The 121,896-nt window shown below is 25.5% G+C and overlaps 6 protein-coding genes across 6 annotated transcripts in view; all 6 read right to left on the minus strand.

The window, feature by feature from the left end:
* Positions 1 to 11,648, minus strand: part of LOC112599758 (mucin-2) — a 14,842-nt gene extending 3,194 nt beyond the window's left edge. The window contains exons 1-3 of the mRNA XM_025346817.1: positions 11,541 to 11,648; positions 1,407 to 1,517; positions 1 to 1,346 (exon numbers count right to left, since the gene is read on the minus strand). The exon at positions 1 to 1,346 is cut by the window's left edge and continues 2,412 nt beyond it. Coding sequence (XP_025202602.1) covers positions 1 to 1,346; positions 1,407 to 1,467 — 1,407 coding nt within the window. The 5' untranslated portion in view covers positions 1,468 to 1,517; positions 11,541 to 11,648. The remainder of the gene's footprint in view (positions 1,347 to 1,406; positions 1,518 to 11,540) is intronic.
* Positions 11,649 to 52,012: 40,364 nt separating this feature from the next.
* On the minus strand, positions 52,013 to 56,239 carry LOC112599759 (tektin-4). The gene is made up of 6 exons (XM_025346818.1): positions 56,016 to 56,239; positions 55,632 to 55,938; positions 55,354 to 55,568; positions 55,038 to 55,263; positions 52,450 to 52,604; positions 52,013 to 52,343 (listed from the first exon to the last, which is right to left on the minus strand). The coding sequence occupies exons 1-6, from the start codon at positions 56,237 to 56,239 to the stop codon at positions 52,130 to 52,132; spliced, it is 1,341 nt and encodes a 446-aa protein (XP_025202603.1). The 3' UTR covers positions 52,013 to 52,129.
* A 2,972-nt stretch (positions 56,240 to 59,211) lies between these two features.
* On the minus strand, positions 59,212 to 76,681 carry LOC112599757 (fatty acid synthase-like). Its single transcript, XM_025346816.1, has 34 exons — positions 76,639 to 76,681; positions 71,614 to 71,773; positions 71,210 to 71,533; positions 70,939 to 71,139; positions 70,430 to 70,668; positions 69,708 to 69,941; positions 69,366 to 69,569; positions 69,123 to 69,257; positions 68,783 to 69,013; positions 68,522 to 68,711; positions 68,227 to 68,456; positions 67,858 to 68,162; positions 67,519 to 67,666; positions 67,280 to 67,390; positions 67,079 to 67,187; positions 66,565 to 67,002; positions 66,313 to 66,473; positions 65,013 to 65,177; positions 64,153 to 64,386; positions 63,892 to 64,085; positions 63,620 to 63,820; positions 63,480 to 63,549; positions 63,244 to 63,417; positions 63,005 to 63,184; positions 62,744 to 62,942; positions 62,469 to 62,661; positions 62,265 to 62,407; positions 62,096 to 62,204; positions 61,879 to 62,017; positions 61,498 to 61,780; positions 60,345 to 60,628; positions 60,051 to 60,278; positions 59,522 to 59,746; positions 59,212 to 59,403 (listed from the first exon to the last, which is right to left on the minus strand). The coding sequence occupies exons 2-34, from the start codon at positions 71,750 to 71,752 to the stop codon at positions 59,212 to 59,214; spliced, it is 6,612 nt and encodes a 2,203-aa protein (XP_025202601.1). The 5' UTR covers positions 71,753 to 71,773; positions 76,639 to 76,681.
* Positions 76,682 to 79,963: 3,282 nt separating this feature from the next.
* Positions 79,964 to 96,632, minus strand: LOC112599644 (fatty acid synthase-like). The gene is made up of 34 exons (XM_025346631.1): positions 96,553 to 96,632; positions 92,455 to 92,612; positions 92,057 to 92,380; positions 91,776 to 91,976; positions 89,293 to 89,531; positions 89,005 to 89,238; positions 88,623 to 88,850; positions 88,403 to 88,537; positions 88,063 to 88,293; positions 87,801 to 87,990; positions 87,506 to 87,735; positions 87,137 to 87,441; positions 86,890 to 87,031; positions 86,482 to 86,592; positions 86,307 to 86,415; positions 85,804 to 86,238; positions 85,576 to 85,736; positions 84,816 to 84,989; positions 84,503 to 84,736; positions 84,256 to 84,449; positions 83,984 to 84,184; positions 83,844 to 83,913; positions 83,608 to 83,781; positions 83,370 to 83,549; positions 83,109 to 83,307; positions 82,834 to 83,026; positions 82,630 to 82,772; positions 82,386 to 82,494; positions 82,170 to 82,308; positions 81,798 to 82,077; positions 81,027 to 81,316; positions 80,728 to 80,955; positions 80,289 to 80,513; positions 79,964 to 80,222 (listed from the first exon to the last, which is right to left on the minus strand). The coding sequence occupies exons 2-34, from the start codon at positions 92,591 to 92,593 to the stop codon at positions 80,031 to 80,033; spliced, it is 6,639 nt and encodes a 2,212-aa protein (XP_025202416.1). The 5' UTR covers positions 92,594 to 92,612; positions 96,553 to 96,632; the 3' UTR covers positions 79,964 to 80,030.
* Positions 96,633 to 100,507: 3,875 nt separating this feature from the next.
* LOC112599772 (fatty acid synthase-like) lies at positions 100,508 to 120,589 on the minus strand. Its single transcript, XM_025346830.1, has 32 exons — positions 120,242 to 120,589; positions 117,246 to 117,398; positions 116,573 to 116,743; positions 116,191 to 116,391; positions 115,846 to 116,084; positions 115,520 to 115,753; positions 115,091 to 115,300; positions 114,879 to 115,013; positions 114,574 to 114,804; positions 113,967 to 114,386; positions 113,576 to 113,877; positions 112,764 to 112,908; positions 112,557 to 112,667; positions 112,301 to 112,409; positions 111,839 to 112,114; positions 111,320 to 111,490; positions 110,114 to 110,274; positions 109,477 to 109,623; positions 109,153 to 109,395; positions 108,840 to 109,030; positions 108,571 to 108,771; positions 107,714 to 107,972; positions 107,420 to 107,599; positions 107,138 to 107,330; positions 106,861 to 107,053; positions 106,656 to 106,774; positions 106,335 to 106,591; positions 105,387 to 105,669; positions 104,722 to 105,011; positions 101,245 to 101,478; positions 100,916 to 101,143; positions 100,508 to 100,821 (listed from the first exon to the last, which is right to left on the minus strand). The coding sequence occupies exons 1-32, from the start codon at positions 120,381 to 120,383 to the stop codon at positions 100,633 to 100,635; spliced, it is 6,618 nt and encodes a 2,205-aa protein (XP_025202615.1). The 5' UTR covers positions 120,384 to 120,589; the 3' UTR covers positions 100,508 to 100,632.
* LOC112599773 lies at positions 101,675 to 102,984 on the minus strand. Its single transcript, XM_025346831.1, has 2 exons — positions 102,190 to 102,984; positions 101,675 to 102,117 (listed from the first exon to the last, which is right to left on the minus strand). Exons 1-2 carry the CDS (start codon positions 102,959 to 102,961, stop codon positions 101,783 to 101,785), a joined length of 1,107 nt encoding a protein of 368 aa, XP_025202616.1. The 5' UTR covers positions 102,962 to 102,984; the 3' UTR covers positions 101,675 to 101,782.
* Positions 120,590 to 121,896: the final 1,307 nt, after the last annotated feature.

A 121,896-nucleotide genomic window follows, 5' to 3' on the forward strand; every position in this document is an offset into this window, starting at 1 on the left:
ACTTGAAGAACTACTAGAACTTGAACTTGAACTTGACATCATAGATGAACTAGATGTCATTGAACTAGACCATTCGTTGGATGTAGTTATTTGTTGTGCTACGGTAGAATCTGATTGTATTGTGGAAGGTGTAGCTGCTGTCGTGGTTCCACAATTTACTAGATTGGCATGGTTGCACGTTTGTTGACTATTATCCCATAAGGTACCTTCACCACAATCAAATTCATATTTGATAAAAGTCCCATCACCTTTGTCCACACATCTAATGAATTTTTTGCTACAACCTTCATCATATGGATGGAATCCTTCTGATACACAATTTGGTCCAGTAGAACTAGTATCTTCTGGTTGATCAGGCAATTCATTATTTACTTCATTTTCAGGACTTTCTGATGATGATTGCTGATTGTAGCCATCTTCTGGTTGTACAGGAGGTGCATACGTAGATTGTGGTTGATTGTAATTTGGATTTGATGGTTGATAATAGTTTGGTTGCGACGTTGATGCTGTAGGTTGCACATAATTATATTGTGGTGGTTGATTATAACTTGGTTGCTGACTAGGTGGTTTGTAACCAGATTGTGGTGGCTGATTATAGCTAGGTTGTTGACTAGGTGGATTGTAACTAGATTGTGGTGGTTGATTATAGTTAAACTGTTGTGCCGACGGCGTTGACGGTTGTACATAACCAGATTGCGGAGGTTGGTTATAATTTGGATTTTGTGACGGTTGTGACGAAGTTGGAATGTAACCAGATTGAGGTGGTTGATTGTAACTTGGTTGAGGTTTAGATTCTAAATATTCGGGCTGTTGAGGTTTATAATTACTTGATGGAGAGTTTGGTTGTGGTGGTATGTATGTAGGAGGTTGGTATATTGGTGGTGATTGAGGTTGTACGTATTCAGTTTGTGTTGGCTTATAACCGGTCTGTGGGCGCCCATAATCATAGTTTGAAGATGGCTGACTAAAATATTCGGGAGCGGTTGAACCATAACCTGAGTTATTTGGTTTATTAGGGTTTGGTTGATTTGGAGTACCATTAGGTTGTGAGTTCCAAGAATTAGATTCTTCTGGACTAGGTTCAGGCTCGGGATTACTAAATTGTACATTTTTGCATTCTTCTCTATTAGAAAAAGAAGGATGTACGCATACAGAGTTTTCTGGATCAAAAACAGTTCCAGGAGAACATTGAAATTTAAACTTAGTATAGTATGTCCCAGCTCCAAAGTTTACACATCTGTAAAATGACGTACAGTCAGAAGGATCTGAATGAAACCCTTCTGATTTACAATTAAATGTTCCTTCTGTGGGACTTGAACTAGATCTTGATCCTCTGCCAGTAACATCTATAATACAAAATAAGAATTTTTTTATGTTTTTATGGAATGTTTTAGATTAAAACATACCACTGATAGAATGATAAATCATGCACACTAAGACGATGATTCGGCTCATCGAACCCACCATGATTGTATATAACTACTTGTCACTTAGTTATAATATAATCAAATATGTTCCTGTAAACAAAACATTTATAAATAAATACTAAAATACATTTAATTTTTTTTAAAGACTCATTGGCCGGAAAAGTACCTCAGCCGTAAAATATTGTCTAATATTACACATCGGTAAAAACTGCCTACGTGGTTAAAAAATGTTATACTATATGCAAATATTCTATCTTTTAAAATAACGGAACCATAAACCGGTTATACTCATAAGAATAGCGAATCTCTAAAGTATAAAAGTAAATATAAAATCGCATCAATTGAAAATACACTGCACATATAAAATACATGACACATTAAATTAGCTGATTGACCTAAATTACTCGTAATAGTAGGATAAATATAGTTACTAGGTTAAACGACAGTACGTACTTAAATATTTACTTAATCGTGGTCGTTTGAATATAAACATTTGGTTTGATAGATATCTAATATTAATTTCATACTAATCTTCCACTAAGATCTGTTTCATGGGATTTTGTAATGGGTGTGATTAAATTTGTTTTTGTGAAACGGGAAATTAAGTTTAAGTTTTTAATTCTTTACGTTCAACATTGTTTTGGTTAAATAATGATACATTAAATATATTTTAATTTAAATTACAAAAGTTTTACATTAAATTTAAATTAAGTATGAATAAAAAAAATGGTTATATCATAAGGTACACTTTATTTTTATTTTTAATTAAAATATCACCTTTGATTGAATTTATGAATTCTTAGTTGTTTTACGAGAATGACATTTGATACAGACCGTGATACATTCATCGTGGTCGCACGTATACTAATTTGTAAGAAACGACAAATATCGACTATACCATATCTTAATCAGCTTATCGGTGTTCCGAAAAATATTTATAGAGATTACGTAATTAAATTATCTGCTAAAAAATAAAAATTAACTGCGTTAATTATGTTTGAATAAATTCCTGGTAATTATTTTAAAATTATTTATATTTAAGCATGTTTTATTTATGGATTTATTAAATTTGAAATTTAAAATCTAATCTGAAATATCTTCTGGTTTATCTGATTTACAACTTCAGGCGAACAAATAATACAATACCAATACAATATTAACTTAATTCATAGCTTTATGTTTATCCATACACTATGCGTCTATGTATTATGTAGCACACTATTCATTAAATATTTATATATATTTAGAAAAGTCTTGTTATTATCAAATACCTTAGAGAAGACATACTATATGAATATAAATTTATTTATCCAAGAAATGTCCGTACGAGTCTAAGAAATTAACACGGAAGTAGGCGAGAAAGTAAAGCTGGGGGAGTCAGGTTTGATATTTTGTACGACCAGATCGTGTTTTATGAGGTCGAAGAGAGGAGGTCATGGTTGGCCGTTGACCGAAATGACTATGCAAATCTGATGTAGCGCCATCGGGTTCTATATGAGTCACAAAATAACGTTGTTTACAGTAGTAAACAATATTGGTGATACATTTCTTCTAAGTGTAGGAATAAGTGTAAGGAGTGTTTCAAAATACCATAGTGGTTAATTGTATACAATTGTATCTATATGTTAAAATTTAAATTTAAATCGACCTCAAAACAAAGAAAAAAAAATCGTAGTATTTTATATAAAAATTATTTTTAATATTTTATTATTTAAAACCATATTTGGGATATATTTTATAATACCTAACGGCTAACAACAATACAAATATTTGGTTTATCATTTATATGTTTGAATAAATAACTAAGTAAAAAACGTAGACGGACGTTAACGTAGTTGTATAGAGTATACAAACCAATTAAGTAAGTACTTAACTATATTTTTTTCGATTGATACTTTAATTTTAGTTAATTAATAAGTGAATTAATAAAACATATTTTATCCGTAAAATTAAATTGTATAACGAATACGAAGTATTATTTTCATTATTACTTACACTTTTGATAGTTTTTATTTAATTTTGTCATGTCTCTTTTATATTCTATCGAATACAATTTTAATTTACAAAATGACAACTATGAATAATTAAGTTTGGGCATTTAAATAGTAAGTCAATCCTAAATAGTTAGTTTGACTTTATATTTTTTAATTAAAGTCACGTCTACGGTACTTAAATGTCTTAAACACGTACAGAATGTAAGCTTGTACTACGTGTTATTTTTATGTGTCAATTTATCTGGTGAATGGCATATAGCCATGTAGCCATGTAGGTACCTAATGATGATGTCATGAGGTTCAATCGGATTCATATGAAAACTTGAATGTTGTGATGATGACGTGATGACATTGTAGCGAATTGTAAAAATGATGATCAAGGTTCAAGGATTGGATACTGTGTAATCAAGGTCTAGTGCGTATTCACGTCAAATTTAACGTAAATACAAATTACTTTTTTCTGTACATATTGTACACGAATAGGAAGTAATAGATTATAAATTTGTATTGAAGATAATGTTATCAGTTAAGCCTTTCCGGGAATAGAATGTTGATAAAGATATCTTTTGATTTTAACAGCAGTTAATTGTATATGAATGAATTCTCGATTTTCTTTAACTCTTAATAGGACTCCCCTTCCCCAAAAATAACAAATAAATTTGATAAATCTAGAAAGTAATTCGCAATTAACTGTATAAATATTGACATTAATTTGATGTGTATTAAATAAAGGGTAAAAAGTTTTAATTTCATAGTTGCAAAATTCTATACAAATCACGAAAACTAAAATATCGCTTATATTTTTTTATTGAATTATGGTTGGAATCAGACAATGTTAATTTAATAACAAGCATATTTTACACTTGTTGTATTACATTGTATCAAAAGTAAAAATATATAGCATATAGGTACATTAACTTATTTTGTTCTTTAGCTTAATATTACAATTCGTGATGATTAATATATAACACTACTACATATATATATTATAAACTCTGTTTAATTATTGTTATAAATTGATTAAGTAATAATTTCTATTCAAAAATGTTTAAAAGTAATATAAACTCTGTTATAAGTCCTTAATATAAAATAAAAATTACTTTAAATGATAGTTTGGTTTAATTATAATAAGAAAAGTAGATCAACTAAGAATAAATAATATATTTTATTATCGTGTACCTATCAGGAGGCGCAAGTGCTCCGTCGTGCTCCTTCATAATTACGCTACTGCGATGTATAATGCACATGTGTATAACGTTTAAAATATAAATTACCTACTGTTCTTAATCATTAAAACAATTAAAACAAAACGATTTAAAATCGCGTGTTGTTATAATTTGATTACATTAACAAATAGACATCACGTGTGTTGCACATATTTTATATACCGGCTCGTGGAATAAACCTCGCACCCCCACTGTAAATACCGATGGCCCTATAATGCTATTTAAAGTGTAGCTGATGAATTGTGATTGTACACCGTTGATAGATGGCCCGAAGCCCGAATAATATATTTATATCAATATTGGATCGTTCACGTCGATCATCGTTGAACAAACGAACCGTGAATCGGGCATATAATTACGTACATTATCATGATCGCACAAAGTTATCACAATGTTGTTGTCCAGCTAATTCGGCATAAAGACAAGCCGGAGACGTATAATACTCTCTCTCCAGTCTCGAACATCGTGATATTGACATTGAGATGGACTTGACAGCGGTCGAACACTTCACCGCCGACGATCCTAGGCGATTCGCGCATAACAATTACTTACGCGGAACGTGTGATACTGGTACGTAAATCGTTATTTCCGCGCGGCTGATGACACTTTTTGGAAAAATTGCCACGTTCCGCAGTGGACGGCGTTAGATAATATGATATTTATTCACTCAAAACGGATTAACGAGCGCCTAATTGATTAGAATATTTTGAGTTTTAAATTAAGTTACCATTATTATTATATACCTATTGAATTCAGTGATATTTTTTTCACTGACAGTTGATGATTTGTGTAAACTGCAAACCGGTTTCTAAGTTCTATAAAATCTACAGATTTAAATATCTTTATTATTGAACTGTGTTTCGTTTATCTTTTCTTTAAATTTTTTTTGGAAGTCATGTTACACCTATTGATCTATCTATATTATTTTTACGGGAGTATTATTATTTAATTTTCTTTTTTTTTTATAAGATTTTTGTAGTATTAAATTTGTGTTAAAACAACAACAAAAATGTATGATATCCCTCCCGTCTGTGTGTTTTTTGAATCCACGACTGCCTATATCCGATGTATCAGATATCGTGTTTAAAAACTTCTGTACGTAGCCCGTTTTGCAAGTTATTTCTACACATGCACGCATTTATAAAACGTAAAAACTAACTCAGAGCGACGGTTTTATTTATTTATTTTTATTCCTAAGCTACTCTGTTATTTGTTTACGTTAGTAAAACGCCACCGGTTATTAAACGATGATTTTTATTTTAATAGACATATGATTTGTGTAACTGTTTTAAAACTAAAACTTTTTACTATTTAAAAAAAAAAAAACAACAACCACAGTGAACTGAATATTACGAAATAAATAATTTATTCCTTTAAAAATATTAGTTAAAACTCGTTTTTTTTTATCTACAAACTACAAAATATATCAATAAAATAATAAATAGGTCTTAAACTGATATTATAGAACTTTAGAAAATATATTGAAATTCTCAATCAATAGTTATATGACTTTTTTTTCTTTTAAAACGTTTGTTATTAAATAATAATGTTTTGGTCTTATTTAAAATGTTGTTTGTACAGAAATAATTAAGTATGTACAATATTTATGGGTATTATAAAAGTAAATATTATTAATTTGTGTACTATTGGTTGTATTTGTGATTTTTTCAATATTTTTCTTTTATAGGTAGTATAACGATGATTTATTGATTTTATAAATCAAATAAAACTATATGATTTTTATCGTTTTGTTATTCATCAAGGCTAACACGTAATACGTGATAATGAGTATATCTTTGTATTTACATTCGTACTTACAATCAGTGAATTATCATACTTAACATTATTCTGTGATGCCTTACAAAGTACCAAATTTACAATATTATACACAGATTTACACAATAAGGTATTAAGGTCTACAAGTAACAATTTAGCACTTTTCTTGTAGGCTGCAGCTATAAAATATGAAAAGATCATCGGAGCAAAACGGTTTGTTCATTAAAAACAAGTAATGTTATAAGCAATATTTAAGTTGTGTTTAAGTCTTAACACAAAATGTTTTGTCTTTTGTGTGTTTAACTCTATAGTCCTTCAGAATCGCTAATTTAATAATATTATAAGTAGGTATACTGCGAGTATCTATCACCTCTGTCTTTGTGTTTACATAATAACTCGTTATATAAGTAACTAATAAAAATAATAAATAATAATAATATACTACTATCGTCTATCATGCTTACATTATAAAACGATTACAATCTTTTAAAATAAAACAACAAAAGTACCATTTGATTTAATTATGTATAAACAATTCCATACAACAAAGTATTTTTTTTTGAATAAATAAAAATTCTAGAATACACTTGGTTCGTGTGTAATAAAATGTGCTTACTCAATAAATTTGATTACAAAAAAAAAATATTCAAGACTATAAAAATGTATTATTTTTACGTATGTTTCCTTATTGATAACACGTCATATTGACATATCCTCCTGCATACCTAAATATATTATACATATTTTTATTAACCAAAGTTAAGCGCTTAATGAATAATGATGTATCTCATTATGTGTTATAGAATACGATTTTATGTATCAAAGGGTGTACTGAAATAATTTAGCAAAAATAATAAATCAAATAATTAAATTAAATTTTTAAATAATACGTTTTCTTTCAAATAAATTTAATCGGATGTTTTTGAAACAGAAATAATTTTAATATTACGCATAACCGGTGCGAATGTCATACTCTTCGAGATGATCAACATTAATAACTGCAATAATGGTCGATGAACTCGTTTTTCTTCATCATCACTCATAATAATAGCAAGGTATCGTGACAAATCACACACGAGTGTTTTTGTTTTGTGCGATGATTATAAATTATAATAATATACATAATTTAATGCAAGGTAAGGCGTCGCAAAATCGCCGAACAACATCATAATGAAAACAATCTAGTCGAACGCACGCCAACCCGAGCACATCTCGTAGGCATCAACAGCGTCTACAATCTACATACGCGTGTTAGATGCATTGGTTAACAGATAACTGCGCGTGCTAGGAATTCGTTTTAATAATATATGGGTCACAATATGTTATTACAAACGAGTTTTATGTACCCCGCAATGAAATTGGCGAACGATCAACGAACAAGTGCAAAACGTCGGATCCGTTAAAACATCAAGGTAAAAACTAAAAACTCGTATTTACTGTTTACGCGTGTATCACGAATACGACGTATAAAACGTATTATGTTTGGACGGTGATCGCAATAATTAATGATATTATTACGATTATTATAGTGTTATGTCTCGTTTGAACAACTGTATATTATTATGGGTCTTATCCGACGAGCCCCTACCCCGGACCAGACGGCGGTTATTGGTCAGGCCCTCGGGTTCCGGTTAACGGTTTCCTGGGACTAGATGTGAGTACTATTGGATTATTTCACACGCGCTATGCAAATTCGTTCGGTGCCTCGAGTTTTCCCAAAAATCGCAATGACCGCAGGGCTTAGGTTAGAGGAGTACGCGATAGGTGTAAGTACCTCCGTGTATAGGTACTGTATAATAGTATAATATGCGCCGTCTTAGGGCGCCCCATGGACGTCCATTGTCTCTAGACGAGAGGAGACCTAGTTATCGAATATTATATATTATTATCACGGTTATTACTATAAATGTATATTATACATGCGCGGCGCGTTGAGAGCAATAAAAAAAAAAAAAAATTTCAAATTCATTTAAAATCACAAAGTATGCGATTGACATAAGTTTCGAACCCTCGTGAATGCAAATTCTTATAAAAATACTATTAAACAATAAAATATAGACTAAAGAGTTGAAGCGAGTCAAACAAATAAACAAAAAAAAAAAAAAAAAAAATGACCTAAAAACCGAATATGTTAAAGAATAAGTTTCAAAACTGAATACGATTCTAACGTTGTTCTTACTGAAAAAAAAAAAATACAATAATATAACTTGCAACAATAAATAAAAAAAATGCGTTCGCTACAAAATTATATACGTATCTATACGCGAGATTCTGCGTCTCGGCGAATAATCAATAGTTTATCGTTCTGATCGCCCGGGATGGGTGGTAAACGAAATATTGAAAAATATCAATCCATAATAAACAAAATATTACGTGTCGTGGACTACGGTGAATATACCTATACATTACGGTGAAATAACTAACAATAATATTGTAAGAGCTACTGGTTATGTATAACAACCAACTGGTCCGGCCTTGCAGACCGCACGATAGACGTCGGCGGCTCGACGATCACGTTTCGCAAACCGGCGGACACGATGCGCGTGTATAGCGCTTGCCTACATATAACGCGTTATAATTATATATACGTATACATACACCTAGCTGTATTAAACCGGCTATGCCTACTGCAATATTATCTTAAAATTATACAGTATTATTCATCACCCATGCGGTTATGCGTGCGTATACCTGATACATTATCGGTATTTACCGGGTATATCGCCGTGCACGCACGTATATTGTAAACGCTCCGGCTACTATAGCTGGGACGTTACCGAATTGAACGTTTAAATCGAATGGATTGTAATCAAGTCACATAAAAAGTTATTGATTTTTGTTGTTCACTTTCGGCTTCGTTCGTTTTTCCTTCAAGTAACAAACCCAAAGATGTCTATATAAATTAATTAAATTAACAATAACATACGTTTCTATTATATTATAAATCGACACAGTACCATCTTCTGGGTAGGTAATAGTTTAAGAAATTGAAAATAATTTGATTACATTTTTATGGTTTTTATTATAATTTATTTTAACTATAGGTTTTTGAGTTTGGTTTATTATTATTATTTTTTAATTTAATAATCTTAAACCTAACGCAGCTAAAAAAGTACTAGACAACGTTAAGCACAAAGTAATGAGCAACAAATAAATATATTGACATGTTCTTCTTTTAATAATTACTACAAACGCATTATACGTCACGTCCTATTGGTGTTGACTTACGTATTCACCGACAATATTACATCGATACGTAAAAATATGGTTGTAAGTGTGTATGAGTTGGATTTCGAAATTAAATTTTTATACTAGTTGGACCCTGGATTATTTTAAGAGTACTACGCTAGTTAGGTATTGTATTTATTTTAATATTATGCTTTAGTTTGGTCCCAGATTTTTACGTAATTTTATAAACATCTAACGGAACGAACATAAACGTAGTTAAAATAGATAAAATAGATACGATTTTATTTTCATAACCATTACCACATTATTGAATCGATATAGGTACGCTAAAAATTAAATACGACTAAATTCCTAAGTTACGTGATGTAGATTATCATCGATTTCAATTTATTCTCTTAATAGTTAGGTATAATATTTCGAAGCATATATTTTTTTACTTTGACTACGTAAATTTTTACTTAATTTAATTTACGGTTTATTGGTAAAAAATAATAATAAATTTATATACGTAGTGTTTAACAATACCATACAGGTAATAAATATATTTTTTGGTTTGTAATCAATACGTATGTACAGTATAAACAACAGGTAATTATAATTATTTGATTAACAGGGAAATAATAGTGTAAAAACATAATGAGGTATCTACCTAACCATTATTAACGAAACTTAACGGTCAACGCGACAACGCTGTGTAAACTGTATGTTGGCATTGGGGTATAATAAAAAAACAGTTAGACCTGTGCAAATAAAAGTCATAATGTTTAAATACAATTAATGAACACACATAAGATATGACTTATTTGCAAAAAGGTATATAAAAAATCGTTTTTAAATACAATTAAAATAATCGAAAGTATTATACAATAATAGCTACGTTATCGATTTTTTGAAATATCATGTCGTAGAACCTATGAAATTATTTCTCTCAAATATTTTTAGTGTAAGTTCATACTATTTCTATAAAAAAAACTAAATGAAAAAAAGAAAAAACATGCAATGGACATGAACTGAAGGATTTTAATTTCATTAGATTTATTCATATGTAGATAACCATTAATTTTCTAAAAGATGTAAATCTCGGCCAACTTCAGCAGATTACAGATAGGTTTTTTTGAAATATTTTATTACATTCTTAACTTTGTATATAATTATGATTGGTTAAATAAAGTTAGGTTAGATATTTAAAATAGCTCGGGTAATAATCAAAATTAATGTAAGGTATACTTACTGTAAGTATAACTTCAATTTAAGATCGTATTAATTAATAAGAATGGGGCTTGTCAAAATAAATTATTTGTTCTATTTGTTTATTTTTATATTTATTGCCTAAACTTACATTTAATTAAATTTAATATAACATTATTATTCTACAAATATTAATAAAGCAATGAAATTGCAGATTTTTAATTAAAGGTAGACTGTAAAAATACAATTCAAAAGTTATGGTTCATTTTTGAAACGGATTTGACATTAAGTTTTAAATTTGAATATATCAAACCATAAATATTCATTCAAAATATGTTTTTAGTGTGTTATATAATATAATTCATAAATTAGCTAAAAAGCTTTATAAAAATTTTAATTTGTTTTAAAATGTTTGTATATTTTGTTTCATCTAACCCCTAACGGACTTATTATATTTATTTTATTGACTAATTTATTATTTATTTATGTATTTTAATAGTATTTACATTATGTCAGATAATTTTTTTTCAATACTCAAAAACCAAATTTTATTTTAATTTCCATAAACTTATCGAGAAAAAATTTTGTACATTGAATTTTAACTTGATTGAATGTTTATTTAAACGTATTGATATTATTTCTCGTAATATATTATATTGATATAACAATAATAAAATATAATATTCTTAATATTAAGTATGTAATATCTAAGTTAAAAGTATAAAAGTTTTTTCACTTACCCGCGAAATTATGAACGTATTAATACACGACCGTTGAGGTCACTGTCGGCTAGAATAATATCGCTTGTTCGTCAGCGCCGCGACGACTGAATTCGCAACACAATCCATTCGGCGCCCTACAAATAGCCGCGAGATCCTTCCTCCTCAAAACCCATCGCCTGAGATCGTTTGCGGCACCCAATCTCCGTTCTCATGACGACTATCGAACGCCAAAATAATACATTTGCCCCTCCAAAAAAGGATGTTCTGGACATCGTTTTGATAACGTGCGGGTTCTGAGTATTTGAGAGGTTTATTGTAGTGGTGGGATTTCCAGATTGGCATGCATATATTTGTATGAACATATTATTATTATAATTTTAAAGTCAACTATTATCGTTATTTTTTTTTTAATATAAATTAAGTACCTATAATTTACAAGTTATGTACAAACCGTAAAAGTTACAACAGTTTTAATTTTGCCCACTCATAATCAATAATTTGAATAATTTTTAAATAAAAGGAAACGTTTTATCTTAAGTATATAAATTGGGTCTTAAAATATCAAATTAAAAGTTTATATTTTGATATTTTGTGACCTAATATGTAAATCAATTATTTTAAAGAATAACTTAGAGTAACTTAAATTATTTAATATCAATTAAAATTTTCAAAATAGGAAATATTAAAAAAAAAAATATTTTCATTACTTACTTATGTATGCGCTTTATTATATGAAGCACCTGTATAATTATTAATTTTTGTGTTTAAGGTAATTTTATATTTTATTTATTTTATAAATAGTACTATAATGATATAACATTATATAATGTATATATATATATATACATATATATGTTATACTATATGTGTATATTGATTGATTCTATCAAGTAGTTAAAAATAAAATAAAAAAAGGTGCAGAAAAATTTACAAATACATTATATTAATTAATGATGAACGAGTATTTTACAAGGAATAATATTATTTAGGTTGAGGTTGGGATTGGTCGAATGTAACGATATGGAAAACAGTGTTAAGGTTCGGTGTTTTCTATATTTTAAATTAACAAAGAAATGTTTATTTATGTAAAATCATATAAATTATAATTAATATGTTATATAAAACTATATAATACCAACATCTATGTGTATAATCTTTATTTAAAAATATACAAAATAGCCTTCATTGTGTGTTTCTAAATAGTAAACAGTATATTATTATTATGTTTATGTTTAATCTGTGTAATAAAGCTACAGAGTAATTACATAAATTAATATTATATTTTCATCATCGATATACCTATCATATAATGTGTATATTGTATAGTATATAATGTATAGCTCTATACATGAAAATAATAGGAGAAATCAATGAAAAAAATAACTATTCAATTTATATGTTTGATATTAAATTTCATCATAAAAAATATTATAAATTTTTGAAATTTTTCTTAGTTCTAAATAAATTTTTTGTATTTTGAATTATAACTCACTTATTTAAATTAATTTGCATTATGTTTTTAACATTAAGAATAGATCAAAATGCGTAACATAATAATTATTTCAGTAATAAGGAGATTCTATTTTCAGATAGTAATTGTAAATTGTAATGAAAAATATTATTGTATTTACGTATATTTACTATGACATTGTAAAACCTATCAAAAAATTTTCTTTACTTAAAATTATAGGTAAATTTTGTACACATTTAAGTACTAAGTACATAACGTTATAATAAGAGTTTAGCGTTCTAATTTAATGTTAAATGATTTATCGTAAATAAGATAGTTAGGACTTTATTTTAATTTATATTATAATATGAAATTCGTAATATATTTAATTGTTGACTAAAACTATGAATAAAAAAATATAAATTAATATTAATGAAATCGTTAGTCATTTGTATTAGATAACTATAAATTGCATTACATAAAATACAATGATGAATATATAATGAAAATTGTTGTCTTATATCCCAATATTGTTGTTAATTTATTTTTTGTAACTTTTAAATATAATATTATTTCACACTAGTAATTAGTAATTGCTTATTTTTGTTAAATTATATACCTGTCAGCTGTTCATCTATTGGGATAATTTCGGTGTTTTTTCTGTTTTTTTTTTTTTTTTTTAATTAAAAATATCAACGACAGGTGTTAAATGAAACTTAAAATTTTTTCGTATTTCAATAGTGTAATTTATTTATTAATAAACTAAAACACATCTATGGAATATTGTTACTTAAATTAGAATTTTAATTTTAAATTGAAAATGTATATAATATTTTGTTATCTTTTATGGTAGGAACGTCTGACTTTACTGTTGAACTGGTTATATTATTCATACGATATTTTACCGAGGAAAACAGTATTTTATTTTATCTGTTGAGTTAATCATAATGATGACCTAATCAATCCTGTTTCTATTCTAACTATTTTTCTAAGACGTACTACTACTATGGTGGATCTGATTGTGAAAAATGATTCATTGCCAATAAAATCTTTCAACATTTAATTTTATTTAAATATCCTGTAAATTAAAATAATATTCTTTGAGATAGGTATCATAAAAATTATAACTTATGGTTTGTAGTGTCCACCTAAAGTAACTTCAATCAATATTGCAGTTTTCTAATGATTTAGTTTTGAGTGAAACTTCGAATTGATTTTATATTGTTGTATTTTTTTGTTATAAAAATATTTATTATACATAGGTAAGTGCAAAAGAGCTATGTAAAATTATTGAAAAAAAAATTCAATCAAGCACAATTTTTAAAAAGTCATTGCTTAAAATCATTTGCAATTAAAATGATTTCAGATTTAAACAAAAATCAACATAGGTGATTTATTGAACTATTTTTTAGTTAATTTACTTAATCAACTATCAGTCAATAATTTTGTTATTAAGATTAGGATGTTTTTATTACCATTTATCTTCAATTTAGCTATAAAATAAAGTTTACTGAAGAAAAAAATACAATTTTCTTTTAGATTTATTGATTGAGATGGAACATTGAGTACGAAATGCAAGAAAATAACTGTCCAAAAATAAGTATATAATATGTATATGAAAACAAATGATGATATAACTATAATACATTGAGGTTAGGTTAACAGTATTTTCATTGCTATTGATAGCTGGTTAAGAGCTTATTTGTGGTATTCATATAGTTCACACGGATAATATTTGAGGTCTTTGCAGTTCACACTGAAGTACAAATGTGAATAAACTTTAATGAACATTTAAAACAAGTGTATTTTGTGGTTATAATGGATATAAATATAATATAGTAGTGCATAAAAAATCGAGGAAACGTAAAAATAAATATAAATTTTTAAAATATTGGAATATAATTTTTATGTATATACGAGTACAATCAAAAATAATAATATATTACCATACTCATATTTTTATAATATGCTTATTAAAGTCTCAACAGGCAATTTTATACCGTTATAATATTGTATATTATTTAAAATACCTATCTGGATTAATAAATAAATCAATGGTATTTTTTTTAAGCAAATAGCATTTTAATAAATCGAATTTTATTAATGTTATTTAATAATATTTTTAGAGAATAAGTATTAGGACAGTATTTATTTATAGATTTCTAATTTTAAAACTTGATGTACTTATCATAATTTTAAATTATTATTCTAACGTACAAAATTACTTAATTTTATATTATTTTAAAATTTGTAATAATTAAAATTTTGAAAAGTATCACGAATATTGTATACGTACTAAAATCATATAATTGAGTCTCCTACTGTATACTACAAATCATATTTTTTCTAACGTTTAGTGTTATTAAAAGATTGTTTCAATTTACAATTAAGTCAGTAACCAATAAAGTTTTTAATTTACTAATATTTTAGGTATTTAGACTAAATTAACATATTATTGTAATGTACAATGAATACTCATAGTTAAAAAATCGTTTAAATAATATCTAGAAGATCAAATTAAATTTAAATTTACTTCTGTAATTTAAAGAGTAAAATTGTATTATAATTTTAAATTTGTTGATATATTTTATCAGTAACTATCAACTAGTAATGTATTTATCTTAATATGAGGTACTATTAAGTTAATTGTTAAGTGTTCATGTAAATAATATATTTTTAATTCAAGAGTAGCCAAATATCATACCCAATATTTTAAATGCAATTTAAATTTAAATTAGGCATTAATAATAACAAATAAACGATTATTTGAAAAACTAATATTGTTTTCATTTCGATGATATTTTTGTGTTACGTAAATAATCAATAGGAAGTGTTTAAACACAGAAACTCATCTTCAAAGATATTGATGTACATAATCTATTAATACTATAGGGACGATTCATTGTGGTAAAAATGTTATTACTATCGTAAGGTCGTAAATTATTTACATGGGTCACTACCGGTCCAGCGCCAACTCGTAAATTATCGAGTACTCTATAGAAGTGACGTCATATTATTTGCATCAACTAGTACTTATGTATGCTATAATTTAATAAACTTCCAATATAGTGATTAAAAAAAAAAAAAAAAAAAAAACAACAAGAATACAAACAAATTACAGCCAAAAACGTGAATATAAATAAATAACAATTTCAACTGACGCGATTCAGGTAGGATGACGAATCGATTCCACCACAACCAGGATCTGATGTGTTATCAAACAATAATTCAATAATCATTGAGGATATTTTTTTATTGGTATTCCTATTAATTAGCTACTATCAAAGCAGTAGTCGTTAGTTCATTGTAAGTATCTTTATGTACTGAAGGTGTCGTTACATTATAATATTATGCAATAATTACATTTGTATTGATATTAATTATTAATTTATAATTGATTAACAAAATAGTATGTTGTTTAGTGTATTAGGTGATCGTAAAACTTTCATAGTGCTTGTTGGATAGGTATTTAAATGTGTACCTCTGAAGTGTTTTCGTAAATAAATTATTCGTTTAATTTATTTATAAATACATTAAAATGGCCTTATATTGTTTTTATCGATATGTTAGTTGTAAATAATTTATTATGACTGTCTGAAAACATAATAATAATACTATAATATGACATTACGATATGTTTTTAACACATACTGCATTTCATATTTATATTTTTCTACGTACTTATATTTCGTTTTTATAAAATGTAACTTGTTAAATTATTCTAATAGTAAATATCATAGGTATGTAATATAACTATGCAATAATCGGTAAATGTTTAGTAAATGTTAGAAATTTAATACCCACTATTTATTTAGATAATAAATTACCCTGCGAATAAATTGCATTTGTATACAATTATAAATATTATGATAAATTATTTTTTTATTAGTGGAATCTATTGTATAAAATAATAATATGTTATTAATGTGGTATAAACAATGTTTACAACAACGATGACGGATTTTTATAAATCCAGGATTAAGTGCGTAGTATGGCAGTTTTAATCTGAATAAATTTAAATATTTTTACCAGAAAACGAATATAAAGTAATTAGTATATAAATCATTATATAGTTATTATTTGTTAAATAATAGTTATTATAATATGTAATACTAGATATTATTAAGAAACTATATACGCGAATACGGTATTAAATATAAATATATATATATATATATTATTCGCAATATTTTTTAAATTAAGCCAACCGGCCATTTGATATCGAATTATAGTTGTAGAAATATATTGTTATTTTAAATTATAACAAAATTAAAGTTTAAGAAAGAACATAATTTGCAAAAAAAAAAAAAAAATAGTTCCTAACTAATTGTTATATTTAGGCGAACCAATTAAAATTAAAAACATTATGTTGAACCGATTCCATACGACTGCTGTACTTGGCCAATGTTGGTCCTTGGTAATTTCTGAAAAGTATTGGGTTTATTATACATACGTTTTTATATAATATTTATGGATATCTTTATAATAAATGCATTATATTTTAGACTCTAAGCGCAGCGATGAATGTAAGAAAAACTTTTTATGATAGGAAAATTTCAAATTTTTTTTTCAATTTTTAATATTGAGGTTTTTCTGCTCGAAAATTAAATCTATTTTGTATTTTGAAATATTATAAGTATTGTTTTTTTGAGATATTTTTACACATTTTATATATTTTAGTTTATTTAGTTTTCTATGCAATAATCATGATAACAAGAATTTCCAAGTCAAAGAAGTAAGAAAAATATTGTTAAACATTTGTTTAATAAATCAAACAACTGATTGAACAATAAATTATTAATATTAGTAATATTATGAACAAATTATAAAATATATGTTAAGCTAATAAGGATGAATAAATAAATAATTTAAAATCGTATTTTTAGACAAAGTTTAAGGAGGTAGGTAATAATATTAAGTTCACCGTTATAATATGTTATACATTCCAATGTATTATGCAAGTGTTAAAATTAATCGAATAACCGAAATGGTCGTTACAAAAATATTTTACTTGCAATATTTAATTAAAGGATCCGGTCATCTTTATTTGAGTAATATTATGAATAGAAGGACAGCGTAGAAACAACTGCGGGTTATGAGCAGTGCATCGTGATATCATTACATTCCACATTCATTGATCGCAGAAATCGGTTAGTTGTCTGATGATCGCTCTTATACCTGAAAACTAATTAAAAACCTATTGAAGTTACGCTATTTGTATCTTATAATTCATTTCGAAATCGACTTACATATTTGAAATATGTCTTAAGGCATACCTAGTGTTCAATTACTTGTCAATACTAATCAGATTTGCTTAATTTTTAAATCATCAACCTTTGAAATGATAATTTTCACCGTGTGGAATTAGTTTGTGTTTAAATGTTATTATTATATATGTTGTTAATTTATCAGCAAAGTAATAAAATTAGATTCATAAATTTATATATGTATGTATATATTTAGATTATACCTATCGATAAGTTTAACAGGTTTTATAGTTTACCTGTAGTTTTTCAAAATAAAAAAATAAAAATTTATGTTACGTTTCTATTATTTTTAATAAAGTAATAAATTGAAAAAAAATTATTTGATTCAACAATAAACGTAAATAAAAGAATTAGAAGCTCGCTCTTTTGACTTTGGATTATTGCTTGGCACTCATTTTTTTGTTTTCTGTGGTGACTTTTTTTAAAAGTCGATAGCTAAATATTTAGGTGAGACAAATATTTTATCTTATCTGTATTTTAAGTACAATGAATACATTACACATAATTAATTTTCATCCATATCCGCAATCTAAATTAATTGAGTTTATTAATATTTTCCACAAGATATCACATATTTTTGTGATTTTAGATTTTGAGCAAAACGAGAAACTTTTTTATTTTTTATGTTTTGTTATAATTGAGAGTGATTTTTAAATTTAATCTAAGTGATGTTTGGAAGGGTCAAAAGTAAGAAATTTACATTACTTTTTTTAACTATTTAACACAAAGGCGGGAAAACGAAAATATTTACGCAATGCCAATCTTATTAAATGTATGAAAGTTTGAAAATTATTTCAAATTTAAAAATTCATAGAATTTTCAATTTTAGCATTTAAGAGTTGAATATTTAATACAATTTATAATATATAGTTGTTCTAAGCACTATCTCTGTTCTGAATCATTATTGTATACAATGTTGTTTACAAATGTAATTAAATGTGTTAGAGCGATTTATACTCAATGATGAGGTTTTTTTTATAATATTGGAATACTTATCACTGTAATTATCTTATAAATAACATTATAATATTCAAATTATCAAAATATATTTCATAGGTGTAGAAGTATATTGTAAACTAGTGTAGTGATTATTCCGACTTTTATAATTGTATTTTAATATATTAGTTTAAATAAAATATGCACGTGTAAAATGATTTTAATTTTGAATAATCATATAATACTGCACACCTATTAATATTTTATTTTATTTTTATTTTGTAAATTTAAATAAAATTGTTTAATATAATTCATGTTTTTAAGTAATTTGAAACCTTAAGTTGAGTTGTGTTGGTAAAGTTCAAAATATTTTTCTATATGTTTATCATCTGAACTTTAAAAAATCATTTTCTCGCAACGTGTTCATAAATTTGTTTATAAAGTTTACGTCATATAATTGTAAAGAAATTATAACGTATTATACGTGCACATAATATATCAACAATAATACCTGATACATTATGGCCTTGCAATTGATGTCCAAGTATATGCCGGATATTGCAAAATCGTACAAACAAGACGTGCTGCTGACAAATTCAAGTGTTTTATTGTTTCATATATTATTTTGTGTTTGAAAAATTAATTTTAGGCTATAAATCGTTTTTAAATTACCAACGTAGGTACCTACGTACGTTGGACTTCATTGGTCATTATTTTCGTTTCCATCCGTCAATGATGTTCATGCTATGCGAACATCTTACGTGAATCATTATATCGACGTCACCGTAGGAATTTCTACTACGTATAATATTTCCACTTTTGAAATTTGCGAGAAAAATCTTCTCAAAATAATTGATTTAATTTTATAGTTTTCACGATTATCGTGATCGTGACCTTTCGTACAAAGAGTCCTCATAGTAATTTTAATTTAATTAAAATATGGGAATGCGACCACTACTCAAGGATCAGATGCGTCTCGCTTCTATCTTATTTATATTAAAATTTGGGGGTTTCAAGGTGATCTAAATTATTAATTTTTGTTAGAAAAAATGATTGATCAACAAAAAAATTTACTTCCGAGAATATTATTGATACATCTTTAATAGAACGTAAAATAATCGGTATAGGTCACAATAATTATTACATTATTAAATATACATTGTATGGTTTAACAGAAAATAATAACAGAAATAATATTTTAAATTTAATTAATTAAATCAATTGATAATATAAAACTTAAAATATTTAATCGTATATGTGCGATTGTATAGTTAATTAATTACTGTATTATAATACAAAATATTTTTAAGTTACATATTTTAATACCTATACTTAGTACTTACTAATTTTTAGATGAATATCTTAAGCTAATGATTTTAATTTAAATGGCAACAAAATTAAGTAAAATAAAATAAATATCTTTTCTTCAATGTTTTATTTATAATATTACGTGTTTAAACTTACTTGAACCTGCTTATTTAAAACATTTATATTGCGATTTTTTATTAAACATTTATGACAGAACTCATATTAAAATAGTTGTTTGTTGAGATTATTAATTATTTGTTTACATTGTAGGTTTATTATTAATATAAATTATGAACTATGCTATTAAAGAGAATGCGTGTATTTTAATGTGTTAATCAACGACCATATATTTTAAACATTTCATTAATTTATAACCACAGATACAAGTTTTTTTTATATATTATTTTTATCAGTGAGATATTTATAACAACTTACATACTATTATAATGTCATACATTAGTGTAATTAATATTTGTATTATATCGTTGGATTTATGTAATATTTTAAACAAATAGTTTGCAAAGATCGTTAGTTGTTTATAAGCTATATGGTGACGTGGTAATTTATTGAATCACTACAGACGATTTATTTTTAGGCTCTAGTAATCGATTTTTTTCATCTTCCCTTGATTATATAAGTATATTACTGTATAATAGCATCTAGTTGGAATTCAATGCGTATAGTATGGTGCTATGACTGTAAACTACTACAATTTTCCACCTTGTTCCTTGTAAACTCCCTAAATCAAAGTTTCCGGTGTTCGTCGAACGTGTGACAAATTTATTTGGTGTGAGCCAAATATCATTAACTCATGACTGCCCAGAGCACTTAATTCCAACCATGACGGTTCGAGTTGATTATTAGTGTAAGGTCAGAGAGGTCACGGGCATCAGAGTTACATGACACCTTCGCTCGCTATTATTGATAGATAATCGGTGTAGTTTTCGATGATATTTGTATGATATACATTTGTCGGAAACGAATTTGTAATGATCGAATATTTTGAAGTGAAATAATTGGAACACAAGACGATATCACAATACGCTTCAATAATATATACGTATACATGGTATAATTATAGTTAATGTTTATAATAATATTATGATAAGTGCACTAGAATATAATATGTAATATAATATATTATAACTTTTTTTAGTTTTTGATGATTTATATTGTATGTTAATTGTATATAATATATTATGATAATATTGACAACGATACAAAAATGTAAATTAAACTTTGAATTCAAAATTAATACAATATAACTTATAAATATTAGTTTGATTAATACATTTTGCAGAGTTCTACACCACCAAGAATATTTCATCATTTAAAATTTTTAAAGAATTAATTATTCACTTATCATTATTAAAATAATAACAATTAAAAAAAAAAAATAAAAATAATATAAAGAGTTTTCAGCTAAATATTAGTATATTAACATATATTTACATAGTATATTGCTGAGATAAGAGATTATATTGTTGGATAATGTCTTTTGAAAAATCGTTTAAAAAATGTTAGCTCGGTTAAAACTCATTATATTTTGTTTAAAGTCAATTTGTACAGTGTAAACTAATTTAAACTACTGACTGGCGATAGTTAGTTATATGGATATGTTTATAACGAATAATTTAAGATATTAAAATATTTATTAACGCCACTAATGTTTAACTGTGCAAATTTAATTTATAAAGTTATAACTATACTTAATGGTAATAGAAACAATTAATATTTAGTTTTTCGAAGTCGGATTATTTTGACGACTATATATTTTTATATGTGTTTAGTGTTAGCACAGTATCACGATTATAAAGAAACGATTCTTTATAAGCAAGCACAGATTATACAACAATATTATTGACCAAGAAGGTCAGTTAAATGCAGCCTTACACTAATTTTATAGTATTTAAACTACATCCAAAAATAAAAGATCCGTAGTAAATATGAAAATTATAAAAGTAATTTAAGTATGAAAGGTGGAAAGATTTTGAATAATTTAAATTGAATGCCTAGATTATAGATACATATTAACATTATTATTAAGTACATCATATAAATAAGTAATAAAAAGTTGATTAATTTTAAATTAATCTATTATTAATTATTTATCTTTATTTTTGTGACATAAAAAAAAAAACAATGATAAAATAATATATTTTATAAAATACGTAGGTTTATTTATGTATATATTTTATTATTAATTGTAATTATGAACTAAGATATACCTAAGTTCGTGGTTGTAACTCTTTTAAAATTAATGTTTTATCATATATTTTAAATTTGGAACAACATTTAAAACGGAATAAATAAAGTTAATTTAAAACTTAAATATAATTATATCTATAGATAAATATTAATAAGAGAGCAGCCAGTCAATATTAGTTTATGTCAAAAAAAAAAAAAAAAAAAATGAATATATTATTATATTGAATTAAACGCCCACGCGTCTTCTGAAGACTATTCACTTAAAGTGTACTTATCCATGTCAACATTATATTGTGTAAATAAATAAAGCATGATTTTCGCTAACGCAAAATAGAAAACTCATCATTATTCATATAGTTAAATAGTTAAATAAAGTGATGTTTTTTAATTTTGATTACTCAATAGGTTCTAATATTATCTTCACCTCATATTATCAAGTGTCTATGTGTACATTGTACATAATATACAAGGTAATTCACCAATCATGCTCCGTCTCTGCTTCACACCATTATCTAAAAATAATGATTTTATTAAAATTTTAATAATGAGAATTCTTAAGTTTGGTTTAATATAATATTTTAAAATGCTCATATCTTTTATGACAATAATTAAGGAGTGTCCTGTGGTGATACCAGCTTTTTTTTCAAATGCAAGCGTCGTTTTTTATACTGTTAAGCGTTAAGCAGATACGTAATTGACTTAAAAAAAACATTATTTCTTGTAGATACCCAAGCAATTTTTACAAATTATATATTCTTATTTTTTGATAAATAAAAATGAATTAAATCATTTTTAATTCGTAATGTTTCCATGTATAAACTAGCTATTATCATAAACTATTATCCTTGGTATCTACGTTACGTTTAATAACTCGGGAACTATTAGTTTGCATTTCGATTTTTATAGGTATACGTCGAAATTTTCTATCTGTTTAACAGTTTATAGTAAAAAGGCTGGTTTTTATTTGAAAAAAATGATTTTTTTACATAAACGCATGAAAATATTTAATCTAAAATAGGATTATTAATAAATAATGATGATTTTTAAAAATTTTAGATATTAGAATTCTAATAAATTCATTGTTAAAGTATGTTAATCATTCTTTATTATATACATATATTACACACTGTTATTTTTTTGTTAAAAGAATTCTATCTTGGGATTTAGATTGGCAGTATACCAATACCACTCGCAAACGTAATCAAAAGCTATTACAGCCATACTATACACGCAATAAAAGCAGGATAAATTAAATTGTTTTTAAATAGCCAAGTTAATTGAATATCATACATGCTCGCGTAATATATAAACATATGACATAAATATATATATATATATATACTCTACGTAGTATAATAGAAGGCTAGTTTTTTTCATACAAAAACAGCATGTAATAAAATACCTTGATTTTTTCTTAAAATCCTAGACAATTTAAATTTTAAGTCTACTATTTCAAATAGTAACTTTTATTTTACGTACATTGGTATTTTAATATTTATTGTAATACTATAATTATTAGAACTCGAGATCTTTCTGATACAATTGTTTTCGGAATAGTGAACACACTGAGATGTTGATACGACAATTGGATTTTGTATTAAGTATGATTGTACTGTTTAGCGGAAACGGACTTCGTGTGTACACGAAGAAGATGAATTTAATAATCAACTAGTTATTCTTAATCTTAATGTATTGTTATTTTTTTTAGTTGGTATAAAACTTGTATTGTTATACACTGTAATTATTTTGGTAGGTACTTCGTTTTTCAAATCGAAATTGTTGTGTACTTGGAAAACGAAGTATAAACTACGAAATTATAGTAGTTGTATAAAATATTCAAGATAACTTTTTACTTAAAGGTCATAAATTTATTTAGTATAAATACAAATAATAATTTAATAGTAGTTGAAATAAAAACAATAATTATAAATGTTTGATATAATAGAACAATTTATAACGAATTCAATTATTTTAATTAAAAAAAAAAAAAAAAACGTGCTCTACATAATATTACACCTTTATATATCGTGAGTATGCACAAACAGTAAGGACTATTAAAGTTTGAGTGTTATCTAACAAAAATATGGAAATAAACAGTTTCCCAAAATCCAACAAAAAATATTTATGAGTTAGTAAATAATAATTAATAATAGTATGATTAAAAAATATGTCAATATTTCAAAATATATCAATATTAAAATGGTAAAAAATAGATTGAAAACGTAAAGAAAAATGTCACCAAAAATCAATTTTCATAATAAAAATATGCACATATAATATATATAACATATATCTTGACATTTTATAAAAAAATTGTCATCTCTTGGTAATAGCCAAATTATTTTTCACCCATTAACATTCAGCTATTACGGTGCGCATTGCCCACACAATATTATATTGTGTACACTTCCTACTTTGGCTATTAAAATTTGGGTATTGTACCATACTAGTAGCTTAAAACACTATTGTTATCTATTAGAATAAACTCATTACAACTCGTGGAGGTATTAATTAATAATAAGTCGCAAGGTCAAACAAATTACAATATTATTTGGTGTACATTGAATTATCCTGTTACGCTTTTTTTGTGCGTGTACGAATTCGGCTTAAGTAGGTACCTATCTGACACTTTTGCATCAGATGTATACATGTATATAAACTACATTTAATATAAATAAAAATTATATACAACGAAAATGGTAAATCTTAATTAAATTCAATCCATCGATCAAACACACTCGACAGTCGCGATCCGTATAATATAATAGAAACAACGAGCGCGTAAAATTTAGTTGTACCGTTTTTATTTTGTTTTTGTTCTCAGTGTCCTCGTATGTAAAACAGACGAGAAATAGGAATACAAACAAACATATTTTCGTACGTGTCACCGCGCGCGGTATCTGTGATTTCGACTGGTGGTGGTATTTATCCTACGCGTACCATGTCGCAGAGTGCCTACGAGCGACGCGACTTGTTCGTAATATAATGTTATTATCGTGTTCTTTTATCGATGCGTTTATAATAAAATATTAATCCGTTTATTTCCGTCCGAATATATATATATATATATATATAGTATTACATACGTGCCGCCACCGATTCGAGACTTCCGAAACAAGAGGGCCTACGCAATAAAAAATACGTGCGTACGAAAAAAAGAAAATCAGTAACAACATTTACACGTCCGTACACGGGTTCCGAATAATCAGGTCAAGTTCACTGTGTCGTGGACGTTTAACAAACACACACACACACACACATGTGAACACGAATACGCACGCGATGTGTCTACGGCCGCAGGTCAGACAGGTATGCGGATACGCGCCCACAATCGAATTTTACGATCCCGACGGTTTGTTACTCGTTAAAATTGCCAGCGTTGACACGGGACGCAGCGGTTTTGCACGGCGCTCGCCCCACGAAAATAGGTAGGACCGTATTGAACTCTCTTTTCACGAGTTCAGTGGATCATCGCGTCGGCGGCGTATAATTTATGATACACGCATATTACACACGTCTGCGTATAATACTACATTAATACACATATTATTATAGTAATGCGTATACATTACGGCAGCGTTACGCCAGTCATCTGAATATATACGGAGTGATCCATTTGACGCGAGACGTAATCATTTATAATTGTTCAGAAAAAATGTTTTTCGATATGCGTATACGTATATTTTTTACGCGATTTACGAATCGTTGCGAGACAATATTTTCGGTAAAAATTATATTTTTACTTTTTCCGGTGACGACCTGCATTTTCAATTCCTTGTTCCAAAGCAGAATATTTACGTACACAGATATGAATTTTGGACTAACAGTGTACGAATTATAAGACGTATTTAAAGTTTAGAGTAGCGGACCAACACTTCGCGAGATGTTTATTCGTGCACCTCTCAACTCCATTCTACTCATCTAACATTTAAATACTTATAATCCATACTATACAACTGGTTCAAAATTCGTATTTGTGTATCGAAATGTTTCAATAATGTTTATGCTTTGGAATAAAGGATTAAAAATGCGTGTTATCACCGGAAAAATAAAAAATATAATGTTTTCCAAAAATATAATAACGATTTGTAATTGGGTAAAAAAAAAATACGTACGTATATTCAAAATCGTTTTCTGAACAATTAAAAACTGAAAAAAATAGTTGAAAAATTTTTTATTTTTAATAACTTGAAATTATGTAAAAAAATATTTTCAAACACGTCTATAGTTTTTGAAATATGAGTCCATATAACGGGTCACTCGGTATAATACATGACATTTGATAGTGTCAGGGTGCGTCTGCGGGCGCGTGGGCCGTTACCAAAACGGGGAATACTTCCGTGGTCGGTGACGGGTGACAATATAAAAAATGAAAAAAAAATTCTTATAATGCGCATTGTCACAAAGCAAATATTCAATATTCGCAAAACAAACTTCGCGCAAACCGTTTACCGTCTGACCACACGCACAATGATTATTATACAACCGGCGAGCGATTTTATTACCGTATTCGCGGTGTTACTTTTATTATTATTATTATATTTTATTTACATTGATGTTATATGGATATTTACTCGCGTGTTTGTTGTACACACGCAACAAGTGCCTTGTAAACCGTAAAATATATTGCACGCTAACATAATATTATAATAAACGCATTCGCGTGCAACGACCGCTGTACATATTCGCACGCTCAAAACAATATACGTAGATAGTATAAGGTACATATTATTATATTTACTTGCCACTCAAACATAATGATAATAATATATAAATCAATTGCGATAACCCGATCGATTGTTATCTGCACCATTAACTATATTATAATGTGTACTGCATGTGTAAGTGATTTAATGAAACGTATGCGATCGATCGCATTCTGTACATAATATATAATATTATTGTGATGTCACACAGGTAATTAATATTTTTACGTTCATAATAGTTTATAAAATATACATCATAAACGAAGTACGTATATTGTGTGAATAACTATATACATTATACGTATTATAATAATATTAGCATTTGTCCATAGTGAAAAAAATTGTTAAGAACTGCATTAATGTGCGTATCCGAAGATTTACGAAGTTTAATTTTATTATAAGTAAATAGACGAGACAGTGAATACGATATTAGGATCAAAATATTGTATTATTTTTAATCTTGTGATTTATATTTTTGATAAAATTTAATTTTTTAATATTTGATGATTATAGCTATAATTAATAAAGTAAAATAGTAAATTTGTGAAAAGTGTATTTAACATAAACTTTTAAATAGTTGAAATAAAAGAGGAGAGAAAAAGTTGTTGAATTATACATAGGGAAGCATTTTAAGTACCTATTAATGGTTTAGAAAAAATTTAATACGTATTTTTTTTTAATGTTAAATAGTTAAAATAGTTTAAGCATGATCCGCTACTTTATACACAAAATGATAAAACAATAAACAACACATAATTAAAATTTTAATAAAAAATGAAGTGATTAAAATAGGTTTAGATAGGCGTTGTTAATTTTTTAAATAACTAAATATTAATATTTACCACCAAACCTGGTAAAGAAGTCTTAATATCAAAAAAGTGCTACAATTTTTGAATTGTTATACTCGGGTTAAAATTGACATAACTAGAAAATTTTCTATCTATATAAATTTAATATACAAACATATTATTATATTAATGAAAAAATAACCATTACTTAATTAAAAAAAAAAATAAAACTAACTAACGATTTTATTTAAAATATAAAGGTATCAAACAAATTAATTTCTATTTTGGTAGTAAAAATGATAATGATCGTTTGATAAGGATTACAGTATAATATATTAAAACATTTTTTCTAATTTTGTTTTTTTTTTTTTTTTTTTTTTTTTTTTTTTTTTGTTGGGAGGTAGATAATCTTGTGGTATACGTTACATTTAACGCATGTTAAAATTATTCCAATTTTTTTTAAAAAGATATTTTTTTTTTTTAAAGAGATATTTTACTAACTCCCACGTTTTCTTACAGTAAATACACTTCATCATATTTAATATATTATATTTATTTATGATATATTATTTACAGATAATAAGCAGACCTGTTAAAATGTATAAAATCAATATCACAAATTATACGAGTAGGTACTTATTACTAAATAATATAATAATATGATCTTTTCGAGTTCTTCCTACAGTATATATTTTTATATGTTAATTTTCATGATGATTTATTCATATTTAAATTTAAATTATGCGGTTGTAACGGATTTATTATTATTATTTACACTAAATTTGGATTAGAACAATTTTAAGTGATCCAGTCGTTGAAAAAATAAATTAGAAAATGAATAAAAAATGAATGTGTGAGTTGTATAAAAATTTAATATAATATAATGTGAACCCCCCCCCCCCCCCCCCCAATAAATGGTAATATAATGTAGTTTAATAAAATACGTTTCAATTTTTTTTAATTGTGAAAAGTTTGAAATAATTTTGATTTTTGATATTTAAACGTAAATGAGAAATTAGTTATTTCGTTTGATTGTAATTACGAATACTGTTCGGAGTTTTCATGATTTTTACAAAAAATATATTTTGAAATAAAAATTAAATTTCAGTAAATTATGTGTCTTGTAAACATGTCCTTGTAAATACAAATTCCATTTCTTTTATCGTATATGCAATGACATTCGCCTGTAAAATGTTGTCGAGCAGTTTGTCAAAAATTGGTCGAACACGTACACCGTGTAACAATTAACACGGTACACATTGATGACAACGATTGATATCTTGTAATTAAAAATTCTGTTTACATTGTTAACGATAATATTTTTTATTTTGTGATCATCCGATCACGATTACGAGTAGTACTATTGTTGTTTTTTTGTTTTTATATATATACTTCTTTGGTGTTCATTAACGAATACAAATACACCCGCGCACACTCAAAACACATAAATATGTGGAACATAACCTAATACGTTTTATTTATGAGGTGCCACTTTATTGACAATTGGTTAGCAGGCTATGTAATATATAGTATTATTATGAATTATGTTATGTTACTGTACGTTGAAACGTTTCCAGATTATTGTTAAATGGATAAAGTATGTTTATGATTCTAAATTGACGATTAAATTACAGGCCCGTACTTAATATATTTATTTATAAATTATGCATCTATAATAATAATGTATGTATATAGAATCACATCAAATAACATTAAACTGCTTATTGATTATTTTTGCAAGCTATTAATTTTGATTTCAGAGCAAATTATTATTATTACCTACTCTAAGCGGATCATTCAAAATAAAATAGAACAAATATAATTTACTTTAATAAATATTTTCGTATTTAAATATCATAAATATTCACGATATACTAAATATAACGCACTTACGTATGAATTAATTTAATTAAAATTAATCAATACATTGAAGGAATTAAAATAATAAAATATAGTATGTATTATTGCTTAAATAAAATAAATATATTGTATACGTGGTTAATGTTAAACTATTCTAACGCATAAAAAAAAAAAAATGGTTTATTCTACTTAACTATTAAATAAATTAAACAAACATTTAAAAGATAGGTATATATTTTCAACGACAACAAAACTATAATATGACGTTATATATTAAGAAAAAAATAATTAACATAATATATATTTTTGCACATTGTATTCTACCTTATAATTATTATAATTTACTGGTATACGCCAATTTTCTAACGCACAAAAAATACTTTAGGCTATGTACATACTAAATAAAAAGTCGGAAACGCCGTTATAATAGTTGCAATAAATTATTCCTTTTCAACCAGTAGGTATCTGCTATAAATATGGGTCAGAAAAATAATTTTTGTTTTTGTTAAGTTTTCAGATAGGTATCTAAATTCCAAAACTCTAATTTTAACTGAGAATATATTATAGCAATACATAATTTTATTGTAAACCATACTGCAGTAATAAAGTTACTAAGCTAACCGTAGTAATAAATACTATAATAATAGTATGTTAGTATATAATTTTATTGTTTTTTATATTTCACTTGTAAAACAAATATAAATTATATTTAATTGGATAATTAATTTAATTTCAATGATTTCAATTTATAAGTTTTTAAATAATGTAAAAAAATGTGTAATATTATACTCTTATATCACGATGAAATATCTCCACTGAAAGCTAGGTCTAATCGCTGTTATGTATCATTGATTACACATACATTATATAAAATATTTATCAATTAATCATATTGTCCATTTTATGTATCAGATAGTCAAATAAAAAATCGTCTTCAAAAAAATAATTTAATTTAAATTAAATTACGTATTTATATAAGAAGCAATCAAAAAAAATTATTGTTGTTGAAACATAAGTTTTGTAATGTAAAATATTTTTTGTTATTAATAGTATTTAATAATTTTCAAATAACTACAAATGGATATTTTTTAATAATGTTTTTTAGATTTGAAGGTGAGATAAACATGTAATATAATGATACTACATTATAAAATTATTTACGATTGATTTTATATAACATACAATTAAAATGTTTAATGGAAACATTATATTTAAAGCTAATTTTACAAAAACTGTATACATCTGTATTATTTATTAAGATTGTAATTATTAATATAAATTATAATTACTATGGTATTATCAGCTAAATGCTAACAATAAAAAATTATAGATGCTTTATACATTTTATTTATAATTAAAATAATATAGATAGTAATAAATTCTCAGTTCAGGTATAATTTATGCAATCAATCATATACTAGGTGATTCTTTTAATAGTAAGCACTTATTATTAATATGTAATTATATCTTTTTACATAATTTGAAATCATTACAAAACAACGTTGTTAGTAAAAAAATAAGTTTTTATTGTTAAGTACTTTTTATATTTATTACTTGTTTAAGTAATGTTATTGTACATTATATTTTTAATATCAAAGAAAATTTGAGCAAATTGTTTTTCTAAATAATTTTTATACATACAAATCGATGTCAAACTAGTATTTAATAAGTTGCAACACATATAAATTTAAAGTTTTAATAAGAGGAACAAAATGTCAGAGTACATACATATTACATATATTATGTTTTATTCCATAAAAGTACATTTTTAATTCATTTTAATGACAATAAAATATGTAGGATTAAACACAAAATAAAACTTGTGTGCAACAGGCGATAACACCTGATTAGACTAATTTTATTATTATTAAATTCATGGCTTGTTGCTAGTACCGACAAAACGATAAAATGTATTTCCACGTTGACACGGAAACAAATGTAATACATTTAAAAAGAAAGTTTATGATCAAAACATAAATTAATTTTTGTAACGTAATTATAAAATATATATTTTGTTATTGAATAATACAATATAATAGTTATAATAATTATTGTACAATGTATAAACACTTAATATACGATTGTATTGTCTTTTAATTTTATATTACAATGACCAACTTATCTTTGGTTATATAGTATAATTCCATTTCTCGTGTTCTTCGCGTTATTCAGTTTCTTAATTATTCTAATTAACAAAATCATGGTTTTTTTCTAGTTAAAAAAAATATTAACTATAGAAATTTGAAGAATTTCGGTATTTTTTACTTCTATTAAAATTGTGTTAAACTTAAGAAAATTAAAATTTTCAAAATATTTATGCTTATTAATTATTGGTTTTTTTTTCATTTAGGTATTAAAAATTGTAATTTAAAATTGTATTAGTCTAATTAAAGTTGATAAAACATTTGTTTCTTAATCAAAAAGTTAATGTAATAAAAAGTTGTTGATAAGATTTTCTTAGATTTAAAAAATTTAAATATATCAATTACTTTTTTTTAGCGTTTGAAGTTCAAATTTGACATTTAAACAAAAAAATAACAATTTTAGGATATTGTAGTTATAATTTAAAAAATATTAATTTAAGAAACTAAAAACCTTTTTTATTATATGCATTATTATTTTCTTTTGTTTATATCTACGTCTCACAAAAATGATGTTAGTAATGACATTTTTAAAATAATTAAACTAATTTAAGGTACTTGCACCTATTTACATGATGATACAATATGCTGGTATTAAATTATATAAGTTGTAGATATATGATAGGTACTAAGTTTTTGGCAGACCTATTAAATTAAATTAAAAAAAAAAAAAAAATAGTACTAATTTTTATACCAGTATAATAATGTAATATAATACGAGTATATTCTTAGATATAGATGCTGATTCAACTGTCTCATTTGCCCGGAATTATTTTTCATTAATCTAAAATGATTTATCATTAAATTAAAATTTAAAAAAATTATTTTCTCAAGAATAAATTACACTAGAAACCGTTATAGAGTAGAGCGAGTTCCTTAGTTTTTTCTTTAAAAATTATATAGGACACGTTTTAATGGTTTAATAGAAATTAAAATAAATACAAGACAAGAGACAAAACACAATTACATATGTATAGTTGAAAGCCTAATCGTGTTTATTAAATGCAATAATATTTATTCTATTTTTCTAGTATAACTAATATGAAATTTTAGTTACTATAATATTATTGTCTATACCATAGGTGGCCAACTTGCGGCTCGCGAGCCACATGTGGCTCTCGTCATTATCAGATGCGGCTCGCGTATTATTTATAAAATCAATCATTTAAATTTTTTTGATATTAAATTATAAAAAATTATCAAATTATGTATAATGTGTCTATACAAATTTTGGCTCTTAGTATTATTGTATTTGTCTATGTGGCCCGGGAACTTATTCATATTGGTCACTCCTGGTCTATACTGTATACCATGATATCACTTTGTATTTACGAGCGTAGGTATATATGTGAAATATTCTTTAATTTACTTTCCGTGGCTTATGTATATATTAAAGTTGTGAAATAAATTTTAAGTTAATTGTCTATATATTTTGAAAAAAATTTATAGAAGTGTTTTTATGTATTAATATTGCATGATATTATGGGATTAGTGATTACATACTTTTTCGATTTAATTTGAACAAATGTGTAAGTATTTATTTAGAAACATTAAGAAAATTTAATTACTATAATTCAACTGCAATTGATTATAAGTTATAACCTACTAATAAGATATATTTTATTTATTTTTAAGTACAAATATAATTAAAATAAATGGTTGAAATTTAACATAATATAACGTTACAATTAGAATTTTTCTCATCTAAAACAAAATAAGAACATTATACTATAATTGAATATTTTTACTCTATTCTCCTTTGATATTTTTCAGATTTAAGTATTTGTGATACATATTTAAACCTTAAAAATTATAAATTTAAATCTATTTGTTACATTTTCATAGCTTCGTATATCTATGCGAGTTATCATAGTTTATTTTAAATAAATTAAAGAAAGTAACTTTTTACAATAGCATATTGTGTTACAGAAGCTTTGTTTTGAATACTGAAAATACAGTATTCTATTATTTTCAGAGAAACATTTTCTATTAGATTTTAGAATCTTTTTTTATAGATTGTTTTAATTAACACTTTTATTTTTAAATCTTAATAAACTATGATTTGGTAAATATAAAGCGTACGAATATAAATAAAACAATCATAATAGTATAAATAAAAACCAAGTCTTTTCAATTAAGATTCAATGCACTTGCAACAATATTACAATTCGATATTAATAAAAAAAAGATTATTAAATAATTGTAATATAATAAATTTCTTTCTTATTTTTTGTGTATTGTATTAGATTACTGAGTTCTAGCCATTGTAAAAATATCGTTGGAATTAAATAAAATCTTGTTGATTTGAAAGTCTAATAAGGTATTATCAATACTAAAGAAAATATACGACTTTAATTGATTACCATTGCCCATAGGTACGACTGTAAGTGTATTTAATAATTATACTATATTTAATCCTTTTACGAACATTTTTCATATCAGTGTATGTTTCAATTAAAATACCTAGTTTTCAGCTACTGAATTAGAACAATAGATTAATTAAAAATAATTATTATTTAGAGTAATTTTTTTATTTTTTTTTACAATAAATTATTTAAAATGAGACATATTATGATACATGGACATTAAGTAAATTTGTCAAATTAATAAATTATATTAAACGAAATGATCAACGCGTTATTAAAAAAATAATCTATTGCTAACACCATTTGTTTAGTACTTATATTATTATAATGATTGGTATGAGTTAAAAAAATAATTCTGTCCGAGTGAAACAAATCAGCAAGTGTTGCGTTTTGACATTTGATTTTTTTCTATTCACGTAGGTCGTGATTGATAATTGGATATATCTTATAATACTTTTTACTACATCAAACGTCCATTACCAGCTGCTACTGTATAAATTTGCATACAGTAGATGAATATATATTTAAGTAAAATATTTAAACAATTGTAGTGCTTCGTGATATTAACCGTTATAGTGTTTACATATTTTATACGGAGATTATTATTTACGATGCACAACATTAAAACTTGGTTACTTATTATTTATTATAATACAGCCTAGGGTAATATGAATTTTAATCAATCGATTATTAAATCTAGAAAAATAACCAACCGTTAACCCTTATAAAAATTTATTTTTGGGCAATATAATTTCATTGCTTTATTGTTTGTAGTTTGACCGACACACGTAACAATAATTATGTGATCTAGTTTGTACATTTTCCAATTCGTATTTTATAAAATAAATATACATGAAGTATATAGGTTGTTTACTTTTTACTGTATTATGATTTATTGTTGATGATTAATTTTAATAGATGTATTTTTACTATGTTTGTGTATGCTGTCCATTAATTATATGTAAAATTATATACAAATATGTTACTAATACACAATATTGAATGAACAGGGTAAATGATTAAACAATCATTCATCTAACCTAAACATTTTTTGATGTCCACAAAAGTAATGTAAAATGTTAATTTTACGTTTCTGATTTTTGGCTATTAATATAGTAAACAATAATTTAAATAATTTAAAAAAAACACATTCGTATATGCTTATACTTGAAACAATATAATATTAATTATTTATTTATTTGTAAGGTTATATTATTTTAAAGTACTTAATTAGTGATCAATTTATATGTAGTTTATAAGGTATATAATAATATATTACGTCTTGTTACCAGTACAACAATACCACGATACTTTGAGCGAAACGGTTCAGCTTGAGATGTAACGATAGCAAGGTTACAGATTGATGTGAAAAATGAACACGTTATGTTTTGTGAGAATGAAACTACGATATAATTTTAGCAGGAGTTTAACGAATAAAGAAAATTGAAATGACCGTGAAATCGTCGTTTTTATTAGTGACACTGATACAAGATACAAAAAAATAATTAAAAAATATTAAGTTCTACCTTTCGCGTTATGTAAGTACTCCAAACGAGATCGTTGTAAAACTCAAAATGTGAAAAAGAATAACTATCCACAGATGTAGATAGGTTCGCGTGTAAAAAAAAATATTGAAATATTTCATTAATATATCTAACCAATATATCCAATTTTGAAAATGTATACCATAGATCATGAGACCTGTTAAGAAAATCAAATGAGGTATGAAAGTTGACGTCTTATATCCATGTGTATTGTTGACTACGTAGATTGCAATATTATGCAAACGTATGTTGTCTCATGCTTATAAACATTTTGAATCTTATCTTGATGTGGCTACAATAAAGTGGCTCACTGACGAACCACAGATGGTCTTTTCTAATTGGAAGTATCGTTGTCAAGGCTTGTTGGATTTAAGTTTCAGCATTTGTTTACGTGTTTGTTGGATTTTTCTTTAGGTAACAAGCGATTTAAATAAACAAAATATTATGACCAAATAATACTATTATAGTATTATGTTATCATAATGATTTTATAACTTTACTGTCGGGTCGATTAATCAATCATTTAACATTTAATGAACTAATAGTGAGTCAATGACTTCTATAAGTTCTTTACACATGGCTTAGTGGACAGCGAATGATCCATTAAATTTTAGTAAATCATTAAATTAATTTATATTTTATGTAACTTAGCTTAATTAGTTTATTACAGGTACCTACGTATTTTTGACGTAATTATATTATTATTAATAGGATTTAAAAGTTTAGAATTTAAGGAAATATCATTTTATTATACATTTAAAAATATTATTTTTAGAGACTTGAAACTTTATGCAATTGCATTTGTTATTATTTAAATTACATAATGCAATTATTAAAATATTCAGATTAATTTTAAGCTACATTTACCATATACTTATTCATACTGGTCCACGGTATGTCAGTATTGATCTAAATTAAAAATAGCTTGTAATATAACATGGAATAATATTTGAATTATCATGAATTACTATAATATAATTTATACAATATTTTATATTGATCAAAATTAGGTAAACTTACCTTATGACTAATTTACAAATAAATTACTAATAGAAATCAAAGTATATAATACAATATCCTTAGAAATAAAGACTGACCACACTTTCCCCTTCGATTCCATACCAAATACCTAGTACGTAAACATTTATCATTGAATTCAAATTTAATACAATATATATTATAGTAACTCACTCAATAAATAGGTGTGCATAACATGTATTATACAGCAGTGTAAGTTTCCCGATTTGTATGCTTAGTTTTATTTAATTTATTAAATACATATACATATATAGTTATAACATATAGGAATTTTTAGATAAGTTTAATGTCATGTTTTTAATAAATATTTATAATATTAGGTTTGAAAATATACATTAAATAACATAATATATATATATCACTTCATATTCCATATTCATTTTTCAATTATAATCTATGTCCTATTAACACAATTATTTTTAATGAAGTAGCAACATTAGTATATACTAATTGTTATACATAAATTTAGATATTAAACAGTGACATTAACTGACTGTCATTCTTCTTGAGTATTCGCTTAAGTTAATTAAATTTGAAATTAACTTTTTTTATCTTCTCTTATCTTTATTTTATTCAGTTTCATCTTCGATTTTTAATGTCCACAGCAATTGTTACGTTCAATATGATTTCTTTTTGTCTCATATAAACAGTGAAATAACTTAATGTCTTCTATAGTTTAGGTATTGTAACGATGAATCTAGTCAAGGTTTAGACCCGTTGTTAGGCATTCATTTCGTTGCACTCGTTCCTTCCCATAATATTGGTTTTTAATTTAAATATAAAATAATAAATTATGATAAAGTTAAGTTAGGTTTGAATATGTCACTCATTTTATAATAATATAAATATATATATTTTTAAATATAAATCAAGTGTGGGAAAAATAATATATGCTGATGTATAATCTATTCATTAATTTTTTTTTGAATCCTATTGAATAAAAAATGTATTGTTTCATTATTTAGTGTAATAGTTTAGAACATCGTGTGAAGTATTTTTATTATTTCTTTTAATAACTCCTTGTTTAGCGCCAGTAAATATTATTTTACTTGATACAATTTTATGCAAAATATTAATGATATTTATGAACTCTATTACTTAATAATAATTATTAATTAGAACGATATAGTATTTTAATCATCGTTTGTCAATATTTTATTTAAATTTTTCACTTTTCACTAGTTTTTTGTATATCTACTTGCATTTGGTAAAATAACTGAGAAAGGGAATTATAGGGAATTATTTATTTAAACAAAACAAAAAAAAAATTGGTGATTATTTAAATTAAAATATAAATTATAAGTTATAAATTAAGCACTTCGTATTGATGATCTAATGACTCATTGACAAAGTATATTGGTGGATGTGGGTTATACAATTGAGCGTTAAAAGTTCTGTGAAAACTTTCTGAAATATTCGTTATTCTGATATTGAAATAAATAAAAATTACATAATTAATAATAATCTAATTATTTTAAGAAACTTTATTTTTATGTATTAGAACATAAAGTTTTATGTTATTGTACAAGAACATTTCCAAATTTTTCTTCTTATTTATAAAAATAAGTTATCTTTTATTTATTGAGGGTTTTTCAACCCATATATTAATAATTAAAAATATACAATTGGTTGTACATAATTATTTTATTTATAGTCCGAAAATTCTAACCCATCTTCATCCGGAAAATCACCTGCTAGTTCAACAAAACCAATTGCCTATTTGCGCCAAATTTACCTACTATGAACAGTAAATAATTGTTTATAATACCTATATATTTTTTTAATAATAATCAGTTATTTCAGTTATTTACAAATTATAGATTATAATAACAGTTAATAGTTCATATATTTTAAAAATTTTAATGAATCAATACGCTTTTTTTAAAAATAATTATTAATAATAAGTACACATTTTTATTTTTAATAATAATCAATCACAATTTTTTTTTTCTAAAACAATATAATATTTATTATTTATTATAGTTTTTTTATTTTTATTATTATCATTAAAAAAATTAACAGTTTATGCTATACATACAATAAGATATTTTTTAGATCCAAGAAAAACTAGTCATAAATCTACACAAAATAATTAAATGGTGTAAGTCTAAGACAAGCAATAATTTTCAAGAAAATCTACGTGTAACCTAAAACCGATTTAACATATATTTAACAAGAAAGTAAATAATATAGATATAAGAAGTTACCTAAATATAATAGCATCCTATACATATTAAAGAAAATACACAAGGAGCTTGAAACTTGATCTACGACTATTGGACTAGAATCTAAAAGACCATATGACATTCTTGAAATATTGAAATACATCCACAAAAATCAACATTTTTTAATATCATTAGAATCAATAACAAACTAATCAAAATAAATAAATAAATATGATATTGACACTAATGTGATTTAGTATATACTGTAAAAATATAATACAACTGTATAAATATCAAACTTTTACAATAATGGTCATAGCTATCGATGTTAAATAAAAAATGAACGATTACAATTACTAAAACGATAATTTACAAAATAACAAAATCAATAAAACATTAAATTATAGAGAAATTATCGATGGACATCTTATTTTGTGTCAATAGATTTAAAAAAAACTTGTTAAATGACCGGTTTTGGAATTCACAGTATTCCATTCGTTTTTTATAAAACATTATATACCACAACTTATTACCTATATAAAGCCGTACTCATTCCATTTCGGTATTCCCTGACGTATGAATAACATGTTTATATAGTATAATTTATACACATGTATATATTGTATAAACATTTCAACTTGAGAGCTAGAACGGATTTTTATAATTATAATCAAACATAGTAGGTCATAGAATTTACTATTGTGCGTGGCACGTAATAGATTAGGCGGGGAGCGTGATCGTACTAGACAAGCTTAATAATACTTGACTATGACATGAGTATAAACAATAGTTTATAAATCTATGGTATTAATGTACCTATTTATTTTTATTTCTAATACAGCATACGGATAAGTGTAATGGAAATTCAAAATAATTTAGACGGCGAGAGGGAATACGTTTTGAGAATTTTTTCAGATACGCTATCTTTTGAACAAGAAATCTCTTCAGGATACTTCGTTTCGAACCACTAAAATATCTATATGAAAAATCACTCGTAATAAAATTAGTGTATATTATAAATATAGATTCATATGACCAAGATTGAGACCCTCGTGTATTTCTTTAATATTCAAATGAGTATTAGTATGTCGTATCGAAGTTTATCTTTGCTCTTATTTCTCCTTCTCAGTAACCGATCTTTTGTCACACATGCAGAAAGCTAAACGAAGAGATGGATTAATACTGTAATAGAGTTGTAGTTGTTACTATAGTATTATACAACGTAATTCATTAAGCATGCTCACTTCTATTTATTCTTTTAACAATGAATTTATTCAAATTCTGATTTTAGGAATTTTTAAATGTATTAAAAAAAAAGACTATTTCTTGAAATCGTTGAATTTTTCGTGCTAATTAGGTACATAAACGAGGTGATATAAATTTCTATTTTTAAAATGAGAATTAACCCACCTTCTCACTTACCGTAAATTATTTAGTGGATAATTTTTTGAATATTTTGATGAACCTAATTCAAAACCCAAATGAGTAATTTTTAAGTTATTATAATGCTTATATTAAAGATAATTGTTCTTAAAAATGTTTTTACAAAAATATAAAATAAATGTAATATAAAACCAAGTATTTATTAAGCCCTAACCATTTTTTATGAATTATAAATATTGATAGTTAAATATAAATTAGGTACTAAAAATGTTTTACTACCATACCACTTATAGTTTACAAATCCATTATTTCAAAGATATATTATTTTTAATATATTAAGTTAAATAACTCAAAAACTACTTGTTTGAATTTTTATTTTGGTACGTCATATTTTTCAGAAATGTATCTACTAAATAATTTACTGCATAGAAACGGGATTGTTAAATGTGAGTTAGTATCTTCAAAGTTCACTGTTTAATTAGATTGTGCAAAAAAAAAAAAATCACAGGAATTTGAAAATATGATTTATTAGTAAATTTTTTACTAATTAAAAAAATCAAATTTTGAATAATTACATCGGGTAAAGTAATATTATCACGGACTTTGTTGGACTTATATTACCGATTGCACGGTACTTCCCACGCGTAATCGGCCGGAAAATATTGTACCGTATCATCTAAGGTACTCTCGAGTCGGAGACGATCCTCTGCAGGAACGTGTTAATTAACAAAACCGAGACCGTGCGTACTCGATGGTCCCGGGAGTGTCGATAATTGCTGCACGTTCATTATTTATTCATATATTATTAATAATAATAATATTAATATCACACCGCAATCGAACACCCAAGTGCAGGTCGGTACGCGTACATACATACGTCTTATTATACTATCAATATACCGTGTAATATTATTATCGTACGTTTTTATTATTATTATTTTTTTTTTTGTTCCGTTCAATCGGCACGCGTACCGCATATCATTATATTTATTATAATATCAATTCAATAAACATAAACCGGTGCGGTGTGTGCGATCGGATGAAACACTCATCCGGACCGCCCTCCGGGACGACGGGGATAACGCAATATAGACACCTACCTCCTCATACGTTTATAATTCTAACGGCAAAAATAATAATTCGCCAATGCGTGTGTGCAAAAACGTTTATAAATATTATAATGGAACGCAGACACTCGCACGGTAATCACTAACGGTCCAGATTTGCCGCTGCGAATCGCCCCGCGGGCCGCATAGAGGACTTGGGTTCCGGTTAACCGGCCGCGGCCTACCTCTCATTTGAGACAGCGGATATAATAGTTGTATTATATTATTACATTCGTTCGGTTTTCTCGGCCGATGTAACAGTATGATTTATTCGCGTGTTTAAAATAAATTGACGTCCGCAAAATACACGTAGGTACGCGAACAACGAATACTGTGTTATATTACACGATTATTGTAAATAAGATTTCGTAGTCGGAGTATTGACCTTTATCATCGAGTGAATACGTATGTAGGTAAATATTATTCGTCTTGTTGTTAATGTCCCAATCGTTTTAAAATAATTTCCGTGGAAAATTTAATTCGGATGCCAAGTCTATTTTCGTATATTTTGTTTATTCTCGTACACGTTATGTCGTGTTTCACGATGTGTCGTCCACTAATTGGTTGGAAAACGTGAATCGGTGAATCATACGTGTTATGCAAAATATTGACTCAACAACCGTATTATTTAATTTATGTACACTATAAATTATGATAGTAATGATCTGCGATTTAGTATTAATGCGCATAGTATTTGTGTAATGCGTGTCTGGTAAAAACAATTTTACACAAACCGAGTTTATGAGATGACGTCCGCATTATTGTTTGTATCGGCTCATATAATTGTATTCCGTATTATTCATTATTATTTATTATTCAAAACTTAAAATACCCATATAATACTAAAAGAGTGATTTTTGCGTTAAAATTCTGAAGTTGATTACATATCGTGGTCCGCGATAACTTCGTTTCTAAATATTTGATGACTAAAATAATAAAGTAGTTTTGCCGCTAAGAATATTTAAGTAAACCTTAAGTAAACCTATGAAAAAACCCTTGGCGGTTGTTTGGACAAAGTTTAGTGAGATCTCTTATTAGATTTCATGGCGGTCAACGTGTTAAATAATTTATGTAAACATTTCAAAAAAATTAAATTTGTAACGTTATTACCTTTTACAGTAGACTTGATAGTCCAACACATAACTAATGATTAAATTTGGGATCCAGTCGTGGAGCAATGCAGTATGGTCATCAGATTATTTTTATCAAATTTTATAATATGATGAATGTTTTGTTGATTTTTTAAACTGTATATAATTGTCATACTAATTTAATTTACTTGAATGAAATACAAAGAGCATTTAATATTCAGTAATATTCAAAAAATATCTTAATAGAAACGTATTTATTGTGAAGGAAAATCATTTAAGTTCGAAAGTTTATTTAATATAAAAAAAAAATATTTTTTTAGAAGATATTGAACATCGATATAGATAAATTGGTAGAAAATATTGTAATGGCCTAAAGCAAAAGAACTGGAGTGACACTTGGGGATAAAATGTCAATTTAAATATTATCAATGTTATTGCGGGGATACTCGGGTGCATTGTCTGGAGAAACTAGTATTTTAGTGTGACTATCATTTTATAATGAACGATGTATTTTTAAATTTAATTTATGAAAGACATTTCATAATATATTAGCTCTAAATCATAAACATAAATGAGATTTTTAGAGACTAATCAATAGTATGAATATATTATGAGAACTAAGTGACTTTATCACATATAACACAAAAGTCAGACGCCAAAATAATTCTTTCTTACTACGTACTTGGTTTTTTTAATAAAAACATTATATTAAATTTAAAACTTAACTTAACAGTTCCGAAGTCCCAACACTGGTTGGCTTCTTCGATCATGATTACTGTCTCATTAAATACTTATTGTAAATATTGTTAACTGTTGTTATCATATTATCACTTGTACTTATTGTAAAAAAAATATTTCACAGAATGTACAACAAAAAATCAATGACAAAAAAAAAAAAAAAAACTTAACAGTATTTATATTTTAGCCTAACAATACAATTTATTACAATTCAATAAATTATAATATGACAGCAGTAAAAATCAAAATAAAGTGATTAATTCCATTGCGTTGGAACAAATTATATGTACTTTTATTTTAAATATTTTGAAGTAACTACTGTAAGAATTTAATTTAGTTTTTACTATAAAATATGAATACAAATCATAAACTAATAAGTAATAACCTTAGTAGCTAAAGCTGTACCAATAAAAAAAAAAAAAAAAAAAAATATGAATAAATCGATTTTTAGTATGTTTATTTATAGGCATTGTTAACTACTACTGTTATTGTAATAGGTAGTTTGATATTTTGTAGCAGGTTTATTAGTTATTACTATAATATGCACGTTATGTGTTAATAAATATAATTATATAATTAGTTTAATGATTGCCTGATGGCATCTTATTAAGTAGGTACTATTATACCATTAACCTCCTGTTATGTTAGTACAATAGTACAAGATCAAACAAATAATAAAAAAAAAATAATTAAAATATTAGGTACTTTAATATTTAGTGCTAATATAATACATATTTTATTATATTAAATGGTAAATTATTACCTATTAATCTAATTTAGCTTAAATAAAATCCCCCTTTCCTCGTAGGTTATCATAGAATTGCAATAATTCATAATTGCATGCTATTTTTATATTTATGTCGTTTATTTTTATCATTGATAAAGTATTATTTGTGACATGTTTTTTTTTATATAAGAAGATAATGTAAAAATTAAATTTTGCATTTAAAATTTTAAGATTATAAACTTAACTTTAAACTTACTATAATTTAAAACTATAGTGGGTTAAAACTTAATCTTACAAACTGCATTTTTTTTAATACATAAAATGTAAGCTGTTGTTTACATATCCAAACGTGTTATTTCCATATAAACTCTCCCAAGTCTGTAATTGTTATTTATTACATTTTGTACATATAATTTAAAAAGGTTCAAGTATAAAAATTAAAGTAAATAATAAAAAAAAATAATGATATAAATCAAATTTTTTAACTGTAAATTATAATTTTAGTCAATATACTGATAAAAAAAATTGTTATTTAAATTAAATTTACATTTAAATTGAATTTTATTTATAACGATAATAATTATCTGCAATTATTGCAGTTTCAGTGTTGCAATGAGATTTAAAACAGCTCGAGAAAGTTTACATATTTCTTTCAAGATATAAATATATAATTGACCTATAAGAATATACCTCCTATCTATTTTGCCAGTGATTTACGTAAAAAAAGAAGTCACTATTCCTAAATCTCTTTTAGTTTTGCTCGCATATTTTTAAATGTATAGTTAAGATTAACTATTATTATTATTATTATTGTTATTTTTTTTTATTGTTGGTTCATCTGTTGTCTCGACCCATTTAAATCCTTTCTCTAGTCAACGGCACACTGTGGATATACGTCCTTGCAACTAATTTATTCTGCCCTGAAACGTCTGACTGATGACGGTTCGAAGTGTCCACTTTAATTTATTTTTTGTTCTATGTTGTCTTTATCAACAATTATATTTAACACGGTGTTCCGCGTCGTCCACATTAATTTGTTAGTTTATAATTGCCGGGTATTCCAGTGCATTAAATCTGTCGAGATACTTCCAAATTATCCACGGTCCGTTGACAATTGCATTAGTTTGAAAACAACGCATCCAAATTTCTTGTTTGTCTTCCTCCTCACATTACTGATACATTTAAATGTCCAGCGTCCTACTACTACTGTCACCATCTGTATAATTCTTCACTCACTTCTTTTTTTTCAAACTCTTTTTGCTTATCCCTGTTTTTGTTATTTTTATATAACTTCTCTGCCTTTCTCTGGTCAGAAAGTGTACCGAGAACATAATGCTAGCTCCATGAATAATTATTGTGTAGAAACTGTACTATATATACTATCACCTCTCTGAGGGTAATCCTTTGTGGCCCTTGGATAATATTTACATTCCTAAGAAAATATCAGTGCATTTTCTCAGACAAATGAAGTAAAACAAAAAAAAAAAAAAAATGAGATTCAATAATTTTACTTTGTTAATTTGACACATAACCTAACCTAAATGAATACATGGTTACATTGGGAGTTTTTAACAGAGTAAATTTCTGTCTTAGGACACTTTATCCTTGGAGTTTTTATAGTATACTAGTTAAAATAGTTATCTACTGAACTATGTATTTTAAAAAATCAATTATTTTAACTTGAATAATAAAATAAATATATTGAACACCAATATGAAATATTCTTATAAATATAATTTCCATTTAATTTTAAGACAGACGAGTTTGAGTAAATTATTTTTGAAATGACTACTCAAATTTTAACAATCAATTTTTAGTCATAAAAAAAAATATAAAGATGTTTTTTTTTAAACATATCATTCAGACAACATGAAACAGATGTAAAGGGAAAAATTACTTTTTATACATAATCTTATATTATTAATTAGGTACTTAAACTTTAATGTGCGTTATGGGAGAACATTAATTTGATATTACAGTACTTGAAATTAAAATTTATTAATTTTCATGGAAAAATCTCTTGAAATTTTAATAAATAATACTAATTATGAAACTGATATGTAGTTTACAAATATATTCTAAGATGTCTCATAAATTACTACCATACAAAATTGTATGAAAAACCATGGCTTTTCTTATAACTTTTTATAATAAATAATAGTGCAATTAGTGTATCAAAGGATAGGTACTTAATAATAATTAAATTGATATGATTCATAAATCATAACTGTTATGACAATGACAGCTTATAAATTATAAATTTGAGTTATTTATGTTTAGTATAATGTTTTTATAAATTAAAATTTAGTTTATATTTCGTATTAAAAAATACAATTCATTTTTGTTACCAGTGAAAAGTAGGTAATTGAAGTACATAATAGTTTTATTTTTATTTATCAAGAATGCTTTTTCAAAATCATTCAAAGTGTCTGGTTAAATTACATTAAAATCGTTCCCATGTTTAATGTTAAATTTTGCATATTTAATTTTTTTTTACAGTTTCAGTAAAATTGTTTTAATAAAAGAGGGTAAGAAAAAAAATCTAGCAGTTAAAAAAAAAAAAAAATAAAAATACCAGAAATTGTTTATAATGGTAAAATAATTATCCAGTTATTAATATATTAATCTTTCTCAATAAAATGTTTAATTATAAACATAATATTAGGAAGAAAAAAAATAGGTAAATGATAATGATTTTGTTTTTTTTTTTTCAAGAGGATGACCTCACAAGTATATACCGGGCCCAGGATCTAGGATGAAGCTACCGAATTTCACGCTATGTCATTAATATTAATCTACTTGTATTCTATAGCCAATAACCATATACTATATTATAATATAGGTGCACAAAATATATTTAAACCTTTAAAATATTGTATATTCTTAAAATACGATTGATCCTCGAGCAATATTTTAAATCGCATGACGTATTAATAAATTTAAAAAATGTGGTTCACGTATTTGGCCTTATGAAATTGAACAGTTAAATATGTGCTTTCCGGTAGCAACAAAATATGTAAACACAATAAATAATTTAATATCGATAATAATTAATAATCAATTATAGACCCGGCGCCAAAATACCCATTAAAATTACTAACACTGCTGTAATTAAGTTTGTTTATGTGACAGCTTGCAAGAGAAAGCCGATTAGAATCAATTATTTAAAACTGGTTGAATCGGTGTTCATCTGCAGATATCTAAATAAAATTCGTACCACTAAAAATATTAAAAAATCCAGTATCTTTGACACAGTATTATGTTACTGATGATAACATGTATGAATAATAAATAAATAGCTTATAAATACATTGAACGGGTTAGACGGATACTGCGAAAGAATATGCAGAGCAGGTCACTCAATTAGTACCTATAGCGTGATTCACAAACTGGTTCTATTTTAGGACTAAATACGCAGACAAAAGAAGGATCGGATACGTATATTTTTATTTAAAAATTAAAATTGAAAATAAAACCTATGTAACGGTGAAGTTATGAATTATAATTTAATATTAATCATATGTTTATTATATATTTTATTTTATTAACAAAAGGCTAAATGGTTAACCTACTAACAATAGTGTAGTGAATAAGGTATGTAATTTTAGAAGTTTAATATTTTATACTTTTTAATTAAGCACATTATATACTGAGTTATTATAAAATTCCTGTCGTAGATATTTAAATATTTAACATAGATGTCTCCACCATACCTATATATATATATGAATAGATGTATTATAATGTATAACGTATGTCATAAATATTAAAAAAATTAAACAGGATATCTATAACGACTAACGACTGTAACTCAAACCTCATTTAATCAAATACTTAAATAAATAAAAAAACATTTTATTTATAGTAATTTTAATCATTATATTTATCATTAAACCGTTATTATACTTTATACAATATTACGTATAAAGTATCATGTTTTAACTAAATAACCAAATAATTGGAATATTTTTCATCTCATTTGAGTTTTAAATTGTAGATGTCATTACCATAGTCAGAAACATAGGGAGGGGGTCTAATTGCTAATGTGAAAATATCTTCTATAATTGTGGTTTGGATGATAATATATCATAGTTGTTGCGTACCCGATAATTTTGTTATAAAGTTAATATTAGTTATTATAATTTGAATAATTAATAATTAAAGAAATATATATTTAAAGTGAGGGGAGAGGGTAAGAAACGTGCCAAAAACCCTCTAGCTATATAAATGGTAGATGTTTATTATATAAGTATGTAATTGCATCATACAATACCGAAACTAACATATTAAGCTTAGCCATACCACAATGTTCCTAATAAATAATACGTATCTTTAGTGATAATTTCCTACATATTATATTATAAGCATCAATAGATGCTGTTAAAGTAACTAATTATTATGATTATCGCAGTGACTAAAATATTCAAAATCAATTTATGCACTAATTCTGTAGACAATGTAGTAGTGTACTTTAGACAAACTGAATATTGGTAAATTGAGTGTGTCATTGTATTTTTCTGTGTTAGATATAATTATTATACTTATGAGAAAACGGTGTAACCGGTGTTATAGAATATTGTGATTTTGTATTTTGAACAAATTAGAATATTGTTGGCCTAACTTAAAAATGGACATTTCAAGCTTAACTGTACTTCCTTTTCAAAAAATCGTTGTAAACAACGGCGTTTTGAGACCTGTACGCTTATTATTATATACAGGCATAGCATTTGTAACTTTTAAGTAGGTTACTACTCAATTTCCGCATTCTCCACAAGACATATTAGACAGCGTATAACTGCAATAACTATATTATACAGTCTACCACCTGGCACCTGTGCATTGCAATATTTGTGCATGTGCATGGTATGTTATGTTTAAATACTCGAATGATATATGTCGTGTTTAAAATATCCCGTTTTTTTTCCAAAACCATTGTTTGCAGATTTCGGCCCACGAAAAATCAAAGTGGATCCGCTTTAGGATACGATTTACGATGGGGCGTGTTTAGCTTAAATATATACATTATTTTTCAGTCACCCAATTTTCTGTAAACACTACGATCAGATAAGCGATCCTGTTTTAGTCACATATCTCGTACGTATTATTATGCATAATATGCAAAATATATATTACGGTCGCAATCTTACACAGTATTATACAGGTACGTGTGAAACCGATATTAGATTATTATTACCTTTGGGCTATAGCCTATAATTCCCGTTGCCAATACGACGCTATAACGTTCAATAAAAATAGTGTATTAATAATAATAATATGTTAATGCGAATAGGTACAGCCGGTACAGGTGAAAGGCCTCCCCCGACGTGAAATGATAAAGATAATAATACCACAATCATCCGGGTGATGTCACCCGTGTGACCGTGCGGCGTAAGGTATTCGCGGTCCAAGTTGAAGGTCGCCGCCACAGCCGTTCCCGCAATGCAAATGAAGACAAGGTTCACGACTGCACGCGCGTCGCGTTTACTTACAAAAAACAAAAAAGAATTTATTTTTTTTCCATCTCTCTGCCGGTTTCGCGAGCTCATCAAACACGACTGAATATCAGTCGGGTGACGGGTATCGAATTCACGGGAAAATTAATACACTATATGATATCACGATATTTTATCATTTTATAATATGAAATAAAAAAAAATATCTGTATGCATGTGTACGATTACGTATACAGGACTGCAGCAAATGTCATTTTAGACACCAACCAGCACTAAATACATGCTGGTATTCCGTGATCCAACGGCACTTGATTTATTCTTTTCAGGAAATCCAGTGTTATCGCGATTATTCGAAAAGTGACATCCGAAGGACCTGCAGCCATCTCGAAGAGAAAAACTTTACATATTTTTTTCATAACGCGATTTTTATGCGTACCGATAAATTTATGTCTACAGTATAAAACTCCTATACCCAAAAATAATCTCATGATTATTTTATGATCTATTGTCGATTTTGGTAAATATCACTGTAATAGAAGTTAATCAAGGATGTAGAAATTAATTGGATAAGATTGCGTTCGGTGTGGTTATGGAAGCAATTCATAACACGAATTTCAGACATTAAATTTATTTTATTTTCAAGCAATATTGCTAAATCGTATGAATTTCATTATAATCTATACAACTAAAAATAATAAAATAAATCTGTCCAGTAAGTATCTGAAAAACGTACAGCTGATTGGTGGTGTTCATACTCTAACATAATATGACGTAGTGATACCCAGTGAAATTGATTTGAATAATTTTATATTTATTATTTACTATAATAGTGTTTTTTATTGATATAAAAATTATGAATGTGTAAAATGCTTTAAAATTTAAAACAAGTTTCTTAGTAAGTAATTAATTTTCCAATTAAAAAATGTCGAAAAATTATAGTTCCGATATTTTTATATTAACATCTAAATTTAAAATTTTGACAAGTTTAAACCTAAAATTTAAAAGCTTAATACAATAGATTATTTATATGATTTGCAAGCTATATATAATATATATATATATACATATAAAAGAAAAAAATGTTTATCAGAAAAATCAAATAAATTATTTATGACTGTTTGAATTTAAATATTTTTTGACAATGGATTTTTACCTTGATGATAACTAATTTTTCCCAAACGATTTTTGTTTTTAGTTGTAATTCAATAATGAATACTCGTATATGTTTGAAATGTTCACAAAATATTTGAGCTTTGTCTATTTATACCAAATTGTCCAGAGTTATACAATAATTTTATATAGTAATAATTATCATTTTTCAACATCATAATATAAATTAGACTAAAATCATTAATAATTGTGAATCTTTTCAACCTTATTTCAACGTGTCATCTAAAAATTTCACAAGTTAAAATCATATAAAAAATTTTAATATCATTATATAAATATAAAAACAAAATATTAATGCGTTATTGATATGTTAAAATAATTTATTTAATTATAATATCACTGGATAGCCTCCCTCCTTTAAGATTTTACTATGCACTTATAATTAATTTTATCATATTATTTCATTGTACATTAAGCATAAATTGTTAATTTTCTTAGTAAAGATTATATTGTTTTGGAAAAAAAAAGTAAGTATGGTTAGTTATTTTTGAAATAAAAATGTGTACTTATTATTGAAAATTATTTAAATAAATTATAGTATTGACTATTATTTGAAAACAATATGTATTATTGACAATTACTGAATTAAAAAAAAAAAAAAAAATGTGTACCTACTATTTATTAATTATATTAATTATTAATTTGAAAATAATTTATATAATTGATTATAATTAGAAAAATATACAGGTTTTATTAACTTATTAACAGTTATTTTAAACAATTTGTGTATATAGGTTAGGTAGACATCTATATAAACATTTGATATATTTGTTTTGCTATTAGCATAATCAAATTCATAGTGTATAATAACTTAAGAAACTTTTTAAACTAAGCACGCTTTGTGTGTAAGGTAGTTTTATAAAGTATATTGTAAAAAGATTATAGTTTAACATCGATTATTTTATATAATATTTGTACTACAGTGCGTATTTTAATTAAATAATACTTAATTTGATAAATCGTGTTTTTATTGTTTGAAAATGTGTATTATATACATAAATACACGATCTTACTCAGATAATTTGAGTTTATTTCGTTTAATTAATATCCAATAGTTATTTATGGTGAATATTGTATCAGTAAATTGTATCATGGTATATTATGAACTTTTATGGGCCATAAAAAATTATTTTCATTCTACGCGTTCCATTATCACAATGTTTTATTGGCCAATTAATATGTTCATAGAAGGATAATGCGATCGTATGTTTTGACATCTAATACTATCAATCCAAAGCGTTTTTCTTTTGATACGTGAATCGTTTTCGAGTTGTGAACGCGCTTCTTGCAAACCCAGATGCCCCGTTCTGGCACAGTGTAATTGATAATTAAGCGAGTTTAATTGTTCACTTATGTTTTTTACTTCCAAAATAAGACTAAAAGAAAAAATAATATTATTTATTTTCATTGCATACATTATAGGTTTAAAATCCATGTAAATAAGGGTTTTTTTTGTATTTATATAGAACTAATGCAAAATACCTCAATTGTGCATTATCCTTTACGTTTTCATCCTCTGGACGTTTCAGCCGATTGTGTAACCTTGTTTCAGCAGTTTTTTTGGCATTTTCTATATTCGTTATAACGCGAAGGAGGTTTCCGATTAATTTTTCCGAATCACCTAATCGTTGAACTACCTAGTTCATTTTAAATCAATGCAAACAGATATTTACAATTATAAAATGTATTAAAACATAGATTCGGGTTTATACACAGCTATATGTTATACACATTTTCTTAGTTAACTTTATTACCAAATAAGTCTAATGTGTACATAAAATGTTAATTAAACGACGATTTACTTAAGCATAAATTAAATATAAATATCATTCCTATATTTTTATTATGTTTTGTAGTCTTAAATTATAACACATAATGTATACAATTATGTAATTCATAAATCGTATTTGATTAAAATTATAAATGTAAAACTACTCATTAAAAATAGCATTCGTATTAAAGTTGAAAAAATCAAAGTATGAGGAGGGGGGAAATAATATAGCTACCACAAGTCCTATTAAAGTATGCAGTAGAACCTCGATTATCCAAACTCCGTTATACGAACCCTCTATATTATCCAAATGTTATTTCGTTTCAATTCATGTATTCGAACGTCAATGCGTAAAATATCATGACGCACATGCCCGGTTGCAATTTACTATTAGTATGTAGTATGTATATGTACGTAATTTAATGACGTTTAGATGCACTTTGCACAAAAGCGTGTAGTAGCAATTCGTTAAATAAAAATTGATCAATTTGTCAATAAAAAATAATAAGTCTATAATATTTAATAATATTCTTATATTCATATTAAGCATTAACATTATAATATGTAATGTGTAATAACAAGTAGGTGGATAATATATAATAATATCCTATATTCAATTGAGGTTCTACTGTATTAAGAAAAACTGATTGGTTTCTCGCCTTCGACACATCAAATAAATTCATATTTGACGTGTCGGGTGATGTAAATTACAAATTACGAATAACTGTAACGAAATTAATTTTTAAACAACATCAAAATAACTTTTACCCTACGAAATAGTGTACTTATATTATTTTTTAAAAGTAATTTACTAAAATATACTTAATAACGTTTAAAATTATTATAAATAATTGACTATTAGTGGATAATACGAGTCTTATATGAAAGTAAAATACGACGTTATTGTATAAATATACGAACATTGAACTCAAATCGACAACTTAATTAATAAGATGCGTAATCACTTCAACTTGTAATTATTTACATTAGAGTCATGTAATGAAAATTGATATTTAATTGATCGTAAAATTTAAAATAAAAATTTTTAAAATACGTACCTATTTAAAGAATAACAATTATATACGCATCATTTAAGTGAGTTAAAAACATAATAAAAATTTAAATAAAAAACATTTACTTAAGTTAAAGATAATTTTATTAATAAACACCAACATTTAAATATATTTTAATTAATTGTGTTGTAATTAACTATAACATGTTTTAATATATTTAATTTGAAGTTCTGATATTATTATATATTTATATCCAACTTCAGTAAATAATTAGAGTAAACTACTTTGTTATTTAATTTTATTGATATTTTTATATTTCTTTCATTGTAACGTAAAATAGGTACTATATGCGCATTTTATACTTTTTAATTTCCTTTAAAAATAAAATGTAAAAAAAAAAAAATTATAAGAGAGCACAAATTTATCATTTATTGTTTTATAATAGATCTAGATCTATTTATTATTTATACTTTAATATTTAATAAAATAAAATTATATCGAATATCGATTTTGACAAACGTGCAAAATTAAATAAAAAATATAAATATCTTGTCTTAACAATCAAATTCAAAATAAGAATTATTCCGATAATTCTATTAATTTTTATATTATCCAGATTTAAATTAAGAGAATATATTATATTCATTGATAGTATATTTTAAATTCATTAAATGTAAATTAATTTAACATTAACTATTCCAAATCAGTCCATACTCACTCTAAGACATGGTTAACCTGTATATTAATAAATAATAATTTGACCCAAAATTTTATCTAAACTTAATGTTCGTTTCATTGTGTTTAAAATTTTTGTTTTTAAAAATAATTTTATCAACTTAAACATAAAATTAATTATTTAAAAATCACTCCATCGACAGATCTAATCTTAGGAACTACAACAACGCGATTAAAAAATCGAATATCAACAAAATTCTAATTTATTGAAATAAATCTCTCAGTCATCGAAAAAGCAAAAACTTTTTACAATATATTTCAATCTTGTTAGTCATCATAATTAATCCATAAAAAGTTTATTTATCTCAACTCTACCATAAGTTCTTCGCTGTATTCAACTAGATAATAGTGATGTGACTTAAATATTTCATGTATTATTAGGTATTTATGTTATACTCAGTATAGAAAATACCTCTGTGTTGCTTCTTTAACCAAGTTTTACATATATACATTTTGTGATCTAATATACTTATTGTACGTTTGAATATTTAATAGCGATGAAGTATTTTATAGTTTGAGAATAACATTTTATTTTAAAATTATTTATTTACTTGTTTTAAATCATTTTCTATTGCTTGACCAATTTGTTGTGTATCGGATATGAAGCGCGCTAAAGCAATATCAACTTTATCAGCTTGATCTCTCAATCTATTTGCGCTTTTCTTGAGTACATCGTCGACTATTGATCTCAATTGTTTTGATTCATTTAAAACTTGCATACCTTCTTCATATAAACTTTTAGTAATTGTTTCCCATTCTGGTATTGATAAACAAGTGCTAAAATGAATAAATAAAATAATATATGTGAATATTAAAATTTGAAAATCATATAATACAAAGTATTTTGTGCTAACAAAACGTTCATACTTTTCAGAATCTTTTATAACATTTGTATGTGACATTATGATAGGCGCCTGAATATTCAACCCTAAATTGATAGTATCGATTTTAAATGATTGATACTTATCACTCCAATTTTTTTCTAATCGAATCTTCATTTGTTTGTTGCGCTCTAATTGAACTTCTATCTGGCACAATGTGTCACAAAATAAATTTCCTATTTCGGTAATTAGTTCCTTTTCCTATTTATACATTATTAGAGAAATTGATATATCAAAAACTTTAACTGAAATTGAAAATAATACTTTAAGAAGTTCCACTTGTCCAGGATCTAAAGTGTGATCCATTTCCAGTCTAAAAGATCGTCGTTCTAAGCATTCAGTAGATATAGAACATATAATACGCAAAGCCGTTTGAGCTTTTTGAATTTTTTTTTTACTTAACATTAGTAAATCGATTTCATTTTGCATGTTTTTTAAGACTTGAAACATGTATGTTCTCCATCTATCTATGTTTCTAGCCGTACCAGCAATTTTATTGGTACTATCTAACATGCATTTATCCACAGAACCGGATATAGTGTTTATTGCACGCTGTACGTTATACTCGACCCTAAATTTATATGTGAATATCACGTATTATAATCAAATAGTTTTAAAATAATTTATATTTAAATTATAAAATCTTACACGTTTAATTGATGATGTCCCTGAACTGATCGATTTAGTAGTACTTCGTTGTGCTTTTGCCATTGGAGAAATGAAGAAAATGTTTTCTCCTTTTCGGGATTATTCGCACAGATATTTTGGATGATACATGGTTTGTGGATGATTTGATTGTTTATTTGAGATGAATCATTTGAAATCATATCACACATTGAGATCTGATGGTTAGGGGTTGACATTTTTTCCATGATAATGAATTATTGAAAAAAAAAATAATCTAAAAAAATAAGTATTCGAAAGTGAAATGTCTTGATAATAATATTTTTTAGTATAATTAAATTATTACCTGTATGTATTTTGAATTTAAATCACTATTAAAATATTTTAATAGTTAAACCAACACATTAGAAATAATATTTTTTCTTTTTTTGCTTATGTTGGAAGTAAAAAACCTAAATGATTAATTAAATACGCTTGATTATCAATTACTGTGTGCCAGAACGGGGCATCTGGGTTTGCAAGAAGCGCGTTCACAACTTTAAAACGATAAACGTATCAAAAAGAAAACGTTTTGAATCGATAATACTTGATGTTTAAACAGATTTAGAGTTGTATAAGATTTAATTAAGTAGGTAGGTATTGTTAATTATTATATTTTACTATAATTTACCAGGTATTGTAAATTAATAAAAAATGTATTAATTTATGTCCAATAAAAAATTTAACAAAGAATATATACTATTTGATGCTATAATTAAGATTTAAAAAATATAAAATGAATTATTTAAATCACAATTCTTGAAGGATATATTTACAACACAAGATTTTAAAATATTAAACAACTTACCGATTTAACAGTCAATAGTATCGTAGCAACGTAAATATTATCTTATAAATAGAAATCAGAATTATATGCATTAAACATGATGTGTTAAATATGCGAAGAAAATGGATCAAACAAATAATTGTAACCTATATCATAAATGTATACTATTAAAAAATAAAAATAGTTATTTTTGTTTTAATTATGTTTTTATTTAAAATCAAAAAAAAAAAATAAAATTAATTTCAACATCAGAGAATTTAGGTAGCAAAATATTTCAATATATAAAAAATCATCATTTTAGTTTTTGGTTACAAGTTTAAATACATTAAACAAAATAAGTTTCAAATAAAAAAAAAAAAATAAAAAAAAATAACTAAAACAATTCAAACATAATAATGAGACAACAACTCAAATATGCAATGTAAACAAAATGGACAAATACTAATTTGTATAGGTGCATCTTTGAAAAATTAATTTTTAATAATTTTTGTTATAAAACAATACTTTTTTTTTTGTAAATAGATAATAATTGAAAATTTTAATTTACAGAATTAAGAGATGAAATGATTTAGTTATTCATCAAAATTATAAAAATATGCACTAAGTACTAATGACAAAATATGCCTTAACCTTTCAAATAGGAAATTATATGCAAAATTAGTCTATGGAATCAGTTCAGTTTGAAATATCAAATGAGACATTTTTAATCCTTAATATACTGCATTAACTCAATATGTATATGTAATTGTGTATAGTTCCGGTCACTAGTTATAAGTTATAACTTTATATGGTAAAAAAAAAAAAAAATAATAATAAAATGCAAATTTGTTGTAAATTAATAATAATTACAATCTAGTGGGTGAGGTTTTAATTGGTATAAAGCTATAAAACCTATGATTTAAAAAAAAATTATGGCCATGATTTTAAACGAAATAGTTGCTTTTTATACGGAACCTATAGTTCAACAACCTAAACAAAAATCTCTGATGTGCTTGTAATATTGCATATCACATTAACAATGGGGCGTTTTATAATAAACAATATAATAATTTTTATTTTGTACTAAGTTTAAATTACCGTAATCAATTTGTACAGATATTTTATCATTATAATAAAAAGAAAGTATTTTAATTTGTTAATTCTCTTCAATAACCATAAACTTTATAAATGTTTTTCATAAATACTATTTTAAAATAGTTAAATGTTATTATTTTGAATATTAGTTTCTTCCTTCTAAAGTAATTATAAAATTATCCCACTTTTTAAGTTGATTCTAAAAAAATGATATAAATCAATGCTAAAAGATATTTGTATAATATAAGAATAGTTATTCTTTTTTAATAGATTAAAATATGTTGTATTTATACTTAGTTAAAAAATTTATGATTATTAAAATTATTAAATTTTGAAAATACTAGAAATTTTAAATTTTTATCTCAAAAATACCAATTAGATTCATTTAATTATTAGAAAAAATATTAAAAAATTGAAGGAATTTTTCTACTCCAAAAATTGAAAAAGAGAATAGTTATAAAAATCAAACTCTAAATTATTTACATCGAATATGGAAACATGTATTGTTCTAATAATCTAATAATTGAATAAACACGTGAACTTAAAAATGGACAAACTTAAACTCTATAATTACATATTAACTATCAGACATATAGTGAATAAACAGAAATTATTTATAATTTTAAATTTAATTTATAAATACATTTTATTCGAATATTCAATTAAGACAGTCCATAGCTTTAATAAAAACTAAAAATTAACTACCTAAGTATTTAATATAAAAACATAAAGTCATATTTAGAAATTAATTGAACAAAAGTAAAAATTAGCTTCAAAATATCAGTAGATTAATTTATTATGTTATACAGGTAGTTAGTCTTAGACAGCAATTTTGTTTATAGATATGTTTATTTTAATTTTTTTTTATCCACTTTATGTTTTTAATGTGTTAAACTGTTAATTACTCTCTAACAGTTTAATCATTATTCATTATATTAATTAATTATTTACTATACACTTACGGTGCAACATTACCGTTTAATTAGCTATTCACACCATGAATGATATATTTTACTATTATATGTAGTATATCAATTGTGGTATAACTAAACATCAATGTTTCTTGAGAATGCTTAACCTTACCTAAATTTTATTCGACAATTTTCATATCATTACATTGCTGAAATATTGTTTAATTTGAGTAAAATTATAACATTGTTAGTATCAAAAAGAAACTATAAAATACATTTTGAGTTAAAAACAACTTTAATTAAATTATAATTTCTATGAACAATTTCAAAATTTACTGAACAGAAAACAAAACAAAACAAAAAAAAAAAAAAAAGCTGAAAATGAACTTAAATATCATAATTATTTTATTTATGTATTTTTCAGATATTTTTGCATGTAAAAGTAAAAATTTTTATATTTATCACTTAGTGACAATTCCACTCCTATCGGATATGAATGAACAATATTATTATTGATGATTTTAATCATTTTTTCGTCTACCATCATATGTTTATAATCCATTCCAGATATTATATGGACAAATGGTGGGTTGACACAATACTGCAAAAAAAAAAAAAATTAAAATAAAATAAATTATATACAGCAAACAACCGTTTTTATCTTTAATTTTAACTCCGGAAAACATGAAATAAATAGGAAATTACTTAGTAAAACTTACATCTTTCAAGTTGGTGCTACAAAATTTAGATGTTTTTTCATATCTAAATAATACAACTTTTGAATGTATTTTATTCGAAAATGGCTTAGTCTCTAATAATGTTTGTAATCTATAGCGAATAGTATTTAAAGCTTTCTGTGTGTTTTCTTCAAATAGTTTTTGATAAGCCGACATATTTATCAATTGAAATTCTTCATTATATTTTTGTATTGAATTTTTAGAGAACTATATAAATTATAAAAAAATTAATTTTCAACTAAAATAAATTATTAAACGTCAAAATGTATGATATGTATAAATACATTTGATAAATTAATAATCAACAATTTCTTCTTAAATTTAAGTAGCATTAAAATTTATAAACTTATTATACGATACAATTAAATTATATTTATATTAAATTTATTTGTTTACCCACATTAATATACTTACATGCATCATTTAAAAATATCAGATTTACTACTTTAAAGTAGATATATAAATATTGTTAATGTTAAGTTTTAATAAATAAATGTATTTTTATATTTACCTCACTTGACAATGAACCATAAGTTGTATTAAGTTTTTTAGTAATATAACCGTTAGATAGAAATTGTTTCGCACACTCTGTTAACATTTCTGGATCACCTTCTAATAATGTTACAGTAGTTAATGTTCCTTGTGCTTCCAATATTTGAGCCATTTTAAGTGCAATGGTACCACCCCAAGATTCACCAATTATAGATACATATTTTTGATTTGTAATTTTTTTAAGTTTCTGTATTTGAATAAAATATAAATTAGTTTAGTTGTATTTACACGTATTAGTGCATTTATATCTTACATTTACTAAATGTTGTGATACTTCATCGATTGAATCGAAATCATCGGAAAATTGAGCTTCGAAAGCTGGATAACTCAGTTTTTCATAAAACGATTTCATAAGTTTTGGTTTAAATCCAGGTATTATGAACACAGGTATAACAGATTTTAGCTGTGATAGTCTAGGACTTCTTGTCGAAACTTCAAAAAATATTGTTTCTTGAGCTTGCACATCATTTAAAAAATGTAATTCATCACTTGATTCAGGGAAAATATTTGTGATTATACTATTAATTTGTTGATGGCCTAGTAAAAAAAAATAATAAATATTTATTTTAGAATGAATATATGACGATTCTAAAAATAAAATGTATTTAATACATTTTATAATTTTCATGTATGACATCATAGTATAATATATATATTACATTATATCTATATTTAGTTTCGTATATATTTATTTCTTTAAAATATTGGTTTCCACCACCAAATCCGGATTAAGAATGATTAAGGGTGGTAAGAGGGAGAGGGGAAATTGATTTAAGAGCTTATCTCTTTATTTAAAATAAATTTTTTAATTAATTCACTGTTAAAATAACTTTCAAAAAATAACATTTTTATTGAAATTACGAAAAATAATTAACGATAAATTCATAATAAATCGATATTTGATAATAACATTATGATGAGGTTGGTAAAAAATTAAAAATGATAGTTATAAACAATATAGTTCAATGTAATTCATGATAATAACATGTAATTTATTTGATTACATTCAATAATTTTTTATATTGAACATATTTTAGTTATTAATTGATATTAGATGTTTTTAATTTTTACGTGTGAGATAACAATATTTTATATTACTATTTTACTTCTTACAATATAATCTGTTACTGTTGTTGTTGTGTTGATTACAATATATATTTTTAATCAGTATTTATAGTTACATATAATATTACATAGTTATTTTATTTTAATTTCAATTTTAAAAGCAAAAATGTATATAATTATGTGCAACTATAAAAAGTAGAAATTAAAATTATTTGAAAGAGAAAATGGTTTTAGATTGTATGTTGAATGGGAACTACCAAGTGCATGATGGTACCAGGTCAAATCGATCTTTAATCCAGGCAAATCGATCATGCCTTTATAGTATTTAATAAATGTATTACCATCTGATTTAAGGGCGCCGTGTTCTGAGCAAACAAATGACGAAGACTCTACTGTGTATGATTTTTGTAACAAAATATCCAACGAAGGCAATATTTTGGATATATTTGTTGGTTGTGAAGACATTCCATTCCAGGAAATATTTATAGCGTTCAAGCCAATTGATTTAAGCTCAGCACAAATTGAACTTCCATTACTTAATAAACATACGAACAAAGATGTTGATGTTCTGTTCGTATGTTTTTCAAAAGCATAACGAAGGTTATTAATTTTATTTATATCAAACTATGATAAAAAAAAAAATATATATATATATTTATACAAATTATAATACTCTAAACTATTACGTATTAATAAAAAATTGATAAAATATTTTACAGTACCTGATTGAGTATAAAAATTGCACCTAAAATATTAAAATTTGTCAATTTATTTAACCAGTTAAGCGATTTTTCTTTTGATTTTAAATGTAAATCTGATTCAATGTGCACAGATACGTTTCGTGAGATGAGTCTATCAAATCTGTTTAGAAAAATATAACTATAAAAAGTTATATTCATTTGACGCTTATATATAACATTAATAAAAGAATTTACTAACCTCCGACAAATAGTAGATGACATTAAACACCTTTTAACAATGATTACAATTTTTTGAGCACCTCGGTCAACTAGCCATTCAGCAAAGTCAAACCAATCTCCCCTATTTCCTGTAATTTAAAATATATTTTAACAAATTTAGCGCATTGAATAAGTAGAAAACTATTTACCAACTATTAGATACGTTTTATTAGGATTACATTCATATGGTTTATATTGAAGTTCTTCTCTTAATTTGGAACTCTTTTCAATAGTATTAATATTTTTTATAGAAAGTATAACTTTTTCAGACATAGTCAATGCCGGGTATGATCTAAGTTAAACGTAAATCAATATAATGTTATATAGCTAACATAGATTTTGTAGTTATTTACCTCATTATGTCAAAAATGTTAACATCGCTCAATGATTTAGTTAACACACGACTGCGGAAAGGCTTGATCACGCCTCTATTCAATCCATCCATGAATATTTGTTTTATAATTTGTTTGTTTTCTACACTTTCGTTTAACAAATTGTTTGGACTTACAGCGAAAAACGATGTGTTTTGCAAGAATATTCGCATTCCTTTTAAATCGTGAAAATTGTTTTTTACAAATCATATAATTCGTATAATAAAGCTAATAAGTTAAATATAATGTTTCTTTACCTATGTATCTTTGATTTTTCATATCTGATTTTGAGAAATTAAAGAAACTTCCATGACTAGCTAATGCACGAAAAGCAGCTTCAAATGATTCACCACTCAAAAAGTTCAATATGAAATCTATTCCTCTGGATTTGGTTATCATTTTTAATTGAATATCAAATTTGTTATTGGTGTTTATAAGTATTCTTGACCGTAATAGCTATAATTTAAATTTTATTTCATGATTTCTGTTTATCGTCACTATCATTAATAGTTTAATACCTCTGGGAAGATACCAGATAACTGTTCTACTTGTTGTTCTGAGTCTACTACAGCATAAGTCTCACATTTCATACCTAAACTTATTGCGATTGCAGCTTGGCCTATTGGATGTAACCCCGAAGTTACTAAAATAGAATTATCCTTTTGAAGTTTGCGTAAGATGTTAAAAATATAATAACTCTGAAACGATGGACATTTAATTATTTTATTTTTTTTGTTATTAATTTAAAGTTAATCACCATGGTGTATGCCAAAGGAACAGTGGTTGCTTCTTCTAATGACCACGTCGGTGGTATTGGCCATGATAATATTGGGTCATAAATCATTTGAAAAGATTTTTTTTCTAGTGATGTTATTCCCATAGTTGTCTCGTTATTATTATACCCTGAGTATTCCAAAAGTCCGAATTCATTCTAATTAAAATAAATAAAATATTATATATTTAAATACATCGCTTATATTATTAAACAATTACTTCGGTGTTTTCTTCAACAACTAAATCTTTGAAATTCAACCCAAGATATTTTACTGTTAATTTGTTTTCACTGAAATTATGTAATATAGTATACAAAAATAAATTTAAAATTAGAAAATGTATTAACACATTTTACTTACGTATTTGCAATGAAATTTTTAAAAACTATATTTTTGTTGACCTTAATATCATACTTTAAATCTTGAAGAGCGATTCTTTTATAATAACCCCAACCGCCATTTTTATAAATATTTACCATAAAATCTTTCAATAGTTGGTTTGTATAAAATGTGTGATTGGAATCAAAGTCTGGTGCGTTCGAATCCAATATAAAGAAGAATCTAACAACAATAAACGTATACATTTATATATCTAATTTTTTTGATGTCAAAGTTCTGTGTTGTGTGCTCACCTTAATTTCTTTGATTTATATTTTTGTAAGACTTCATTAACATAAACGTTAATTCCTTCCAATGGCTCAGATTTTGAAATTATATAAATCCTGTCTTTTGTTGAATTATGTGTTTCTAATGTTCTCCAAATACTCAAGTCATATCCATCATTTGTTGGTTTTATTGTTATTATGTTCTTATCTACAACAATTACCTAAAAAAAAAAAAAATATAATAATATATTTCAGTTATTATTTTATAACAAATAATATTACATTTACCTTTTTCATCAATCCTAAATAACAGTTATTGTTAAATTGTTGTTGTGTGATTATTTTCCAATCTTTAAGATCTTGAAGTTTTTTTGATGAACATACTATAATATAACTGCATTTTGTATTGATTAAAGTTCTTATAGTATCTTGTAAGTAGTTAACATTAGTTACTGTGACAAATCTTCTAGATTCATTATTTTCTGGTGTGTTTTTAACGTCATGCCAGTTTAAGGTCTCGTTCTAATGGTTTTATTTAATTTTAATTTTAATATTATATAACATATATTATTTTAAAACTACAGTAAGTACTAGTTATACACCGAGGTTAGGTTCCTATAAAATACGACGTTAATTGAAATAACGTTGATTGAAACACTTTTTACATACACTTTATTATGATGGGTTTCTGCTAATAAAGAACAATGTACAATGTACATTGTACATGTTCCTTATTATTGCGCGTAATTTAATTGTTTGTATTAAATTATATTAAATTATATATTATATTAAAAATTAATGAAAACTTATAATCAGATTGACGTACGTATTTAAAATTTATTCTTAAAAAAAATGAAAAACGATTACGGAGTAGATACTATATTACCTAAAATAAATAAAAATAGTACCTACGTATGGTAGGTATGCTAATCAAAACGATTATAGTATTTTCTAAAAAAAGGTTGACAAAATTAAATTACAAAATACATAACAATTTGATGAGTAGATTATGTATTACAAACGACGTTTTAATGAAAATGTTGCATTGTTAAACGAAACTATTTATATAACACAATATCAAAACAACGCTAAATGAGGTGACGTTATACAAGCACTTACCGTATATTCATCAAGATAAAAATACTTACATTCATCGATAATTGATTTTCAAAGATTTGTTTAATTGTTTTTGTACATAATTTAACTATACAATCGTCAAAATGGTACGGAATACATAAAATTAGTTTTTCTGAGGTCCTATCTAAATTATCTGTTATTATATTTATCGAGTCGTAGATGAATTGATTGATGTTCTAAAATTAAAAACAGCATTAAATATATAGAACAATAACCTACAACAGGTTCATCTAAAATTAATGCATTTTTTTCATTTATTTATTATCATTCCATTAAAAATTGTATTAGTTAGGTAAATTATAATCTTGAGTTTTTTAAGTATACAAAAAAATTGAGTTTGAACATTTTTTGGATATAAATTAATAATTACTATACGCTATAGTGTTAGTACTCGTATATTATTACAAATATTTTTTGATGCGTAATATGTATATTGAAACATTTTTTGTTCCATACCTATGTTTAAAGATATATCTAATTAGTTGTATTCGTGACAACTGTAAATTGTTACCACAATCATTTTTTATAAACCATCAATACTTTTTATCACCAAACAATTTACTTTTTAATTGTTTTCTACCTATACCATCACTATCATTCCGCATCTCCATAGTTTATGAAGTATTTATTAACAGTCTGTGTATCTTTTTCTTCTCGATTCTTATATAGCCATATAGGTAATGAATATCTAAATTTATTCTTCGAGTGTTAATTATGGTAGCTCTATTAGTCAATTTATGATTATGATAATAATGATTTATCATTAAATTTGTTAATGGTCTTAGATTTTGTTAATTTGGCTTACAAAACCAAGAATACAAAAAAAAAAAAACTTTTTATGGTTTCAAGTGAATTTTGTTACTGAGAGCCACTGCGATAGGTTAGACTAACTTGCTTGAAAGTTATGATAAATTATTGTATTTGATAAAACGTTTCTGAACGATGTCTTAGCATGATAAAATTATTATAACTATTGTTATTAATTAATAATTTAAAATGACGTATGCTTGATATTCATAATTAAACGATAATATAAAATGCAAGAATAAATTTGATTTTGTATTTAAAAATATAGAAACTAAAATATCTATAAATTGCCTGAAATTGCGAAAAAAAATAAATTATTGTCAATATGAAATCTACAATATGGTGTTTTCTGGTTATTATTGATAATTTTTCATTGCGCATTTATAGAAAATTCTATTTAAATTCTATAGAAGACAACTATAACTAGATGACTTTGTTCTAAATTAACTGCAATTCATGTATAAATTGTATATAATATTTGTGTATAGATAAATAAAATATTACTTTGGATTGTGAACGGTTGAAATGAACAAATGTCTCTTCTTGTACATTTACAATTGAAGAATTAATCATCGGCAATACTGAATGCCCATTTTTTATATCTATTATTTTTATTCCTTCACATGTTATTTCTCTAGTTATTAAGTTGTAATTTACACATACATCTTAAAACAAAAATATCATTGTAAACTAAGCATTGGTAGTACATTCTAGTAGATGAAAACTTTTAATCATAATGTGTGATGTATATATTACCTTTTTCTGTATTTTTTTTGAACATTGTTGGGTTTATACTAATATGTCTGATAGAAATTGGAGTTTTTATTGGATCTGTGTCTAAATGTTGTAATATAGGAAATTTAAATAGGCCATCAAGAAAGTAAATCCAATCATTTTTCCATTTTATATTTCCTTGAATATATTTTTTATAAATATTAAATTTGGTTATATTTTTGAAATTTTCCCCTAGATTGAATCCATTGTTTTTGAATATTTTATATATTTCATCTTTTAGTACACACTCTTGGAAGTTATCAGATATTATATCAGAATCTATTATTTCTTCTGTTTTTATTTTTAAATGTATATTATTGTTTAAAAAGTTTATTTGACCAGAAAAAATAACCTCATCGTTAAAATAGTATTCAAAATGACCAGATCCCCATTGAATCATTAAATTTCCTTCAGCTACATCTATAAGAATAAGAAATCACTCTGTTACAATAGACAATCCTGAAATTTAGTACTTCTAGAAAATAACAATATTTACTATATGGATGAACTTTGATATTATTTTTAAAATATAGATTATTGAATTGAATAGATTCTTCAGAAAACGTTTTAGAATTAATTTCAACAAACATTTTCCAAACATTTATCTACATAAATCATGATAAAATCACATGAAAATATCAAAAAAATATAGGCCATACAATTGTTTAAAATATGTATGGTACAATAATTCTCTTACCAGTATATAAGCAAATGGTATAATATGAACACCATGGATTTGGTACTCAGTTAGATGAATACTATCATTGACTAGTATTGAAGTAGTTCTTTCACCAAAGAATCCATGAATCTAATATTCAAGTAAAATAAATGAAATAAATATATTTTTAAAATAACTTATAATATCCAATAGAAATAAAAATAAAATTATAATATAATTCAGATGTGTAAAAATTTGAATTTTAAGTGTAATATTACTTGTGAATTGGTAGTCACGACAGGTGTCCATTGCTCATTATGGTCCCAAAAAGGCAAACTTTGAATACTGGGAGTACCTCGACTAACAGGAAAAGTAACTTTTGGATAAATATCACGAATTTTAAGATTAACACCATTTATATACATCCTAAAATAAATGTAAAATAATAAAAGATAATGTAATAAAATAAAATATGGCTGCATATCTAAGAAACGATATTCTGGCTAATAAATAAATAATATTATATTAAATAAAAGATAATTGACTTGTCAGGTATATAATGATTAATGTGAAAATAATTTAAAAAAAAATCCTAAAGATAACGAACGAGAACTTACTTTCCAATAGAAGTAAGTAAGAATCTAATTGAATTTCCGTACATTCTCTTTGTTAGAGGTATATTGGTTACTGATTCGGGTAATGCTTCTTTTAATATTGATTGTAGGAGACCGTGAGGAGCAATTTCAATTACGATAGCATCACTGGGTATATGTTTCAGAACGTCTTCGAATAATACACTACTCAATAGATTGTTAGTATGATATTCTGGAGAAGAATATTTTGCAAGGTCAGATTCCCATTTTGTTTCCGGCAACGAACTGCTAATCCATTTTGAAGACCTTTTTTTTGGTACTTTAATAACCTAAAAAAATGATTTTATTTGCATGCAGTTGAAATTAAAATAATATTAATTTTATTTAACTAACGTCTTTCAAATATTTAAGCAGAGTTGGTCCAGCGGATTGAATATATCTACTGTGAAATGCAATGTTAGCAACGTTGACGGCTTTTGCAAAGATATTTTTGGATTTTAGTTCTGACACGAATTCATTGATACTATCAACTGGACCTGAAATTGTGCAACTAGTCGCACTATTATGACAAGCGACGTCGATGTCATGTGGGAGTTGATCTTTAATTTGGTCATATCTAAGTCCTAGACAAAAGGTTTGAAAAAATAATAATATTAAAAATATTTTGGTGGTTTGTTTTAGGTATTACCGATGGCGGCCATCATTCCAGGAATGAGTTCTGTTTCTATAGAAGCTCTACCTCGGGCATAAGCAGATAATATCATTTCTTCAGTCGTAAAACAACCATCTGCGTAAGCACATCCCAATTCTCCAACAGAATGGCCTATAATTCCATCAGGTATAATGTCTAATGCTTTCAGAACTTCTACTAATCCGATCTAAAAAAAAATATGAATATAATAAACAATATTTATTGCACAAATTAAGCCATTATTTTATTGATTTAAACCTGAATCGCAGCAATTCCAACAAAAGAATTAAGAATATTATCAAATATTTTTGAATCTTGTGTGGTTAAAATGTACTTGATGTCGACTCCTAGTGGTTTTAGTACACTATCACATTTATTTATAGAATCAGCAAAAAGTGGAAGTTTCATAAGATCTTTGCCCATTCCATGCCATTGTGATCCCATACCGGAGAATACAAACCATATCGGGCGTTTCTTCATATCAACATTCTATAAATATTATTTTGATGTCATATTTTTTATAACGAAATATTAATAACATTTTATTGCACGTTATATAATTGAGTTACAATAATTATATTAAGTAAATATGAATTACCAAAACTTCATCTATCCGTGATTCATCTAGTACAGGGAAAATAGAAAAACTTCTGAAGAAATGAGCATTGATATTTCTAGTAAATACATCATTGATCAATGTTATATATTCCGGATCATTTCCATGGCACTTGATCTAATAATTGTATTCAGTAAATATATATTTATACTTAAAATACAATTTTACGCTGCATAACATTATTATGAATAATTTAAATAACATTTAACTCAAATGTTTTATTACTTTTTTTAAAGTGGCTCTAGTATTTTCTTCATTCCGTCCAGATGCTAGTATTAGTATTGGTATAAAATCATTACTGTTGATATGTTTGGATATCTGTTTTTCTTTATTATTTTTTTTTAGAATAACATGGCTAAATGAATTTAAAAAACCGAAAGAATTGATTCCGATAATATCACCATTGAAAGGAGTTTTTTCATTAACTACCTGCATGATAAAATTATTAACATTTATATATTTTATGTACACCGATTGAAGACAATACTTTTTTTTTATCACATAAATATCATTATTACATAATCCTTAGATATTATAATGAAAAATTTAACCATTGTAAAATTTTACTTGAATTTTTCCATTTGTTAATGCTGCTACACTTTTATTTGGTTCTGAATAATTTATGTTGGGTGGTATGTAACCAGTTTCTAGTACAATTATGGCTTTTACAATTGACATAAAGAGACCAGACACTTCACAATGACCTATATTACTTTTCACGGAACCCACTTTTAAAGGTGTCTTTCTATTTTCACTGCAAAAAACTTTTTCCATGATATTTAATTCCATAGCATCTTCAGTCTAAAAATTAACCCAGTTTTACATTAATGCATATTTTCACTTAGCTATTGCTAATATCTAAATGGTATAAAAAAATTCCGCAATTAAATTTTTTAAGGATTGTATATGTATAATTTAAAATTTATTAACCACAATAAAATATACATATTTAATGATTTCTTCAATGCCTTTGATGTAGTGATTCAATATCAAATCAAGTATATTTAAAAATAATATTTCATAAAAATAGCAATATATAATACTAAACAAAATTAATAATGAACAATACGTTTTATTTTCAACCATAAGATTTGATTAAACAACTATTTTTTTTGTAATAAAATTTTGTTTATATAAATAATACACAAGATACCTACGATTTACTTCCTAATTTTTAGTATAGAGTAATGAGATTTTTAATAAATGTATATTTATTAAAATTTTTAAATTTTAAATTGTTAATGTAATCTTTACAAACAGACGTTTTTCCAAAGACTAGTTAGTATCACCTTTATTCCGGATCCGTAAGCTTCAATGAATTCTACAGAATCTGGATCGATATTAACTTGTTTATAAGAACCCAACAGTAAAGACTTTAAGTTATTTTCATTGTGCTCAGTTATATGTCCGTCGTGATCTCCAAACTGTATTGATTGTACACTCAATAACGTTCCATAAGAACGTTTGGCTTCAGATGATTTTTGAAGATACATAACAATACAAGCTTCTGATCTGTTATAACCATCAGCTAAAAATAAAATTTGAATTAAATAAATTTAAAATAAATACTAAAATATTTAATCATCTTGGAGTGTGTGCCCAGGTAAATATAGTGTTTGTTTTTATAATTTATAATGACTATATTAGTTAAATGTAAAATATACTCTTAGCTGCATCCCTAATTAAATGTAAAAATAATCAAAAAAATACTTAATTTTAACGATAGGTAAAATATGAGTCAACTTGAATATAATATTATATAGTTTTTCTTATTAATTTTTCGTTAAAAAATATTTACCATCAGAACTGAATGATTTTGTTTGGATATTTTTATTTAATCTATTCAACCCTTGAAATTGGAATTGTATTTCTGGTCTTAAAGTCAAATTCGTAACTCCAACAATTGCAGAAGATATGAATCCATTTTCAATCATTTTTTTGGCTTTTTCTAAAGCATTTGATCCACAAATCCATCCTCCATCCATCGTAAAACTAGGTCCTGTATTAAATTATTTGTGTGTCAATTAGATAAATTATTATTTTTTTTAATATAGTACGTTTTAATATACCCGTTAAATTTAAAATGTATGAAACGCGATTTGCTTGCATTGTTCTACTCCGTCCCAACATTGAAAACGCTGCAAATTTAGAGGAGTCCAACGTAAACATTTCTGTTTCACTGATAGCTGAGCCGGAAAATACAGCTGTATTTGTTCCATGTAAATCTGCTGGACTCAAACCGGCATCAAAAATTGCTTCAATTGAACGTTCTATATATATTCTTGTCATTGCATCCATTGCTTCAGCCAATTTAGGATGAGCACTGAAGAAAGTTGCATCAAATTTGTCAACGTTTTTTATTTTTCCGGTTCCCGCAATAGCACCAAGTTCGTCTATTTAACATAATATTATTGAAAAATAAAAATAAAAATCGATAAAGACAATATAAAAAAACTGAAAAGTAATTATATACTTGGTTTCCATCTTCTTGAATCGATTGTTACTCCATTGGTTTTGCTGAACAGCAAGTCTTTTAACTCTTCCATCGAATCGCATTCAGGAAATACTCCTCCAATACCTGATATTACAACTTCTTCTTTTTGTACAGCCATGGTTTATTAATTATTCACTACCTTACAATAATTATAAATTAATAGCTTATTATTTATAAAAAAATATAAAATATGTATAGCAATAGAATCATTATACAACAAATTGTATTAAATTGAAAATATAGAAATTTTATTTAGTTAACTAGATCGTAATTGTTTAAAATATGTGTACCATATTAAAATCCATCCATGGAGGTGTTATGGGCTACGAGATATGCTACGATAGTATATATAATATAATATGTAATATTGCTAGAAGCATAATAATCTATTATAATTCATCATCATAATGGCAGTTGTTAAAATGTCGAGGTCGTTTAAATGTATTATTACAATTCCACAAATTGCCACTTAAGAACAGAAGACATCCTGGAGATTATTGTTTTCAAATGTGAAAACAATTCTAAGAATTAATATGAATTAGAAGGTTGTCGACTACAACAACAAGAGACTTCTTTGTATATAAGGGAGTCCAGAGACCAACAAAAGCAGATGTACCAGAGCCACGAAGACCTGAGCAACTTCACGACATTTGGCCACTTTTTGTATCAGTTACATGTACTTCATTTATACGTAATAAACACATTATTGTTCTTAAGAGTTGTAAATTTCATTTAAATAACACCCTGAGTCTGGATCTGATATTGGCACGCAACAGAGGACTAAATGTATTTTTAAAACTAGAAAATATATTTTTTTTAATTGTTGGTTTTTATAATACAGCAGAAGCCGCTTATTCACGAATAATTGATAAATAAATCGGATTATTGAAACATCACATCGGTTTTTTTGAAACAATTAGGAGAAGGTCAGTTGACATATACACCGATTATCCGGCAATAACTAATGTACTTTAATCTTATCTTTGCTGTCGTTACGTTTATTTTTACTGAACTTTATCTTAAGAATACTCTTTTTGTACGCACTGACCGTACCATTTGTAGTTTAGCTTTATCGTGCATACGTAAAGATTATTAGTGTTTCGTTTTTCTAAAAATTTAAAAATGTCTAAACGCTAAGATTTTAGCCAATTTTCGTGCGGCCAATCATAGTTTGAAACTTATTAGACCGATTTGCTAGCCCAATACTCACCCTCTGATATTTTCGATGCGGAAAAGACTGGGATTTATTTTAGAGCTTTACCTGAACACACATACGCACTCAAAATAAGCAACAAAGCAAAGGGGCAATATTACTCGTATGAAAATATGGTCATAAAGTTACTCGACGCAAAAAAACAAATAACGTTTGTTAATATTTTAAATAATATCGTAAAATATATACATTTGTACATACTTTTTTAAATTATACAATATAGGTACATACATACATTTTTTTTTCGCGTACCTATCATTCATTTTTTTTCAAACGCTCATTAGAAACAATCGGTTAATTAACACATTTAACCTTGGTCCCAAAGTGTTTCTAATAAGCGGCTTTTACTGTATAAGAGGTTATACTTAGGTGTTCATTTAATCGTACAGATTAAAGATGTTAAAGTATATGAAAAGTAGTTATAAAACGATCAATAAAAACTGAAACATGTCAGTTTATTTTTAAAGAAATTCAAGGCTACTTTTTTTTGCTACTATTTAATTTTTTAGGAAAAAACGATACATCATTGAATATTCATTCAAACGTACAAATTAACATTATTCAAACGTTGATTGTGGTAAATCTGGTAAGAACTTATCAATGTCCGAATGAACAAGTGAGCAATACAGGGTTTTAAAGTTAATGATATTGTTAGAGTCGCGGCACTACCATCTAACAAATCATAGCATATAATATACTAGTGTTGGCCATCAATAAATTTTTAATTATCAATATCGTTTTTCTTTTTTTGACATCGTGTCACTATATTGAAAAAACATCGATATAGATTTGCATATACTTATTTATAATTATATATATATTAATTACAAATTATTATGTATTAACTTAAAAGTTTATCTAAATGTAGAAAATGAGATATAGAAATAATAATATATGTATTTTTCAGCTTACGATTTTTCTTCTTCAAGTAGTTTTTCTATCAATGTTTCTTTGAAATATATGACAATATACCATAATTATTTATTATTTAGTAGATAAAAGTAATAGAAGGGTATATATAAATATAAATATGTAAACTTTATTCGTATTCCGATATCGTGATATTTTCGATAATTATTTTTAAAAATTGATATCGAAATTATTAATGAAATACTCACGATATCGATATCGTTGGTCAACACTACATTAATATGCATATGTGTACTAGTATTTTATAAATAAACAATCAAACAATTTTCATTGTTATCGTACTAAAGAATTTACATATTACGTATGTAAAAGTTTAAAATTTAATCGAATTCAATAGAAAATTATGAGCTATTATTATTATGTTGTTCCAGAATGAAATTATTTATAACATATATTCGTAGTAAATGCATGCTATAACGGAAACATAAGGTCAAAATTAAATTATTATTTTTTTTTTAACTCATTCAACATATTAGCATTAAAATCATTATATTATATTAATAATAGTTTCAATTAGCTTTGATACCACACTCTTATTCATTTATTTTTTTTCAATACAATTTTAAAGTTAATTAATTTCATTGTTTAAATTTATTAATTATTTTATAATACGATATTAAACTTTTAGCAAATTTATCCTACTGAGTCCAACAAATTTTACTATATTCATATAAATTCTAGTATTTTTGTTATGAAATGCAAGCATATTAAGTATTAACCCTTAACTGGTATTGCTTTTTTATTTATACGTATGTGGTATTATTGGGCCTTATTGGACCTCAATATATTTTGAGAGTTTTCAAATAACTAAAATTAATTTTAACTTTCAATCTTTTTTAATGTATTTAGTCAAAAATAAACACCTGAGTGGTGGTAGATAAATAATTCATTATTTATAATCGATTTGTGTATTTTAGATAAATGCTATTTACCTTCTGATTAAAATCTATCAATATTTATATAATTATATCTGAATTCTGAGAACAAGGGATGAGTTATGCATACTCCTCGCTATACGCTATACTCAAAAACCACATTTAGTAGTTTGTTTTTTTTAAAATTCATATTAGTAAAATACTTTAATACGTATGATAATAGTATTTTACGTCTATTTATTTAACAACGATGTGTTTATGTGTGTGTGTGTGTGTGTGTGTTTATATTGTGTACACAATCAGTAGTCGGTAAAATACTTCAATTTTCTCTTAGTATATGGTTTTAGATAGAAAATTAAATTAAATTTGTACATTAAAAAAGTCAAAATTAAAAATTTCAAGTATTTTTAAAATTATCTGAAAAAACAAACCATCAATTAAGGAAAATGTCTCTCATGTATCTCATATTTTTTAACTCTTACCTACCACAAAAATTACAGTAATTTCATCCCAATTAATATAATACTGACTACAGCCAACTCTTTAAGAATATTTTGATTTTTTGTTGATGACTCATTCAGGTTAAAAATTTTAATATAATTGAAGTTCTCTTAAAATATATTTTGATGTAGAAATTTAGTTATTTTATTATTATGTTTATTTTATATCAATATTAATTTATAAGCTTTATACTGTGTTATGTGTATGTGCTGCACTGATATACTAATATACTTTCCTATACCAATAGAGCGTATATTATATTTTATACATATAAAATATATATATAGTTTATTGTTATTTTTCCAAATCAAACAAACTTAATTTGTTCTAGTGCAATATTACACTAAAATATATCGGATAAATCAAATAACAAGAATTAAAAAACAGACTAAAAATGGTTACAAAACTATGTTGCTTCAAAAATTAAATGTATAAAAAATAATTCGAGTTAGGTACATACGCATACAGGTTAAAATTAAAATGTTGAATGAATTTTTCACTGACTTAAATAAAAATAATAACAATATTTATTATTCATTGTTGAATTTTTCTAAAAGATATTTTATACTGCAAGTTAAAATTTAAAATAAATTATTTAAAAATGAATTCTTTAACATATTATAAGTTTAATTTTTGATACACAATCAGTATTCATTGAGTAAAAAAAAAAAATTGACGTTAATAATTTTTATAATATATTTAACGTTATAGTTTTTAGACAACTTGATCCCTAATAAATTTACTACTGCCTAAACTTAGGTATTTTTAAGATATATGTACTGTTTAGAGGTTAGTACTTTATATAATATGTACAACATGTATGTCCACACATGAAATTCAGATACTTATCATATTATGTAATATAGGTATATCATTTTTAATTAATACATTTTTTTGAAACTTTTAAAATATAACACGTAACCTAAACTGTAATATACTGAAAAAACTATTACACGCTACACTAAATAATGGTATAAATAATCTTAACATATTATGACATAATATTATAATAATTATTAATTGTCAAATTATAAAAAAAAAAAAAAAAAACATTTACAGGGTGGAGTAAAATCTTTTACTAAATATTACGGTAAGCTTGACGTAACAAAATATTTTTAAAATTAGATACTTATTACATGTCATATTTTTAAACAAATGATTATTAATCAATCTATAACTACATTAAATATTATATTTCTCGTATATTGTGAGTGAGTATTAAATTAATCAATTTATAGGGAAGTTACAGCGGCCATAGTTTATTTTATACATTCCTTAAAATAAATAGATACACGTACACTCACTCAAATATACAAATGTAAGATCTTTCTCAATAACACCTGTAGGTAGATAGTATATTTTTGTTTTAAATAATAAAAACTCACTAATCAAGAACAAATAGTCTCAAGTCTGTGTAATTTGATTATAAATAATAAAAAAAAAAACGAGTAAAAAATGGTTTTTATATTTGTATCGTAACGTTACCTGATTTTGAATTTGTAGCAAAACCGTTAACAAACGTCTGACACTTTCACACAATTGTTCTGAATGTAGACTTCAATAAGACTTAACTATATTCATAATATCAAACAGGAAATATATTTATTTATAATACCCTAACATCATAAAACGCATAAAGGTCAAAAGTTAAATGCATATTGATATACGTAGATAGTTATTTTTACCTATCGAGAGCACAAGTAATATTTAAAAAAAAAAAAAATTACAATATTATAATTTATAATAACTCAACAAATCCCATCATTGTAAACATAAAGTAAACACTAATTATCATAAGGATTTATTTTTAATTTTAATCATACTACTCTAGTACATTATGCTGAGAAAGGCTGTATATATATATATATATATATATATAAATATTAATATAAATATAAATATTGATGAGTACTAAGAAAATACATTTTTTTTGTCAATAATCTATCAATTAATTTTTTTGTATAACAATGACCTAATTCAATGTTTTTAGTTAAATAAAAAGTAAATAATGCTATTCAAATTAGATTGTACAATAAAATTACAAAATGATTCATTGTTAATTATTATAGTCATCAGGTAGTAAATTATTAAACTCCTACTTAATAAAAAGTTTTCAAACAGATACATAGAAAATAAAGGTTTTAATATATTATGTTATAAAAAACAATAAGATATAAGATTCACAATGTTTTTTGAAAATTAAATACAATACTTAGTTGTAATACAGGTATTATACATATTTCAATAGAAAAATGGTAACATCGGTTTCGAATTATTTAATTTTCTTAATTGATCGTGATGTATTTGTGTAGTAACCGTATTGAACTCAAATCGCTTATTAAAATACTTACATCTCACTTATAATTTAAGTACTTCTACGTTTTAATCAATCGTCAATTTTTAATGGCAAAAAATATAAACACTAGTTGTTTGTAATTTAGCTACAGTGAATGTATTTCTTAAAATTTTAAAATAATACTTGTAAAAAATAGTTTCTAAGGTTTTTAAATAACTAACGATTTATAATGTGAAAATGTTTCATATGATATGTACCAGGTATTTTTTTATTAAAAAAAATATTTATTTCAAAAACTATTAACGTTTTTTAGAAGAAAAAAAAAATTTGGAGAAAATTAAATTTTTTATTTTTTATTGTTACCAAATTTTAAGTTTTTACTTTTATCAATGACAATAAAATTCTGGGTTGATTTGGAATGTGTATGATTGTATAGATAGTCTTTAACTTTTGATCTGTATAAAACCGCCTAAAAGTTTAAGATCGAAGATTTTTAATGCTCTAAAACATAATAACAGCTACAAAAAAAAAAAAAAAAAAAAAATGGGAAAGGAATTAGGTAACTACTTAGCTGATTTGATATGGAATATTTTTCATCATTGTGAAAGTAATTGTATTAATGTATTTGTTTAATTCAAATATAATGATAGATCATATCATATAAATAACTATTCTAAACGGAAGTCATTCAGCCTATATTACTATCTATAAGTACTTATATATTTTTATGATACACTTATATTACTATTATTGTAGTTTTCTTTAAAACAATTAGTAATACACACATATACAATAGAACGATTTAATTTTGAAAATGTGATTGTGTGTATAATATATAATAATATTTTTAAATATTTTAGCACAAAAAATATTTAACCCATAAGTAAAAAATAACTCAAATGGTTACTTGTCGTTTTAATATCAAATTTCTTTCAATTTGTTAGTTTAATGTCTATAAAATATTTTGTAAGTATAATATGTATATATATATATATTTATTGAATTTTTTGTTTATATTATCAACTACTTAAATCAATTTGTAAAAAAATGTTCCTATTTTATTTTAAAATTATTAAATTTTATTACTAATTTATTTATCTTGTTAACTAGTTTTATTTATTTATAAATTTATCTTTTTATGTATTTGTATTGGTAAACAATTACCCACACTTTTATATTTTATTGTTATTAATTATTATCGTAATTGTCTATTTTTATCACAAGTTATAAACTTACAGAATATAGGTAAATCAAAAATAGCATTCGTGAAATTAATTTATATTAATTTTTGATTGATTAAAAAAATAGGAAAATTAAAAAATAATATTTCTCTTTTTAATAGTTCATATTGTAATAAAAAAATCTAAAAATATTCAATAAAAATTATTTTATTTTAATTCAAAATATTATTTGAGGAAGCTTAAATCTAATAAACATATTATGAATATTACTATACGCAATGATATTTTAAAAATATGTTGATTTACCTCGAGATATTACCCATTTATGCCATGCACTTATTCATAATATTTTATGGTAAGGTGGTATTGACTAAAATATCAAAAGTTAATAATAACACCTAATATAATATGATATAAATATATAATATTATTTTAATAACTGAATACTAATGATTTGATAAATATAATGGTTTCATTAAAAATTAAATTAACATGCCGTAATACTACTAGTAAAATAAATAACTTCAGTAGCTATATTAAAAACTCTACCGTGAAATATACTTAGTAATATATGCTAATAGACTGTTTCTGCTTAGAATCATTTTTTGTATACAATGATATAATAATATTTAATTTAAATTTAAGACATCTATTACAGATTCACTTGTTTAATTTTTAAAAAAATATTTGAAAATATACTTTTTTAATATTATAATCACAAACAAAAGGTTATTTTACCTAAATTATATTATAAAAGAGAAAATGTATCTATAATTGATTGTATATTATAAGTATAACGTCCATGTGATATCTTTTAGTAATAAATGTATCAGAAATATACCTGTTCGGGTCGTACGGTGAATGCTCCCCTTTTTTGCATTCGAACGTAAGACAAATTGATTGTTTTATTTTAATGACTTAAACAACAATTTGTGTTACACTAAATAAATTTTATTTATTAGATTACAATTTTGAATATTTATTTTTTTTTATTTTTTTCGTGGTCACATTTATCGCATCTTGGATTGGCGATTGACAACGCATCGGCCACAGTTGCCAGTAGACTGACTCAAATAATTAAGGGCTATTATATCGATAGAGCTCGAAATGACCAATTCGTATTTTATCTAAATTTCGACCGATTTCTATCAGTCGCCAAGATCAAATAATACTACCTATATTAAATATATAATATACTCTTAGTGTGTAACTGGTACACTCTATCTATTTGTACATAAGTCAATATTGTTTCTAAGCCAATCAATAATTCTGTTTGATGTATAAGATAATCCTTTTATTCATTCCACTTACAGTAAACATGTGTGTATATATATATATATATATATATATATATATGTATATACTAAAATTAATTCTAAAAAAAAAATTTATTTTATGATTTAAAAATTGAGAAACATTCTTTCATGGTAGAAGTAGAAATTTTCATATTTTTCATTTAATGATAATTCTACTCCAGCTGGATATAATTGTACTACGTTCTTTGTTATAGCTTCAATCGTTTTCTTGTCCTCCAACATACTCTTATAATCTGGCTTAGGTACAATGTATTTATATGGCAAATTCATACAATACTGCAATATAATTAATGTACAATTTAAGTGTTGATTAATAACTGCAAAATAATCAATTAAACTTACATCATTTAAATTGGTCCAATTGAATTCAAAATTTCTTTCATATCTAAAAATTAACACTTTTGTATGCAATTTATTTGGTAGAGGCTTAAACTCTAATGATGTTCGTAATAAAAACCAAATAAGGTTTAAAGCTCTGCGTGTATTTTCTTCGAATATTTTATGATGATAAGACATATTTATCAGTTGCAATTCATTATCACTCATTTGATCTGTAGATTTAGAAAACTAGATAAAATAATAATAATTATAAATTAATGACTTTTAAAATAAATAAATAATAGTTGATATTAAAGAGTAGCGATAGAGAAAAAATTAAAATTAAAAATGATTTATTCTTTATAAATTTCTAATTAATTATACGAAAACATCACTAATTTTATTATTAAATAAAAAATAATAATGAATTAACACTTGTTAATCCTTTTATCCTTTGTTTTACCTCGGTGAAGAATGAACTATACATTTTATTTAATTTGTTGGAAAAATTATCATTTGACAGGAATTGTTTAGCCCATCCAATCAAAAACTCTGGATCAACTTCTAATAATGTTACGGTAACTAGTATACCTTGCGATTCCAATATTTGAGCCATTTGTAAGGCAATAATTCCACCAAAAGATTCACCAATAATGGATACGTAACTTTGATCACTAATGCTTTTAAGTTTCTAAAGGTTGGATAAAACATAAATCAGTTTAAAAAAAAACATGTAGATTTGCTTGAGCATTATAAATATACATTCACTAAAGTTTCAGCTAAATTATCAATTGATGAAATATTTTCTGGATATTGAGCTTCAAAAACAGGATAAAAAAATTGTTTATAAAATGATTCAATGAATTTCGGTTTCAATCCTGGTATAACGAACACAGGTAGCACAGATTTCAACTGTGATAATCTCGGACTTCTTGTATTCACTTCGATAAATCCGGCTTCATTTGTTATTTTATTATTAAGAAGATGTAACTCGTTAACAGTTTCAGGGAAAAAGTTTTTAATCACATCGTTCATTTGTTGTATTTGTGACCCTAAAATTAATTAATGAAATTTAAATTTTATATTTTTAAAAATAGTCAAAGTGCCTTCATTGGAAGGTTTCTTTATTTTGTTATTCTAGCCATGAAAAATCTTACATCACTTACACTTATTGTTCTAAATGTAACAAATTGTGGAAATAAATATTTTAAGTTAAAAAAAAAAAAATTATATTTTTAAAAATTAAAAATCCTTTTCATAATATTTGTGACAATATTAATACACTACGAATATAATTTACTATGAAATATAAAAACTGTACCAACATTATAAAATGAAAACTCTTATAGATAAAAAAAATAATTTGATAAAATTATTAGTTAAGTATTCTACATATTATTTAGTAATAACTCAAATAAAATCATTAAAGTAAAATATATGTATGAATTATTGTATTGTTAAACTAATTTTTCATTCTGCTTTAAAAATAATAATTAAAATAAAATAATTTATATTATTTAATAAAAAAATTACATTTTGATTTATTGTTTTCCTCAGTGCATATAAATGAAGAAGACTCTGAAGTGTTTGAATTTTGAAGTAGAAAATCTAGAGAAGGTAATAGTGTTCCTGTATTTTTTGATTCTAAGGACTGCCCATCCCAAGATATATTTAATGCATTGAAACCTTTTGATTTAAGTTCAGCACAAATATGTTCTGCCTTACTTAGTATACATATAAACGGAGTAGCAGTTATTTTATTCTTATGTTCTTCAAAACAATATCGTAAATTATTAATTTTTTTATCGTCAGACTAAATAATGATGTAAAAAAAAAAAAAAAAAAATCAATTAGCAAAAATAAAACAAAATTATATATAAAAAAGAAAAAAAAAGATTAAAATACCTGATTAATTATGAATAATGCACCCAATACGTTAGATGATGTTAAACAATTTAACCAGTTAAGCGATCCCTCTTTTGATTTTAAATGCGAATCTGATTCAATTTGTATGGATACGTTTCGTGAGATGAGTTTATCAAATCTATCCAGAAAAATATAACCGTAAAAATATTATACAATTATTTTTAAAAAGGAGTATTCATAAAAGTATTTACGAACCTTCTACAAATAGTAGATGACATTAGACATCTTTTGACTACGACAACAATTTTTTGAGCACCTCGGTCGACCAACCATTCAGCAAGCTCTAACCAATCTCCTCTATTACCTGTAATATTAAATTGTAATATTTTTCAAATTAAACATATATATTGATAAATCAATTCACACACATATATATATATATATATTATGTTTATTTAAAAATGAATATAAATAATGTAATAAGTAGAAAACTATTTACCAAATATTAGGTAACTTTTATCTGGATGACATTCATACGTGTTACATCCAAGTTTTCCCCTTAACTTAGAACTATCTTTATTATTGATTTCATCATTTATCGATAATATTATTTTTTCAGAAGTAATTGATGCAGCGTTAATTCTATAATGAACACAAATTAATATAAATATTACATAATTCTTAGGATCGTGTAATTATTTACCTCATCATGTCAAACATATTACAATCACTCAATGACGTAGTTAATACACGACTGCGGAAAGGCTTGATCACGCCTCTATTCAATCCATCCATGAATATTTGTTTTATAATTTGTTTGTTTTCTACACTTTCGTTTAACAAATTGTTTGGACTTACAGCGAAAAACGATGTGTTTTGCAAGAATATTCGCATTCCTTTTAAATCGTGAAAATTGTTTTTTACAAATCATATAATTCGTATAATAAAGCTAATAAGTTAAATATAATGTTTCTTTACCTATGTATCTTTGATTTTTCATATCTGATTTTGAGAAATTAAAGAAACTTCCATGACTAGCTAATGCACGAAAAGCAGCTTCAAATGATTCACCACTCAAAAAGTTCAATATGAAATCTATTCCTCTGGATTTGGTTATCATTTTTAATTGAATATCAAATTTGTTATTGGTGTTTATAAGTATTCTTGACCGTAATAGCTATAATTTAAATTTTATTTCATGATTTCTGTTTATCGTCACTATCATTAATAGTTTAATACCTCTGGGAAGATACCAGATAACTGTTCTACTTGTTGTTCTGAGTCTACTACAGCATAAGTCTCACATTTCATACCTAAACTTATTGCGATTGCAGCTTGGCCTATTGGATGTAACCCCGAAGTTACTAAAATAGAATTATCCTTTTGAAGTTTGCGTAAGATGTTAAAAATATAATAACTCTGAAACGATGGACATTTAATTATTTTATTTTTTTGTTATTAATTTAAAGTTAATCACCATGGTGTATGCCAAAGGAACAGTGGTTGCTTCTTCTAATGACCACGTCGGTGGTATTGGCCATGATAATATTGGGTCATAAATCATTTGAAAAGATTTTTTTTCTAGTGATGTTATTCCCATAGTTGTCTCGTTATTATTATACCCTGAGTATTCCAAAAGTCCGAATTCATTCTAATTAAAATAAATAAAATATTATATATTTAAATACATCGCTTATATTATTAAACAATTACTTCGGTGTTTTCTTCAACAACTAAATCTTTAAAATTCAACCCAAGATATTTTACTGTTAATTTGTTTTCACTGAAATTATGTAATATAGTATACAAAAATAAATTTAAAATTAGAAAATGTATTAACACATTTTACTTACGTATTTGCAATGAAATTTTTAAAAACTATATTTTTGTTGACCTTAATATCATACTTTAAATCTTGAAGAGCGATTCTTTTATAATAACCCCAACCGCCATTTTTATAAATATTTACCATAAAATCTTTCAATAGTTGGTTTGTATAAAATGTGTGATTGGAATCAAAGTCTGGTGCGTTCGAATCCAATATAAAGAAGAATCTAACAACAATAAACGTATACATTTATATATCTAATTTTTTTGATGTCAAAGTTCTGTGTTGTGTGCTCACCTTAATTTCTTTGATTTATACTTTTGTAAGATTTTATTTACATAAGCATCAATGTCTTCCAACGGCTCTGATTTTGAAATTATGTAAATTCTGTCGTTTGTTGTATTATGTGTTTCTAATGCCCTCCAAATGCTCAAGTCATAACTATCATTGATTGGTTCAATAAATATGTTATTTTTTTCTAATTTTACTATCTAAAATAAATAATGAAGTTAGTTTTGTTCTTGATAAAGAATTGTAGTTTTACCTTTTTCATAAATGTTAAACAGCTATTATTTTCAAATTCTTGTTGCATGACGATTTTCCATTCTTTAAGTTCTTGAAGTTTTTTTAATGAACATACAACAATGACACTATTTTTTTTATTTGCTAAAGCTCTTACTGTATCATGCAAATAATTCACATTAGTGACGGTGATAAACATTCCAGATTCATCCAAATCTGATACATTCCGAATGTTGTCCCAGTTTATTGTTATAGTCTAATAGTTAAATTTAATTTTATGTATTATGGTAATTTATCATGTATTTTTTATTTTAAAGTATTTAAAATACACTTACATTTATAGATAATTGATTTTCAATAATTTGATTAATTTCATTTGTACATATTTTAGCTACTGGATCGTTGTAGTGATATGGAGTACTAAGAATAATTGTTCCACTTGTATCGACATTTAATTTATTAGGCTCCATTATTATATCCATAGAATCTCGAATAAAGTCTCTAATATCCTGGAAATGAAATATTACATTTTTTTTGATCAATTATATTGAGATAATTAATTTTTATTATGATTAATTAAGGTAACAAAGTCATTTTATAAAATTTCCTTTTTATTATTTTCTATTATATTTACAAGACAAATAATTATATTTATTTTTAATTATTTTTGCGAAGTGGAAAAGATGAATAAGTGGGATTGCGATAATATATTTTTATTTTTATAATGATATATTTTTGTTGTTTAAATTTTTTTTCCTTGAATAACATACTGTGAAGGGGATCTGTGTGAACAATACTACTCATTCGCTTAATAATAAACCAATTGAGTAATTAGTTTTGACTATAGTTATTGGTAGATATGCAAAATTATGGTTTTATATTAACTTATTTTTTAAACTATACTGGATAAAATTAAGTTGTAACAAAAGATTTTTTAAACAGTTAAATTATTAAGATAGTTAAAAAATTAACTGACTAGTTAAAAATTAAATTTTTCAACTATTTTACGCCAACTGTTGTGTACACTAATAATACTACGATTTTTATGTATATTAAACGGTAATTAATTGATTTTATAGTTAAATATTTACATACTTTGCAATTTAAAAAGTTGAATTTAGTAAATGATTTTTCTTGTAATTTAACTTCTAAAGACTTAAGTTTGGGTAATGGTATGGATTCGCTTTTAATATCTAATATTTTAATTCCATCACAAGTAACTTCATTTGTTAGTTTGTTGTAATTTACGCTTATATCTGTGAACAAAATTTATATATTAATCATATCTCGAATCTTAGAATAATATAAACATTTTTAATATACCTTTTTCTGAACGATTTTCAAATAATGTAGGATTTATACACAATTCTCTTATATAAACAGGAATTTTTATAGGGCCTGTCCCTAAATGTTCTAAAAATGGAAACTTAAATAACCCTTCCAAAAAATAAATCCAATCGTTTCTCCATTTTATGGAACATTGAATGTTATTTTTAAAAATTTCAAAATTTGTTATGTTTTTGAAGTCTTCTCCTAAATTTAATCCATTATTTTTTAAAATAGAATATATTTCATTTTCCGATATATAGCCTTGAAAGTCATCTAATGTATTGTTTAACCGTATTGATTTTTCTTCCATATCAGCAATGACTGTATCATTTAAAAATTTTATTTCACCTTTAAAAATGATCTCATTGTCGATATTGCATTCAAAAATACCAGATCCCAATTGAATCATTATTAAACATTCAGAGGAATCTAAAAAACAAAAAATTAGAATTTTATATTAATTTTATACATGTAATAAAATTAATATAGATACTTGCCAGTTAGATGCATTTTTACATTATTTTTAAACCAAAGATTTTTAAATTTAACTGTATTTTCGAACAAATTAACATTGCTTATTTGAATAAACGTATTCCAAACTTCAAACTAAAGATTATAATATGTTAAATAGATATTAAAAATAAATTGATAATTAATATTTTTTTTTCTTACTAATATAAACGAAAATGGAATTATATGCTGACCATGGATTTGATATTTGATTAAATGTGTGTTATCATTAAGTAATAATACAATTTTTTTTTCACCAGTTTGCTTATCCATCTAAAACCAAATATTATACAAATTATTGATTGAAAACTTTTGATTTTAAATTAATTAATTTCTCTATAGAATGAATATTGTCAAAAATATAACAACTGTATTATCCACTAATTTAGTAGGTACACAATCCAAAATGTTTAAATGCGAATATTTAGTAATTAATGAATGTAATAAACAAAAACCAAGTTTATTCGAGTACCACAATAACATGTTAATAAAATAAGAAATATAATAAAATAGAATTGTATAAAAGCTTATAAATATTGTGCTGATTAGTTTGAACAAAGTTATATTTACAATGTTATTGAGTTCTTTAGTCCAGTTTTCAGAATGATCCCAAAATGGTAAACTATAAATTGAAGGTGTTCCACGACTTACAGGAAATGTTATTTTTGGATATAGTTCTTTTATTTTTGGATTTAATCCAATAGAATACATTCTAAAATATATAAATACAAACATAACATAATAATATTAATATAAAATTTATTTTTTACAAAGTATAAGTTGCACAATATAGTTACGAAAGTTAAGGATGACTCACTTTCCAATAGAAGTAAGTAAGAATCTAATTGAATTTCCGTACATTCTCTTTGTTAGAGGTATATTGGTTACTGATTCGGGTAATGCTTCTTTTAATATTGATTGTAGGAGACCGTGAGGAGCAATTTCAATTACGATAGCATCACTGGGTATATGTTTCAGAACGTCTTCGAATAATACACTACTCAATAGATTGTTAGTATGATATTCTGGCGAAGAATATTTTGCAAGGTCAGATTCCCATTTTGTTTCCGGTAACGAACTGCTAATCCATTTTGAAGACCTTTTTTTTGGTACTTTAATAACCTAAAAAAATGATTTTATTTGCATGCAGTTGAAATTAAAATAATATTAATTTTATTTAACTAACGTCTTTTAAATATTTAAGCAGAGTTGGTCCAGCGGATTGAATATATCTACTGTGAAATGCAATGTTAGCAACGTTGACGGCTTTTGCAAAGATATTTTTGGATTTTAGTTCTGACACGAATTCATTGATACTATCAACTGGACCTGAAATTGTGCAACTAGTCGCACTATTATGACAAGCGACGTCGATGTCATGTGGGAGTTGATCTTTAATTTGGTCATATCCAAGTCCTAGACAAAAGGTTTGAAAAAATAATAATATTAAAAATATTTTGGTGGTTTGTTTTAGATATTACCGATGGCGGCCATCATTCCAGGAATGAGTTCTGTTTCTATAGAAGCTCTACCTCGGGCATAAGCAGATAATATCATTTCTTCAGTCGTAAAACAACCATCTGCGTAAGCACATCCCAATTCTCCAACAGAATGGCCTATAATTCCATCAGGTATAATGTCTAATGCTTTCAGAACTTCTACTAATCCGATCTAAAAAAAAAATATGAATATAATAAACAATATTTATTGCACAAATTAAGCCATTATTTTATTGATTTAAACCTGAATCGCAGCAATTCCAACAAAAGAATTAAGAATATTATCAAATATTTTTGAATCTTGTGTGGTTAAAATGTACTTGATGTCGACTCCTAGTGGTTTTAGTACACTATCACATTTATTTATAGAATCAGCAAAAAGTGGAAGTTTCATAAGATCTTTGCCCATTCCATGCCATTGTGATCCCATACCGGAGAATACAAACCATATCGGGCGTTTCTTCATATCAACATTCTATAAATATTATTTTGATGTCATATTTTTTATAACGAAATATTAATAACATTTTATTGCACGTTATATAATTGAGTTACAATAATTATATTAAGTAAATATGAATTACCAAAACTTCATCTATCCGTGATTCATCTAGTACAGGGAAAATAGAAAAACTTCTGAAGAAATGAGCATTGATATTTCTAGTAAATACATCATTGATCAATGTTATATATTCCGGATCATTTCCATGGCACTTGATCTAATAATTGTATTCAGTAAATATATATTTATACTTAAAATACAATTTTACGCTGCATAACATTATTATGAATAATTTAAATAACATTTAACTCAAATGTTTTATTACTTTTTTTTAAAGTGGCTCTAGTATTTTCTTCATTCCGTCCAGATGCTAGTATTAGTATTGGTATAAAATCATTACTGTTGATATGTTTGGATATCTGTTTTTCTTTATTATTTTTTTTTAGAATTACATGACTAAATGCATTTAACATTCCAAATGAACTGATTCCGATTATATCTCCATTAAAAGGAGTTTTTTCTGTGATAATCTACAAGAAAATTATATTTTATAATTTGTAATTATAGATAAATATATGATATAACCAATTTACCGGTAGTAAATAAAAATATTTTATATGGACAGTTATTTTATAGTTACTTTTGTTATATTAAAAAAGTATAGTAACATGAAAAGTATCATACTTGAATTTTTCCGTTTTTTAACGCTGCTACATTATTATTTGGTTCTGTGTAATTTATGTTAGGTGGTATGTATCCACTTTCTAACGTAATAATGGCTTTTACAATTGACATAAAGAGACTAGACGCTTCACAATGACCTACATTACTCTTCACGGAACCCACTTTTAAAGGTGTCTTTCTATTTTCAGTGCAAAAAACTTCTTCCATTATATTTAATTCCATAGCATCTTCACACTGTAAAATTAACACATAATTCAAATATTAATATTCATTTTTGTTTAATATCACCTTAATTCCAGATCCGTGAGCTTCTATGAAATCAACTGTAGCAGGATCAATGTTAGCTTCTTTATAAGAATCTAACAGCAACGATTTAAAGTGTTTTCCATCGTGATTGAGTAGGTGTCCAGAATGATTACCAAAATGCATAGATTTTACATTCAACAATGTCCCGTATGAACGTTTGGCTTCGGAAGCTCTTTGAAGATAAAAAACAATACAAGCTTCTGATCTGTTATATCCATCAGCTAAATAAAATATTTTTATGATTTACAAAGGAAAATATAATGTATGTAGTTAATAATAAGCTTATAAAATAAAATGGTAAATGAAAAAACATTGCCGCACATTAATTATCACTGTAATAGATTTGAATTCAATGAATATTTCATTGTACGTGAAAAACGATTATGAGTTAAATTGGTTAATTTTATTAGTCTGTATCACTTGGTATATTTCATACCTAGTATGTTTTTTGATATTTCTATTAATGCAATTTATTTTACTATTAATATTAAAATTGATTATATTATAATCTATGGTATTACAGTATAATGAATATTTGTGGAAAATAGTGTAATATTTTATTATTTTCGTATTATTACTATATTTAGTACACAATAGTTATTAACTTTTAAGTTAACACTATCCTACTATAAAACAATGTCGAAAGGGTCATAGTATTATTAGGTAATATTTTAGAATGAATTTACATATTTTAAAAACTTAAATGCGTTAAGTATGATTCATAAAAATACGTAAACATTTGAATTCACGTGATTAATGTTTTGAATTTAAACAAAATAACTAACATTGATTTTTAAATTGAATAAATATTGTTTAACTAAGTTGTACTTGAAAAGCTTATAAAAAAAAAAAAAAATGTATGTTTATAATATATGATAACAACATAAAAGGATAATTTATTAAGAAACGTTATGTTTAATTTTTGAGTTTTCATGACTAGCAAATTTTCTTTATTGATGATTAATAAATAAAGAATGCTCGTGAATATTAATAGCGCAAAGAAATTTAAAAAAATGAATGTTCATTTGTCCCTATTCGTCGTTAATGGTAGAGATAAAAGTTTGTTAATATTTTCCTATTATAAAAATCTAAAAGTTTCATGTGATTCTGAAAATATTTATTGCGATAAAAAATTGATTTACTGTGTCAAACATTTTACCCAGTTATTACAAGCTATCAATTAATGTGAGTCCTTTCATTCGCATTTTAAAGAATATTTTTATAAAGCAAATTCAACGATATTTAAGTGGCTAAATATTGTGAAATAAGTTTAAACCGATATTTATTATAAAATAAGAAGCATATATCTTACAATAAAATAAATAAATAAATCTACCGATCAATCGCGTTGTAGTAATCAAAAATGCAATTAGTAAACTTCAAGACGAAAAAATTTCCAAGCAATACAAAAAGTAAAAGTCCAATGCTTCTTTTCTTTTAACAAATATTCAATGTTGCAGAAATGTCATTTAATTATAAAAAAAAATATAGTTACTTAATTGTTAATAACTCAATTAAATTTTTTATTCGTCATAAATACTTAAGATATAATATAATATTGTATTTTTATTCATAATTTCTTATTGGTAAAAAATGGAATTTGTGGAATTTGGAAAGTGGAGGAAAATAGACAATGAAGGAAAATAGTATATTATTTTGAAGGAAAATGGATACGGCCATTTGGTCATCTAGCTTGTTTGGGTGTAATATCAATTGGTTTACTAATAAATGAAATAAACTTTTTGCAATCTGATAATGATTTTGAAAGCAAAAGTAAACAAAAAAAGTCAAAGAAAACCTAACATAACCGTGTACAAGTGACTTAGAACTCATTGAAAAAAATCGAATAATATTATTATTAAAATGTATAAAAAAAAATTGGTAAAGGTTAATTATTTATTAAAGCAATTATGTTAAAGGAAATAATACTTAAAATACACAAATTTAATTAAAATTAAATTGAATGTTTTTTTTTTTATATTAATTTTAAATATAATTCACCTGATTTTTCTAAATATGTAATATTACTGTATAATTATATTGTATTGCCTGCTATCTTTAGGAAACAATAACATGACTATTGTATTAAATTAAAAAAATGATAATATTTCTTTTTTTTTTTGGTAATTGCCATTTCTTAATTGTCAACATTTCCAATAATATAAATAAATTTGTGAACATTTTAAATATTTATGGCTATTTGTTTTTTAATCATACTAAAAAACAAAATCGGTTTTTTCGAATACTCATCAAATAAATCGCAAGATGATTAATATCTTTACAGATGAAATCATCAGTGTATAAAAAAATTGTCTCATTTTCAATTAAATAAAAAAAAAAAAAAAAACACTTAGATGACACAATATAATCTAATTAAAACTATGTTAGTATAAAATTAGAATAACTAAAAATATGACATATTGTTATTATTTTGACTTCATTATTTTTAAATATTATATATTTACCGTCAGCACTAAATGGTTTAGTTTGAGCATTTTTGTTTAATCTATTCAAACCTTGATGAAGAAATTGTATTTCAGGTTGCTCTACCAAATTAGCAACTCCAACTAATGCAGAGGATATCAAACCACATTCAAGCATTTCTTTGGCTTTTATCAAACTATTGGAGCCACATATCCATCCTCCGTCATGAGCAAAACTCGGTCCTAGATGTTATTGATTATACATTATTTAAACAATTATAAAAATGTTTTGTTTATTATTATTTATTTAAAATGTTTTATACCTGTCAAATTGAGAATGAAAGAAAGTCGATTTGCTTGCATTGTTCTACTATGACCCAACATTGAAAATGATGTACTTTTAAGACAAGCCAGGATAGCCATTTCCGCTTCACTTATGTAAGATCCCATAAATACCCCTGTATTTGTTCCATACAAGTCTGATGGACTTAAACCAGCATCGATAATCGCTTCGATTGATCTTTCTAAGCTTAATTTTGTCAGATCGTCCATGACTTGGCAAAGTTTTGGATGGACGCTGAAAAATGTGGAATCGAATTTTTCAATATTTTTAATTTTTCCAGTTCCATTTATTGCACCTAAATAATCTATATATAAAAAAAAAAAATACAATTTTTTGATTAAATTAATTTCAATATTCTAGTAAAAAAATAATAAATACTTGGTTTCCATCTCCTTGAATCGATTGTTATTCCGTTCATTTTGTTAAATAGCAAATCGCTCAACTCGGTTACATTATTGCTTTCTGGAAACAATCCTCCAATGCCTGATATCACAATTTCTTCTTTGTGATCTGCCATTATATTTATTTATTTGTTCCTGTTTAACATATAAAAACAATTTTAAAATTAAAATACACAATTATAATGCATGCTTAATTATGTATTATATAAAATATGATCTCTGAATTATATTCTATTGCATAACTAAAGACCGGATTTAATTAATTTTTCAATACATTTTTTTGCAGTTAAGATAAATTAAATCTGATTAAATAGGTATATAACCGATATATACTTTAAATATTTAGCATTTAATTTTATAGAAAAATTTTTTGTATTTTTCATGTTTTACAATTTTTTAGAATTGATTGTCTGTTTAAATGAACAAATTATTTAATTCAGCTAATATTTCATATAATAAAATATACTATTAGCAATTTATTATGCAAATTGTACGTATTTTTTGGTGTAATTATATAATTTTAATATGTGATTTTGGTGTGTTTTCAATGCAATTAAATCCGGCCATAATTTATAAAACATGTTAAAAAAATATTTACCAATACACACACACACACACACACACACATAATATATATATGATAATAATAAAATTATAAAAAAATATTTTAATAAAAATTGGAAAAAGAAAATTATAATATTTGATTCTACAAAAATATTTTGGCACAATTGCTTGTGATTTCGTTAGAGTATGTTTTTAACGAATTTATTATCCTTTTATTATCAATATTAATACATATAGATTTTATTTATAAACTGATCTAAATATTTTTGAAGTTTACTTGTATTAAAAAAAATATAACTCAATTGTAAATTTTATATCAAAAATAAAAAGTTTTTATGAATAATCTGAACAAATAATGTATTTTTTTATATACATATTATAACATTGCTTAATTGGTTGCAATATTATTTTGTTTTAAAATGAAGTTTAACATTTATAATTATTATGGTAATAATTATCAATTGTGTCAAATTCTAATTTTTTAATGAGTTTGCGAATTTTTTATTTTATGGCCTTTTAAAATTTAAAATTATGAAAAATTAATAATACTTGTACAAATAGGAATATCGTTATGGTATATTCCATAACCATAAAATTCTTCTTTATTATTTGCATGATATGTTAAATACAGCTTATAAATAAACTAATATTAATATTACAATTAAACAATAGTATACTATAAATTTGTTACAATTCGTTTCAAATTAAGTTAAAAATTATAATTTCGGGAAAAGCCAAAAAAAATAAGTATTATATTTGATTAAGTATTTAAATTAATATGGTCAATTTTAAAACCATTTACTTCAAATTATGTATGATATCTCAAAGAAATATAGATAATAATTTTATTCAGAAAATATATTTTATTGTTTTTTTTTTTTTTTAATGTTTACGCTACATATTATACAATTCTATAATCTTCCAATCAGGGCTGTTAGGTCACTGCAGACACCAACATATTTAGGGGTACAAAATTCAAAAATATATAGATTAATATTTATTTTGTTATAAATTAATTTAAAAACAAATGTCCAATATTTCATGATAAAGGAAAAGGATCAAATCTATAATGCTACACTAAATAATAAATACTCAATAAACTATCTAATATTGGCGGAATACAATATACAATTTTAAAGAATATCGTATTTATTCATATTGTATTATATTGTCTCATTAATATTAGGTATATAATTATTATAATTTTTTGAAGATATTCATAAAATTAATTATAATTGCTATAAAATAATGAGAATACAATAAAATATATGTAATAATACATTTTTTACATTTTTTTTTTATGATTAAGCAGTGTATGATAAAATTATATTTTATAAAATAGGACAAAACACAAAACATTTATTATTATAATTTAGTAAGTTCGCCGATCAACTAAATCAAATATTTGATTTATATTAATAAATGAAAGAAATTTTAGTGGCAAATTTGTTTTTCTAATATAAAAATATCAATTAATTTGACTTGCATTGAAAACTTAAAAGTAGTTATATAGATAATTTCAAAGTAGAATCCGTTTAGGAAATCATTTGATATCAAAATACTTCAAAAATGCATTTGAAAAATATTCTTTAATTTCAAAACTATATTTAAAATATTTATTTGCATGCCATATTCTATTGCAAGCGAAAGAGAATTTTTTTTATTAAAAAGAGTCAACAATACATAATTATGTTCAATAATCATTAGTCAACGGGATAATATTAGCTCTACCAATACTATAAAAGTACTGAATATAAAATTACCAAGAATATAGATTTAAACAAGTCTACTGATTACGTTCTTAAAAACTTAAGGTAAAAAAAAAAAAGTTGTATACGTTGATATCAAATATTTTTAGTTAGTATTTTACATAACTTATTTAATCAAATTATGTATTTAATTTTTTTTATTTATATTAATTTTTTCTAGTGTTATTGTTTTTAAATAATATAAAACAGGTGATTCAAAAAATATAAATTGTTTGTTTGGTAAAACCAAAAAATTTTTTCCCCATAGGATTTATTAATTTTGTATAATAAAAAATTATTTATTGATAATACATAATTATTATATAAAAAAAATTGGATTTCGTATATAAACTTATAATAGTAACCGGCCTTGCTACAGGATTAAATGTAAATAATATTTTTATTTTCCTAGAAATTATATCAAATGTCACATTGAATAGTGTCACCAAATGATAAATTGTCTTAGAATGGCAATGGCAGTTAGAGCCGTGTATTTACTCATTCTACTCTTTATTAAACTGCCTTATATTAAATCTGAACAGATGTTAACAAAGTATTAGGGTTTTCTCAATTAAATATAAAATACAAGGATACAATTATATCCAATCACAATAATTATAGTTTCATTGTATGTAATCAGTGGTAGGTACTTAAAAACTAATAATACATAAAATAAAAAATGTAGTTTTTTATGAGTCAACTATATTTAATATTTATGAATTTATGTGTTAAAAACTAATTAGTAGATTATAATACTACGTCAAATATGACTGAATTTATTGATAAAAAATGTATAAGAATCTATCGAAAACTGTGGAACTGTATAAGGGTTATCTATTTAAAGATTTTTTTATTATAAAGTAAATATTTATTAATCATAGTTGATTCTGCGTCACTTTTCTTGCGGAAAAATAAATAATGTCAATGGGTTTACCTTGTCTTAAACTCTGTTAAATATAAACTATACGTATTATCATAATACAGGTCTATATTAACTGTTTTATTTTATGAAATCAATGGGAATCCGTACAAACAAACAAATATTCGTTTTTATAAGTCAACAAATCTCTGAGTGAAATCTTTTTTAAAATGATTTCAAGTCTATAAGTCTTTAGATATTAAATTTCAAAACAACGAGTGTGATATACTTAGCTATGAATCGCTTATACACACTATGGTTATATAAAAAAATAAAAAAATACAAATACAAAACAATATCACAACTTTAACTTAAAAAATGAAATACAATATACAATATAAATAATAAAGATGAAATACAAATAAACTAAATTATACGCCAAAAAATAAAGTATAGAATATGATTTGATCAATATATAATGTAAATAAATAAATACTGTCATAAGGAAAAATACGACCAAAATTCTGTGAATAAAAATAAATATATATTGAGTATTGTTATTTTTTTTATCGTTAAAAATTATTAAACATTTGAAATAAAAATCACAACAAATATCAGACCAGTACGACATTAAGGTTTTATTCAAATAAGAATGTGTACTATAATATTGAGAAAGCCTAATCATCTATGGTCTTTAAAAAATATTGCTCTAGTGCTGTGACCAAGCACAATATTTTGTAAATCGTTACATACACAAGATATAAATTAAAATAGTTATCAATTTTGAATGGAACTGTAAATCACTTTTCCGTCAATACTTATAAAATTCAGGGAAAAAAAATAGAAATATATTAAATTTAATGTTTTCTGTCACAATGGAAATAATAATATGTCAAATCATTACCTGAGTATAGATTTGTAGTGGATCTGTTGTTATCCTTCTTCAACAACTCAACTGATATCACACTGAATAATGAATCCAAGACTATCGTTGTATTTATTTAAACGAAAAACGTTTTAATTATTGTAATAAATAAACAAACCATTTATTAATAATCTCATTAAATTATTTTCATTAAAACCCATGTACAAAGGTTAACATGCAAATGATTTACTCTACTTAGTGTGTGCATATGCTGTATTGTTCTAGTGACTTACAATCACATAACTCCAACACAATGCAATATTTTTAAAAAGTAAAAACAGTATATTGGCTATTGATATTATGTCAAAAGTTTGCTAATTTATTATTCATAATGTTTTCAATTTATTTTTGCACAATGCTATTAAGCAGTTATCAAAATAATTTTTTGATAAAGATTAATTTTTGTGCAGACCAGTAAATTTATTTATTTGAGAACTCTTTTAAGTTTGAATAATCTTACTCTTTAATAACATACTTGAATTTTATTCGAGACATCTATAAAGTAATAATCTACTATTGCAGAATTAGTAAAATTAAAAATATTTAATTACATTTAGACATCTACATATATATTGAAGCTTTACAGATGATGAACTCCATAACCTCAATAGAGATTTTAAAATTAAACACAGGCATTCAAATAAGTTGTAATATTAAAACAAATTAAGAAAGGCTTAAACTATGTGTAAAACTTCTCATTACAAAACAAATACTAAAATTATTAGTTTTTTAAAAAAAAACGTACCGTATATAATTAAACATAAAATTTAAATATATTTATTTTTAAATTGTATTGCTTATTATTTACATTTCTATAAATTAATATTTACAAGATCTTAACAATTCATTCGACCAAACTTTTGAATTATTATATTACAAACTGATATGCTGATTATTTAGTATTATATAAACATTTATATTCAATGTCAAATTTCCTAGATCCAGTCATAGTGTCGTTAAAGAAAAAATATATAATGTCTAGTAAATGCCAATAAAAGTATTTAGAACAAATATCAAGTCTCTATAAATATTCATGTTTTAATTTATTATATAAAAAAAACAAAATCTAATCAAAAACTTATATTTTACGTGATTTAACTATTTCTAATACTCATAAAGGTAATAATGACGTCCGACAAAGAAAAATACATAGATCATTGTAAAATTCGTTTATTCATCGCTCTACTCAATAACTAAAATTATCTTTACGAACAAATTTTGTATCGATATTGAATGTTAGTTGAGTATCGTATAAACATTTCTGATAATACTTGATACATTATCTCGTAATATACAAATATAAAATGCAATGTAATAAGTAATAACTAATAATTTTTTATTTTTATTACCCTTCATTAATTAATATTTTTATTAATTTATAAAGAAAAAGTAGGTAAAAATGATCTTGAAAAAAATACTTTTTATTATTATTTAAATAGAAATGAATTATAAATTAAAAATAAATATGTAAAATACTTCTCAAGAAGTATTTTAAGAATATAGTCGGTTATTTTTTTTTTAATTATTACTGATTATAAGATGATTTTTTCGTATTTATAAAAAGTAATAACCTATAGTTATTAGATTATATCTTATACATAAGTTTTAATACCAAGTATTAAGCTAAATGTATGAAAAATGGTATTTATTGTTTAAATCAATTTTACTTAAATTAGAATTATTATTAAATAAAATAAAATACTTTAAGTAGAATTTGTACAATCATAATTGAAATATACTTTAAATAGTGGTGTATAGCTACAAATTTTAGTGGTGCCTTCATAAATAATAATGTACGTTTCAAATGTTCATTTGGCATTAATATTTTAATAGTTGATGATGAAAAAATGCTGAGTCATATTTATCAAAAGTTATTTGTAATATTTAAATAAAAAATGAATCTTTTTTCTCATTTTTATATAAATATTTTATTAAACATTCAGAAAAATAGCTAGAAAATGTAATCAATTTAAAAACAATAATAAATTAAAGCCAACAGAAGAGGACAATATTAGAATGAAGAAAATTCTTCTATAGATGGAAAACATGAACACCCTTTTGAAAAGAGTTTCCTTCATAGTTTTTTTTTTAGAAAAAAATAATTTAATTGATTTTAAAGATTTGATATGTATTTACATTTATTGAAAAACGATCTAATAATTGGAACAGTGATACCACTTCCAATGAGACAACGATTCAATTAACACCTTAAGAATTACCAACAATAATGCTGAGAAAGAGATGTAAAATCAATGAAAAAATAATATTTATTTAAAAACTAATATTTATACTATTTAAATACTTAAAAATATTATAATATCATACAGCTTTTAATTAAATAATTGGGCATACCTAAAATATTAGACTTATTTTATAATGTTATATTTCTGTTAAAACCAAACACATTCCATTAACCTAATTTTAGTATTAGTGATGGATAAAAGCAATTGTTCAAAAAACATTTACAGAAGGTATACTTGTTATAATTTCACTTTTTAATTTAACTTACTAATTATAATTAACATATCGTCCTTGCTCTTATTACATATTCTAATTGATCATTGGTCTACATTTTCATACATATTATTTAATATTCATCTTGTATTTAATGGACATCGATTAGACAATTTAGTGTTTATATTTTTAATAGTTACTTGGCTACCTCTCAAGTAATTGGGTTAAAAAGCTATATCATGTAATAATGTATTGACAATTTATTCTAGTTATGATGGTTTTCTACGTCTTATAAATATTCTATTGCAAGACAATTGCAATGAGACGTGTGTAAAGTGTACACTTATATAAATATGACCTTATTGTATCGATTTGTAACTTTTTCGATATTTATTGTTCATTGTTTTATTAATATACAATTACGCAATTGATTATCCTTGAAAAACACTATAAATATATGTTATGCAGTTTAATACTAAAACACATAATCAATCGATTGGTGTATTAATTGTGGGACATCAAGCATTTATTTTCGGTGATAAAGTACTATATAAAATATTTTTTAACAATTTAAGATATAATTAGATGTTTGAGAAGAAAAGTTTTGGGATGATACCTAATTCTACAAAAAAATTAGAGAGTTTTAATTCACGTATTAGCTAAAAAAAAATTTGAAATCAATGATTTTAGTTATTAGCAAGTGTAAACTCCCTCATGCGGCGACACTGTCTTCATCACGGTAGATGTTACCGCTTGGTAGAGTGCTAGTTATGAGAAAAGTAGTATTCCGACGGCCTCGATCAGTGAGGAGTCGGTTTGTTATAATTTTTATATATTTATACATGTGATCGTATGCTATTTCCTATAGTCGTGTTTTCTCCGAAATAAAGTCGTTTTCTTAACACTAAGTAAAAGTGGTTGTTGTTTGTATTAAGCTAAGACCAAGATAGTTAACACAAAGTAAAGCATAATGTAAACATTTATTTTTAATAGCAGTTTAAATATACAATAGAATATCCTTAAAAATAAACGTTTACGATGTTTTCACTCGGATTCATTGTTCGTCGTATTCATTATATAATAATTTACAATTGAATCTAAATTTTAATACATCCATTACAGTGATACTTAATAGTGAGATGCGCTCGACACTTACTGTTAGTGATAAAGTTAAATGGTTGTTACTTATTAGTTATTAACTATACTTATCAGCTTTTTTTTTAATTTTTATTCTTAAATTTTATATTATTAATGTTTTAATATTTTATAAGATTGTAAATAATTTACGAAATTTCAGTTGCTCTCAATTTATTTGGAAAATTGTATTAAAAAAACAACATTATTGTTATTATTACTTATAGGTAGTGAATCGTCATAATGGTATGGAAACGTGTATTAAGTAAAATGTAGACGAATAATATATTATGTTTATCTGGGGAAATAAAATAAAATAACAATTAAAATTAATAAATCGTATAGACTTTAAAATATGAAATGCTTTATTTCGATAATAAATAAACAATATTAAATAGTATATGCGTTTCTATCAAATTCGTTGATAAATAAACACTCATTTTTTTGAAAATGAAATATTATAATAATTTGTTAACATGATAATTGAATATTGGCGTTAAAATAGTGCTGACTGTATTTTTCGTTTAAAGACAACACAGAGGTGTGTGGATAGTCAAACGCTACATTTTCATTTATCGTTTTGATAACATTTGCGTCTTTCAATAAATTCTGAATATTTTTTCCCGTGGTAATGTGAATAACAGGTTGGTTGTTGCAAAACTAATGAAAAAAACAAAAACAAAGATTACAAATATGCAATTATAGCTTGTAAAGTTAACTGTACGATAAAAATGGTCATATTGAAGTAACTCACTTCGTTTATGGTGTCCTGACTCATGTCGGATAGCTCGTTTGATATGAATACTTGGGGTATTAATAATAACTTATTGGGTAGTGGTTTTAGTTCAATTAATGTATTGAGTTGCGTTTGTAACATATTTAATGAGTTGTACACGTTATGAGGTTCCAAGACCTTACTGGACTGCAGAAACTGGTTAATGTTCGTGTTCCATTCATGTTGAGATGACATTTTTTTGGCCATCTGTAACTCGTCAAGATAAAAAAAAAAAAAACCAAAGATAAATATAAAATATTTGAAAATTGTATCAAATAAATTGGGTTGATTGTCAATCAAGTTTGTACCTCGCAATCAATAGACAAATATCTTGAAAGCAAAAACATGTTAATATTATTGTCGTTTAAAGTGAGATTTTTGGAGATCCAACTGAGAAGAGTGCTTGGTACTCCATTTAGCAGTGACAACGATACCAAAATGCCTTCAGCTTCCAATATTTGAGCCATGACTAGAGCGACTGTACCACCCCAAGACTCTCCAATCAGAGTGACTGCACGGTGTTCGGTTATTTGTTTGAGTTTCTAAAACATACATCATACCATAATCATAACAAGGTAAAGTAATAAACCCAAGTCCAAATATCTCAACAACAAAAATTCTTTTGTACAATGTATATATCACTAATATAAACAATATTATAAAAAGATAAAACTGATATAAAAAAATATATATATATATATCTAAATAAATAACTACCTAAATCCTATAACGCTAACATTTAGTTTAAATATACTCGTATTACAAAATATCAATATTAACATTAAGAATTTATTATATGACTAGCTGACCCGGCCACGCATTGCTGTGGCTAAAGTTTTTGTTATATTACATTAAGAGGAACACTAAGAGAACACATAAATCCTCGATCAAGACCAATGCTTCATTGTACATCTCTGGTGTATAATCTCTAATTTGGCTTTGATTTATGTGTCTAATTCGGTGCAAGATGTCTTCTGTCATACAATTTTTATATTTTTCCCACAAAGTTTGTGCTTGCGAGGGATAACATGTCGTCAAAGTAATTGCAAACAACTGACGAATGTTATTCGGTGTTGATGTCAACGCAGCATCAGCAAGCGCTAAGTCCCAATGGTTATCGTCTTTTAGCAATTGCAGTTCACGACATGCATCCTGGTATGTATTGAATACTCGACCATTAACTGTTCGTAGAAATTCAAAAGACGTTGGTCCGGGAACATTCACCAATAACAAACGTAAATAGAAGCACTCACGTTGCTTTGGATGTACCGTGTAAAGTCTCCCCAATTTCTTAGCTTTGAATATGCCTGTAATGGAAGGATGTGGTTTTCCTTGTTTCCGTGGCTCCCATTTTTTACTGGATTTGTTCCATGTGAAATAACGTGGAACATCACCATACACCAATGTCTTCGCGAATTGGCCAAAAACATCAGGTTTTTGACACAATGTAAAAAATTCAGTTAGAGTCGTTTTCGGAGCTTCGAACGCTCTTTGGAGAACATTTTCTTCAGTGAAGTATACACGTTGACCGTTTTCAAGATGTATTGCCAGATGTTGGACAGCAGGATCTCTTTCGTGGATGGGAAAGCTGAGAATATGCCAAATAGCTTCATTGCTGCTAATGTATCTGCCCATTTGGTATCGTGCTATTTCGTCATTTTTATTTATGTTTTGTACTTCAAATATGGCCAAATCACTGCCTTTGTTTACATATTTACAAATATACTTAATTGATTTAACAGAACTGCAAAACTCAACATTGATATGAGCTTTGTAAATTTTTGAAAGTAGTGGTGAGTATGGTACTACCCACTGATTATCAAACTCAACTTGATTTGGAAAGTTCGGCAGTCGCATTGTAAATGTGTGGCCACCATTCTCAGTACTTCTGCGGCGATACATTGGATAACCATCAATATCCGTGTTCGTGTCATTCGTATGCGGCTTTGGGAAGTTTTTTTTACATTTTCCATTTTCCATGCACGGTGACGTCATGTTGAAAGCACCGCATGGCCCATGGATCATGTGTTTGGTGACAATATCAAATAATTCTTGATCAATTAATGGGTCTGGAATTTCGGCTGAAATTATTTGATCGATTTCTTCAGGACGGATTCTATCTTTAAGCCAAACCAAATTGTGGGCATGAGGCAAACCTTGCTTTTGCCACTCTATCGTATACAGCCAACAACGTGTGATACCAAAAATTTCATATTTAACAATAAAATCAATTAAGGATTTCAATTTTTGTTTAAACACACGTGTAGTTAAATCATGACGATGAATGGCTTGTTGTACTGGCAATAGTAAAGTTTGTATCTCTTCTCAATTCGGATTACATGTGAATGTAATAAATAAATCCGGTCGGCCGTAATGACGTACGTAAGTCATCGCATCTTGTATGTATTCCTGCATGTTCCGTGGACTGCCGATGTAGCTTGAAGGTAAAATGAAAGCATTACCGATGTCATTGGTAAATTTCCATCGATGTTTCCAGCAACAGCATCTCGTAAGTTAATATATTCTTCCGATCGTAGTTTTGCCTGGTTAAATCGAAGGAATCGCAAGCGTTCGCTTTCAACCTTAGCATACATATCTTAGTTAATATCTGGTGCATATTCAAAGGCAAGCCGAACGAATGATGCACGTGTTAATGAGCGGCTGATCCGTTGCCTTTGTCGATCTCTTTCTCGTACTGTAGCTATGTTTCGTTCTCGTGCCGCTCTTGTTCTCGTAATATTCTGTTGCAGACGTTCGTCACGCTGTTCTTGAGATTCTCGTGCACGACTTTCTGCAGTCCTGATTCTTTGAGCTGCATTTCTTGTTTCGATTTGTTCTGGTAATTGCTGAGCTCTTTCAACACATTTGCGTCGTGACCCTTTGCTGCTCGCATTGTTGAGGTTAGATTTTTTCGGTATATATATATATATTTTTTTTTTCGATTTTTATCGATATTAATCGATTTCAAGCCCTGCTATTATCGATTTTTGTATTATTATTTATATTTTATTTTTATCTGCTAGAGGGTGCCACCGGTGTAACTCGGTTTTTGTCTCTAAATCTCTAACTCACAGGAGTTAGGTCCATACCCTATATCCTATCTTTTAAGTTGGACCAAATTACACGCGGTGTAAAAAATTTCATCAGAATCGATTAAGTGGTTTAGGAGTCCATTGAGGACAAACATTGTGACATGAGATTTATATATATTAAGATATATTATATAATGTATATATTATGTAACTACCCTAAGTAATTTATATTTAAACGATAAATATTCTCTATAAATACAACTCAAAATGGGCATTTAATACTAAACTATACATAGTATATATTTCATGAGTGATATTATAATATATACAAACCAATATACCAAAGGTGTATACTGTATATCTAAACAATGTAAATTTTTAGGGGTTCTACCTCGAATGATATATCATTTTTCCTAGTGCTAAATCAATTATTTTAAGTTAAGTCGAATAGCCTAGAACATCATCACATTTGTATTTCATAGATCCAGATTGAGTTAGTGATAGCTAATATAATATATTATATTAGACGCTTATTTTTCAAGTCTAGTTTGATTAAATACTTTTTAACTAGCAATTTAGGCATTTTTCTTCGATTTATATTTTTTTCCGGTAGACATAATATAATATAATATTTAATGTACAATATTAGATTCTTTTTCAGGGTAAATTAAAACAAGGTCATTTCCTCTTCCCGGGATTAAAAATTTAAGGTTAGTATCTTAGTAATTTGATCAGACTATTGTAGAACCTCACTTTTACGAGAGCACTGGCCACGCTTTTAATCGATTCGAATTTAGATGGGTATCGGGCCTCGAATGTCGGGTAGCCCAGATTTTTGTACAGGTTTATCATACAGTTGGGTTGGAAACCTGGCATAACGAATATTGGGTATGTTCCTTTAGCTTCGGCATACAATATGCTTTTAGTAGCCACTTCCACAAAGTTTGGATCACCAACGGTGATGTACTTCGAGTTACGTCCCAGCTCTTCGACGGTGCTTGGTAAAAACATGTTGTTTTGGTCATACAGCTGAACTTTGGAACCTTAAATCGAAAAATATGTAAGTAAATTCATATGCATATCTATATAATGATCATCTATAATATATATATCTCACCGTGCGTATTATCATACTCAAATATTATGATGAGAAAACTTTAAATGACATATCGTAAATTTAATATACAAGATTAAGCTAATTGACTCGTTTATTGGTGGTTTTAAGTTAACTTTACTGTCCTGAGACAAACTTAGTAAAGTCAGTATTAAAATTCCATAGTTTTCTGTGTTGATTTTTTTTTTTTTGAAAACATTCGTGTTTATTTGTATTTTAACATGTCTAATCTTTTATTTGTTTATAATTATTTGAATCACGGTCCGTTCTATAATAAATCAAATAAATAAATAAACGATCATACTTGTGAATTTATCAGCCACGTGTTCAGAGCACACGACTACGGCGTTGGTAAGTGCGTTGGTATTCAGTAATACATTTTCCAGTATTGGTATGATTTTGCTGAGCTTAGGTTTGTCACCGTTCTGGGCCCACGACAAGCACAACGCGTTGACGCCGATTGCTTTTAATTGTTCGCACGTGTTTGCCCCACCGCAGAATAAGCACACGAATAGCGTTTTCTGAATGTTTTTTGTGACGATTTGACCCATCGCCATTTGCATGTTTTCGATCATTTTTTCCTCCGCCTTGATAATATAAACGTTTTAATAATATATTATTAAATTCACGTATTCTAGAGGAAATAATCAGTGACGGGTATGGTAGGTGCATTTGAATCCCACGCAAAAAATAAATAAATATAAAATATCCAAATTGCAATAATATGCTACTCCTTAAAATTATTTGTCGGAAACGTATGCTATGAACCTTGTAGGCTACGAGTATATTATGTATTATACATTAAATTTTTACTTATCACTATTTTATTTGTTTTGAATACTATTGATAGATTTTAAATTAAATCAAAAATAGTAAGTTGCTTTTATCAGTCTCGAGTTTGCATAATTGAAATGGTAAATTTTATTTTATTCTACTATAACTATTTTCAATACAAGTAATTTTTTTTCAATTTAGTCATATTACCTACTATAAAATATTATAAGTAACATTTTTTTTTTACTTTAAAAAAAAAAATTATATAACAGTTGGTTGAACAATTAAGAAATTATTAAATAAAAACTTCTATTTATTTTGATTTATTTGTTCATTTTTTGGAAAAAATAAACCTACATATAGGTATGTTAATATAAAATATTATAAGGTGTAACATAGAATTAAGATAGACCTTTTAAGAAATAGCACGCAAATCGGAAAATTTTGTTTTACTTAAATTCTAATGAAGATGTCTTACACCATTCACGAAGAATACTGCAGCTAATGGATATGTTTCAATCGAACTTTTCAATAAATCGTAAGTCGATTGTTCAGTGTTCAACAACGATTGTGATACCAATTGCACGGTGATTCCCTTATAACGATCAAGTAAGATGTTGAACTTCTGTGAAATTTTTGGCGTCAATGAATATTTTTCCAAACCCACGACTACTTTTAATGCACCTCTTTGTACTAACCATTCCACCAGATATAACCAATCGTTAGCTTCGTTTCCTAAACATAATTGGTACTTAGATATACAATTGTTATACCTATAATGTAACGAATTTAGTTTTACCGATAACAAAATACACTTGATCCGGACAACACTGAAATTGGTGTATCACGTTTCCGGTGTTGTTGGCTTTCTCCGTAGATATTACGGCTCGTTTAAACTCGTTTTCTCGAGTCAATTTCCTACAGCACGTTATAAGACGATTAAAAACTCACGAGTTGTATCATAAATTCAATAATATTATTAATAATAATAGTTTTCTCCTCACTCGAGGGTCTCTAGAGCTTGAGTTCCCGTACACACACCGGTAAGTACATATCGATCAAACGGTTTAATTGTGCCGTTCTGTAAGCCGTGCTCAATCAATTTTTGAATGGTTTGTTTTGTTTCTTTACATTCTGAAATTACTCTGTCCATGCTCACAGAAAAGAATGATATGTCCTTTAAAAATTTCAACAAACCTTTGAAAACATAGAAATATAATATTATAGTTAAATTTAATGTCCATAAAAACATTTAAATACTATTATATTATATTGCTGTACCCATTTTATATTTCTTTTTCATATCGCTTTTGGTGAGTTGGAAAAATTTCCCGTGATCCGCAATTACTCGTATGGTAGCGTGAAAATCTTCTCCGTCCAGACAGTTAATAATCACGTTCATTTTATTGTTCGCCATGAGGAATTTAATTTCAAAATTTTCTTTGTCGTAAATTATAACATTTGAATGTGGAAGCTATAATTTGCACGCATAATAATTTGTCAAACACTCAAAACTGTGTACAATTTTAACCCTGCAATGCTCTATAACATGTATGTACGTACCGATGGGAATCTCTGTTTTAACAGTTCCATTTGTTTGGAATCCGATACTGTGACAAACACTTGACATTTTTTTTCTAGGCAAACGTCTATAGCTGCCCGGCCTACAGCAGTTAATCCAGAATGTACCAAAACTGAATCTTCTTTAGTTATCTTACTGATTTCGAACAATATATAATACGCCTGTAATGGATCGAAATATAATATATAAACAATTAAATGAGTTCAAACAGAAAAATAATATTAAGAGTAATTTATTGTAATAATAATTGAATTAGTAACAAACGTAATGTTTACCATTGAATATGGCACTGGGATGGTTGATGCTTCTTCGAGAGATATGTGTTTAGGAACTGTCCAAGATAAAATAGGATCAACCGTGATATCAGAAATCATCGGTACAAATGGTGCAATTCCCATTACCAAAGATCCGTTGGACGCCACACCGGAATACTCAATAGGTCCTAGTTCGTCGTACTCAATATTGTTGTTTTTCGTATCGATACTTGTGTCTTGGGGATTCAGACCGATATACTTTACAGAAATGTTTTTTAATCTGCAATCAGAATAAAATATTATATTGGCATTATAAAAATTAATGATAGTGTTAAGTATATAAGTTAATATAATAACAATAATCAATCAAATAAAATTTCTCATTAAATTAATCTTATATGAATATTATTCAACATAGTTTATATAATCAAATTTAATATAACGAGACACAATAGAGATTGCTGTAGACTTTGATTTTTTCAGAATCAGTAAAAATTCATTAAAAATAACATAATAGTTTCAAATAATTATATAAAAAAAAAAAATTATTAACACATTATTCAAATATATCTACTTTAATCGAAGTATTTAAATAATTATTACACAATTTTAATAAATAAATGGTAAGTTCTTTTTAGTTTTTTTTTATATAGCAGACAGTTTAAAGTTTTAGATATTGGTGTTTAAATGTGATTAAAAAGAAGTATTATTCTATTAGTTGTATAATTAAGTAGTTAAAATAATAATAGACATGATATATACTTTTTATATTAACAATTTTCATTGAAAATATAATATATATACACTGTATGTTTGCAATCAATAAAGATTTATGTATAAAACAATTATATTTTATATTATGCAATTCAAAAACTTACGATATGTTAGATAAGTTAGTGAGAAGTGTTTTTCTTATTGATGTTTTAGTGTTAATAACATTTGTGAATTTGAATTCCTTATATGTAACCCATCGGCTATTTTGGTAGACGTTCACTAATAAATCTTTGGCGAGTTGTTTAGAATAAAATGGATTACTTGTACTAAATCCAGGAGCAGAATTGTCCAACACGAAGAAAAACCTAAAATAACCGATATTTCTGTAAATATTTCACTTAATATATATAAGTACAATTTACCATTTCCTTACCGAATATTTTTGACGTTTTTCGTTTTTTTCACCAGCGATAATATTCCATCTACCGGTTGAATCTTAGACACTAAGTAAATGGTTTTATCTAAAGATTTCAAATTGGTTAATATAGTTTGGAATTGATCATAACTGTTCATATTTTCTAAAGTCAATCTGTGTACAATAAAATCATTATCGATTTTTAAAGCCTGTAAAAATAATTCTTTTCAATATTGACAGTATTTTCTTTTTCTATTTATCATATATTTTTATTATTTGAACATTGTAGAGGTGCAGATATTTTTATTATAAAACATTTTGCGAATGTTACCTTTTTTATTAAAGACAAATAGTAATCTCCGAATTTCTGTTGCAGCACTACCGTAAAATCACTACTGTCAGATATTGGACTATTTGAAAATATGATCAAATGAACACGATTTTGATTTTTCATCAAAATCATAGCATGCGATAATTTATCATGTCGCGTTAATACGATAAACTGCGAATTGTCTAATCTATTATTGAGTTGTTCCATGCTGACATCGTTTTCCATTATCATCAAATCGGAAATCTAAAAATCAATATTTAATTATTTAACAGTAACCAAAACCAATGTATTTATTAAAATTGTACTGAATTGTAGTCACTGTACATGGGTTTTTAAAATGTGATCGGAATAATTGCGCATCTCGACATCTGGACCATCGTATATAGGATACATAAACACATTTTCAAAATTGTTACTCTGTCTGAATTCAAGCACTATGTCCATACACGTGTCAATAAAATCGATCGATGTCTACAAATAAATTTGATCATTATCATATAAATATTTGGATATTCACCCTCAAGATTATAAACTGTCATATTTTACATAATTAATTAAGTATTATACCTAATAAAATGTTTGATTTATAAAGACGAAAAACCTTCTAGTTCAATTTAAATATATCATATCTTATATTATATTATATCTTATCGATATCATTAGATTATATTTATTATACTTAAAATTGCTAATGCTTTTTGAAATGATACAGTCATTGTAAAATAATAAAATAACTGATTCAGTGATAATAAAACGACTATTATTTCCAACTGAAAAAAAAAAAACTATAACCAGTGGAAATAAATATATTTTTTCGATATCTATAAGTTTTTATTGAATAATTTATTTTTAGTTTTAATGATAGATGTTTCTTTAATTGTAATAAATTTCTTATTTTATCTCCTAAAATTAAATTAAAGTTCTATCCTGTATAATTACACATGACATGGTAATAACTCACTTTCATATTGGGGTTGGATAGATCGATCAAACCCTGTTCTCTAAGTTGGAACTTTGTTTTTACCAACGGATCCAATGGTAATACTTCGAAACAAGGTAGAGAAATCTTGATGCCTTCACACGTCACTTCGTTGGTAAATATATTGTACTGTGCGGCAAAATCTGCAATAACATTTAAAAATAACTATAAAATATACATAAATTAATTTAATGTAAAATCGTTTAAACATTTTTCTTATAGCAATTAAAAATACGAATATATAGTTGAATAATATTTTTTTTATAGACATTTCAAACTCAGATTTAGACAAAATTGAAAATTTTTGGATACTTAAACAAAAAATAACAGTTTTAGTTATTTTGTTGTAATTTAAAAAGTATTTTACGTAAAAATTCGAAACTTTTTACTACCTACTAAGTATATTTTTTTTTTTCTAAATGCAATGAAATATTCAAAATATTTAGATAATTTTTTACTTTTACACCACAAATCTATTCACACTATTCTATAGTACGTCAATATTAATTTCTAAGTAAATAACAGCTAATATTATTATATAATATTGCGACTATGTTTTAGAAAAATGTGTTTAATCTACATTGTTACTATTTATTTTAGAATATATTTTAGTACATTATAAAATCAATGGTATCACTAATACACAAATAAATTATAAATTTCAATATAAATTTAGATATTATAAAATATCCTTAGAAATATATAGATTGTTAACCAATTATTTCTGAATTCAAATTTAAAACATCAGCTATTATACCTACTCTATGAATAAATATACACGATATTTACTATTCATAATAGCTACTTTACTAATTTTTATTTTTATACTTTTATGAAAAATATTAATATTCTAAAAAATACTTCTTTCAAATATAAAGCTTATTAGAGGATACTAGTGAGCAAGAAATTAACAAGAACTCAACATTATCTTAATATGACATTTAAACACAATATTATCGTTCTGTTGTATTTTAAATGTTTATTTAATATAAACCGTTACTACTTCTACTAATATTTTTAATACATAAGATAATGTTAGAGATTATAATATTATGAAGATTTATTTACCATGCACTATACATATAAAATAATAATAGTTCTTACCAATTTAACTATAATATTTAGAATGTACCTACACGGCTATACGCCTTTAATAACTAAACCTTGAAATAGTCGTTGTAAATTTACCTATTGGTTTTGAACTTTGTACCAACGCGGATGAATCGATACTTATTTCTTGAATCGAAACCGGAACAACGAACTCCCCGTGTTTCTCTACATGATGCAATGTAACCAGCTGCAGAATAGCGTCCAGATAGTGTATCCAATTATTGTCCCATGATACATCTGCTTCCAATCCTGCAGGATGAATTTTAAATAAATCATCATATCGTGTTTAGAGAGCCAATTATAAAAGTGAACTAATATCCATGTATGTAGGGTTAATAGTTCAGAAATTAAATATAAGCTTGGTACCAGTATTTAACAGAATTAAAAATTACTTAAAACTTCTTCTTTTTTTTTTTTTTTTGTAATAATGTAAACGAATCTAAAACTTAAGAATTTAAATAAAAATATTAAAAGAAACAATAACCGTTAGAGAATAAAAACCGAAGTCATTGAAATTAACATCGGTTTCAAACTTTGGTAGTTTATTGGTACTTAGTAATACATATTAAAATAATATTATGTTTATTTAGCACATACTATCTTCGTATATGTCTGCGTGCCGAATCATCTTAAAAACGTCACCAACACTGTAGCCAAACTGTTCGAAGTTTGAGTAGACCTCGTCGTGACTCAATGATACTATACAAGAATTGCTGTCGCTTCCGTTGTTTTTTCCATGCAGCACTGTTGCGTTTTTGTTGAACTTCAGATGATCGAATATAAATATGTATCCGGATAACACAATTGTATCATTTAAGCACACTTCAAAGCGCCCAGTTCCACTTTGTATTGACGTAAACAAATCATTGGATTCTAAAACAAAACCAGAAAACTAAAAAAAATTACTCACGTTAGGTATTGTATTTGCGATTTAGGAACAAATTTTAATCAAATATACACTCTAAATACAAAGCGGATGTGTGAAATCGATTTATCATTGTTTCAACTTTGTTTCTTTTCCAAGTCTATTTACTTCACTGAACATAATATCTTACTTACGTATTTTGTTTATCACGACGTGTTGATGATAATGAACATCTTGAAAGACAACGGGAAAGTTAACGTTGGATTCATTTCGTAATTTATTGAACGATTCCCAGATGTAAAACTAAATAAAACGGATACGGCGTAAATGATAATTTCGTCACACAGAGCACAGTCTAAGAGTAAACTTAATATATTTTAGTTTGTAGGGCCTAAAGAGTATAAGTGCTCTTTACTATTATTTGTAGTTATTTTATATTTATATATATACCAATAGTGCTGAGAGTGGAAGAACATGGCGGCCGTGTATTTCATATTCTTCAATTGAACTGTTTTTAACAGGCGATAGCGAAAAATACCTTTCACCTTTATTTTTATTTTCCTGTAATTTTTATAATTTAGATATTAAATTTGGTATATTTTTTGTATAAATTTATATTTAAAATATATTATTTTTATTGAATATTATAAGACATACCAATGATCTCATGTTGATGTTTGTCCATATTTCTTCGTGATTCCATGAACACAACGTATGCAATGGTGGAGTGCCACTAGATACTGGATAACTTACAGGATTATACAACTTTTCAATGTTTGGATTTAATCCATTACAATACATTCTAAAAAAAAAAAATATGTATATTTTTTAATCTTAATTTCTTAACCATTAATTTGTTTGGGTAGATCTTTAAAAAAAAAAAACGGGAATTTTGACATAAAAGAACTTTAATTCTCATTTCCAATAATTTTTAATTATAAAATAAATAAAGATATCACTAATTCATTAATTTTAAACAATTTTGTAAGTATAAAATATTTGATAAATATTTTGTAGTGATAACTTAACTGAAAATATAGTCCTGCTATAAAAAAACTCGTCAATACTATATTATTATCTTTTAAATCAATAACGTAATCGACTGTTTAAAACAGGGGTCGGCAACTTATGAGCCGTGTGCGACTCATATAGAAATTTTATGCTGCCCACAATTACAATTTATAATTGGTATAAAAAATATGGAATATAGCATTATTTTAATTGATAACCTAACTTTGTTAATATATACCACGTTAAATTAATATAGGAACCAAAAAATAATGGAACTTAAATAAATTAAGTTAAACTTTGTTTAAAATTTAAAATGTAAATAAAATAAGATGTACGGTCCGTTAAAATTTTTTTTATTAATTTTTGGCCTTTGACATCAAAAAGATTGCTGACCTCTGGCTTAAAGTATCTGAAGAAATAAGTAAATTGAGTTATAGAGGTTTTTAATGTTTACTTACTTGCCGATAGCTGTTAACAAATATCTAACAGAATCTCCAAATACTCTTTGAGTCAACGGGATGTGGACCAAATCACTGAATGATCTTTTAAGTATGGCCTGGAGAAGACCATGTGGTGCAATCTCAATAACAATAGCATTGCTTGGTATATGTGTACACGTTTCCTCAAATAACACAGGACTCAATAGGTTGTTAGTATGATATTCTGCTGAACAGTAACGAGCCAAATCCGTATCCCACTTTGACTCTGGTACAGAAGTACTGAGCCATCGCGATGATCTCGGTTTTGGATTAGGCACAATCTGAAAACCCGTATAAAACCATATCAATAAAGATCTGAAAAGCGTCGCTTTCTGTGATACACATTTTTTGGCTAAAAACTCGCGTTTACTTTAGTTAAGTATTCGAGTAGTTTCGGAGCCCCCGGTTTTATGTATCGACTGTGGAACGAAATATTCGAAACGTTAACTGACTTCGCAAAAATGTTTTCTGATTGGAGCTTTTTAACGAACTCCATTACGCTTGCGGTAGGTCCGGATATTGTGCAGTTCTCGTTTGAGTTGTGACATGCCACATCTATATCAGATGGCAACCTGTTCTTGATGGACTGATAACCAAGACCTACAGCTGCCATCATGCCGTCTATAAATGTTGTGTCCAAGGAGGCCCGACCCCGGGCATACGCAGCCATTATCATCTCTTCGGCGGTGAAACACCCGTCGGCGTAAGCGCAACCCAGCTCACCGACCGAATGTCCGATCATTCCATCCGGTTCAATGTCCAACGCCTTCAGAATATCTACCAAACCAATCTATAATAAACACCAATAAGCGCCGAGTATAGTGATAATTAGTAAGTATTATTAATTTATTATTGTGCTAACACACAATGTTTAAAATATAATTTAACTATTGCAGAATAAAAATCGTTATACTTGATAAATATTGGTTTTTACTATGTATTTAGGTTTTTGGAACATTTTTTTACTGTTTATATACCTGAATTGCAGATATGCCGACGAACGAGTTCAATATGTTATCAAACAACTTCGGATCCAAGCTTGTCATAATATTCACTATATCGATGCCCAAAGGCCGCAGAATAGCGTCACACTTTTCAATCGCCTGGGCAAAAATTGGTATTCGTAACAGTTGTGCACCCATACCTAACCATTGTGACCCCATACCGGAGAATACGAACCATACTTGAGGTTTTTCATTCGTAATCGACTAACAAACACATATTGACATAAATATTAAGTAGCTACAAGAAAAGAAGGGATTTTAAGTTCGAGTTTACTTACAAAAACGTCTTTTTCTCTCCACGGACCCAGTGTGGGAATTATGAAGAAACTTCGGGAAAAATGAGCACTGATGTTTTTAGAGAACACATTATGCAGCAATGATGCGTATTCTTCATCAACATTATAACTTTCAATCTATAAATAAAAATAAAAATGTTCACGTGGCACTAGTATAACATTACCTTAAGTTTAAATATCTAATTAAATCATACTATTTTTATTGTTTTTCTGACTCCGACATCATTATGCCCAGAAACAAGAATTAATCTCGGTAAATCATCATCAAACATTTCATCTTTTGCGTATATTTTCTTCTTTTGTTTATTATACTTTTTCATAATAATATGACCATAATTTCCTGTTCTACCAAAAATATTTAAACCTACGAAATCACCATTTAACGGAGTCTTTTCTGTGACAACCTAAAATAATAAATACAATATTAAAATTGAATGTATTCTAAAAAATAAGCATGTGAAATAATAAAATATTGTTTAATAAATATAATTTATTATTTTTTTATCGCTCAAATTGATAATCTTATTGAAATCCGTTTAAAGTTTTAATGACATATTAACAAATTTTAGTGTAATTATGTATGCCATCCATTAATAAAAGCATATTCAATTAAATTGAACTACCTGTAATTTTCCAGATGTAATAGCATCTGATTTATTGCTTGGTGCGGTATAATTTATATTGGGTGGTATAAAACCGGTGTCCATTGCGATGATTGATTTAATTATCGAAACAAGACCAGCGGAAGCATCAGTATGGCCTAAATTGCTTTTCACTGACCCGATCTTTAAAGGTTCTTTTCGATGGGGAGGACAAAATATATCTTTAATTATATCTAACTCCATTGCATCTACATCCTAAAATGAATATAAAATTATATTGAATTATGGGTGTATATATTTTTTTATGCATATATTTTTTTAAATAAGGAATAATTGATTTAAAATACCTTTATTGCAGATCCATCAGCTTCAATATATGCAACTTTAACGGGATCTACTCCTGCTTCTTCGTATGCATCCTTTATCATTTTCTTATAATGTTCAGTAGAATAATTGGTAAATACTCCTCTAAGGTTTCCATACTGTTCCATTTTCACATTAACTATCGTGCCATATGAACGTTTTGCGTCCAACGAATTTTGTAATAAAATGGCCACACATGATTCGGATCTATTGAAACCATCCGCTAAGAAAAAAAAGAAAGTAAAAATAAATTTCTATTAAGCCAAGCCATAACATCAAAGTACTGATTCTATCACAACCGTTAGTATATATGAATATATTATACTCACCATCTTCGCTAAACGATCGCGTCTCTAACCCATTATTTAGAACTCCTAAACCTTTCATCTGAAGTGATAAATTTGGTCTTTGCACTAGATTGCAACTTCCGATTATCGCGGTTCTGATATGGCCATTTTCGATCATATGTTTAGCCATTACTATCGCGTCCACGCCACCGGTAAATGATGATAATATCGTAAAACTAGGGCCTATATTATATAAAATAATATACCGTTTAAATCACTATTAGTCTAAATATATTCCCATTACCCACACTGGACGTCTTATGCTTTCCAAACATAGTTTACCAGTTGAATAAAACAATATTTAAATATAGTCATTCGCTAATCCACATAAATGGTTCATATATAATTGAAAGAAAATACTCACCGTTCAAATTTAAAACGTATGAAAGCCTGTTGGCTTGCATGGCTTTATTGTGGCCAAGTATAGCAAATCCTGATTTTGAATTGTCAAGTATGGCAAGTGTATCGGTTTCGCTAGTTGAAGAGCATGTGAATACTGCCGTGTTTGTGTTATGTAAATCTCCCGGATTTAAACCTGAAAAATTTAGTTATTTTTAATAAAAACAAAACAATATATCCAGCAAAATTAAATAGACTATGACCATGATTTAACAATATACCATTAAAGTTGTAATTTTTCTATCAGTTAGATATTATATCAAAAGCACCGATAACATTGAGACATAAGAAGTAGATATCGTGATGTTTTGTTTTTATACAAGCATTGTTATTGCATTATTGAATATATTATATAAAAAACATATTCTGATTTGATATTCTTTTGAATTATATATTTGATATTTATAAATAGCTATAAAAACAACTTATAGGAAACCTTGTTTTACAATATGCACATTATTTTATAGTTTAAAATTAATATAATTTCCTATTTTAATAGCTATTTATGGCTTGAAATAAATAAATAAATATAAATCATAAAAACAAATACAATTCAAATACTTATCTTATTTATATTTACAAAATAATATTATATTTGTATATATTTATATATGATTTGTTTATATTATTAAGCTAACCTGCGTCGATAATAGCTTCCACGGATCTCTCCAAATTCAACTTAATTACAGTCTCAGAACATTCAACTAATTTTCCATGCATGTTGAAGAAAACGTTGTCAAATCGATCAAGAGACTTTACTTTGCCTACTCCAGATTTTATCCCATACTGATCTGAAAACAAAAACAAAAAATTTCAAAATATTCTGTGAAATAATATTATTCTATTTAGACAATTATTAATTTAGTATCTTTTATACTTATTAAAATGTATTAAATATACTTTAGTAGTAAATATTCATAGCGTTTATAGATTAAACAAATTTTTAAGTCATAAAAATACTAAAGAAAAGGACTATTTTACTGTTGTTATTTGTAAACACCTATATAAATGTATGAAGGTATACAAGAATTTTATAAATAATATTATATATTACTAAAAGCATATATTTGTAAAAATAAGATTTTATTACTGGGTTTCATTAATAATATCTAAAAAATTAAGGATGTTATATATTGAGATAATGATCTCTTAAACATGATTTGTCTATTAAATTTTATTTTATCATTAAAATAATCAATTTTAACCCAACATATTTTATATTATGTTTATTTATTAGTAATTTTACATAGATAAAAACTATGAAATATACTGTATCAATCAAAGGTACCGGTATAACTACTAAATAATATCTTAATTTTTCAAATTTTGCTGAAAATATAGAACTTTTTAAAAATTAATAAACGGATTATAAATTAAAAATAAGATATATGAACTAAACCTGTTTTCTAAATTATTTAGTATAACTCTTTTATATGTGATACAAGTTGATACACGTTATAATAATTTTATATTACATATTTTTATAGTGGAATTTTTAATAGTATCAACAATAACTTAACACTAATAATTCTCATTTGGAACATACCGCCTCACTATTGCACTATTACAACCAACTAGTAAATAAGTACACTTATCTATTCTGCTTATTATTTTAGAGTTGGTGGTACAGTCGTCACTCGTTAATTCGAACCTCGATAATTCGAAAAACTCCATAAATCGAACTAAACGCTAAGTCCCCTGGAGAAAACCTCTATAATTAGAAGAAAATACATGTATTCCGATCCACTCGATAATTCAAAATGTCTGTCGGTGGGACACGCTCTAAAATTCGAATTTTTATTCCATAAACATCTATAATTCAAATTTCTTTAAACGCAATTATATGTAAGCTTATATGTAAATACAATGTACATACATATGAAGATTACGTAAATTTATTTGACGTACTCTTAATGAAACTAATAACGTCGGTGGTTTAATATTATCAAAGTTGATAAACGTTATCGAACCTTACCTACCTAATCTAAACTTTTGTCAGGATTACGTCAATTTTTTGAATAATCTGAAATGAACGAAAAAATATGCGATACAATTTTCAATGCTATTATATAGTAAGTTAGACAACGCTATAAACCAAATTGTGGCCAGAAATTTATCATAAAAAAAATAACAGATTTCTTTAATATGTATGTATATGTCAAAATAAATTTAATATGAACATACATACAATCTTTATTCGAATTACTTTTTTTCCTTTGATTATTCGAACACTCAGTAAATTGAAAACATATATAAGTCAAATTTTTAACTTGGTCCCCTGAATTTCAAATTATCGAGTGACTACTGTATTTGATTTATTTTTTCCCCATTTATTTACTATCAAAATCGATGATGACAAAATAATAATACGGAATTCTTTGTAACTATGGTCAAAACTATTAAATCTGGTATACCGATATTTAAAATACCAAAAATACTGGTTAGTTGTAATAAATCAAGACTGATGTTTACAGATAAACCAAAATTACAACAGGGCTAGTAATAAATATCTCAATAGATAATAATATCTAAATATTTGTAAGTTATAGAATTATAATATTATTTTTGATGATAAATATTCATTTTAATATTATTAAGTAATTTTATACTAAATATTAGGTAAAAATCTATCTTTTAACACCTGATATTTATACTGGGTAAAATATCAAACGTTAATAGAAATGTTATTATTTTAAATCTAAATGTTTGTATTTGATTTTTGAGCGCAAAAAAAAAATGTAAAATATTATATTGTAATTAAGGATATGTCCGACGGAGGTACCGATAGCTTTATAATTATATCTCTTAAGTTAATGATTTAATGATGGAACGTAACTAATTGTTGCACCGATTAATTCAAATATTTTTTCTAAATTATAAATTTAAAAAATAATGAAATTTATATACATATAGGTTATTAAGTTATATGTACATTATACATATAGGATACTAAATCAATTAATTTTTGTCCATACTACAAAAAATTATCATTTGATAATTGTTTCTTTTTTTTATATTTTGTAAAGTGGAGAAATATTTAAAAAAGAATATGGTAATATTGGTCACTTAAGCGAAAAATCAAATACTTGTAAAAAATTATATTAAGTTGACAACAATATACACGCTATATATTTATAATTAGTTTGAATATAAAAATATATTTTGTATATATTTTAGAATTTAGATTATAATACACTAAAATTAAATTTAAAATGCTATAAAAGTTTAACCTTATAATGATATTGAAATGTTTGATTTTTTTAAAGTAAAATGTGAGAATAATTTTTAATGCATTTTTAATTAGGAGAAATATCATACGATAATTACGTCGTGTTGAATTTGTGATTTTGATATCATTATTTACTAACTCAAAGTATTGGTGAAATCCTAAATATAATAACTTTGTAGAACTATTAATAACCGAAGTCTAGTATTACTCTTGACTGGTTATTTTCCCTATAGTTTATTACAATATTTATCTACAATTTATCAAAAATTATAAAATAACAGTAATAAAAACAAGACGAGAAAAATTCTACATTTTAAATACAAAGTTATAAAGCCCTGCATTAACCAATACTAGTTATACAACTCATAAAAGCAACATAAATATTCATCACAACATTTATCTTACCTAATGGCCAACGTCTCGAGTCTAACGTAATTCCGTTTTTTTTACTGAAAAGCAGATCTTTCAATTCTTCCACATTGTCACTTTCGGGAAATATTCCGGCTATACCCGAAATGACGACTTCCGCCTTCTTTGTTTCCGCCATAACGAAGGTAGAAGTGGCTTAACGTTATTTAATGTTTGTTTAATGGAATATCGAATTTAGATTTCAAACGGATTTCACTACAATCAACAGTCATTGGCTTAATCTGTTGAAAATCTAACCACAATGTAACGAGTACAGCAAAATAATGATGACAGGAGTGTTACCGATAGTCCTTTGGTTTTTATGATAATCGATGATAATTTTATTCACGGCTGTATAATGTACACTAAAAGTGTAATCAATATTCACTGTGTAATAATAAATTAATTTTCGTCGGGGAAAAAATGTATGATTTAGTCATCGAGTACTTCCGTTATTGAAGAATGTCTTGTACACTTTACCTGTACGGCAATATTAGCACAAACGCACAGTCTTAAAACACTATTCACCCATACATACCAGTGCATACGTCCAATGAAGTTTTTAACATGTGACAATGTTTTTTTATATGCATATATAATATTTATATACATACATAATGTACTGGGTAAATCTCTTGCCAAAAAACACTAATTAAATTTCAGAAAATATTTTTATTTTTTAGATATTTTCAAGTCAAAAATACAAACAATACAACAAAACAATTAAAATATATTTTATAAGTACATCATTATGTAACCTTTTCAAAAAAAAATTCCCTCGAACTATTAATTTATAAGCCACAAACACGCGTAAAAACATTTTTTTTTTCTAATCTAACCTTTGAATATTTTATTTCACATACATAAATTAAAATTACTCTTCTACGAAATAACGAAAATATACTATGCAAATTTCATCAAATATGCTGTTATCCTTAATATACAAATTTATAGGCACCATAAATATTTTTCTATGCATTCTCCACTAACCTAACCTGTTGAAATTTCTTACTTCTATCAAAATACAAACACTAAAAATACATATATGTTTAAAAAATCATACACATCCGGCAATTTTGTTATAAGTATTTAAAACGTAGACAAGTGAATGGAATAGAGTGGCAGATGGGTACCGTGTTTTTCCATAATTCCACTGCTTCACTTATCAAACCTTTACTCGCACAAACCCAGATTAAGACCTCCAAATAACTAGGAACCAATAATTGATTGTAGACCCCTATCAACAGACAAAAAATATATTTTCTATTTATACTTTATAAATTTATAATATTGACTATATTTGTATACGCATAAGGCATAGCTCTATAGTTACTCACTATATTATAATATAACGATTGATTAAATATTCATAATATGTAAAATGATTTAATAATATTACAATGTTTAAACTTAAATTATAATACTAAAACGATAGCTTTTTTAACTAAAAATAAATGTATCCATTTAATGTTATTAATATTTATATTTGTTCAAATTTTAACATTTAAATTGCCTTGATTATTATTATTTTTTTATTTATATAATATAATAATATGATAAACGCACTATATTATATTATAATAAAAAGTAAATATTTTTTTAGTCTTAGTTTAGTGGCATTGTACAGTAATATTTTATTTAAGTATTGACAT

This window comes from Melanaphis sacchari, unplaced genomic scaffold, assembly GCF_002803265.2.
Source record: "Melanaphis sacchari strain LSU unplaced genomic scaffold, SCAv2.0 Contig54_pilon_pilon, whole genome shotgun sequence".
Lineage (NCBI taxonomy): Eukaryota > Metazoa > Arthropoda > Insecta > Hemiptera > Aphididae > Melanaphis > Melanaphis sacchari.

Excerpts from the sequence above, each read along its gene's own strand:
- LOC112599644 (XM_025346631.1), bottom strand. The coding sequence starts at position 92,593 with ATGGCAGATCACAAAGAAGAAATTGTGATATCAGGCATTGGAGGATTG. Across the intron at positions 84,450-84,502 it reads GTTTAACATTTATGAAAAAG|ATAGTAAAATTAGAAAAAAA; the intron begins GTAAAACTACAA and ends TATTTATTTTAG. Across the intron at positions 82,773-82,833 it reads AATATGTTTGACATGATGAG|AATTAACGCTGCATCAATTA; the intron begins GTAAATAATTAC and ends TGTTCATTATAG.
- LOC112599772 (XM_025346830.1), bottom strand. The coding sequence starts at position 120,383 with ATGGCGGAAACAAAGAAGGCGGAAGTCGTCATTTCGGGTATAGCCGGA. Across the intron at positions 107,331-107,419 it reads TAAAACAGAGATTCCCATCG|CTTCCACATTCAAATGTTAT; the intron begins GTACGTACATAC and ends TGCAAATTATAG. Across the intron at positions 105,012-105,386 it reads CGTGGCTGATAAATTCACAA|GTTCCAAAGTTCAGCTGTAT; the intron begins GTATGATCGTTT and ends TTTCGATTTAAG.
- LOC112599757 (XM_025346816.1), bottom strand. The coding sequence starts at position 71,752 with ATGGCTGTACAAAAAGAAGAAGTTGTAATATCAGGTATTGGAGGAGTA. Across the intron at positions 62,408-62,468 it reads AACATTTTTGACATAATGAG|ATCATACCCGGCATTGACTA; the intron begins GTAAATAACTAC and ends CGTTTAACTTAG. Across the intron at positions 62,018-62,095 it reads TCATCTACTATTTGTCGGAG|ATTTGATAGACTCATCTCAC; the intron begins GTTAGTAAATTC and ends TTTTCTAAACAG.
- LOC112599773 (XM_025346831.1), bottom strand. The coding sequence starts at position 102,961 with ATGATCCATGGGCCATGCGGTGCTTTCAACATGACGTCACCGTGCATG. Across the intron at positions 102,118-102,189 it reads CACGGTACATCCAAAGCAAC|TTAATGGTCGAGTATTCAAT; the intron begins GTGAGTGCTTCT and ends TTCTACGAACAG.
- LOC112599759 (XM_025346818.1), bottom strand. The coding sequence starts at position 56,239 with ATGGAAAAAATGTCAACCCCTAACCATCAGATCTCAATGTGTGATATG. Across the intron at positions 55,569-55,631 it reads GACAAGTGGAACTTCTTAAA|GAAAAGGAACTAATTACCGA; the intron begins GTATTATTTTCA and ends ATGTATAAATAG. Across the intron at positions 52,344-52,449 it reads AAGGATAATGCACAATTGAG|TCTTATTTTGGAAGTAAAAA; the intron begins GTATTTTGCATT and ends TTTTTCTTTTAG.